A 129,829-nucleotide genomic window follows, 5' to 3' on the forward strand; every position below is an offset into this window, starting at 1 on the left:
AAATCACAAGTCAGCTGCTGTTAAGGGAGTGGTTGCTAGGGGCTTAGTAAGTGCATAGTGTATAAAAGGGAGGGGGAATGATGAGACTTGCTGAGCCATTTTGCCAAGCAGAATTCTAGCAGCCACCAAGGAAGCTGTGGGAAGGGAGCTGAGGGGAAGCCATTATGCTTGCAGAACAAGCAAACATCTTTTGGGCAGAATGCAATTTGGATGCATCACCATTGCCATGTGAGGACACAATAGACTGCAGTAGGTGGATGGGTGTGATCTGGCATATCTGCATATGAACCAACTCACAAGTCAGTTGGGCAAACCCAATGCAGAATGTTTTATGCAAACAAGTAACGTGGAACTTCATGGCTTCTAGACTAAAGTTGTTTTTTAATGGCAGCTCTAATAGGAATATTGATCTATTAAATATTGGGGTTTGGAACTATTACAAATATCTGGCCACCTATGAGGCAGGTTGCCAGCTTGGTGGAGGTGAGAGTGGGTCTGCTCTTGTGCCTTTGAGAGGGTTGATATGTAGAGTTCAGGCTTTGCTGCTTCCTACAGACCAAACTGCTCTTAAAAAGACAGGGACAGGTGCAGCTTCAACAGCTGACAAGCCAACAAAAAGGGTAGGTAAATCCCATCGACCCCCTGGCTGAGGCAATAGAGACTTGCCAGTGCCCAGTATGCGTCACTCATACTGTCAATCTTTGTGCAACCCTCTGCATACCAGCATCAACTCTCTCATCAAAACTCAAATCACCACTTAATTAGGACTGCTTTCTGTTTTATTGAGTGCGGCTTTATGCTTGTGAGGATTCTGGACACTCCAGATGTTGTTGGACTCTTAATTGGCCAATGGGCAGGAGTGAGGAGTGCTGCTGTGGTCAAGTGCACTGCTTATTTAAATTGTACTTTGCGTGTTCTCCTGACCATCGGGCAACAGATGTGCCAATCAAAAGGCAGCAGCCGACATTTCAATTCTGGATATCTTTTGTTCAGCTTTTTGGCACAGTAAGACATAGTTAACTCAGCTTCTGCTGCTTCAGCCTGTTCAGACCTACGTCTCTCCTCAACTCTTTAGCTTTGGGCATTCTGTCACTACTGTGGGTCTAACACCAGTGCTCCAGGCTACTGAAAAGTAAGCTTGGAAGCAAAGGGTGCCAGGGTGAACAGACAGTCCATTAAATGACCAATAACTTCATGTCCATTCCTCCCCCAACAGCTAGTCTAATGAACATTTCAAAAATGAAGTTTGACCTTTACAAACACCAGCTGCCAAAAAGTTAATGGGATAAAGATATTTGAGATTTTTTTTACCTGTCTGAAATACACGAGCCAATTCAATGATTATGCTGAGAGGTCATTTAGCCACCGACATTTTTTTTAAAAAAAATCTGATGCCTGCTGGCATTCTTAGTCATTCCAACAAATGTTGTTCTCCCCCCCCCCCTGACCCCACCTCCACAAGAAACACTGTTAAGGAAACCAAACATGATTTAGGAAAGCCTCCCCAATAGCTCAGTCTTCAAATTTTATAGATCTTGATGCAAATTTATCTATGTGCACCTGCTTCTGAATGGGAGGCTGAAATCCAAGGCCAATGCCTCTGTGGTGCTTCCAAGCTAACGCCTTCTCAAATTCAGTCTGTAGCTTCTGCTGCAGGTTCTGCTCTTTGCTCTTGTCCAGAGCCATGTTCAGCTTGGAGGCATGTGCTGGAGGACCTTGGACTGGCACGGAACCCTTCTTAAATCCACCCATCAGCCGGAGAAACTTGGTTTTTTGCTCTGAATTTTCAAAGGTCGCTGTGGTCCACTGGCCAAAATGGGCATCCTGAAGTGCAAGGGACAAGGGTGGATTAGTGCCCCAAAGGACCTAAATCAAGTTTATTAGCCAACCAAATGCAGATTATAGCCAAAGAAGGAAAACAGCAGAAGAACAGTGTGATGCTGGGGTACACGTTCACAGTGCTCCAACTCAATCACTTAAGATTGTCTGATGGTGGCTCCTCACACCGCTGAGGTTCAGTCGGCCTTTACTAGGGACCAAGCCCTGCCCTGTGGAACTCCCTGCCACCAGAGGATTGACAGGAATCCCCCCTGCCTCCTTTCAGATGTTGCCTGAAAGTTCTTAACACAGACAGGCCTCTGAAATGTTTATTTTTCTATCATTTTCCCACTCATTTTTATGGATCTTATTGCAATTTTGTATGGTATCTACCATTTTCCTGTATTCTTATGAAATGTAGAGTCTATAAATATTAAATAAAATATGTAGCGGGCACTGCACTGTCTTGTCATGCTAGAAGATGGCACATGACTTATGGCCTGAGCAAGACAGCAAAGGATGCATCTCAGTAAGCATACCTTCTGCAAAGTACAGGATTGTCTATATAAATATATCAATGCAAATAAGTGAGGAAGCTGCAGGAGGCAAAGAGGCACAGGCCAGAACTAGTAACAGCTTAGTGCAGGTGGGAGGAACATTTGGCCCTCCAGGTGCTGCCGAACAACAATTCCCAGCAGCCCCAGCCAATACAAGCAATGGCCAGGGATGGTGAGTGTTGTAGTTCCGCAGTATCTGGAGGGTCAGAGGTTCTCCACACCTGGCTCAGTGGTAGAGTATGTGCTTTGCAGACACAGGGTCCCAGACTCAATCTCTTTAAAAGGGCCAGGAAGCAGGAAAGGGGGTTAGACGCCCTTTTCTGAGACCTGAAGAGCCACGGCCAGTCAGAATAGCTAATACTGGGTTAGATGGACAATAAGGCAGCTTCCTATGCATCTATTTAGTTATGAATCACTTCCCCTAAACCATCCCAAAGCCACTTAACAGTAAAAACATCAAGATAATAAAAGCGTTGTGTTAAAACAATTTCAAGTCCAACACAAATAAAGATTGGGATTACAATCTCCCTTTAAGTGGCTCGTTTGGAAGAGGAAATGGGTGCCAAAAAAGTGAGACTGCCTATCTGATATGTAAAGAGAGGGAGTTACAAAGCGTAAGTGCCATGCTAAAGGCCTGGTTCCTACATTGTACGATGTCCGGATAAGGCGGTATCTGGAGGAGGGCCTCACCTGCAGAGCGCAGTGCTCTGTTGGGCATATAAGAGGGAGAGATGATTCAAGAGAAGAAATGTTCTCCTTGTTTTGCCCTTCCTTTCCACCCCCCTCCCCACATTCACGCACACATGCACTGTCTCTCCCTCCCACCCCCCAATCCCTCCCACTGCTTCCTCTCACCATCAGTAGGTGACAGCAACAGCAGTCAAAACAAAAGAGGCAGTGACAGCCCACCAGGCATATCCAAGGAACCAACAGAAAGACGCAAGTCCTACGGGAGATGTTCTCTGAACCACTGCCGTCTGGTTTTTCCTTTCCTACCATGCCCAACTCTTCTTTCCAATTGTCTAGACTTCCTCCATTCTCAGCTTCTGCACCCAGACATGTCAGCTTACAAACAATTAATTCTACTTAGCGGTGGTGGTGGTGAGATTCATGCAGGCGTAATGACAGCTTTTCCAAACCCTGCAATTTTGGAGGTTAACTCCGAGCAGCTCTCCAACATGTCTTTATTTTTCCCTACCCTTTTTAGCTGGCTTTTTGTGAAGCTTGCCATTGGGCTCTGTCACTCCTGTTCTTCCAGGTGCTAATGCATTCTGATAGGCCGTCACCAAGGGATTGGGATTCCCTGCATAAATGTCAGCTGGAGGACAATTCTACAGCCATCTAGACAATTCTACAGCACGTTTAAAGCACAACTGGGCATTTACCAAAAACTAAAAATAAAAATGTCCAGCCTCCTTGACTTGAAATACCCTACAACTCTTTTAGAGGTTGCCAGCATCCACCTGGCATTACAGTTTTAACGACAAACTGCAACATTTGCAGAGGAGGATGACCACGATGGAAACCAAGCCTTATGAGAAACAGTTGAAGGAGCTGGGTATATTTAGCCTGGAGAAGAGAAGACTTGAGAGGAAACCGACACCTTCAAGTATCTGAAGGGGTGTCAAATGAAGATGGAGCAAGCTTGTTTTCTGCTGCTCTAGACCAGGCTTCCTCAAACTCTGCCCTCCAAATGTTTTGAGACTACAATTCCCATCATCCCTATCCACTGGTCCTGCTAGCTAGGGATCATGGGAGTTGTAGGCCAAAAACATCTGGAGGGCCGAGTTTGAGGAAGCCTGCTCTAGACGGTAGTATCTATACCAATGGATTCAGATTACAAGAAGATTCCAACTAAACTTAGAATTGTAGAGTCTGAAGGCAGCACGAGGGTCATCTAGTCCAATCCCTTGAAATGCAACAATCTTTTGCCCAATGTGGCACTTGAACCCACAATCCTGAGATGAATAGTCTCATGCTCTACTGACTGAGCTATCCTAGCAGTCACTAGGAATAACTTTCTGATGGCAAGACCTATTTGACAGGGGAATGGGCTATCTTGGTGGATTGTGGGTTCAAGTGCCACATTGGGCAAAAGATTGTGGACTCTAGTGGAATCTCCACTAGAGGCTTATAAACAGATGTTGAATCGCCATCTGGCAGGGGTTCTTTAGCTGTGATTCCTGCACTGCTGAGGGTTGAACTAGACGGTCCTTGGGGGTCCCCCTTCCACCTCTACAATTCTATGATGCTATAACTGAATAGGACTAGCCAAGGCAGCAAAAGTAGCGCTCTCAAGTCTACCATCCAGGCAGTGACCAGAGGCAGACCAGCTGATTTTCAGCACTTACCTCTTGAGAGTCCCATGGACTGCAAGAAGATCAAACCTATCCATTCTTAAGGAAATCAGCCCTGAGTGCTCCCTGGAAGGACAGATCGTGAAGCTGAGGCTCCAATACTTTGGCCACCTCATGAGAAGAGAAGAATCCTTGGAAAAGACCCTGATGTTGGGAAAGATTGAGGGCACTAGGAGAAGGGGACGTCAGAGGACGAGATGGTTGGACAGTGTTCTCGAAGCTACGAACATGAGTTTGACCAAACTGCGGGAGGCAGTGCAAGACAGGAGTGCCTGGCGTGCTATGGTCCATGGGGTCACGAAGAGTCGGACACGACTAAACGACTAAACAACAACAACAACAACCTTTAGACTAGGCATACTTTCACTGTTGGAGGCACTACATCTCTAAATAGCAGTTAGTAGGAATCACAAATGGGGAGAGTGCAGTTTAGCTCCTGCTTGCATGGTTCCAATAGGCATCTGGATTCCCATTGTGAGAGCAGGATGCTGGATCAGATGGGCCACTGGCCTGATCCAACAGAGGCTCTTCTTATGCTCTTACAAAGAAGTGATAACTCAGGGAGTAAATCTGTCATGTGTGAAGTGGCCCTTTGAGACAGCTGGATTTCTAATGTGAGCAGATGCCAATCCATACCCGAGATGGCCTATTCACCTAAAGTACAGAAACCTTTTAACACCCCTCAGTGGGACCTCTTGGCAATTTAAGACTCAATTTCCCCATCTAAGTCAGCAAAGACAGAGAACCTCAATAGTGCCATTACTCCAGCTCCCAAGATAGCCTAGCTCATTTCCGCCAGGGATTTGGGGACCACATTCTTCAAAGGGGGAAATTGCCTCCAGCACTTAAGAGTATTAGATGATGTTGTTGTTGTTTAGTCGTTTAGTCGTGTCCGACTCTTCGTGACCCCATGGACCATAGCACGCCAGGCACTCCTGTCTTGCACTGCCTCCCGCAGTTTGGTCAAACTCATGTTCGTAGCTTCGAGAACACTGTCCAACCATCTCGTCCTCTGTCGTCCCCTTCTCCTAGTGCCCTCAATCTTTCCCAACATCAGGGTCTTTTCCAAGGATTCTTCTCTTCTCATGAGGTGGCCAAAGTATTGGAGCCTCAGCTTCACGATCTGTCCTTCCAGGGAGCACTCAGGGCTGATTTCCTTAAGAATGGATAGGTTTGATCTTCTTGCAGTCCATGGGACTCTCAAGAGTCTCCTCCAGCACCATAATTCAAAAGCATCAATTCTTCGGCGATCAGCCTTCTTTATGGTCCAGCTCTCACTTCCATACATCACTACTGGGAAAACCATAGCTTTAACTATACGGACCTTTGTCGGCAAGGTGATGTCTCTGCTTTTTAAGATGCTGTCTAGATGATGCAGTCCACTAAATGCAGGGAAAAGGTAAGCTCCCTCAGATTCTCTACCTCTGACTGGGTCATCTTTTGCAGTCACGGAGAGAAGAAACATGGCAGTGCTAATCAGAGCGTGACACCTATGTCCAAGGGCTACTGTTATTAATATTCCACAGCAAATAGAAACAAACAAACACACAAAATTTCTACAGCAAATATATCACAACTAATTCCCTTAAGGGACTATCGGAGCAAAAATGCTATTTTTCAGGATTAACAACTGGAATTACAGTTTTCTGGAGGTCAGAGTGCTCTGCTTTCAGCATCTCTAAAGACTGGACTCATTTGTTCTACAGCATGACCTCAAGTTTCCAATCAGATGAGAGCTTGGTGTGCCAAACCACAGACATGACTAGCATCACAAGCCAACCACAGTGGAGGGCTGCTTTGCCTTTGCTACCTGGGCTCTTGGAGAGCTCATGCTTACCGATTCTCCCTCTTCCTTGACAGTCTTCATTTTGCCAGATTCCCTGTCAATCTCTTCTTGGAGAGCCTGCCGTCTCAACTGGCATGGAAAAATGGGAAAGATATGTGCATGAGGGCAAAAAAAATATCGTTTGATTGTAAAACTGGTTAGAAACGTCAAGAAGTTGAGGGGAGAAGTGTCCAAAATGTTACTTGCAGGAAAGAAAAGGCACAATTTCAACCCTTTTATGCATACAAGAATTTGCAAAGGCAAAAAGCATCTGCAAGACAAGCAGTTCTCAAATACACAAATGCACAGAAAGGATGTTTTAAAGTCTGGGAGGCTGCATTTACTTCTTACATTCCTCCATTGTAAGAACTGTGTATTTATTTCTACTCTCTGCTTCCAAGTTTATTGAACCTGTCCTCTTATCCCAAAAGTCTTTGGTGAGGAGCTTTATGACAAAAGGTTTTCAAAAATTTAAAGACACAATGTTGACTGGGTCACCCCTACTTATATACTGTACTTACTGACATTCTCAAAGAATGCTAAAAGTTTCAAATCCTCATTCAGCCATGAATTTTGGGTGAGCTACACTTTTCCAGCCCAGCCCAACCCAACCTACTCCATCAGGCTCTCGTGGTGCTAAAATGGGGGCAGGGGAGGGCAAGGGAGAGGGAAGCAGAATCACACATGACACTCTGACCTTACTGGAGGACAGGTGGGATAAAAACAAACTACATAAGAAATGGCAAATAGTAAGTTCTATTTAGAAACTACCTTTGGTTCTTGTTTAATCTTTGCTTTCTTGAAACTGGGCTCTTCTCCACAGGCTTTGGAGCCTCTGTTCTCCCGGTCCTTTTTCTTCTTCTTCTTCTTCTTGATGTGCTGCCTGCTGTCATTTTCAGATCTGCCATCTTCCCAGCTCACTACATGGTCTTGTGCCTTTTTGGATTTGGGGGCGTTCTTAGTCCTCTTTGTTGCTGACCAGCTCTCATTTGTAGCCACATCTCCATCATCCTCCAAGAGAGCTGAATGATCGCTTTCAACTTTGGTCTGGGTTTTCCTCTTCTTCATTTTCTTCTTCTTCACTTTGCTGTCTTGTTCAGAGTTTGAGATCAGACCCGTTTTCTCCTTGCCATCGCTTGGCTTTCTTTTAGATTTTTGTTTTGGTTGGCTTTCAATAGAAACACCAGACTGATTGTCCTGGTTATCCTCTAATGTCAGAAGAGGTTGCTTTCTTTTCTTTTTCTTCCTCTTCTTCTTCATTACTTTGCTTTCTTCTTCTGATACATTGGTTGTGCCCTCTAGAATCTGTTGAAAAGCAAGAGATCTCCTCATATAACCAAATTCTTCTTCTAACTGGTGTTCAGTGTTGGCGATACCTTTTTCTTTTAAACAGCAAACTTTTTTTTCCTTGACAATATCCCTGTCACCTGTCTGAATCTTTTTTCCGTCATGAAACATAGTCTCCTGAGAAATGTTTTTTTGTTTTTTGGAGATGTGTCTTACAGGCTCATCCTCATCTTCTCCACTAAGTTGTATTACACAGTGAGCAGGTTTGTGTTTTTTCTTTTTCTTTGCAGGAAATCCATCACCAATTCCACCACTGTCTGTAATATCCCTTTTGCGTTTCTTACTAATGAAAATAGTGGCTTCCTGCTGTTCTATTGGCAGCTCTTTACTAGAAATCTCACAATCACCATCTTGATCACAAGAAAATCTTTGTGTTCCTTTTCTCTTGAGCTTCTTAGGCATTTCATCAGTTTCATTTAATAATTCTGAATATGAACTGCTTTCTATAACAATGGGAAGGTTTGTACAACCTTTGCTCTTCAATTTGGAAGCATTTTTCTTCATTGAATCTATCTGATCTGAACCCTCTCCATTTACCAAGCACTTCTTTTTCTTTGCCTTGACTTTGGTTTGTAAATCATAATAGCCATTTTCTTCTATTGCAACAACTGTCTGGTTTCTAACCATAGCGTTAACTTTATTATTTATCTGCACAGATTTATCAGTTTTGTTCTTTGCATCCTTTATGACTATTCTGAAAAACAAAAAGCAGACACCCATTTACCAAGTAGTAACTTACTATAGTGGTATCATTATAGTTTAGCAAGATGTGAACAAGCTTAGCCTCCCTCCAGGTTTGTGTGCTCCTCTCTCCCTTCCCCCATGAGAAGAATAATTTTTTTCCCTGCTGAAACACATTAGGCTACTAATAATTTATCAGCAACTTGAAACATGGTCTCTCTTTTTTGGCAGCTATTTCCATGCTTGACACATTTTCTGTTGCAGGGGAAGCAGATGATCTCTATACTCTTAAATAAGTTAAATAAGTAGCACTGTCCTTCATTGCAAGCAATTCCAGTGACATTCTTTGTTACAACAGACTGTGGGCATACAGCCAATTTAGATAGCTTTAAATGGGAATTATGCAATTTCATGAAGGATAAGGTGGTCAATGGCAACTAGTCATGATTTCTGTATGTACTATAGAATCAGAGGAACAGGCCTCTAAATCAGTGTTTCTCAACCTTTTTTGGGCCACGGCACACTTGTTCTGTGAAAAAAATCACGAGGCACACCACCATTAAAAAAGTTTTAAAAATTAACTCTGTGCCGCCCTATATTATAATTATGACTGTAAGAAACACTTGCCAAATATTGCTTTCCAGCGGGTCAGCGTTGTATATTGGCGGCCGCCAGGCTCGTTTGCACTGAGCTTTGGGAAAGAGGAGGAGAAATATTGCTTTCCGGCACGTGACAATGCAAATCGCCCTTCTCGTCGCCACACGTCGCGGCACACCAGCCAGCGTCTCGCGGCACACTAGTGTGCCGCGGAACAGCGGTTGAGAAACGCTGCTCTAAATGACCATTTCTGAGGTGACAACAACATGTCCTGCTTGCCATAGGCATCCAAATGGCTACCGTAAATATAAGATGCCTTCCAACCCTACAATTCTATGATAGATGGGCACTTGGACTGATCCAGCATGGCTCCTCTTGTGTTCTTATGTTTAACAGTCCAAAAGGAGTCAGGCAGGAAGGTATACAGAAAAAAAATAGTGTTAAAGGCACATATTCATGAACATTTCATACATATTGGGTCTATTTTCCCCATCTTATCACACATCTCCATGTGGACAAACAATATGTGTTCCCACCCTTATTTATTAGATAAGATTTATTCCTTTTCCTTCACCACAAGGTGACTTACAGCAATAAAATATGTGAATATAAAGCAAATAAAACAGTTAAAACCCTACGCAAGTGTAAAGATAATCGAAAACAGTTCTACATAGAAAACAATTAAAAGCAACTTCATATTTTTTATAAAAAGCACAGGTGAAAATAGTTCTGATGCAGGCTGGAATAAAGACCTCCATTTAAAAGGCTTGTTGGATGGTCAACAAGGCAGCAGAGGCAGCACCTGCCTAGTAGGATAGGGTTAGGGTTAGGGTTAGAGTTCAAAGGGGGGGGGATGCCACCACGCTAAAGGACCTCCTGTAAAGATGGTACCTGCATGAGGCTCTCTTCTGAAGAGCACAGTGACTGGCTGGGCATATAAGGGGTGTGACAATATTTTAGGTATCCTGGTCTCAAACCAGGAGCGGCAACTGAAGAACAAGTCTTTTCTTTTTAAGTAATTTTTTTATTAAAGATTTCTTTGTTTACAAAAGTATGTGCAATGTCTCCTTTTTAAAGTTACATTTTCTACAGGTCCGTTTCATTTGTTGAGACATTAGTGTTACATTAGGAAGAAAAACGGGAGAAGAGGTGGAGGGGGTAGAATGAGTCTTTTCTGTAGTGGTTCCATTTGTGGAACACTGCCCCCCAGAGAGGCTTATTTATTTTCATACAATTTATACACTGCTTGTTCGTTCTTTTTAAAGCTGTTTACAAAAAGACAAAACAATAAAATTGAAAAATAAATAAATCACGACCATACTTTTAAAACCATACTTTGTTACATCTCTTTAGGCGTGCAGAATTGAGTCAGTGGCTCATATGCTTCTGTCTTGCACTCTTTATAAAGATTCGATGTTATTACCCCTCTATTATTGTCTATGCCAGGCCACCCAATTATTGCTACTGTGCCCTTTCTTTTTAGCAGATCAAGATGATCAGGTGACAGCAAAAACTGCAAGGTTTTTTGGGGGGGCATTTAGAATAAGGTCTATTATTTGATTATTGATGTAACCCCCCCCCCAAAAAAATGTATTTTCTATAGTTAAGTTTTCACCTCTCTCTTCAGTACGTTTTATTTTATTTTATTGCTATGACTAGTGGCTGATGCAAAATAAAGATTCTTCTGATTCTGATTGGAGAAAATGTTCCTCTTCTCCCAGGCCTTTGGCTACTTACTTAAACCACCTGTGGCCTTTCCAAAAAAAAAAAAAGGTGTGGGTGTGATTATTTTGTTTATTATGTTACGCATTCCTGGGTTGTTGTTTTTTCTGCCGCAAGCCGCCTTGAGACCCTCGGATGAAGGGCGGTATAAAAATAAAAGAAAAAGAAATGACATGGACACCAGGACTCTCCTGATTTTGCAGGACTCCCAACTCCTCCCACGGCAGCCTCGGCCATGAGCCACGCGGCCTGGGAGTGAGGAGAGCCGGGAGGCCGGCAGGATCTGGAAGGCCGCAGTTCTTCCCCCACCCCACCCCACCCCACCGCACCGCAGCTTGGGGGTCACGGGCATCCCAGCCCTACGGAAGCCAAAGCTTCCCCTCACCCCTCAGAAACCGACCCCTCCCTCTATCCTCCCCACCCCACCGCCGCTCACCTGGCCTGAGGAAGGGAAGCGGGGGCCGTTGGCCTGCCTGCCTCCTCCTCCTACGATCCCAGTTCCCTACCTGGGCGCCGCTTCTTCGAAAGCAGCGAAAAGCACCTCGCCTCCTGACCCGGAAGGAAAAACAGGCGCCGCGGCCTAGCGGGGAAACCGCCGCCGGCTTTGAGGTTGCCTAGCAACCGCTCCCAATTCCTCCTCCTGCCGCGGCTGCTATGGAGGAACTCCCGGCCCCCAACCTCTGGGACCAAATCTGCGCAGGTGGGAGACCCTCCTCTCCCCCCACCCCCCACGCTTGCCCCCCCCCTTTTGCCCGCATCTTCTGCAAATGCCTCGGTGCAAATTGGGGGCGTGATCTATCCAGACCTACCCTAGGAGCAGGGCCGGATTTAGGTTTGATGAGGCCATAAGCTACTGAAGAGTAATGGGGGCCCTTTAAATGTCCAGCTGTCCTTTGTCAACAACAAATTGTCGATGTTTTTTTTTGTGTGTGTTGAATATACAGGTGAAACTCAGAAAATTAGAATATCGTCGAAAAGTGCATTTATTTCAGTAATGCCATTTATTTATTTTTAATTTTTAATTTTTACAAATGCTTTCTTTTGGAAATTCCACAGTTATAAAACAAATAGTTACAATAATACAAAAATAAAGATCGCTGTTACATTTCATTAATTACATTCCATTTATAATTGACCCGCCTAACGACAAATAATTACAATTACAACAAATAAAGGCTTGACATATCTTGCTTTGCATGTCATGCATCTATCTCATATATTGGTTTCACCTTTTAAGTTGCGTTACTGAAATAAATGCACTTTTTGACGATATTCTAATTTTCCGAGTTTCACCTGTATGCTATATGGTAATTTATGGACCTAGTAGGTCCATACACAACACAAAACACTGTTGCTGTATGTAGGTTTTATTTGATTTGTTTTTATCTTATATTTTGGAAATGTACATCCAGTTTTTTACCCTTTAAATTTTTTAGGGGGGGGCAAGATAGTGGGGCCCTAAGCTATAGCTTTTTTAGCTTGTACAGTACGTGAATCCGGCACTCCCTAGGAGCAACGAAAACCTGACACTTTCACCCCCTCCTTTTCTTTTCTTTCTCCCCCTCCCCAGAATTTGAAGCAATGCAGCCTCCCCATCCTGACACTTTGGACCAGAAGAGGGAGGTTCCTCTGGAACCTAAGCAGGAGCCTGTAGTTACTTCTCAGGTAAAGACAATTGCTGTGTGAAAGAAGATCCATCCTGTATCTTTCAACATTCAGCTGCATTTGGATGTCCATGAGTCCTGGTGTTAGGAGAAAGTAAGAAACTCCCCCCCCCTTCCCCATCTCTACCCACTTTCTCCTTGCCATGCCTAATTTTCTAAACTTTTATCATGTCACCTCTGGCTCGCCTTTTTCCCTCAACTGAAATGTCCCCAATTCTGTAAGGGTTCAGTTCCTCTCCCTTGGTGTCGATCCTCCAACTTCAAAGGCACTGTATCACCGAATAGTGGCTGCAGCGGAACAAAAGATGGGGGTTGGCGGCTGCCCTCATGTCCTGCGTTTGGGCTCCCTGTAGGAAATGAGAGGCTAGACTAGGCAGACTGACTGTTTGATTTTTCCCAGTTCTTCTTATCTTCCTGGATATTCCTTACTTTGCAGATTTCATTGCAGAGACAAATCCAAGGTATTCGTCTAATACTAAGTAGCAGGTACTGTTTTGCACAGCTCTGTTCTCCACTTCACGTGGCAACATCCTCTTTACAAATCAGCATTGCATGGAAATATGCATGGATTTTATCCTCTGTGTTCTTGCATATTTGAGCAAATCCTTCTTGATCAAAAGGATGAAGGAAGCGGGGTGGGGGACAAGGTTGAAGGATGGTAATCTAGACTTGACATTTGCATTCGTTCATATCATTTGAATCTCTGCCATGAATGCAGGTAGAGACTGGAGATCTCTGCAGAACCATGCCCCCCCCATTAATCCAGAGATGTATAATTTGTTATGGGTGCTGATAGTTGTTAAAGGTAAAGGTAAAGGGACCCCTGAACATTAGGTCCAGTCATGCCCAACTCTGGGGTTGTGGCACTCATCTTGCTTTACTGGCCGAGGGAGCCGGCGTACAGCTTCCAGGTCATGTGGCCAGCATGACTAAGCCACTTCTGGCGAACCAGAGCAGCACATGGAAACGTTTACCTTCCTGCTTGGAGTGGCACAGCACCTATTTATCTGCTTGCACTTTGACAACGGGAGCTCACTCCATCACAGGCAAGCCCTAGGCTCAGTGGTTTAACCCACAGTGCTACCTGCGTCCCACTGATAGTTGTTAGGAGACCCCTATTCCCCTTGCAGAGTTACAGTTCCTAAAGTGGTTTTAACAATCAGTCCCTCTTCTCAGATGTCCTAATTTCTGATTTCTGATTTCTGTATTTTAATGTTTTGTTGGAAGCCGCCCAGAGTGGCTGGGGGAACCCGGCCAGATGGGCGGGGTATAAATAATAAATTATTATTATTACTAAGAGAAATCAGGATCAGAGAGGGGAATCAAAACTGTATCTTGCCTCTATCCACATTCCCCACATTCTCCATGTGTGTGCTACCGAAGGCTGCTCCAAGAAAGACTTGTGCTTTTGAAATATGTATTTTTGGTATCCTTTTTTTGTATCTTTAAAATTGTATCTTTCTGCTCATGCCCCAAAATGTATCTGAATGTATCTCTCTGCTCCTTTCTCCAAGAATGTGTCCTTTTACTTGTATCAATGCATGTATGTATAAAAATGTAACGGATAACTTTGTATTATTTTTCTATTGCTTTTAGCTTAAAATCTTACAATCTTGTTTTATTTGCTGCACCACAATTGTGAATATTATTGCCTTTCCTCCTCATGAACTGTCAGTTGTCAAAATGCCACCACCACAGCACCACCTACTGAGTCTAGAAATAATTCTGTAAATACGCACAAAATTACAACATAAAGGCAATTTAGAATTAATAAAGGTATGTGGAAGGAACTTCACTCCAACACTGACTGACAATCATGCAAAAGAGGCTTAACACCATACACTGATAACAAGACCCTGGCCATGTAGTCTCCATATCTATGGCCATGCGATCTGCATATTGATAGCCCCAAGAGGAACTCCCCAAGTTTTTCCTGAAAGGTGCTACTGAATGAATTTTTTTTTTTTGCTGAAAATTAAAGAATAAACAGAACTGCTAGTCAACAACCGCAGGAAAGGAAAACCACCCAAACACCCTTTGTTCCCAGCCTCCAGGCTAACAACACTCCATTCACACCACCCAAGATCTGACAACATCCTACTTGCCGATGTTAATCCTCTCTACCAGCCATTGATCTGTACCATTGATCTGTATGTGAATGAAAAGGTACAGGTGAAACTTGAAAAATTAGAATATCTTCAAAAAGTTCATTTATTTCAGTAATTCAACTTAAAAGGTGAAACCAATATAGGAGATAGACTCATGACATGCAAAGGGAGATATGCCAAGCCTTTATTTATTGTATTTGTGATGATTATGGCGTACAGCCATGAAAATCAATTGTGAGAATATATTACTGTTTTAAAATGTGTTTGGATGGTTTTCAATTGTTTTTGAATGATTTAAAAGTGTTTTATTCTATATTAAATTGTACTGCTTTAACATTTATGTTCGCTACCCTAGGCTCTTTAGAAAGAGGGGTGTGATACAAATTTAAGAAATTAATAAGTGGGGATTTATTTGAATCTGGATCTCACCTGTCCATTTATAACATTCTGTTCACTGCACTTCTCTAGCTCCAGGCTATATTTTGAGTCTGGGTTCCTTTTGGGGAGCAGCTTGTTTAAAATGTATTTTTTTGTAATTATGCCAGGATATTTATATTATTAAATTTGATTTTAAGGAGGCTCCTGTAGGTGCTGAAACTTCACCAGATTTGAGTGGAGATCTGAGCAAATCACCTCTTACGGATGAATCGGTTGCTGCAAAGACCCCTTCTTTCCTTTCTCTACCAACATCACCTGAGCTGCCTGACCTAAAAACCTGTAAGTCGGAGTACAGCTTATTTGTTGTTATTTTTTAAATTTGTATATCACCCGTCATCCGAAAATCATAGGCCGGTTTGCAACATAAAGATACAAAGTGAAAACACAAAATGCATAATAAAAACAAGAACAAAAACAAACCAATAATCCCCCTTCCAAAAGACATTTAAAAGGACATAGAATGTTAATAAGTGAAAGGCCCCAGTTAAAGAGAAACGTTTTCACCTAGTGCCTAAAGATCTGTAAAGTAGGCACTAGTTAAACCTCCCGAGGGAGAGCATTCCACTAACGGGGAGCCACCACAGAAAAGGCCCGTTCTTGTTTTGCCACCCTCTCGGCTTCACATGAAGATGGGCCTCAAATGGTGATTGCAGGATATGAGTCAGTTCACAAGGGGATAGGCATTCCTTGAGGTGCTGCCGTCCTGACCCATTTAAGGTCAAAACCACCACTTTGAATTGGGCCTGGAAACTAATTGGCAGCCAGTGCAGTTGCACCAGGATTGGTATAATATGCTCAAACTGTCTTGCCCCGACGAGCAACCTGGACATATTTATTTAGAATTGTACTTTTGCAAGACAAAAAAGTAGTAGTAAAATCAACCAGGGAGAGAAAGAAGAGAGACCCTGAACCTGGCCATAATGGCTTGGCTATGATGTGTGAACACAAACAATATTACTGCATAAAAATGAATTCTCAAGAATAATTTTTGTCCAGGTACTCCAAGAGAATTATTGGAATGCTACATATTTCCTGTGCTTCTACCAGGAATGGCAGAACTGCTACATCAGGCTAAAAAGGAAAAATGTTTTGAGGTCAGTTTTCAGTGATTAATTTGTTTTCTGAAATGTAGTGATTTATTTTAACTATTACTCTGTACCTACTTAACCGTAGTTCTCAAGACAGCTTATAGTATTATTATATACCAGCTTATAGTATTATTATGTAGCAGCCTTCCTCAGTCTAACGACTGCAAGATGTTTTGATCAACAGCTTCTTTCATCCTTGACCATGTTGTCTGGGGCTGATGAGAGCTGTCAGCCAAAACATCTGGAGGGCACCAGGTTGGGGAAGACTGGTCTATAGGTTGGCCATGATAAGTCAAGTCTCTGTGTGCAAGAGCAGCTGTGCCTCCAAGTACCAGACAAATTACAGAGGATGAACATCACTATCCTGCATTGCTTGTGAATTTCTCCAGAGGGATCAGGCTATCCTCTGTTGGATATAGAATATTGGGGTCCTGACAGATCTTTCTTTAGAAGATTCAGCCGTTTATTATACAGTCACAAGACCCAATATTTACACCCTGCCTTTTGATCTAGTAACAAATTGCAATGATACACACACACAAAACAAGCAAGCTCTTAAACCAGGTGTGGGAGAACCTTTGGTTCTCTGTATGTTGCTGAACTACAACTCCTGTCATCCCTGCCCTTTGGCCATGCTTGCCGTGACAGATAGAAGTTGCAGTTTGGCAACATATGGAGGTCCAGAGGTTCCTCAAACCTGCCTTTAACTCAGTACATTCCCAGCAGCTCTTTGCACCATGTCCAATGGATGTGCTTCCCTTCTGCTCTGCAGTCCTAGGATAGTTGACTTACGGAGCTGAGTCTTGTTTCTGGCAGAGGCCAGAGTGTGCATCCCTTCAGCTCTGCCATTTTTGAGGCAAAGCAAAAGCAGTCCTTGAGACATGAGACGAGCTGGCTGGATCAGGCCAGTGGCCCATCCAGTCCCACATCCTGTTCTCACCATGGCCAACCAAATGGGAAGCTCACAAGCAGGACTAAAGCACTACAGCACTCTCCCCTCCTGCGGTTTCCATCAACTGGAATTCGGAAGCATGTGGAGGCGGAACGCAGCCAACAGCATCAATAGCCACTGATAGCTTGATCGTCTATGAATTTGTTGTGTGTCCTCTTCTAAAGCTATCCAAACCGATGGCCATCACTACGTCTTGTGAGAATGAATTCTGTTGTTTAACTTTGGAGATTTTGATGGCCTTAAAGATCTGGATTCCGGAGGTTAGAAGCTGATCCCCTGGTTCCCCCTGTTAAGCGTGCCCCAGCATGGAAGTGCCACGGCATGAGTAAGGTTTTAAGGTTGATAGTTTGTTGTTTCTTGAGCCTGCCTGGCTCCTGGCCAATTAAGTATTTTGCAACGAGCACATGCAGGCTGTAGCACATGCCTCATTAGTGTGTTGAAATGGAGGGTCCCCGCAGGTTTAATGATGGGCTTTGCAGAAGCTAACCTTATTAAGTCTTCAGTTCTACTGTATTTATTCTTTGTTTTCTGACTGGCTTATCATAGTTAAGATGCAGCTATTAATGGTACATTGATTCCCATCCCCCTTTTAAAACACATGCACATGCTAACAGCAGCACGTTCCTTTAAAGCAATAACAACTTGGGCAATCTGAAACTCATTTCAAAATGACACCTGCAATTAAATAGCTGATAATAGAAGCCTAAGATCACTATTGTGTATGTGTTTCTTTTGCAAAATTTGTCTCAATTGTATTAAACAGTGCTTTAAATTGCATTTTTATTGCACGCGACTGACTTCTACTTGTTCTTTATTTTACTTTTATTTTAAAATGTTCATCTCTTGCCTTTCTGTCTCTAATAACATTCAAGGCTGCAGTATGCAATATACCCTGATTCTCCGAAAATAAGACGTAGCCATAAAATAAGCCATAGCAGGATTTTCAAGCATTCAAGGAATATAAGCCATACCCCAAAAATAAGCCATACTGATAGGCAGTTTAACCTTGTAGGTTAAACTGTACCATACTTAATAAAAAATAAGACAACCCCTGAAAATAAGCCATAGTGTTATTGTTTTTTGAGGAAAAATAAATATAAGACGGTGTCTTATTTTCGGAGAAACACGGTACATGTAAAACGAATGAGTGACAATTAAAAGAAGTGCCGCAAAAAGCAGGGGGAAGAAAAACCCAAATAAGGACAGCAGAGAAGCATGGAGAACTTTATGATCTTACAGTCTTGTCCCATCTCTGAATGATAATGTCTATTACTTCACTTACTTTTTTAATTATTATTTTTCACTTTTCTTTTTCTATCATTACATACATCTCATATCAATAACATTTATATTGCGTCACCTCTTCCCTTCCCTCCCAGGCTTCCCCCAGCTTCCACTTCTGGTTTGTTTCCCCCTTATTACATACTGCTGTTTCTTAAAAATCCACTATATAATTTCTTTGTTATTTTAAATGTTCTTTGTTAATAAAGGTGTGAGTGTTTATTTAAATCCTGCCATCAAGTCAATAGTCTTCCTTTGTTTCTGCAAGTATATTATAAATAGTTCCCACTCTTTTTCAAAGTCACTGTTGTCGTTTTCTTGAAGTCTGTCCGTCAGTTTTGCCAGTTCTGCATAATTCATCAATTTCTCTTGCCATTGTTCTTTAGTTGGAATTTCTCCAGTCTTCAATTTTTGTGCTATCAGAATTCTTGCCGCCGTAGTAGCATACATGAATAATGTCCCAATCTCTTTCGGCAGATCTTGACCTAAAATACCTAACAGGAAGGCTTCTGGTTGTTTAACAAATGTTATTTCCAACATTTTCTTCAATTAATTATATGTCACTTCCCAATACATTTTTACGTTTTTACAGTCCCACCACATATGATAAAAAGTATGTTCAGCCTCACACCTCCAACACTCCTTCCTTTCATTTTTATACATTTTTGCTAGTTTGACCGGTGATATATACCATCTATACATCATCTTCATATAATTATCTCTCAACAGTATACAATCTGTAAATTTCAAATTTACTTTCCACAGTTTTATCCAGTCTTCAAATTGTATATTGTGGCCTATATCTTGTGCCCATTTTATCATTACAGTACCAACTTTACTTCTTCATCTTTAGTTTCCCACTCCAAAAGGATATTGTATGCCTTTTTATAATAATTTTGAATTTTCTTCTATCACTTCCTTTTGGAATTTGGAAAACGAATATGAAAAACCTTTCTTATTGTCCTCTTTCAAAATATCCTTTAGCTATCTATGGTGCAACCAACTTTGAAGATGCTCTTTTATTTATTCATATTCTTTCAGTTTTAATTTCCCCTCCTGTTCTACCAATAACGCTCTATATGTTGGCCATTCTCCCTTTCCCCCCAATGTTTTAAGTGACAGTGCCTTAGTAGGTGATAACCACCAAGGTGTATTAGGTTCTAGTAAGTCTTTATATTTTCCCCACACTTTAAACAATGATCTCCTTATTATATGATTGTGAAACCCTTTATGTATTTTCGCCTTTCCATACCATTGATAAGCATGCCATCCATACCTGTTATGTCCTTCCAGTTCTGTTATTTCCTCCCTATCTAACTTGATCCAATCCTGGATCCATATTAGGGATGCAGCTTCATAGTGCAGTTTTAAATCTGGAAGTGAGAATCCGCCTCTTTCTTTTGCATCTGTAAGTATCTTATTTTTTATCCTTGGCTTTTCCCCATTCCAGATAAATCTTGAGATCTCTCTTTGCCATTCTTTGAAGCATGTATTTCCCGTTATTACTGGAATGTTGTGGAAGAGGAATAACATCCTTGGAAGTACATTCATTTTTTATAGTTGCAATTCTTCCCAATAAAGAGAGATTCATCCTGTTCCATATTTCCATATTTCTTTTGATTTCATGCCAATTTTTTTCGTAATTATCTTTAAAAATATTTATATTTTTTGCAATTATCCATACACACTTTTTTATGTACCCATCATTTCTGTTATTTCTTTCCTTTCAGATTCTTTAAGGGTTTTTTTAGTAACAATTTGATCTTACTTTTCTTTAATTTAAATCCACTTGACCAAACTCTTGTATTATATTCATTACTTTTGGGAGAGAGTTTTTTTGGTATTACTTCACTTACTTAAACATGCAGTCAACCTGCTTGGCTGCATTTGGGAGTCCTCTTGCTCTTTCTACTGAGTCAGAGGGTGGGGAGCTGAATTCTGCCCCAAAGTCCTACCTTGATGGCGCTACCACTGCCAACAGCTTAGAGAGTGGTCTGTATACAACTTGTAAGTCATTTTATGGCTGAGTACACAACATAGCTACGAACATGAGTTTGACCAAACTGCAGGAGGCAGTGCAAGACAGGAGCGCCTGGCGTGCTCTGGTCCATGGGGTCACGAAGAGTCGGACACGACTAAACGACTAAACAACAACAACACACAACATACATTTAAAGCACTTTCTCCCCCAAATAATCCTGGGAACTTGTGATGTGTGCTTGGAATTGTTGCCCTGTAAGGGATAAACTGGAGGGACCCAGAGCCTAGGGCTTGCTGATCAGAAGGTCGGCGGTTCGAATCCCTGTGACGGGGTGAGCTCCCGTTGCTTGGTCCCAGCTCCTGCCAACCTAGCAGTTCGAAAGCATGTCAAAATGCAAGTAGATAAATAGGAACTGTTACAGCGGGAAGGTAAACAGTGTTTCCATGTGCTGCTCTGGTTTGCCAGAAGCGGCTTTGTCATGCTGGCTGCATGACCTGAATGCTATACGCCGGCTCCCTCGGCCAATAATGCGAGATGAGCGCGCAATCCCAGAGTCGGTCACGACTGGACCTAATGGTCAGGGGTCCCTTTACCTTTACCTTTAAGGGATAAACTACAGTTCCCAGGATTCTGGGGTGGGGTGGGGAATGTGCTTTAAATATATGGTATGTACACAGGCTATGCTAAATATTTTGAGAGCCGATGCTATTGTTTGCAAAGGAAAGAAAACATAATTGTTACTTGTAATTGCCTTTTGAGGGGGGGGATGAGGAGCAGTTCATCAAGATATTAGCATAACTTTTGCACTGTATTGTCTCCCAAGGCATAAAACAAAAGCAATAAAGAATGGAAAATTACTCTCATTGTGAAAATAGTTTCAAACACATCTGCTGGTTAACAATACACATTGTATAGAGGTTTCCTGTGCATATCCGGATTTGTTCAGTATCACACAGCTGTGCCAAATACAAACTTCATTTACTATTTTATTTTCTGCCTGAGAAACTCCTGGAACTTGAAAAATAGATGGGGGCTACCTAGTTTGTAGATGGGGTTCTTAGTATGTGATTTCATGAGCTTCCTTTTTGTTACATGCATGACATAGCGTAGAAGATGGATTGGGGAAAGCCGGGTTCAGCTCAGTTGGATACAAAGCTTTCTGACCACCCAGAACCGACTGTGCTGTCTGTTACTTTTTCAACAAGGGACATTCCTTCCCATTGACACTAGGCGATAACAACTCCCAATCATTCCATCTGTTTCCGATGTTCAGCCTGTGAGTGTGCTGCTTATGTAGCACAAGAGACAGGATTTGGCAGGCCGATGGAAGCTCCCCAGTGTTGTTGAATCCTTTTGGGGGTGGGGTGGGGTGTTGAGCTAAAAGCAAAGAAATGGAAGTCTGGAGAAAGTTCCAGTGCTTCTGGTTCTGTAGTATCAATGTGGCTTCTAAAAGCATCCAAGCAGCAGACATTCCATCAGGCTACAGCAAAGGGAGAGATGAGACAACAGGGTCCCCTTTGTCGCTGCTGCTGAAATACCAGTTCCATCAGGCTCTTTCCTTTCTCCTGCCATCTACCAGCAGCTATTCCATCAGGCTACAGCAGAAAGAGAGAGGGGAGATCAGAGCCTACACCCATCAGCTCTACCAAAAAAGCAACTCCATCAAGCTCATTCCTGTCACCTAGCAGTAGACATTCCATCAGGCTCCAGCAGCCGTTTCTCCTTCAATCCTGTCTTATACCATCATCAGAAGTTCATTATAAGAACTCCTGCAATGCTTTTGCAAAGTTTTTTGCAGATAAAGTCGCTCAGATTCGGAGGGAGGTAGACTCCACCGTGGGAGCAGGGCCGGGGTGGGAGAGTGCTGGAGCCCTGTTTAGTCATGTTTCATGGGATCAATTTCAATCTGTTACCTCCGAGCATGTGGACAGGCTGCTTGGACGAGTGAAACCAACCACCTGTCTCCTTGACCCTTGCCCATCCTGGCTAATAAAAGCGAGCCGGAATGGGCTGGGTGATGGGCTCCGCGGGGTGGTAAATGCTTCCCTCTATGAGGGAGTATTCCCAGACCCGTTGAAAGAGGTGGTCATTAAACTGCTTCTTAAAAAACCATCTTTAGATGCGGCTAATATGGCCAACTATCACCCAGTCTCAAATCTTCCATTCTTGGGCAAGGTGATTGAGCGAGTGGTTGCTGAACAACTCCAGGCATGCCGGGAAGAAGCGGACCATTTGGATCCCTTCCAGTCGGGATTCAGGCCTCATCATGGGACTGAAACTGCCCTGGTTGCACTGGTTGATGATCTCCGGCAGGCTAGGGACAAAGGTGAGAGCTGTTTTTAGTCCTGCTGGATCTCTCAGCGGCTTTTGACACCATCGACCATAACATCCTTCTGGACCGTCTAGAGGGGTTGGGAGCTGGGGGCACTGTTATACAGTGGTTCCGCTCCTTCCTCCTGGCCTGAGATCATCAGGGGGTTTGGGCTGGGTGTTCATCAGTATGCGGATGATACCCAGCTCTACCTCTCTTTCAAATCAGAACCAGTGAAGGCGGTGAAGGTCCTGTGTGAGTGCCTGGAGGCGGTTGGAGGATGGATGGCGGCTAACAGATTGAGGTTGAATCCTGACAAGACAGAAGTACTGTTCGTGGGGGACAGGAGGCGGGCAGGTGTGGAGGATTCCCTGGTTCTGAATGGGGTAGCTGTGCCCCTGAAGGACCAGATGCGCAGCCTGGGAGTCATTTTGGACTTACAGCTGTCCATGGAGGCGCAAGTCAATTCTGTGTCCAGGGCAGCTGTCTATCAGCTCCATCTGGTACGCAGGCTGAGACCCTACCTGCCTGCAGACTGTCTAGCCAGAGTGGTGCATGCTCTAGTTATCTCCTGCTTGGACTACTGCAATGCGCTCTACGTGGGGCTACCTTTGAAGGTGACTCGGAAACTACAACTAATCCAGAATGCGGCAGCTAGACTGGTGACTGGGAGCGGCCACCGAGACCACATAACACCGGTCTTGAAAGATCTACATTGGCTCCCAGTATGTTTCCGAGCACAATTCAAAGTGTTGGTGCTGACCTTTAAAGCCCTAAATGGCCTCGGTCCAGTATACCTGAAGGAATGTCTCCACCTCCATCATTCTGCCCGGACACTGAGATCCAGCTCCAAGGGCCTTCTGGCGGTTCCCTCGTTGCAAGAAGCCAAGTTGCAGGGAACTAGGCAGAGGGCCTTCTCGGTGGTGGCGCCTGCCCTGTGGAACGCCCTCCCAACAGATGTCAAAAAGGAAAACAACTACCAGACTTTTAGAAGACATCTGAAGGCAGCCCTGTTCAGGGAGGCTTTTAATGTTTAATAGATTACTGTGTTTTATTTTTCTGTTGGAAGCCACCCAGAGTGGCTGGGGAGACCCAGCCAGATGGGCAGGGTATAAATAATATGATGTTGTTGTTGTTGTTGTTGTTGTTGTTGTTGTTGTTGTTGTTGTTGTTGTTGTTGTTGTAACTTTGTAACTTTGTAACTTTTTAGAACTGGCTCCTGGATTTACTTATATTCCTCTTCCCTTCTCAACCCCTTCAGCTTTTTGTTGGCGTGTCTTTTAGATTGTAATTCTGAGGTCAGAGAACTGATTTGTTTGTTATTGATCTTATATAAGTTGCTCTGGGAGCCTTTTTGGCTAAGGAGCAGGGAGTGGTGAAAAATAAAAAGCTTTAAATAAGTGAATAACAAATAATACTTGGAGTTTTCCGTCAGCCATTAGTTATTATTATACTGTATTGTTTTTTTCTGGGGAAGGAGCAAACTTTACTGTGAAGCAGCACACTGGGCAATTTTTCACCGGAAATATAAGATTTGACTTGTGAAGTGGGAGGGGAGAGAGGAAAGCTTATGAGTGTCTAGATTATTATTTTGGCTTAAAATAGACACGGTATTAAAAGACATTGTGAGATTTTACTCCCAGCCCATTGCATTATCCAACAGGAAATTATCTCCCAAAAATCCTGATAGAAGTGAATGGCATAAGAATGCTAGAGCCCTGCTGGATCAGGCCAAAGGCCCATCTAGTCCAACATCCTGTTCTCACAGTGACCAACAAGGTGCCTATGGGACATCTACAAGCAGGATTTCTGCATTGCAGGGGGTTGGACTAAATGACCATTGGGGTGTCCCTTCCAAGTCTATGATTCTATGACAGCCCTCTCTCCACTTGTGATCATTATTATTTATTAATATTCATCTGAAGATCAGAGGGTGGTTTACAGCATAAAAACACAAAATGAGAACACAAAATACAGAATGAACCAACCAATAACCTTCCCCTCCCCCTTCGGCGCAAACACATTTAAAAGGCTACGGATAGTTCAATCAGCCAAAGGCCTGGGTATAAAGGAAAGGTATTGCCTGGTGCCTAAAGATACCGTATGTTACAAAGGTGCCAGATGAGCTTATTCCACAAATGGGGAGCCACCACAGAAAAGGCCTGTTTTCGTGTTGCCATCTTCTGGACCTCTTGTGGAGGGGGCACACGAAAAAGGACCTCAGATTATGATTGCAGGTTCCGGATTGGTTAATATGAGGAGAGGCACCACCAGGGGTTCAAATTTGGCCTGCAATATCATTTCTACCTCTTCCCTCCCATTCCTTTTTTCCCTTAATGCATCCTGTCTTTTTTATTTAGACTGCAAGGCTGAAGGCACAGACTACTGATTTTTGTAAGCCACCTGGGAAGTCTTTTTGTCTGAAGAGTTGGGGCACAAACGCCTTGAATAAATAAGCAACCCCCCCCCCCCCGATGTCAGGGGTGCTGCTTTTGAGTCGTGCTTGCTGATGAGCACAGCCGCAGCAGAGTAGAACCCTGGAGGTTTCCTTGCATTAACTCTATTAATCCCCTCAATCCAAATGGCCTGTTCTTGGAAACTGTAATCCCAGGAAAGGATTTGCTTCTGCTTCCGTGTCATAAATATCAACTTAAGGGAACACATTTCTTTTACTTTCAGAGCGGGGTGGAATAAGAAGCAGCTTCCAATGGGGATTCCCACCCTCTAAAGCTGCTTGTAAGTTCCAGCAGATAAATGAAAGCCTAGCTAGACCTTAATCCGGAGACATAGATAAAGAGCATGCAAGAGACTGCATGAGTTTCTGGCAGTGTCCTCTTTGGTTGCTCCAAACAATACAGAGCTCAGATGGGGAACCTGCACCCTGCAGCCCCCCCGTCTCATTTCATGTGGCCCTCGGTATAATCTGTTTTGCTGAACACTGAAGCCACTCTGTCTTTCTGGACTGCCACTCTGGGAATCATAGAATTGGAAGGGACCATGAGAGCCATCTAGTCCAACCCCCTGCAATGCACGACCCTGAGATTTAAAAGTCCCACGCTCTACCGAGTGAGCTATCCCGGACTTCCTCTTCTACCTCATGTGTGTGCTTGTGTCAGAGAGAGAGGAGGGATGCAGTGGAACAAAGAAGCAGGGAAATCTATGCCATCCTGCTAAGCAGGAGTGGAGAACCTTCCAGGGGTCACATGCCAGTTGTGGGCGCGGCCAGGGGCCAAAGTGGGTGGAGCAAGGAATGTAACTTCTGTATTTATATAGTAGGCTAATTTCTAAACACACACACACTTGCCTCTCTACCATTCTTCATCCAACCAGGCCAGAAGTTCAAGGATGCATTTCAGCCAGGCAAAAACTTTTGAGGATTTGCAGTAGGGCTGGCACTGGGTGTGGCCTGGGGAGAGAGAGACCCAGATAGTTTAGGCTGGGGGGCTGCATTCAGCACAGCAGCGTAGCAACCCCCTGCCACCCAGAATCCAACCCCGATGCACAGCCACACTAAAGGATCCCATGCTGCCCTACAACCCCCAAATACCCGGTGCAGATCACCACCACCCTGCCCCCGGCTACCTACGCTACTGATTCAGCACCTGGGTCTGCAGTTTTCTATACCTGTTGCAAACTATGCCCACCTTTGGCTCTGGTTCTTTCCGCCATTGGCCCCAGCTCCATTCCCCGTTGGCTGTGACCCCAATTGACTTTTCTCCTGGGTCAGTAGCCCTACGTAAGAAAAAGGTTCCCAGGCCTGGCAGAGGTACGGTAGATAAACCACGATGGGCGATCATTGTAGGAAAGGATCTATCTTACCTATCTATGGGATGCATCTATCCAAACCTCATTTGTAAATAATAATAATAATAATAATAATAATAATAATAATATCACCTTTGACATGTGTTTCAAGGCGACATACAAATGATAATGAAAGCATAAAAGCTAGCAGAACTTAAAACAATACAAAACAGGCACCTGTGGCAGGATCCTGCTAATTCCACTGGGAAAGCATGCTGGCTGTTGCTCTGACATTTGTCTCATTTTTGCGTCATCTTCTGTCTTGTAGAGGAAAAGGACAAGATTCATTGCTTTGGATTTCCTAACCGAATGGCTATACAAGTAAGTTACTTAAGCTTTGAAATATTAAACAAGGGGCAGCCAACCTGGCTCTATCCAGATTTTGCTGGAGTACAGCTTTAAAGAGCTACAGCCAACCTGGTCAAAAGTCAAGGACAAAATCCAACAAAATCTGGAGGGCACCATGTTGGCCATCTCCATATTAAACGTTCCTAATTCCGCCCCCCCCCCTGTTGTTTGTGAACCATTTTGAGACCCATGTGTTTGATTTCCTTTTCTAATGGTGCCTTTTTAACCTCATGGCGGCCCGATCAGCCACAACCCAAAGAGGAAAGATGAACCGTTTGTTGAGTTCTTCGAGATCCCTTTTGTGAAGGAGTGGCTAAAGGACCAGTAAGTATCATCCATGAATCAAATACAGTATGCCTGCCCCCCCTCCCCCCTTCCCGCCTGCTCATCTTGCCCCCTATCTGGCAAACCTCAGGATAGAGCTCAGTCAAATTGTCCCCTTTTCAATTGCCTTTATTATTCATGTGTAACAAAGACTCTCTGACATGCATGCTAATTTGGTAGCCACCTTGTTCCAAGGCATTTTTGTCCGTGGTTAATTTGCACAGAAATTGAAAGGGGGAATGCTGAAGGATTCATTATTCCTGAACCCAGAGAGGAGGGGTCTTTAAATTGCCTTCTATTGTTCTGATTATTGTTATATGTATGAACAAATAATATTGTTTACTGGTGCAACAGTTTGACGACACATCTTTTTGGGGTGGATTCTGTTGATTCAAAGGGTTCCTTCAGAGTGGGGCCAAATGCGTTTTCGCTGTAGCACTTTTGCAACTATGATGGGATAAGCAAAACCTGCTGGGAAGCCACTTTACACAGACAGTTTGCTACATTGAGCAGCCTCTCCATGTGGATACAAGCCACAAAGCTACCTACATAGGTGATGGCATGTGAACCGGTTGGCAGTGTCACCAATGTGTTTGCCACCCTGGGCTCCTTTGGGAGGAATAGCGTAGGGTTGCCAGACTCAATAGTGGACAGGACTTCTGTACCTTTAATTGCCCTGCTCTCTTTTGAGTCTGGAAACCTTAAAGAGAAACCAGCAGACCCTTTGCTTGGAAATTAAAATTGTATCTGGCAACCCTAGAATAGTGGGATACCATTTTAAGGAACAAACAATTAAATAAATAAATAAATAAATAAATAAATAAATAAATAAATAAATAAATAAATAAGGTGGTCCCTCTAGTAAATTAATAGAAGGATACTAGGGTGCTTCAGAAATACTGGGTGCGTGGGGAGTTGTAATAGGAGGAGCGTTGCATACTATTAAGCTATTCTAGAGCCTAGCTCAAAGTCACCTGCCGCTTTGCAAGTGTATGAAAGGAAATAGCCTTCATTTCTGCATTTGTGTGGTTTCCTGTGCCATCTGCCCACGGCCAGCTGGCACATGGGCATTTGACTGGGGTTACAAGAGTGCTTCAGTTTGTTTGCATTATGAAGTATCTCAAAACACCCTCTTGTTGAGCTTTTCATCCTCCACTATTGACCCTCGGAATTCTCAAGAGTTTCTCAGGGGTTTAACTCCTGCTTCTGTCTATCTGTCTGTCTGTCGATCCATCCGATGGCTTCTTTGTTCTACTAATAAATTTGCAGAATTGCACATAGAATTTTTTCTCTGGAGGCTAGCATGCATGCCAAGTGTATGTGGAACAACATTCCCTCACCCCCCCCCCACCTTTTCTCCTTTTCATATTCTAATTGACCTAAGTCTGCTAGTCTCAGCTGCCTTTACAGTTGACATCACTCAGTTCTCAGCTGGCCCTATAGGGCTAATTTAGCAGGGGTGACTGCTTTCTTTCTCTCTTCACAAAGCTGTGTGCTTCTACAGGCTTTGCAATGTTTCAAGCGGCCTGCCCTGGCCCCGGTTTTCACCATAAGCATTTATTTTGAGCGTCCCCCTGTCCCCCTGCTCTGTGCCTGGCTACACCTCTCTCAGCTAGATCTCCAGGAGAGGGATGGCTTTTGAGCACCGGAGAGAATTGCTCTTCTCCATAGTGTTTCAAAGAAATGGCAGGAGGAGGGTTTGTGTGAAAAAGCAGCTGGAGACTTCCGCATCCATGGAACAGCTTGTTTGGAAGGTGCTGGAGTGTTGGAAAATATGGGGCAGATAAAAGAGAAGACGTAATTGCACAGTGCATAAAAGGTAAAGGTAAAGGGACCCCTGACCATTAGGTCCAGTCGTGACCGACTCTGGGGTTGCGCGCTCATCTCGCATTATTGGCCGAGGGAGCCAGCGTATAGCTTCCAGGTCATGTGGCCAGTATGACAAAGCCGCTTCTGGCAAACCAGAGCAGCACATGGAAACGCCGTTTACCTTCCCGCTGTAGCGGTTCCTATTTATCTACTTGCATTTTGACGTGCTTTCGAACTGCTAGGTTGGCAGGAGCTGGGACCAAGCAACGGGAGCTCACCCCGTCACAGGGATTCGAACCGCCAACCTTCCGATCAGCAAGCCCTAGGCTCAGTGGTTTAACCACAGCGCCACCTGGGTCCCTGCATACCGGTAGTTAAAACTATGGGATTTGCTCCCACGGGAAGTAGTGGTGGCCCTCAGCGTGGTTGGCCACTGTAAATACAGGATGCTGAACTAGATGTACCTTTTGCCTTATCTATCAGGGTTCTTCTTATGCGCTTACATTCATGCATTTGTGTTTCTTCGCTAAACTGTGTGCTGTATTGTAAGGAAACATTGCAGCTGAGCTTGGGCTATCGAAAAGAAGGTTTATTTTTACACCAAGAACTCTGGCCAGAAATTTCAATGTTAGGAATAAATCCTACTCACGAGTTACAGTCAACCAAAGTATGTATTCTGGTAAGACTAACAGTCTTGAACAGAACAAGTGAATACAAACAAGAAATTACCAGCTGACGAACTTGTCCATATCGAAACAGGGCCCTGTCCTGGGTTCTTTTTACTGAATTGACTCGGCATTCCGGCTCTATATGAAACGACACTTTTGAAATCGGACTGATATTTACAGATATTATTAGTTGATATCTTTTGTGTCTTTACACTGTAATGTGCTATTATTTTCTAAGTTGTAACATTTATTTCAAACTACGTATACTCTAGTGCAGGCATCCCCAAACTTCGGCCCTCCAGATGTTTTGGACTACAATTCCCATGATCCCTGACCACTGGTCCTGTTAGCTAGGGATCATGGGAGCTGTAGGCCAAAACATCTGGAGGGCCACAGTTTGTGGATGCCTGCTCTAGTGAACTTGAAGCTCATTTCTTGTTTTTATTCATTTGTTCTGTTCAAGACGGTTAGTCTTACCAGAATACATACTTTATTTGACTGTAACTCGCAAGTAGGATTTATTCCTAACATTGAAATTTCTGGCCAGAGTTCTTGGTGTAAAAAAAACCTTCTTTTCGGAGCTTGGGCTATCAACAGCCACTCAGAAGGGAGTCTGAATCACTCAGCACAATGAAGGGGAGGCAAAAATACCCGAAGAGAGGCCAAAATGAGATATAAAGAAGTAATTTGGAAAACTTTGAAAATACCTGCCCTTTCTTCAGTGAGCTCAGCAGTTCTTTCCTCATGCTATCATTTTAAGTACCCTGTGAGGTTGTCTGGCCTGAGCACTGGTGCCTGACCTAAGGCCTGCCATTTTGCTGAGCATCTCATGTTTCAGAAAGCATGCATTAGGTCGGTCCACTGTTCATTGTGAACTGAATTGTGTTTCTCCCCCATCACCATAGCTGCCAAGTCTCCTGTATACCCGGGAAACCCCTGTTTTTCCAGCTGTTCCCAGCTGAAAAAACAGGTTTTTTTGTTTTTCCCTGGTTTATTCTGGCGCGGCGGCCATTTTGGAACTGGGCGGAGCATGCTCAGAAGCGACTTTTGATGCTGCTCTGCCCAGTTCCAAAATGGCTGCAGCGCAACTTCTGGTGCGGCGGCCATTTTGGAACTGGGCAAAGCAGCATCAAAAGTCACTTCTGAGCATGCTCCGCCCAGTTCCAAAATGGCGGCAGCGCTACTTCTGGTCTTCTACTTCTGCTCCGATTCCTTATTTTTCAAGAAGGAACTTGGCAGGTATGCCCATCACTAGCCTGAAGCAGCTGCCTCACGCTGCCTAATGGTAGGGCTGGCCCTGAGGCCATTTCACCACCAGAGGTCTGATCATGGGCTTGCAAATAACAGAGAACCGAAAAGGAAGGACAAGTAGCAGCAGCAGACAGGGATTCTGGGTAATTCCAACAAATGGAAAAGGAATGGAAAATGTCGATATTTGCTTATTTGTCCAGTATCCAGGACAGAAATCAGTCAGGCGAATGCAGTCGGTATTCACTGTTGTTGTTGCTTTCAGTCTGCAATTGATACGTAATTGATTAGGCTTTTTGGCCATTGCATTTACCGGTACATCTCACATTCTTTGCATTGAAACAAATGGCATGGAACAAAATAATGACAGCATAACTTACACACTTTATGTAATCAATTACACAACTTACATAATTCATCATAGCAGATAGTGAGACGGCCAAAGTACTTTCTGGCGGAAGATGAACTGCAGTGGAATGGAAGCATTGCTGCATGTGATGAGTACAGGGTGGGATGGAAAATGATGCCTTCTCACATCCTTCGAGACAGAGTCTCTTCCCCTTCGTCTCATTCTTCACATCTCTCATCTGTTCTTGTCACCTCCTCTCCCCCTTGGCAAGCACATTTTTTGTTTCCCAGCTGAATGAACAAGCTGTGAATTTATTGCTTTTGGTGACCACTTTGGTTACATGTTATTTTCCACTCCCCTGCCTTGTGTCTGTTTCCAGTTTCATGACTTAAAAAAATTACACACACAAAATGTAAAGCCCTTTTAGGCACCCCCCCCCACTTCTTGTATGTCAGTAAAACGCTTAGCAGATCCTCTCTCCCACCATGCTGGAAATAACAACAGGAAGACATTGTTTCCTGCATTTGAAGCCTGTGTAAAAATCCAGATGAGCTCCTGCAACCACCATTCCAAACATCCACACACCCCCTCCTCCTGCACCACCCTGTATCAGAAGAGATGCTGCATGCAGCAGGCTTCCTCTCTTTCTAAATACACTGGAACAAGAATCACTGCAGGGGCTAAACTATTAGATTGTCAGACACAGTGAATGTCAAAATCTGCCCAGCACGTTTGGCCTAGATAAACGCCTGCATTCTCCATGTGCGAATCCATACTCCAGCAAAAAAAGAGAGAAAGAAGCAACTATTCCATTCTGAAATGAGTTGACTGAAGCCTTCATTTTTATTTAGTTTTTTGGAAAAGGCACAACAGATTTGAATAGAGTAAGAATTGTCGTCTGCCTTAGCCAGTGATGGGGAAACCGGTGGCCCTCCCAGATGTTGTTTGGCTCCAACCCCATCAGCCCTTGCTGGCACAGCCAGTAGTCAGGGATGATGGGAGTTGTAGTTTGACAGCTTCTGGGAAGCCCACGGGTATCTCATTATGGTGTTCTGCCTTTGGAAGAAGTTGCCCATATGCTGTGGAGAAGCTCAGAAGCTGGGCAAGATGGTGATCTCCATCCCGGTTGTTTGCTCCCAATGTCTAGTGGTCAGACACCAAGTTAACATTGATTTTTGCACTGCAAATTTGGACAGATAATCAAGGATCCTCCCTGGCGCCCTTTCAGATATAGTGTTTGGCCCACCCTTTCTCAAAGTGAATTTGCTGGACAACAGAGAATGATCCATGAAAATCTGCTTGGGGGCATATTTCAAGAACTGTCGGATCTTGATGACTTCAGATTTCAACCACATACATTAATGGGGAGAATTTCATCAGCCCCTGCCTTAAAAGAAAACAGGCATTTCATGGGTTAATCCATTACTTATTGCTGACAGTGTTCATATGCAGCATTGGAGACCAAGTGACATAAATTAGCATCTCATCTTGTATCTGAGTAGTTATTTCCTTCTGGGTGATGGTGATGGTAAATAAATAGCCCTTAATTACTTTTTCCGCCTGTGCTTCCATTTTGGTCTTTAGATGGGAGCACATACAAAAGCTTTAAATGTAAGGTAACCTCCTTCCTCAATGTGCTACAGCTGCCCCTTGCTTCAGCCTGCCCTATAATAGCAGTATCCAATTCCAGCAAGCAGCCATTTATCTCCGCATTCAGAGGTGGGAAGTACCATACAGAACAGTACCTTTCTCTCTCTCTCTCTCTCTCTCTCTCTCTCTCTCTCTCTCTCTCTCTCTCTCTCTCTCTCTCTCTCTCTCTCTTTCTTTCTTTTGGAAGTCCTATTTCTATGACTAATACCGGTAGCTATCTTAAAGTCAGAAAATTTTGGTGTTTGTAGCACCAACTTCCTTCGCTTGAAAGCAGGGACATTGGGGAGTTCCATCAGAAATGGGAGCAGATATTGCCGCAATTCTCGTGTTCATCTGAGGACAGCAAGATAAATTGTTGTGCAAGTGAAGGCAAGTGGTATTGGTCCCCCCCCCCGTCCACAACAACATTACACACATAATTGCATTATTTTCTGCATTGTTTTTATTATTTATTTTTTCAATTTATATCTTGCCCTTCTTCCTGCAGAAACAGAGAGCAGCAAACACATCAATAATAATAATGACAACAATCTTTTTAAAGCATTCTAAAAACAGTTAAAAACATTTTCTTAACCTGTGACCTCAGAGTTGCCTGGAGTGTTTTGATGTTTTTCTTCCACTGAAATGCATTGGCATTTGTGACATAATTCATTACATTAGTTTGGGTCAGAGAGAGAGAGAAACAGATGAAAAACATGGATTTTAGCATAAACTGAACTGTAGCAGAATGGAAACAGCGCTGGTTATGTGTGGAAGACAGGACAGAATGAAAGTCGCTGCTCCCTACATCCCTGCTTGTTTGCCAGCAGTTCTCTTCCTTTCTTGCCTTTTAATAACACATGAGCCACATGTCTGGGATTGCAACAGGGATGTGGACAAAAAATAGCCATCCCTCTGGGCTCTGACGGAGGGCACTGCTAATGCAAATAAGGATAATCTGTAATATAGGATCATAGAAGTATTGAATTAGAAGCTGTTGTTTTTTTAAGGGGGAAGTTCCAATTATGAATTTACTAAGTCACACCTTGTATTAAAGTACAGGGAAGCTATGCTATTTCTGAGCCGAAATCTTCCTTGTACAAGCAAAGTGTTTATGTTTCAGATATTGTGTATAGATTAGCGTTCACAGGATAGCTGTTAATTTCAAAATCAATGGAGTTGTCAACTATGATTTGTCTTGGAGTGTCACAGCTGTCTCCTGCCACAAATAACTTTTTTCCTCCCCCCCCCCAGTTCACTCTTGATGGGCTATTGCCTCTGCTCATATTCTATTTTTATTTGACCTGAAGCCAATTACTAATACTCCTGGAGACAAAAATGGACCTGGCGTGCCTTCTGCTCCCGGCCTGCTGAAATGATTGATATCTCTAGGAGACTTCCCCCCTCCACCCCCTGAATATTGAGCCCTCCCTCCACCTTTGCCTTGATTTATGCATTGCCTTTTCTACTTCAGTCCTGGATCAGTTCTCTGACAGCTCTTCATGATTTAAAAATGAAGCCTGTGGAGCTGGGGCCAGAGCTAATTTTCCAAGCTTAGGAAGGGTGATCTTGTGTTTCTCTGAAAGAGGATATAAACGTTTGTAATAAATGAAGGAGAGAGCCACTGTCGGAGGGCTTCATTGGGGTGCTCGCGGACTTTTTGAGGGCATAGAAGGGGGCACTTTGGGAAACCGTATGAAGTTGAGAGCACTGGGAAGCATGATTGTTGTTTATATCCTGGTATTCCAGGTGTAGGGAACCTTCAGCGCTCCAGATGTTCCTGAACTACAACTCCCACCAGCCCCTTCAAGCATGGGGAATGGCCAGGGATGATGGGAGTTGTAGTTCAGCAACATCTCAAGAGCCATTGGTTGTCCAAAACTACACTATTCCGTGTCATATAAGGTTGGTTAAAAATATGACTTACCGTATTTTTCTGTGTATAATACTATATTTTTTCCTAAATTTTTGAAGTTTAAAATAAGGGGTCGTCTTATCCACGGATAGTGCATTTTCTTCATTTTGGGTTAAAAAAATAGGAGTCATCTTATACATGGGGACATCTTATATGGGGGCAATTTATCCATGATTTTCTGCCCTTCTGTCCATCTTTTGGTTCCTCCAAGTCTAGTGATACACCAGAGCCCTCGTGCCTCCTTCCCAGAGCTGGGCACCTCCTTACCTGCCTCGGGGAAGGCCCACCTGAGGGCAGGGAAGGGGATGCCAAATTTTGGCCTCGCACAGGGTGCCATAGTACCCAAGTCTGCCACTGTTCTTGTGCCCTTCCAAATGCATCTCCTGAGGGACAGTGACTTGGGCAGATGAAATGGCAGTTGATAGAAATCAGGGATCTCCAATGGGAAAAGTCTTCACACAAATCAGGGATCTTCAATGGGAAAAGTCTTCACACAATGTTCCAGGTCTGCTATGGAGCAGCAAGGCTCAAACCTACTAGTTCCTATTCTTGTAAGTGCTCTTGATGGAGCAGAGGGAAAGTCAGCTAGAACCTGCTGCCAAATGCCTTGCTTCAAGCCAACATCACACTATTCACTGGACCATGTTAGAGCTTCATTGCCTCCATGACCATGACAACTGTGGGGCTGTCTTCAGTTTGCAAGACAGTTGGAGGGTAGACATTGCTTGCCTCTGTACTTTGTTGCGACAGCTCCAGATGAGGTTGGGCACACTGTCCAGTCTTGGGATCAGTTCAGCTTTTGAGGCCTGAGAACGTCGTCATGCTGCTTGCAGCTATTCGATCTACCACATGCCCTCTCAACACTGGCTTTTCATGACTAGTTTGAAAAGGTCCAGGAGGCCGTTGGTTGCCTTGGTGGGTCCTAGGTCTCCTAAACACATTTTTGGATGAGAGGCTGGGGCTTGTGACACTTAAAGAGGCAATAGGGTGTCCACTCCTTGAAAAAGCCCTCCATGGATTTGGAGGATTAGGATAACTACTAAAAGTAAAGGTAAGGGACCCCTGGACGGTTAAGTCTAGTCAAAGGTGACTATGGGTGTGTGGTGCTCATCTTGCTTTCAGGCCAAGGGAGCCAGCATTTGTCCATAGACAGTTTTCTAGGTCATGTGGCCAGCATGACTAAACTACTTCTGCCGCAATGGAACTCTGTGATGGAAACCAGAGTGCATGGAAATGCTGTTTACCTTTCTGCCACAGCAGTACCTATTTATCTACTTGTACAGGTGTGCTTTCAAATTGCTAGGTTGGCAGAAGCTAGGACAGAGCAACGGGAGCTCACCATTGTTGTGCAGATTCGAACCGCCGACCTTTAAATCGGCAAGCCCAAGAGGCTCAGTGGTTTAGACCACAGTGCCACCCGCGTCCCTACAGGATAACTACTGCCTGGTCACAAATACCCCTTTTTGAGTATGGTGCTTGAGAGGATGGCAAATCCATCCCAGTTCGGTCCTGGGTATGGGACTGAATTGGCCTTTGTTTTCTTAATGGATGACTTTGATCGTCTGGACTGAGTTAGCTTGTATTGGAAGGCAGTGGTTCCACTCCTACCTACAGGATCATTCTGAGAGATATGGCATTGGTGACTATACCTCAGCCACATGTCTGCTATTTTTTGAGGTGTCACAAGGAGCCATCTTGTTCCCAGTTCCATTTTCCATCTATTTGAAACCACTGTGAGCAGTCATTGGGAGACTTGGGAGTCAGGTGTCGTTAGTTTGACAGTGACCTTGCTTTTACCCAAGGTGTGATTTTGAAATTTAAAACAACAACATTTGCTTCAGTCCTAGGCCACCAATTCCGCTGTCCCTGCTGTTAACGGAGGAAGAAGCAGGCAACATAATTCAATCATTCTGGAGAGGTTATCGGGTAAGAGTCATCTATAATTATTTTGTTTGATGCTGAATCTGTGCGACTGCGGAGGCCCTGGGGAAAACCCCTTACATAAATTCTAAGTAGCAGGTGCTATAAATAGCCACGAAGACCCTGTGTTTGCATAGAAGCTGTCTCGTGCTGGGGAGAAGGAGGGGGCAAACTGCTGTGCTTTTATAAATAAATAAAAAAAGATTAACCCGCAACAAAGAAGTTCAGAGATGAAATGGGCTTCATCAGGGTGCGAAAAGCTTCCTTGCTCTAACTTCCATATTTTATGGTCCCTTTTTTTTCGGGTGGCAAGAAGACGTCTGGAAAAATCCCCAAGTCTCATGTCTGAGCATGTGAATCAATGCAGAAGAGGGCAGCGGAGGGAGGGATCCACTGAGGCAAGAGAAAAGAAATAAATGAAGGAATGGGATGCTGAGCTGTTTGGGAGGAAAAAATAAAGAGGGACGAGGAAGGATTATAGGCCTGTGTACAGGGTGTGCTCAGGCTCGCCTTAATGCCAGAATAGTGGCTTTATCTCAACTTCAGTAGAACACTGGCTCCATCGTGGTGACCAGGTCGCTTCTCCGCATCTGCATACAGGTTGAGGAGGGATGAGAGAGCTGTTAAGACATAAAATATATGTCTGTCTTTGTGGAAAAGGAGGCAGGAGCGCTTGGGGGAATGACCTGGGGCACGCCCTTGAGCAGCAAGCACCACCTTATTGCTGAGGTCTTGCTGCTTAGACGGTCCATTGCTGTTCTTTGAGGTGAGGTAACAATGTGGGAGCCCCATGTGTCCCTCTGCCACAAAAGCAGCCCCTCACCTCCACATTTCTCTCCCCTCAAAAGGTGGTGAGTGGTAGGCTCCTTGCGAAGCAACAAAAACATGCTCCCACCTTTGCAGAGGCAGCTCTCCCGCCCCTCCTCAGCCTGCGTGCAGAAGCAGTTTGTATTTTTAAAGTTATGTTTCATTGTTAATTAAAAATATATGTTTACTTTCTTTGTTTGATGCATGAAAATAATGCCCTTTAGGATTATGTGCATGATAAATGTTCACCTTAAAAATATTCCCTGTGTTCACAGCCTAATGATATGTGCTGTGCGTGCCTATGAAAAGGCTAGATGGGGAACAAACTAAGGAAAACTAGGAACTAACTAGGAGCATAGGCTTCCTCATGCCACAGGTTCATGATATGTGTTTGGTTTGTGAGGCATTTCTAAAATTAATGTGCATGTAACATGTCTTCAGTGACATTGCTGTGCATCTTGAGGTACTCATCTGGAGGAAAAAGCCAGAGAAGTCATAAGAATATTTCATTGTCTGTCATTTTTTGTATTCGGTGGTTCTTGCTCTGCTGTGTAGCTCTGTGATCCTCTCCACAGGATCAGCTCATTATGGAGTCATTTTGGTAAGCTACCTTTAGTCAGATATGACTGAATCTGTGCTCTTTTATCTGAAAGCAGCTCTACATTGACCAGGCTCTGATACAGGTTATCTTTAATATTTCTTCTTATGAGCAATAATAATGCTGCTGTCAAATGTGCATTGCATTAATTATATCAGGAAAGTTTCAGCTGCCTGCTGAGGGCCTTTTTTTGCACAATTCTTTGCTGATAAATTTGCTCAGATTCAATCCAACCTGGCTATGAGAGATGCGAACCAGTGTCATAGGCTTCAAGAATAGTCGCATGTAGCAGCTGCATGGATTGGTTTCAGCCTAGTTTCCCTCAAAGTTGTGAACAATGCTGGCTCCATAGGTTTTCCTCTAGAGCAGGCATGTCAAACCTGCGGCCCTCCAGATGTTTTGGCCTACAACTCCCATGATCCCTAGCTAGCAGGACCAGTGGTTGGGGAAGATGGGAATTGTAGTCCAAAACATCTGGAGGGCCGCAGGTTTGACATGCCTGCTCTAGAGGAAGGGGACGTTTGGATCCAAGCAGGAGTCCTTGACTCCTATAGTTGGAAGGGGCCTTGGAAGAACCATCTGCAACCATCTTTCCAAAGTTGTCTTCAGAGTTGACTCCAGATGTTTTGTACTACAACTCCCACTGACTATCGGCCATGCTGGCTGAGGCAGATGGGAGATGGGAGCACACCAGGTTGAGGAAGGCAGTACCAGTTGCTCTCTGGCTTATTTCCCATCTTGGCAAGTTGGTGTGAGCTCATTGGGCCACTGGCAGAAATGGTGAATGCCAAATTTGCGGAGAGCTTTCTCTGCTTACTTTTTAAAAAGCCAACTTAGTGTATAGTCGAATTTAGGCATCTTCTCATCCCTTTGTAGAAAAGGTTACCAAAGCTGTAATAGCAGAGCAACTTCAGGCACATTTAGATTGTGTTTTCAGATCGGGATTCCAACCTGGCTATGAGACTGAGAGGGCTTTGGAAGTCCTGGTGGGTGATCTAAAGGTTCAGAACAGCCCATGAAATAAGCAAGGAGATTTGTGCAGGTGTAAAGCCCAAGACAAAGTGTCCATGCACCGAAGCAGATCTGTACAACTTTGACCTACTGACCGAAAGACAACTTAATAGGCATGCATGATAGACCACCTGAGGTTCTCTGGAACAGTTTTACTGCCTGCTAAGGGCAGGGTGGACATGTTTTCATGACTGACTTGTGGACTTCCTGGAAACATGACACTGGACTACAGTAGTAGGTCTCTGATTGGGCTCTTCATTTTGCTGCTCTTTTGGTTAAAGGAAAGTATGTGGAGTTACTATGTGGACTTAAAGGTGATGGGGAAATAATTCTGCATGTACTCTCTTTAGACCAGGAGAAATTGCATGTGCACCACTGTTTCCCTTGCAGGAAAGAGCTACTCAGCTGGGCTATCCTGGTAGTTTGTCCCTGGGCTGTCTGTTACATGCGTATCCACAGGAATATTTTTTGGCAAGGGGGAAGCAACACTCCAAACGAATGACTTTGCTGCTACCTCTTGTGTTTGTGTTGACACACTTACTCCCAAACAGCAGCTACACTGAAATGCTGGATACCATCACGTTTTCCATTGAGGAACAATAATTTCTCCATCAGGGAAGACCAGCAGAAAAGCAATCCAAAAGTCTAGATAATGGGTGTTTCACTTTAGCCTTATTGGATAGATCTTCTTTCCTAAGTATTAGTCATTGCTGTTACTTCATGCACTGGCTAAAAAACAGTGCTTGCTTGCTGCTGTTGCTTTCAGTCCAGAAATGATACGTAATTGATTGCATTCCTCCCACCCTTGTTTACATTCGGGTTCTTTTGCATTGAAATGAATGGGGTGGAATAACTGAATGACAATGTCGTTTTGCCACAGTGGGTAGTGAGATGACAAATGTAGTTTTTGGCGGAAGACAAAGTGCAGCAACGCTGAAACAGCATTGCATCAAATACAGGGCAGAACAGAAAATGATGCCTTTTTACATTGGTAATTAATAATAATAATAATAATAATCACTCTTCAAGGTCCGCTGTGAACCTGAGGTTCAAGAATTACGCCAGTGGCAGAAACACTTGAGGGAGACAAAGAACATTATTAAACGTGTACGAGAATTCTGGGCCAAGCAAGAGAAAAAAGGTAACTTTCTCCTCCCCTCTCACCCCAAACAGGATGTAAATGGTACAGCTGGAACATTTTGTTAAATGACCAGTTATACTGTGGTTAGCCGAAGTATCCTTTTGTTCAAATGCTAGAGATGGGCAACACTGCCAGTTAGGTTTTTCTTATTTCTCCAGTCTTAAGTTCAGTTCTCCACCTTTCTAAATAATAATAGCATCAATATCCTTTTTTAAAAAAAGAAAGAAAAAAGGAAAGGAAGTCCTCATGTAAATCAATTGCCACATATTTTCAGTTGAAACTTCATGAAGGTTTTTGAAGCAGAACTATTGAACAAATTAGAGATGTGAGTGATCTGGTTAGTAGATGGATCCTGAGATGCACAGGAGTCTGTCTCAGGCAAATCAGGTTGGCCGAAAGCACGAATTTGAGTGATCTGGTTAGTAGATGGATCCTGAGATGCACAGGAGTCTGTCTCAGGCAAATCAGGTTGGCCGAAAGCACGAATTTGCTTGAAAGTGCAGGCAGTGAATTTCTACACCATCCCTGGAGGAGACTCTACTTGGGCTCATCATAGCTCCCATCAAAACAGGGTGCTAAATAATATGTAGCATGTGCTAAAAATAAGAGTTCGCTCGGCAGTGCTTGTCAGTTCGGTGCTCTTAACATACACGATGCCTTTTGCTTTTATGACAACATCATTGTATATTGGTACCTGTTATTGTAAATCTCTCCCAAGAGGAATCTTCCCCACAAGTGGTAAGCCTTTTGAATTGGTGGCATTTATAGGAGGACCAATGTAATAAATAGTGTTTTTCGGTCTTGTTTGAAAGGTCTGGAAAACGTAAGGTATGGAATAATTCCCAAATTGGGATCCATCCACTCCTCCCGGCCACCCCAATTTAAAAATAAAATGCAGAACCCTTAGGGGATCTCTGCAATGCAATAAAAAGATGCAACACTGATGGGACAGAATAGAAACGAGCCAACACATGTTGTACAGTGAAGACATTTTGCTGTTTTTATTTTTGAGAAACATCCCAAAGCTTTATGCATCCATTGTGTGCACGGCACATTGTGATGACATTCTGTCCAATACAATGGATATCTCTGTGTTTGCACTTTGCTGCAAAGACAACTGGTTCTCTATCCAAAAGACAGTGGTTCTGGCTCACAATCTATTGGGGCTTTTTTTGTTCTTCCAGAAGTTATTATAGTGATAGATGAGGATGATGCCTTGGGGGCAAATGACCGTTGCCACCCCCCACCCCCACCCCTGGCTCCAATTTGCTTCTTCATCCTTCTTCATTTTCAAGGGAGGAATGAACAATAAAACCACAATGAAGTTATTGGCTCTTTGGGAGAAGGTTAAGAACCTTATTTCTTTTTAAAGCTGTTAATATTACAGTGGTACCTCATGTTACGTCCGCTGCAGGTTACATCTTTTCAGGTTACGGACACGCAGAACCCAGAAGTCCCAGAACAGGTTACTTCCAGGTTCAGCGCGCGCGCATGCGCAGAAGCACTAAATTGCACTTTGCGCATGCGCGCCAAATTACATCATGCACGTGCGCAGATGCGGCGTTTCAGGATGCAGCCTTTCATTATTATTGATAGCATGTATTGCTTATTTTTTCATTGGGCTTGGAAGGAGCATTCTCTTGTAGCCGGTAGAAAAGCTTTTGGCATGTGCTTGGTTGGTTTGCCTTTGGTGCCCACAACAGTTTTTCTGGTTTGCAAATGTGTTCACAGACCTAAAAAGACTAGCAATCCCAGTTTCAGCATTTTGTTTGATTGTGGGATTTTGGGTTTGTTTTGTCCTAACAAACAGCAGTTGCTTAGCCAACAGCAAGGCATGGTTTAAGCCTGGCTAGTGGCCAGAATTTATTAGGTTCAGAGAGGGGAACTTTTGGCCCTCAAGATATTAGTGTTCTAGAGTGATAATTTCAAGCATTCATACAAAATAAACGTAGAAACACATATACAGACTGATTAATTTCAGGATTAATATATGAAGTTATAGGAAAGGGGGTGGAAGTCTTTGTGCCTGGCTCTGAATAGAGGCTGCTGTTTTCAAAATACAAATGTGGCTTTGTTTGGGGCAAAATGTTTGAACAAACAATTTTGTTGCCATGTGATAAACCCCAAAGAGGAAAGGCTATCAAATTCTCTAGCCTTTGGTCTGCCAAGTGATTGCGAGAAGAATCTCAAAGGATGACAGTTATTATTCCAAATACATTTGGTCAAAGTGTGTATGAAATAAGTAAGATGATTCTCAAAGAAATGGGGAGATCCCTTTCTATACCTCCTCCTCCTCCTTTCAGTGTTCCACTAATAAAATTAAAGCCACATTTGTATTTTGAAAACATCAGCCACTGGAGGAGGAGGAGGAGGGGGGGGTGTCAGAAGCTGAAGAGATAACGGGGTTTGGTGAGCAGGAAGAGGTTGAGGCAGAGAGCCGTCCAAGCTCAGAGGCAGAAGAGGCGGCTGGAGGGGAGGGGGGCTGGGAGACAGAGAGGCAGGTTTTTGAAGAATCCAAAGAGTCTCCCTCTCCAGCCTGGTCTCCTGGAGCACACAGAGAATTGAAATGAGAAAATCAGAGATGGTTTGTGCACGGAAAAAAAACCCTGGAGAGGAGGGGACTTAGGCAGCTGTGGGAAGGGGGGGTCTTCAGTCCTCACAACTGTCTCATTGCGTCAAGACCTATTGGGAATAGTTGCTGGGATTTCTAGGCCTGCATTGTTTTGGTTGCTTTGCATAAAGAGTTAACTTCACTGACACCATGTTTTTATTGCTGATCCTGACAGGCCCTCCTGTTAGTATGACCGGCACTAGCATTGTTATCATTTTAGTGCAAAGTCCTTGTTTACTTGCCCAGACATTTTTTAAGGGTTTGGTTTTTCCATCTGCACTGCTGTTGCTGTTCGCACTTTAGCTACCTCCTATTTATTCCCATATGGGGCTCTGTTGCTTTATGATTTTATTCTACAGTTTGCTTATGTTACCTGTGGCCCGCCATATATTCTTGCACTACAACTCCCATCATCTCTGGCCCCTGGCTATGCTGGCTGGGGCTGATGGGAGCTGGAGTCCAGCAACATCAGAGGTTCCCCACCCCTGACACAGCGAAAGGGTAGGTTATAAATACTTGAGGTATACAAGCACTGTTTTGTGGATTTCATAGAAATCTTGAACTGCTTTCCAAACAAAAGCACAGCACAGCACTGCAAGTTCAAGGAGCATGCTGTGTTTGCATCGAGTGCTTTCCAAATGCCAGGGATGGTTCGAACACTTGATCGTGGCAGTGGCAGCTGAGAATGTGGCGGCAGGAGTCATGCGACCCCTAGGGAGGCAGATCCTGATGGTGTAGTCCACACCCACCACCGGGGAGTCTTTGAAATGCCAAACCCACTGCAGGATTATTTTGCTTTCGGAAAATCAGAAAGGAAACAGCAGTCACGATGGTGGGTAGAATGAAAGGGGATGCTTCAGGTCAGCTGGACCAAACTTCCTGCTAAAGCTATATACACTAATGGAGTCGCATTAATGATCTCGGTGACTGCAATACTGGCTCCTTCTGACTAGTTCACAGATGTATTTACCAGTCAGTGCAGAGGTCTGCCTGGAGCTATAGTCCTTCTCTTTGCATGTTGCCTTATTCTCATTCAGGTGATGAACATTGGTCTGTAGGCTAAAGATGGGAATCTTGTGGCCACTCTAGACTACAACCCTTACTATTACTCATGCTGTCTGAGGATGATGGGAGAGAGTTGGAGTACAGCTGCATCTCGAGGGCCTTAGGCTTCCCATCCATGCTCTGCTTTGCATGATTTGAGGCTGCAGATAGGGCAACTCACACTATTAGAACCCCCCACCCACCCAAAATTGCTATGGAAAGGGCTGGCATCAGGTTTATGGAGGTCCATGCCCCGAGACTGAACTGATGCCAACTGTTTTGTAGTTTAATGAATCATTTGTAAAGTTGCAACGAACATGCTTTGTGTGCAGAAGGTCCTTGGCTGAATCCCTGGCATCTCCAAGCAGGACTGGAGGAAAATCCTGCTCAAAACTCTGCTGCCAGTTGGTGTAGTAGACAATATTGAAATAGATGGACCAACTCTCACTTGGTATTGGGCAGCTTCCTAATTTTCTCCAGGCTGCAGTTGTTTTTTTTCTGTAATTGCTGTAGTCATCAACCAGGCTGGTACTCTGAGGTGTTCACAATTCCATCTTTGCATGAGGATCGCTTGTCTAACAGTCTGAGAGTAACCAGTAGCTAAAGGGGGAGCTGGGAAGCTTTCCATAGGATGGAAATTTTAGAAGTGTCAGGTTGTGTGCATGTGTTTTAAATGAAGCCACTGCTAATCTGCCCAAAGAGCACTCCCATTCTAAGATGCTACATTAGCATCCCCAACTCCCTCTTGTAACAGCCATTTTCATCCCTGACTTCGCCTAGATTTTGCACTAGACTTGTACATTGTGCCAACTGCTGTTTTAGAACTCAAATCATGAGCATTCAGACCATCATGGAAACAATTGTTTAGAGCCAGTTGTCTGGTTTTCATTTCTGTCTGGCCAAGGCTCCTCACTCTAGCCTACCAAAGGTTGTAAACAATGGTTTATCAGTTCTGACATGGCATCCTACTGCAGTTAGAACGAACCCTTGAAACCCTTCATTGCACTGGTGTCTGATGTGGGTTTGCTTTACCAAAGTATGTTGTTCTCTTGATTATGCCAAAAGAGTTAAGCTTCTTTAACCATGATTTGGCATGATGTCTAGAGTGAGCCACTGCGCACTGCCTGTTCTCATTCCAGAGATTATTGTTCAGTCAGCCAAGGGTATACCATTGCCAATCAATGTTTGAGTTTCCAGAAAGCATTGCTAGTCATTCCCTTGCTATTGGATGCTTCCTGTGCACAGAGACACATGCCTCTGAGATTTCTGAATACTTTTGGGGAACATCTTGGCTTTATAATTAAGGTTTAGTTACTCCCTTATCATTACATAGGGCTCTTAGGGCCTGTTCTCATTTCAGCTGCTCATCTGGGGATGGTTTAAAAATGAGATTCTTTATGATTGGATCTTATCCATTTGATTGAATTCTGGATTAATTTGTTCTCTGCATAGAGCAGTGACAAGCCTACTCCTATCGCTTGCATTTGTTGAACTTTTGTGCCCCAGAGCTTTCTTCAGAGGATATACAGCAAAAAAAAATGTATTTCTTAGTCAAAATTGCCCAAGTCTGTTAGGAGAAATATGCAGTAAGACATTGATGAATTTTCATGGGGACTTTAAAAAAGCAAACAACGTGGAAAGTTGGAGAACTGAATATAAGACTGGAAAAATGAGAAACAGAAAGAAACAGAAATGGAAAGATTCATCCATCCTGGGGCGGGGTGGGGGGCATCAATAGTTTCCCCAGTATCACATGAACTGAATGAACGTTATCAATACAGACTGTGGAGACTTTCCCAGCAGCAGCATTGCATAGCTAAAGGAATCTGGGTGACTCTTTAAGACCAGACTCTCTTGTTCCATCTAGACAGGCAGCAGCTCCTGTTTCATGCTGATGCTGTTTTGGGCGTTTCATTAATCAGCTAGAGTGACTGTTGGATTCTATATCTCTTTTACCCTGAGCCCCTGTGCTCAGTTGCCTTTCTAAAAAGGAAGTTTCGTTCCTTTGCAAGGTTGTTCTACTGCTGGCTGTGCAAATTCCCATTCACCAATTGTTTCAAATGTTTGCATTGGGTAAGTTCTCCCGTCCCTCACCCTCTTCCTTTCCTTTTTCTAAAAGATGAGGTAGTGTTGAAGTAAACCTTGATTTGTGTATGATATTGTTGCCTTGCACTGATTGTTTTGATTCAAGCTGCAATCGTGTACCCTCACCTGGGAGTTCCTTCTATTTCCAATGTTCAGGCTGTGAGTGCCATTCCTTTTATACAGCCAAAACAACAGCACCCATGCACAAGAGGGAGGTGTCTACAGGGAACCCTAAGGTTTGCAAAAGTACACCAAATATATTGGGGAAAGAACCCCTAAGTTTGAGTGGGTATGTGGGAAACCCCAAAGTAGCCCTATGATGTCTGAGCGAGCATGCTCAGTGGTCGCAGAATGCCGACTGGGTGTTGTGAAACAGGGAATGGATAAAGGGGGAATGTAATCCCCCCAGTTAATACTAATTTCTGAGCAAACCTGCATAGATTGCTTGCATCTATATCCTACCCTTTCCATCCTGGCTGAGCCTGATGGGAGTTAGAGTCCAATAGCATCTGGAGGGGCCCCCTGATATAAAACCTGACAATTGCAAGCAGCACTTGCATTCATGATAAGGACCTGCTTTAAAAGGGATGTTGAGGTTGACGGCCTGTATTTTAGCCTTGATGTTCCTTGAAATGGGCATGTTTCATCACTGCTGGAGGGTTGCACTGCACACGTACACACACACTTACAGATGTGGATGTGTAGCGGGGAGTCTTGCTGGTGCAGGCCCAACCGTGACCATGTGGAGATCTCTGGATGCCAGGTTGGCGACTGACATCTCCACCTGGCTGGCCCCTCAAGCTTTCTTAAGCAGGTAAGCAGAAGAGCTTATTAATTGCATTTATATCCCACCTTTTTCTCCAAGGAGTGCATGGTTCACCCCACTCCATAGTTAATCCCTATGACGACACTGTGAGGTAGGTTACGAGACTGCGACTGGTCCAAGGTCACCCAGTGAGATTCATGACTGAGTGGGGATTTGAACCCTGATCTCCCAGGTCCTAGTTTGACACTCTAACCGCTACACCACCCTGGCTCCTTAGAGCACTTCTGCTATGGGGCAGCTATATAAATTAAGTAGGTAAATAAATATGGGGAAAGCAAATGTCACTTAGCGAAGGATCTGAAGTTTTTTCATTGAAGCTTGGATTTGTTTTATTCTGGATTGTTTTATTTGGTGTTTTAATGTGTTGTTAACAAGTTTGAGATTTTCCCCCCCTAAAATAGAAACTGGTATAGAAATGAAATGAAATGAATAACAACAACAACAACAACAACAACAACAACAACAACAACAACAATAAAGCCCACCGGGGCGGGGATGGTGCCTAGACACACTGTTGTGGCCACCATAGCCCAGGTTTAAGGTGCCATTTGGCAATTAGATTATACCGAGTTTCTCACAGTACCCTCCAGGCTCTGGATCAGGCCCTCAGAACTCCCCTGCCAAGGCCATACCCTTCACTGGCCCTGTTTTGCACTCTTGAGTGTTTTTGGCTGGCTGGACCCTGCCCTTGAACTCCCACAACGCCTCGTTTGTCTCAATGGATGATGCAGAGAGGCACACAGGTGGGTGTGGAAAGACACCCGTTGCTCCGCCCACTTTCCCACTGGCCCCACCTACTGCTTGCATGTGGCCCTCAGATAGTTACTCCGATGGAAATGTGGACCTTGGGTGGAAGCTGGTTTATCCCTGGCTTAGATGCTAAAGCCTGGGTGGGAAGGGAGACAGGATTGCTAGACCGGGGACAGGATGAAGTAGGTGGCATTATTGAAAAGGGAGGTATTTCACACATCGGCTTGAATGAACCACCCCATTCTTCGGCCAAGGCTTCTAGTGTTTTCCACTGCAACCCTCCCAGGCCATACAAATGCGAGTAGGAGGCTGGGCTTCTGATTTGCAATTATGATACAGGGCTTTTGTTCATTTACCATTGTTGACTTTTGCAGGCAAGACCAACTGTGGCCCTTTTGTCTGATGGAGCTGCCCAGCTGGTGCACTGCTCTTGAATCACATGAATTAACATTTATTTATTTTTTTGTTTAGAGTTGCAATGCACAAGAAGTGTTTTTTATTGATGCTTCTCTTGTCCCCTAAAATAATAGACCACACAAGTCTTTGGTATAAATGTTGCTGTGACGTTTATTTCTTTCCTCCGTAAAGAATGAGAGGTAACCTACAGTTCCCGGGATTCTTTAGGGCAGGGGTGTCCCTAAAGCAATGTGCTTTAAATATGTGTACGTAGCAACTTTTGTGGAGAATCTGAAGGCAGATTTGCTGGGCCCTAGTCTTGACACTCTGTCGACACATCTATTAACTGCTCTTAAGTTTGATACAAAGTTCTGCATTTAAAAAAAAAATTTTTTTTTTGCTTGCAGTGGGAACCAAGCTGGAAGACTCAGCCCAGCCCAGCCCAGTTCGCTCAAAACAGGCAGTGGTGGAAATCTTGCCGGTGCCAGAAGTCACCACAGTCACAGAGAAAGTGGAAGACAATCAAACCCTTCCAGTCTTGACAGATGAGAATCCACAAATGGGGCAGACCAGCTGGGCATCCACGCGTGATTTAGCTCCGCAGTGATACTACTTTTCATACTAATTTAAAAGCCCCAAATTGTCACCACCAGCTTCTGATTAAGGGAGCAGGGCTCAGTGAAGTGTTTCCCACTGTAACCGAATGGTGTTTGGGGTCAGCCTGGGGACTAAAATACCTCCGGCACTTTTCAAAGAAGAACACTGTGTAAGACAGCCTGATTTACAGCCGACCTCAGTGCCACAGTCCTTTAATCTTGGTCCCATCAACTTCAGTGTGATTGAAGATTGGTACGTTCTAAGTATTCTTGTTCGAATGAAGGCTGTAAATCAGGTGGACCAGGCAGATGCAGGCGCTGGCTGATGTTCCGATTGAGGTAGTGGCATAAACAGTCACGAGGTGGCTCCTGCACCATCCAAACACACCAGTGTTTATGTAAGGTGAGAAACCCAGCTAGATCAGAGTGGTTGCTTCTATCCCCACTTGTGATTGGAGACAGGAGACTATACTAGAGGATGGGGGTGTTGGATCTACCACAGAACAGTTAGCACAGTCAATGGTCCAGAAGGATGGGATTGCAGTACAGCAGCTGGAGGGGCTCACAGGCTTTCCACCCCAAGTCAGAATAATCCCCATCCTGGCAACTTAATGCTGGATGCAGGGGAGGAATATCACTCCAGCTTTTAATAATTACAGTATTTCTCCTTAGCTAATCAATAAAATTATGCAAGCAATCCAAGGAAGCGTACCTTCCCCAAACTGCCACATTAAGAGGCTGCCGTTGTCCCAGGTGCTGGACTACAACTCCCATCACCCTGACCACACTGCCTGGGGCTGATGGGAGTTGTAATCCACAACATCCAGAAGGCACCGTGTTGGCTGTTGCTGCTGTGGCGCTACCACCCTGTTCCAATGGCATGAGCAGCTGAGAAGTCATTGGAAGCCCCTCGAGAGATCGAGCCAGAACCCCATTAACACCTGGGCCAAGGGAATGGGACGCTGCCTCTTTGAACGTTACAAAAATGTCAACCCTTCGCGTTTTCGAAGGACAAAACCAAAATGACCACCACATTGTAAGTAAATAGTAAAGCCTTTATTTTTGTTTTGTTTTGTTAAGAACAGCGTTTTGAAAATAAAATGTCTTTGCCCATGCTTTACAACTTTTTTTGTTTTGTTTTCGTTTTAAATTTTGCATCTTTATGTACAGTCATTATGGTACACATTTGATTGTCTTGAAAACCTTTCCAAAGATGTACAAGATTAAACAGTATGCAACGGTCAGCAGAGTGGGAAAAGGGGACATTATAAAAAAATGCACATTAATACATTTAATAAATATATATATTATCAAAAAAAATGAGACTTGGCTCTCATCAGTTAATAAAAGCACCTGCTGTGTAATCTGGTAAAGTGGCAAGAGTAGTCCAATCTGTTCTCTTTTAAATAAAAGCTACATGTGCTTCCAGTTGTACTGCCTTTGGTTAGAACAGAAGCCTCAAGCAGAGTTAAGCCAAGAACGATGCCATCGTCTAGCAGTTAAAGCTAGAATTTTAACACACCTTGTTTATCTAGGACTGCATCCTGCAGGACTGAAGACACAGGATCCTTTGACAAGGGCATTTGTGCCCCTTGAAAATTTCTCCACCATCTTGAAAAGAGATGCTGGAGTGGAAACTACCTCCCAACCTCTGGACCTTCCTTGCACGGGGTGTAAAAAGGGCTGATGTATAGCAGAAGAGCCCTTAATCCGGGTTGGCCACCAGCAGTCATGTACAGCTCAGGACTAACATGTCCCCTCACCAGAGCCACTCCAAGTCAATGGCTTCAATCGCAAAATTTCATTGGGCTCTGGATGGGGCACTTCCCCCAAATCCCATGTATGCACCCACCAGAGCTGCTCAACCGAAGCCATCGGGTACAGTTTTGCTGGTCTTCAAATAGGTGCAGTGCAAGGTTCACCAACTCTCAATCATTTCTGTGAAATGAGCCAGCCTGGCTCCTCTCACCTGCCAGTTTTCTTAGCCAATGGGCAAAGTCGGAGCCGCTTGGATACCAGGCAATAGGAATCCCTGCGGTCCTAAAGAGCTGCTGCTTCCCTCTCCTCTTTAACACACTTTCCCTGATTCTTCCTTATTTTCCAGGAAGAAATTCAACAGATCAAGCCTCTTCTCCCATAGAAATAAAGCCACGGGAAAAGCTTCGCCCTGATTGTACTCTCTAATTCTGTGTGATGCCATGCCTTCCACGACAACCATGTTGTGTTATGTCACACACACACCCCGTTGGCAGTCCATTTGTGAAAGGCCCCCCCCCCAGCAATCTCTCAAAATGCAAAATGTGACCCCTGGTCCAAAGAAGGATAGAGATCTCTGGTGTATTTGCTTAATGGATTGCATTTTCTTCCAGCTTATGGGGGTGCCACCTAGCTCATCTCAAAAACCTGCATGTCGGCAACAGTCTAAGGTGCCTTATAGAACACAATTCTGCCATAACTACTCAGACGTAAGTTTCATAGTATTCAATGGGGTTTACTCTCAGGAAAGTGTGCATAGGGTTGCATCCTAAAATATATACAGTGGTACCTCGGTTTATGAACACAATTGGTTCCGGAAGTCTGTTCATAAACTGAAGCAAACTTTCGCACTGAAAGTAATGGAAAGTGAATTAATCCGTTCCAGATGGGTCCGCGGCGTTCATAAACTGAAAATTCATAAACCGAGGTGTTCATAAACCGAGGTTCCACTGCATATACATATATATTCCTCCCTCCCTATTTGAGTGGCATTATTGATTGGCAACAATGGAGAACATAGTAGCTTTTACCCTTCCTAGAGTGAGTTACAGTGAAACCAAATACCCCCCCCAGTAGTTGTGCTTACTGTTGTGGAGTTACAGATGCTTTACATTCGTAATCACTTTCCTCAAAAAGGCAAAAGTATAAACAACTTCGTTACATTAACAAAAATATAACTTAACACAAAAGTGCCCCCTTTAAAATAAAAATAAAAATTAACAAATAGGGTTTTTTGGGGGGTGGTGGTGGTGGTGGTGGTGGCAGAATCTGACATCACAAGTTACAGACTGACAAAAATATAAATTCATTCCAAAACTAACTTGCTGGGAAAATGAATCAATCCCTTATTTTATTTTATTAAGGTTTAATCTGCATACCTCCCACCACTATGAAGCAAGGCTCGGGTTGACAAGAGTGGTTAAGGGAAGTCCTGTGTTTGCAGGATCCAGCCCTGTCTTTAAGATCCCAAACTGCCATTGACTTAAGGGGAAGCAGGATTGCTAAATCCCTTCTTGTCTAAAAAACAAACAAACAAACATTGAACATCTTAAATTACACTCCTTGAAAGTATTTTTTTCTTTAAAGTCAGCCCCCCCCCATATAATTAAAAAAAGAAACACCACCAACTCAATCACTTCCAAAAATATATCAACACTCAGCTGGGAAAAAGAACATTGTTTTTGCCATTTATGCCATGTGCATCTTATGTGTTTGTGTTTTTAATAATAGAAGTTTAAGAAAAGTCCATTTTTCAAACTTCACCTTTTCCGTTTTCCTTAAAATAAAACCCACACATGAAAGCACCAGCTAAGATTTTATATAGTGATAAAATGAGACCCAAACTGTTCAAATCTCAATAAAATGCAACACTAATATTTATACATTTTCTGAATGCATTCACCATTTGTGGTTCTTTTCTGTTGAGAGCACATAAAGCAGCTGTTTGTGCACAACAAAAAAGTTATTGCTATTACCGTACCTAGTCCAGGGTGGGGTGGGCGGTGGGGAGGCTTGCTAAGATAATCATGGCAAGAATGGCAATGTATACTTTCTTTTAGAATATATAAGTGTGTATCACATAAATCCTGATCTTGTACCCCTTTTGCTACTAAATAGACCAGCCAGGGTCAATGAGGCTACTCATGGGCATTTAAAGCCTAGTTCTCATTGAGGTGAAGGTACTATTTCAGACTGCAGGTAGAACATCTTAATTCAAGTCTTTATTTTGGGGCTTTATGCCTTTCCCTTCGCTTCCAACGGGAGCAGCTCGAGGTGGCTGACATGATCTTAAACAACAATGACGATAAAGAAAAGAGGCTTTAAAATAATACAATCAGATCATGAATACAACAGCAAGAACAGCATCAATTTCCCACTCCCCACAAAACAACATAGCAGGAAGACTGAGAGAAATCAAAACATAAAAGTCCAATGTTTTCCTAAATAAAAAAAGGTCTCTCCACCTGATAGCAGGAGAGCTTGAGTGAATGGATGAGGCAAAACTTAACAAAAGGTTGTCTGGGTGCTACCACGGAGAAGGCCCTTTCCTTTGGTCCCACCATCCAAACCTTGGACAAATGAGCTCAGGTAAGGTTTAAGGGCCTTCTCTTCCTGGACCATAACAATACCATCATCCTTGGTGTTTAGCTACCCTTGCCTTAAGACGTCTTGGTCATAAGCCAGAGATTGGGAGCCTCTGGCCCACAGGTCAGATTTGGCCTGACAGTGTTGCTAATTTTGCCTGTGAGACTGTTCCTCATGAATCATGGCTGCTTGGCGGACAGCTGATGAGTTACATGACTACACAGGAACAACCGGAAGCTTGAAATGAGCTCCCGATTGCTCCCTTTGTGGAGCAAGCTACGTTCCCACAGCCCTTGAGTTGACAGGCGAGGGGAATGAACCTTGCTCCAATAGTACCAAGTAGCTTCTATTGAAATTTCTGCTAAAATGGAGGAGAGGGAAAGCTTCATTTTAGCAGTGGTGACAATGGAAATTTTTTGGTGAGTGGGATAAACCCACCTGCCAATCATCTGAGGTCTGATGACTGACAGGTGGGTTGACTCACAGGCAGGGCTGGCCCTACGGCCAGGCTGGGTGGGCGCCGGCCCGCCAGGGGGGGCGCTGCACAGCTGAGCCCGCCCGCCTGTCGGCCGCTCCACCGCTCAGCAGCGCCCTCAGCAGCCGTGCTGCGACTAAGCCCGCCTGCCCGTTGCGCAGCAGCACCCTCAGCCACGCTGGAAAATGGGGCGCCGGAGGGATCCGTCGCACCATGGCGCCAGGGGTGCTTAAGACGGCCCTGCTCACAGGAGTGGGGACATAAAGATCTGGCCCCCTGCAGCCATAGAAGTCACCCATCCTGCCCTCACCCTAATTGGACTTTAGATGTAATAAGCAGCAGAATGGATTGTGCCCAGATTCTAACACAGGAAAATGCTTAATACATTCCGCCACCCAACCTGGGATTATCTTTTTTCCCTGCCAATGGCTGTCCAGAAGCTTCAAGCTGGTACTAGAGCAAAAGATGATGACCCCTCAAATTGGCTTCCACAGCTGCTGTGTTTTGAACCACTGACACCTTTAGATCGCTCTCCAAGGACAGCCCCACAGACAGCGTGGAACAGTACTCCAGCCTTGCTATGTAACCATGGCCAGATTCCACCTTTTCCAAGAACGGGTGGTGCTGGCACACCAGGCAGAGTGTAGGGAAATTACTTCTGCTTGACACCACCAACTGAGAATCAAAGAGCAGTGCCAGATCTAGGGTGGAATTCTCCCAATCACAAATGAATAGAAACCCCTGCATATAGAAATGTAGCATGGCAGGGTTTCGCTTGAACAGTTCTCCCCAACTTGCTGGCTTTCTGCAGGCAAGGAATGTCCATTGCATAGAAGAGTTTTCAATCAAATGAGCCTCCAGCTACTTACAAGCATTGGAAGGGTGCTCCAGACATCATTGAATCCAAACCAGCTAATCTAATCCAAACACCTCCAACATTCCTGATTTGTGGCCACCCACCATTTACCCTTTGCCAGAAAACTGTTGTTAAAAACCTGTTGTTAAGTCTGAAGCGGTACTACAGTACTTCCCAAACAACGAGTTGGTGACCTCAATGAGAACTAGGCCGAAATTAACAAGATCAGGCTTATATTAGAGTAAAAGAAACCAGAGACATTTCCCAAAGTAAATTTTTTTATAAAAAAAACCTGTCTTCTTTCCTTTGCAGGATACGGCCTTGCAAAGCTACTCTGTTATGTGGTCTTTATTTTGTTACATTATCATTTATATTCGCCATTTGAAAATAGAAATATATTTATGAGAACAGATGCAAAAGAATTCCATCCTTCCGCATACTTTGCAACTTCATGTAATGTGTGTGTGTGTTTGTTTGTGTTTAAAAAATAAACAACACAAGCAAACCTCAATTGCTTTTTTTCTGTAGGAAAGCAGGGCACAATGCTTGACTGGAGGATGTGATGGCGGTTTGCATGCCCAATATGCGTTCGATGCTAAACAAATGAAGGGATGCTCTAGCGAACATCCTTAAAACCATAAAAATGTGAAAAGGCAGGCAGGCACATGGGACCCTCTGGTGAAAGGGGGTGGGGAAGCAACAACACACTTCGTTCCCAACCCCCACATGAAAATAATCCCATTAGAAAACACACAAAGGAATAAAATTCTCCATTAAAAAAAGCACACAAGGAAATGAACAACCCATTGAGACTTCAATGAGACTCCAGTGCTAAACTGGAGATGGGAGGAGAGTGACGGGGGAATCCAATGTTTTCCAGTGAACCCTGCCCAAGGGGCACCTCAGCTTTCCTAGATTGCCTGTGTGTGTCTGGTTCCACTTCTTGGACACACTTATGAGCTACAATCGCCTTGGCCTGTCCTCTCTCTCCCCACCCCTTCCGCACAACACGATTTAATAGCAAGTTAGCAAGTGCCGCCTTCGACATGGCCATGTGCAAAAGAGGTGGAGCAAACAGAGCCCCGCCCCCTTTACGTAGGAAGGTTGCTGTGCAACTTCCTAGGGTGCTTCCGGGGGGGGGGGAGAGTGGCAGGCCAGCCGTCATGTATCAGCCAACACTTGGTTCCTCACCCTTGTACAGCTCGCCTTAGAAACCCAGTATATACACAGTGGTACTTTCCTTCATTTTCGAGAGAGAAATGACCTTAAAAAAGGGCCCGGGATGATCAGGAAACACTATTCTAAATGGATTTTATTTTATTTCATTTTATTGACCCTACGACCACTCTCATCTTTCCAAGATGGCCAGTTAAGTTGTAAGAAAGCCTGCCGGGCTGAGCGCAGCGGCAATCTGAATTAAGGACTTTTTTTGTTCTATCTTCTTCATCTCAAAACTTGGATGACCGAACAATTGCAGCAGAGAGTTGCCTTGCCATTTCTGAACACCGTGTCCCCTTTCTCCCGTTTTTATTTTTGGAAGAGTGCGCCTACATCTATTTTTAAACTTAGTTTTTAGCTTATATTTCACTGCAGAGGTTTTGCTTTTGTGGTTAGCTTATCAATTCAAACGGCGCTCACATTTTTATTTTTATTTTTAAAACAACAACAAGCTATCAGGTCTAGGATCTTCCATGCTCCTCGGATGGGTCCCCCCCCCCGCACTGCTGATGTCCTGTGCTAGGACTATTCACTCTTCCTTCAGAAAAAAAATAAAACAACACACACTGCCAGGAAATAAAATCTCTCTCTGTCTCTCTCATATCCTCTACAGCTTATAAGCTTTTTCACCAAAGGTGTCTTCCAGTGTAACTTGGTGGAGCAGTTGGAATCTGGAAATAAGGATAATAAAGCCATAACTAAGCATTCTAGACCATTAAGAAATCACTTAAGACAGGCTACATTATATACACAAAAGCACACAGAGCCATCCTAAATTAACACCATGGTCAGTCAGTATGCTAAGGGCTGTAGCCAATGTTAAGTCCTACTCGAGAGTTGGAATTAATGGGCATGGTCACTGCTGGTCCATGACTTTCAGCAGGCCTGCTCTGAATAGGGATCACTTGGAGACAACCCGTGGGGTTTTTGTAACATCCTCTGCAAAGACCTAGCTGTCAGCGAGGTGGACAACTTCTGGGCTGCATACCCATCCTTTTCTTTATGAACACTATGAAGCAGCATTCTACTGCTGAAGGACAACATCACCAAATTCTAGCAGAGAGGATCACGGCTTCTGGGATCTCCAGCCCTTTCCCGTCCCTTCTGGAGAATATTTCAGGGAATGAATCCGGGACCACCAAATTATGATGTCTCCCAAGAAGAAGGCTTCTAGACTAGCCTTCCCCTCGGACATGATAGCTTTCAGTCATGCAGCCTGGAAATGGCACAATCCAGACTCAGGCTGACTACCTCAGTGAGCTGGGTCAAGGCTTGTATTGACTGGTACCCACTGGGACTGGTAGGCCAGAAGGCAGGGAAGCCAACAGTAGGTGGCCCTAGAGCTAATGGCAGACTTGTCCTAGCTTGGTCCCCTTCCTCCTACAAGGGCAAATCTGAGACAAGAGGAGGAAGGTGATAGCCAGGGGTACCAGCTGGACCGGTTGTATGTAAGAAGGCAGACAGGTGGGAGCTGCCTGAGGTCAGTATGGCAGACCCCCATTCATTGCATTGGACCAGCTTCCATTGCCCAAAGCACGGGCACCTACAAGCGAGCAGGGGAAGAAACTCAACTTTCAAAAATATTTCTTGTGGGTGATGAATATTGAGTGGATAAACTGAACCGCAGCTAGATTTTAGTCTTGTGGTGTGCAAATCTCAGCCTCAATCATGGCACTTAGCGGATGTTTCTAAATCTAGCGTTGACTCCTAGGGAAAGGCCGCAAAAGCAAACTGCCCCTTTCAGACCTAGCCAAGTTGCAGCCAGTACAATCAACTAAATTGTGGCTTGGGGAGGGAGGGAGAGGGCAGTTTATTGCAGCTCGGAATGGTATTAGCTCAAAGCAGTATTAGCTGCAGAGAGCCACTCTTGAGCCCCCCCCCCAACTGGTTATATCCTCACAGTGGCCAATCTGGCTCTCAGCGGCTCTGTCCAAAAGTGTCTCCCCACCCCCCTCCTGCTGAGTGAACAGGGCTGGCAGCAGGCTGGGGAACAGACCTTACAAACTGATGATAATATTTGTGCATTTTTTGAAAAAAGATTGCGTGTAAATCTGCATTATGGTATTAGCAAAAAAACAACAACAACCCAATGATAATAAAACAAAACAGCCCAACTTGCATGGAGCGGAAGCTGGCTCATGAGCAGCCTTTTAAGCAGCATGTATGTAGGCATGGAATTTTTAAAAAAAGTGGGTGGGGGGGGGATGAGCGTTTTTCTTTCATCAGCAAGCCGGTGAGAGTGAGCACACACAAAAGCGGCCTATGGAGTTTCTTGGGCACACTTAAACACACGCAATGCAAATGAGATGTAAGGAGGCTGTTTGGCTCCAGATCTCTCCGTAAGCCACTCTCGCAGTGACCTGGCTGAAGATTAAGAGAGCAGCTCCCATTCCAAGGCCACACTGACACCCCCCCCCTTTGAGTGAACTCTCTTGTGTGGGCTTCTGTTTGAAGCAGTGTGTTTCTATCAGGAGCTCAAGACAGGCGGGTGGGGGGGGGGGAGAGACTATCATAAGGAAAGGGGGTAATGTCCTCAGCGAAAGAGGGCCTTTGTAGGAAAAGTGCTGGCTTTTCAAAAAGGAAACAAAACCCAGATGTGTGTTGCAATTTTTAAAAAATAAAAAACCAGACACCTGAATTGCTGTTAACGGTGGACATTGAGATACGGCTCATTTAAGAGAGAGGGGGTGGGGGAATGACATTATTTGGACCAATCCTGAAAAGAACAATCTTAGCAGCAAAAGCTAAACGGCCCAACAATGTCAGGAAAATTTGGGATTTAAGTCATCTTCTGCATACAATACTTATTATTTGAGCCTTTCATGTCCCCAGTCTACCCTGCCCCCCCCCCCCCGCAAAATGTGTAAGCATCCAATTGAATAAAGTTCTGAGTTGAAACCAGAGGTTGGGCATTCACCCTAAAAGGCAGCATCTTCTAGTGTCACATTTTGATACTTACAGTCCCACCATTCAGGACAACTGCCATCTCAGTGGGCTGGTAGACGTTGCTTCTAAAGGGGGCGCCGGGACGGCTACCCAGGCTGCCGTTGCGAAATCCTGCAGTCCGCAAAGCTGTGTGTGGTATATTTTGGGGTGCGCGGTGGGGAGAAAGAAAAGACAGGTAAAAGAAAGATTTTTGCATTCTGGAAATATTAAAAAAGAACTGTATCCTGTTTCCCTTACTGGCCCACCAGATGCCTCTGGGACATCTGCGAGCAGGTTGATATCCTAATGGCCGCTGCGGGTGGTAGGTGCAACCGAGTGTTGCAGCACAAAGTGCTCCTCATTGAGGATTCCAGCCAACTCCATTCCATTTCAATCCTTGCCAGGTTTTCCACACATGCCACCTTCCATCAACCAGTCAACGTTCTGTGATCACTGACCATGCCCAGTCTTCATTGGGCCATTTCCACACCTTTGCCTTATTTTTCCCAACTCTAAAGATTTTATGTACCTCTGCCAACCTTAGGGATCTCTGCTCCCTCCCTGAGACCTGCTGATACCTTCCCCTTTACTACTGTTTTGATTACCTAAGGATCACCTGCACTCACATCCTAAACCTCGGAAATGATGGGAATAATACTACCTTTGAGTATTGAAACAGAGAGCATATCCTATCCATGCCATATATTTAAAGCGCTTCCAAAGCACATTTAAAGCACAAGATGTCCCCAAAAGAATCATGGGATCTGTAGTTTGCTAGGGGTGCTGGGGTCTGTGTGGGGTAAACTACAGTTCCCAGGATTCTTTGGGGAAAGATGTGTGCTTTAAAGATGCACTGAATGCACTTCAAATGTATAATGTGGATCTGCCCAAATATTTCATCACATGGAAGTACAAAGACTAGCAGGAAAACCTTATTCCTAAACTTCATAGATAGCAACTAGAGATGGAAAAATCTAGTGATTTCAGTTTCTCTCGGTTTCTCATTTTTCCAATCTTAAATTCAGTTCTTCACATTTCTACATCAGTTTGCTGTCCGTCTGTCACCCAAAAAACAATTGCTTACTTTTCATTTCATGAGGTTTTTTTTATATCAATTTATCTCTCTTATAAAGTACCAGTTCAGAAAGATACAAAGCTGAGAAAGTTACACCACAATGAAATGAAAAGCCAATGAATTTAACCCTACAAAAAAATCAAGAGTCAAAGCAATTCAAAACATTGTGAAAGTATCTGCAGTTTTTTTAAAAAAAGAAAAAAATCCTAATAAAAATTCACCAGCATTTTATTGTGCATTTCTCCCAATCTACACCTTTTTTATATCTGGTCAAGAGAAGGTCTTCCTAAAGTTTCACTGAAATCTACCCACTTAAATCTACTTAAGCCCATTAGATAGACTCTTGTCTTCTGACTAATAGTAATGGCTGGCGCCCATTGGGACTGGTAGGGTGGACTGCTGGAGGACCGACAGTAGGGGGAGCCAGAACCAATGGCAGGCAGGGCTAGAGCCTACTTTTGCCCCATCCTCCTCCCTGCTGAACTCTACAAGGGCAGCACAGAGGAGGCAGGCAGTTGGAGGATGGCTGGAGAGAGACTGAGGCTGGTGGGGCAGAGCTCCATTCACTCTAATGGACCAGCCTCCACTGCTTCTGGGACAGCAAAGAGCAAATATTTTCCCACTTTGCTGACAGAAGTGCATGGCAATCCTGCTTCTTGACTCAGAAGGAATCCCCACTTTGCTGTCATGCCTAGACCAGGCATCCCCAAACTGCGACCCTCCAGATGTTTTGGCCTACAACTCCCATGATCCCTAGCTAACAGGACCAGTGGTCGGGGAAGATGGGAATTGTAGTCCAAAACATCTGGAGGGCCGAAGTTTGGGGATGCCTGGCCTAGACGAATGTACTGTATATAGTATTACAGATGTTTTAGAAAAGAAGGAGCTCTCAATTTTGGTCATAGCAAAAAAAAGATGGGAGGTCAGGCAATATTTGGTTTCTCATATCCCATTCCACTGGGAAGCTTCCAATATATTCTATATACGTAACTATTATTTGTGAAATAACATCTAGCAAGCTTGCTGCAATCTGCAACTTTTAATGCAGATGGTGAAAATATAGACTGAAAGAATCACAAATATCCAGACTTGGGCAGATGTTGGGGAGAGGCTTTCCTTTCCGTGTTAATCTGAGCCAAAAACAACAAAGGGGGGAGAGGACAGACACAGTTTCCAGACAGCAGGAGTGTTCATTTAAATCTACCCACTGATGGGTTCAGTGCAGGTGAACAGCGATTAATCTTCCCTGGAATTCTGCCAGTGGGTGCCCATTTGTAATCTGATTGGCTACTCGATGGTAGTGACCTGTAATGTGGTTGGTTCCAGCAGCGTGACCAATTTTCAGTTGTTCCTGATGAGCTAGAATTTTGTGTTGCTTCTGTATCAAAGGACAAAGTTAACCGGACAGCCAAAAGACATTAAAATACTGGACAGCCCAGGACTGTGTGCTACACTGCTAGGCACACCAGAAGGCGTTGCACAGCAAGCCCCTGGTTCGCATCTTCTGCATCTGGGCAAAAATTACACCCCAGAAGAAATCCCAGCAGCCTCTTACACTAGAAATAAAAATCCTCTCTTGCTGGACACCATTGAGGTGCTATTGAATAAAGAGGATGGTTCTTATTTGAGACACTACATACACCCTGAACTTCTGGTTTTTATTTGGTCGCCACCCTAGTTCATTTCTGCACATGGCAACAACCTCTCCTCCTTCACTGCCCTCTTAAACCTGTTATGGATAGTTTGGTGCCTACTGAACACATTTCTGCCTAGGAAAGCTTTCCCTGAGGTGTAACACGGTCATTTAAAGGTAAAGGTAAAGGGGCCCCTGACCATCGGGTCCAGTTGTGTCCGACTCTGGGGTTGCGGCGCTCATCTCGCTCTATAGGCCGAGGGAGCCGGCGTTTGTCCACAGACAGCTTCCGGGTCATGTGGCCAGCATGAAAAAAGCTGCTTCTGGCGAACCAGAGCAGCGCACGGAAACGCCATTTACCTTCCCGCCGGAGCGATCCCTATTTATTTACTTGGGCAGGAGCTGATGTGCTTTCGAACTGCTAGGTGGGCAGGAGCTGGGACTGAGCAACAGGAGTTCACCCTGTTGCAGGGTTTGAACCGCCGACTTCTGATCAGCAAGCCCTAGGCTCTGTGGTTTAACCCAGAGTGCCACCTGCGTCCCAGGTTACCACATTAAAACACATAAAACACAGCTTAAAACAACTTATAAGGCCGCTTTTTATGTCACCAATCATTCCAAGGAAAAGAAAAGGCACACTTTGTTTTTAGATAGTTGATGTGGCCTTCCAGGGGTTGTTGTACTACAACTCCCATCATCCCTAAGTACTGACCATGCTGTGTGGGACTAAGAGGAGTTGAAGTCCATTCTCATAGGGAGAAACACAGGTTAGGCATCACAGGCACCACCACCAAAACAATCACAAAAATAACAAGGCTCCAGTAACCTAATTCTACGGGAAACTGAACCCCGGACTGTAACCCTGAAATTTCTCACTGCTCAGAAGTGGGATGAGCAAGATTGGAGAGAATGCCCTAGGAAGCTGCCATGCTGTCTCTGTTTGGACAAAACTGTTGCCCCTGCTACATCCTTCATGTCCGAGCAGATGGGACGGAGGGTATGCCTGGATTACTGCATGTGTGTCTCTCTCCTGCGCCTGATAGGATAATCTTTTCACAGCGGGAACAGGCTCCTGGTTGATTAGCCTCGTCCCTTTAAGCTGAATTACATGGCTGTCATCCTTGGCAATCTGGGGCGGTCGCTGCAGGCCTGAGTGGTGCCCAGCTCTCAAAAAGATTGCTCTATTGCAGACTCCGTCCCCAACCCAAGTGTCGGAAAGGTGATGCGAGAAGCGAGAGACAGCTCAGTGGGTCAGCACAATGCTCTAAAAGCAAATGGCCCCATGTTTTATGACTATTACATCAGCATCCAAGCTGAGTGTATCCAAACAAGATGTATAGATCATTTCTATCCCTTAGACACATGCCTGCCAACATTTCACAACTGTAAAGAAGGAGTCTCTTACAGTACTCCTCATACATGGGGCTACCTTTGATGAAGGTGACCCGGAAACTGCAACTAATCCAGAATGCGGCAGCTAGACTGGTAACTGGGAGCGGCCACCGGGACCACATAACACCGGTCCTGAGAGATCTACACTGGCTCCCAGTATGTTTCCGAGCACAATTCAAAGTGTTGGTGTTGACCTTTAAAGCCCTAAACGGCCTCGGTCCTGTATACTTGAAGGAGCGTCTCCACCCCCATCGTTCAGCCCGGACACTGAGATCCAGCGCCAAGGGCCTTCTGGGGGTTCCCTCATTGCGAGAAGTGAGGTTACAGGGAACCAGACAGAGGGCCTTCTTGGTAGCAGCACCCGCCCTGTGGAACGCCCTTCCATCAGATGTCAAGGAAATAAGCAGCTATCCTAATTTTAAAAGACATCTGAAGGCAGCCCTGTTTAGGGAAGCTTTTAATATTTAATGCTGTATTGTTTTAATACTCGATTGGGAGCCGCCCAGAGTGGCTGGGGAGACTCAGCCAGATGGGCAGGGTATAAATAAATTATTATTATTATTATTATTATTATTATTATTATTATTAAGGATCACATCCACTTGTGAGCTTCCCAGAATTATCTGGGTGGCTCCTGCAGATGCTTTGTTTAGAACAATATGGCTGCTGGCCACTCCAATGTTTATGGGAGAAAATTTGTAGCATGTTGTCCACACCAACAGATACACACCACTGGTTGGTTTTGTTTGTTTTTTGTTTTTTTGAAGGATGGTGGTGCTTTTTTCCTTATACACACCAATGAAAAGGATGTGTTCAGGTTGGAAACAGTGTTCAAAATTAGCCAGGCCCAGGCAAATTTTGCACCTGCCTATTGGACGCTTGTGACCAAGTGAAGATGCCCGGGTGCCAGGATGGCGCCTGACATCTCCATCATCTGGTGGTACGTGCGTGGGGGTCACTGGATCTTTTCCTCACACACTAATACCACATCCTGTAGAAACAGGCCAATAGACACGTGGACTGTGTCCCTGGATAAAGTGACTTTTCTTCTTTAAGTTTCCCATGTTCTTAACCTAGGTCAAGGGTGTCATCTGAACTAGCCAGATGTTTAACCGAGAATCAACCACAATCAGTCCATCATTTGAAAAAAGAAGAAGACCCTAGAGCCGTCTTGCCCAGAAACGGCAACTGGACATTTCATTTTGGCGACTGCAACCTTGTTTTACAGAGCCATTTGCCCCCTAGCTTATTTACCAAGAGTTTCCAACACTGAGAAACGTTTTGTAGCTGCAGCCATGTCGCTTCCATTCTCTTGTTCATTCAATCGGCAAATGGGATTGGTTATGAGCACATCCTTGCATTAGAGAAGATGCAGGTCAGGTTATTACAGAATAAATGGATTGATCGCGCGTTCACAGGATTCCCGAGGTTAGGCTGCAGGAACTTCTTGAGTTCACTGTTTGGATCTTAGCTATGGATAAGCTCTTGTCAAAAAAGCGTGAGGGGGAACGTAAGAGCATAAGAAGAGCCTGCTGGATCCGGCCAATTACTCATCTGGTCCAGCAGCATCCTGTTACCCTGTTGCCCAGATGTGCCTGGGAAACCCGCAAGCAGGACCTGAGGATGAGAGGAGTCGCCCTTCCTGCGGTTCACAGCGACTGCTATTCAATAGCATTACTGCCTTCAACCATGGAGCATAGTCATCATGGATAGTAGCCATTGATAGGCTTATCCTCCATGAATTTGTCCAATCCTCTTAGAAAAGGCACGAAACAGAAGCTGCTTAAAGCACACCCCAAATGCCGGACAAAATGTGGGAAAATTGCACAAGGCACCTTCCTCACAATGGACATATTGCAGAACATATTCCAGGTCTTTCACAAACGTTGCATTTTTCTGTGATAGAAGAAAAACTGGTTTGATGACTGCAGTATTCCGGAATAGTGATATAATGATGCAATGTGGGGGGTGGGATAGATCCCAAGCAGTTATAGTGCTACTAACGGTACATCTGGAAGGGCTCCAGGATGCTGGACTAGGTGGAATCTTGGCCTGATCCAGCAAGGCCCTGCTTATGTTATTATTACGGCCTGAACAATACCCATTACACATCCTTCAAAACTTCTCTGCCTGCTGTATGTACAACAGGAATCCATTTATTCTGTAACTAGTGGTCATTCAGCCCGTTAAGTAAATGGGCGCTAGAACATACTGGGAAGGCTTCCCCAGTTGGTTTCCTGCCTGCCAGGGGACCGAGCAACTCTGCCAGGGTCCTCTCCTCTCCAGCCCAGCTTTGCAGAGGCGCTTGCTCAGTCTCCGCCCACCTGCGACACCCGCCGACCATCGGGGATCCCTGTACCTGAAGACAGGGCCCGCGCTGTACGGCAGAGCCCGGGCTTGTGCAGGAAGCGTGAGCTCGCTGGGCACAGCGCCGCCATGTTGCTGTACCCAGCAAGGACCCCGTCCTCGGATCAGGGGCTGCCCGCGCGAGTGCCTGGCTGCCTGTTTGTGCCGCCTCGGACGCCCCGTCGCTGAGGGAGGCGGCGGCGGGCGGCGCGGAGGGACTCTGCCGCTTCCCCAGTGTCTCCAGCCCGAGTCCTGGTGCCGCTGCCTGGCCGGAAGGAGCCTCCGCCGGGGCGAAGTCAAGCAAGGCGCTGAGTGGCGACGGCACGTCATGTGTGCGCCGGTCTACACGCTCTCTTTACCCAGCGCCGCTTCCTGCCTTTGCCCCCGGCCCGAGAAGCGGCGGTTCCTGCCGGCTGCTTGCCATCATGTCCCACCAGACCGGCATCCAAGGTACCAAGCCCCTTCTCGGATAGCAGAACCTGCGGCTTCCCCCGGCGCCCCTCCCTGCCCCCTTGGTCTGCTGGTCACCGGGGGGGGGAGCGTAGGGGGGGAAGGGGAAAAAAGCAGCCTCCTCCTCCTCCTCCTCGCTCTTTACCGCAAGCACAGTGAGGCGCTTGTCTGGTGGGGAGCGGCGGTTGGCAGAGGGGTTGGGGGGGGAGAGCGTGCACGTCCAATCCCTGTGTCCCTGGTTGTCTCTCCGTCCAATCCCTGTGTCCCTGGGGTACATGCGCAGTAACCCAGGGACACACGGGAAAACTGGACGCAGAGACACTTGCACTTTATTATATAGGATAACCTGACCTGCACTATCTTCTCTAATGCAAGGATGTGCTCATAACCAATCACAAATGTTTCCCTTTCTTTCCCAACCACGTTAGAATATTGAACCCCACACCAGAGCTGGTTGCTCTTGTCACCTTACACCTCAGAAAGAGCATGCGGAAACATTTAGCCTCTCAAAAGTCAGTAGCACAGAGCATAAGGCAAGCTATCCTAGCTGTAGCATATAACTTGATCACAGAATTTGAGGGGGGGGAGTGTTATACTAGAAGGAAACATAAAAACCCACAAGATATGCTATGAGGTGACTGCATTTGGAATGTGTTGCACATTTCTGGTCACCTCACCTCAAAAGCCGTGTTCGAAATTAGCCAGGCGCCAGGCGCATTTTTGCGCCTGGCTTTCAACCACTTGTGACCAAGTGAAGATGCCTGGGTGCCAGGATGGTGCCTGACATCTCCACCATCTGGGGATCATTGGATCTGGACTGTTTTTACACATTCCTTCCTCATCCTGTAGAATTCTATCAGTTATATTTCATCTACACAATCAGAATGAGTTTCCGGAACCAAATTGCTTTTTCTGTGCAGCCTGAGCAGAAGCAGTCACCCTTGAAAAAGAGAGAGGTAGGAATCGGCCGAAATAGATGTGGGCTGTCCCTGATCAAGTGACTTTTCTTCTCTGATTTCTCAAAGCTCTTAGCCTAGCTCAAGGCTGTCATCTGAACTAGTCAGATGTTTAATCAATCACAGTCAGTCCATCATTTGAAAAATAAAGACTTTAGAGCCACCCTGCCCCAAAATGGCAACTAGATAATCCATTTTGCTGATGGCAACCTTGGTTTACAGAGCCATTTGCCACCTAGCATATATATCGGAGTTTCCAACATTGCTTGTCATTCTAACATACCAAGACCAGCCACGTCAGCGGCAACCGGCAGAATGGTTTCACTCAACTAGATGCCGTCTCAGTAATCGCTACATGTGAACTATAAATATTATGCACCCACCACCCATTTAACTACAAAAATATAAGTTCTAGTGGATCTACAACATCCCTTAGATCTCCTCCAAAGGCAACTATGGAGACATTTGGGGCATGTGGTCAAGCAGGCCCTCTCACCACCTCAAAACTCGCCACCACAATTGCCTTTCTACAGAACACATTCCTGCCTGCCAAATACATCTTTATTATAATGCGCTAAATAAATATGGGATGGGTAACCTGTAACCATCCAAATGTTGCTGGACTCCAAGTCCCCCTCAGTCCTAAACAGCGCAGCCGATGGGCAGGGATGATGGGAATCGTAGTCCCTACAACAATTTTGAGGGCTGTGGGAGACCCATCCCTGCCCTGCAAAGAACACATTGTGGTTTAAGCGTCTTACCTGCATTATGCTCATCCATCGAAAAGGCTTTGTTTTCCATGTAGCTCCGCGGAAGCTGCAGGTCGTCCTCAAAAGCAGTCTCCCGCATTCGCGGTTGCGAAGTATCAAAATAATTAGGTGTGTTTTCCTGCTGGGATGGGAGGATGGAGCAATGAACCTCCGGGATAGCATGGAAGATCACGAAGACCCAACCGCTAGACACCAGTGCTATTGCCAGAGTGGGGTCACTCCATTGGTCTCTTCTCCTCAGTTCATTATTACCATACAGGTACATAGTCAGCCAAGCAACCCAAAGGAGGATTGAGAAAAAGCTGGTTAGAATGAGGCACACTCCATTCTTCTTCCATTTCTTAAACTTCCCGCACACTGTGAAGAAAGAAAAGCCCAGGGCCAGCACCATCAGAAACATGACGTAGATGGAAGCCATCGCGAAATCCATCGGCTCATAACGGCAGGCCTGTTTCCCGTCCCGCACGACCGTCAGTATCAGCCACTCCGCTGCGATAATGACTTGGACCAGCGCAAAGCAGACGGCGACGCCGGCCAGCTGCCACCCGGACGGGCTCTTGCCGTGCCGGACGAGTTTCCGTAGCCTCCAGGCTTGGACAAGCAAACACGAGAAGCAGAGCGCAAAGAGGACCCCCCAGGCGAAACGGCGGACCGAGCAGATGGTCTCATCCTCCTGGATAATGAAGGCGAAGGCCAACCCAAAGAGTCCCAGGGTCCCAAAGAGGAAGAGGAAGTGGACCCCCAGGGGGCTCTTCTTCTCTTTTTCCTTGATGAACGGCAACCTTGCCAGCAAGATCAGCATGAGGAGCAGGGTTGTCAAGACTCCAGCTCCGGCCACCGCCTCCACGACGATCCCCCAGATGGCATCCAGGTCACACAGGTAGACATACTGAGGGAAAAGGTCCAGGCCGCACCCTCTGGAGGTACTGGAATTCTCCGACGATCCGTAGCCCACCACAAAGAGGAGGAGGAGGAGGGCCACAGTTGGGAAGGGGGTCATTTTCCCTGTCTGAAACCAGAAAAGGCGAGGAGATACGAAGGAGAATGTTACGTCATGTTACATTTCCAGGTGGGGCTTAACATGATAGAGTGCTTCCCTCATACCAAATAATAATTCCTGAGCAGGCTAGAACTTTGACCTGCTTTGCTTGTTATGTATAGATCACAGTAGTGGCATTGGGTTTGAAACCGCTTTTTATAGATATCCAGTTGTTTTAGGCATGATTTTTCTGAATGTTTAAATCGCTTTGAGAGGCTTTGCAGGAAGCAGTTCACAAATGAAACTATAATCAATAACTAACTAATAATGTAGAAAAAAATTCCTTCAGTAGCACCTTAAAGACCAACTAAGATTTTATTTTGGTATGAGCTTTCGTGTGCATGCACACTTCTTCAGATACTAATAATGTATTGTTATTAATACTTCTTCAGATAACTAATAATTGTTATTAATACTTGTATAATAATAATAATAATAATTTAAATTTTAATATTGTATTTTAATCTGTATTTTAATTAATTGTTTTCTTTTCTTTTATGTCTTATTTTAATTTATTGGTGTTAGCCGCCCTGAGCCTGGTTTTGACTGGGGAGGGAAGGGTATAAATAAAATTATTATTATTATTATTATTATTATTGGTTGTTATTAACTGTTTTGTGGGCCTTCTGGCAGTTCCCTCAGAGTGAGAAGTGAAGTTACAGGCAGAGGGCCTTCTCGGTATTGGTGCCCGTCCTGTGGAACACCCTCCTGTCAGATGTCAAGGAAATAAACAACTATCTGACTTTTAGAAGACATCTGAAGAAAGTCCTGTATAGGGAAGTTTTTAATCTTTGATATTTTGCTCCGTGTTTATATTATGTTGGAAGTCGCCCAGAGTGGCTGGGGCAACCCAGTCGGATGGGCACCATATAAGTAATAAAATTACTACTACTACTAAGCAATGATAATGGTTATTTTGGCTATTATTGAACCAAGCAGCATTCAGAAAAGTGAGCACCCAATATGTGGCCAAAAGAACTAAAGCGTCCAGACCGAGGCACACAGCTGGGCCACCTGCTCTTTTGAGATAAACTACAATTCCCAGAATTCTTTGAGGGAAGGAATGTGCTTTGAAGGTATAGTGTGGGTGTAGCGCAGGGATGGGGAACCATTTTTTGCCAGAGAGCTTTGCTGTCTTCTGGGCAACCACCTTGGGTGGATGGGCTACTTTCCAGTGGTGGGTGGGACCAGAGACAGAACTGGGCACTGTGACACATGTAAATGTTAGTTTGTACAGTTGGCTAGAACTGGATATGGAACAACTGATTGGTTCAAAATTGGGAAAGGAGTACGACAAGGTTGTATATTGTCTCCCTGCTTATTTAACTTATATGCAGAATTCATCATGCGAAAGGCTGGACTAGATGAATCCCAAGCCGGAATTAAGATTGCCGGAAGAAATATCAACAACCTCAGATATGCAGATGACACAACCTTGATGGCAGAAAGCGAGGAGGATTTAAAGAACCTTTTAATGAGGGTGAAAGAGGAGAGTGCAAAATATGGTCTGAAGCTCAACATCAAAAAAACCAAGATCATGGCCACTGGTCCCATCACCTCCTGGCAAATAGAAGGGGAAGAAATGGAGGCAGTGAGAGATTTTACTTTCTTGGGCTCCTTGATCACTGCAGATGGTGACAGCAGTCACGAAATTAAAAGACGCCTGCTTCTTGGGAGAAAAGCAATGACAAACCTAGACAGCATCTTAAAAAGCAGAGACATCACCTTGCCGACAAAGGTCCGTATAGTTAAAGCTATGGTTTTCCCAGTAGTGATGTATGGAAGTGAGAGTTGGACCATAAAGAAGGCTGATCGCCGAAGAATTGATGCTTTTGAATTATGGTGCTGGAGGAGACTCTTGAGAGTCCCATGGACTGCAAGAAGATCAAACCTATCCATTCTTAAGGAAATCAGCCCTGAGTGCTCCCTGGAAGGACAGATCGTGAAGCTGAGGCTCCAATACTTTGGCCACCTCATGAGAAGAGAAGAATCCTTGGAAAAGACCCTGATGTTGGGAAAGATTGAGGGCACTAGGAGAAGGGGACGACAGAGGACAAGATGGTTGGACAGTGTTCTCGAAGCTACGAACATGAGTTTGACCAAACTGCGGGAGGCAGTGCAAGACAGGAGTGCCTGGCGTGCTCTGGTCCATGGGGTCACGAAGAGTCGGACACGACTAAACGACTAAACAACAACAACAACAACAGTTGGCTAGTTTCTGCACACATCTCTCTCTAGCTGCCATCCAGGCAAGCAGATGGGAATTATAAGAGTTCAATTCCAGCCATGCAAAAACACCCAAGGAGGGTGTGAAGCAAGGCTGGTCAGAGGTGTGGCATGGGGGGGGGGAAAATCCCAAGGGCCCGGGGTGTGTGTGTTTCAGGTACTGCATTTGGTCCTTGGGACCTAAGGTCAGTCTCCCCCCCCCCCAAGATAGGCCTTTGGTCTGACCCAACAGGGTCTCTCTTTAATGTTCTCAACCTAAGCTCTACCTAGCAAGCCGTACCAATGACCCAAACAGGTATATTTAACTTTTAGATAAAGAAAAAAAATTGTACAGTACTCAGCACATCAAACAATGCATTGATTCACGGAAAGCCGTGCGGAGAAGCAATTCCAATCGGCACGGATGTTTGAAAGAGATGTGATAAACAGCCTTTTAGAGCAACCGTCAGATGATCAGAACTTGCATTTTTTCCCCACTGCCTTTAGCTCTGGGTGTGCAATTATTCGGCGCTAGTTGTTTTGCTTCAGTGTTGCCCAAACAAGTAATGAGAGAGGGTTTCAAGGCTGCTCACTCCTTCAAAGAGGTTTCGTCTTCATTTTTTCTGGATATTTTATTCATGTCATGTACCCCCCATGTGATTGAGCTATTCTAGGACAAGTCTGTTTCCCGAGAGATCACACCGCATGGATAACCACTCAGAGTCAGCCTCAAGTTGTATTTCATTTCCTCTTTCCACTGAGATAGGGCTGGGCAGGGTAGAAAATCTCCTTTATGCCATAAAGGAGACAACTGGCAGGGCAAGCTAGTGTGAAACTGCCTCCCCCACTGAAAAGGTCGGTTAGAAGCAGCTGACAGGAAACACCTCCTCTGCCCAAGACACTGTACAGCTTTGCCCCGTGAGAATAGACTAGATTGGGCTGGTTCAGAGGCTATTTCAGCTCGAGGGTCGCATCCTACTGTGTGTAACTTTCTGAGGGCTGCACACCCAAAGGCAGGAAGAGCCAGAGTAACAGGAGTGATTTTGTGCAATTGGCTACATTTGAGCCAAGCAGAAGCCAGAGATTTGTGCATTTGCTTTTCTCCATTTCCCATGCCAGGCAATCAAATGGCATCATGGGGCTACCTTCGAAAGTGATTCGGAAACTACAGCTAATCCAGAATGCAACAGCTAGACTGGGAGCGGTCGCCGGGACCATATAACACCGGTCCTAAAAGATCTACATTGGCTTCCAGTACTTTTCTACGCACAATTCCAAGTGTTGGTACTGACCTTTAAAGCCCTAAGCGGCCTCGGCCCAGTATACCTGAAGGAGCATCTTCACCCCCATCATTCAGCCCAGACACTGAGGTCCAGCTCCGAGGGCCTTCTGGAGGTTCCCTTGCTACGAGAAATGAGGTTATAGGGAACCAAGCACATGGCCTTAGCAGTAGTGGCGACCATGTAACACCTTCCCATCATAGAATCATAGAGTTGGAAGAGACCACAAGGGCCATCCAGTCCAACCCCCTGCCAAGCAGGAAACACCATCAAAGCATTCTTGACATATGGCTGTCAAGCCTCTGCTTAAAGACCTCCAAAGAAGGAGACTCCACCACACTCCTTGGTAGCAAATTCCACTGCCGAACAGCTCTTACTGTCAGGAAGTTCTTCCTAATGTTTAGGTGGTATCTTCTTTCTTGTAGTTTGAATCCATTGCTCCATGTCCGCTTCTCTGGAGCAGCAGAAAACAACCTTTCTCCCTCCTCTATATGACATCCTTTTATATATTTGAGGAGATGAGTAACTACACAACTTTCAGAAGACATATGAAAGCAGCCCTGTATCAGAAAGTTTTTAATGTCTGATGTTTTATGATGGCATGGAGGACTGCATTAGGCACCCAGCCTGGATGCTGGACTAGATGGGCCAATAGAATGTGGCCCCTGGAAAGTTTAAGTTGGCCCTCCAGCTGAAATACGTTCCCAAGCCCTGGGTGACACTCTTCTGTGTTTCAGGTGCCAGATCAGCTTGCACAAATCTTCCAGATTGACGGGGGGAAATTCAGTTCTTTTCTATAGTTCCTGGCACCATCAATATTCTAGCCACCCAGGGACTCAAAGGCCTGGAATCACTACTGCAGAGCTACTGCAAAAACCTAACTCTGCCCCTTGAAGCAGATTTCTCTTCCCTGCTGCAGCTCCAGAAGCAAAAGCAGACCCAGCCACGTGCCACAGTGGCACTTGCTGGCGAGTCGGATTTCTGCCCAATCTTTCCCCGCCAGAACCAAGGAATAAGCTGCATTGACTGATAACGGAACAAATGACAGCTGAGCGGCGATCAGGCGGCCGAAGATACGTGGCTGCAGAGCAATAATTAATAATGGCAATGTGCTTTGCATGCAGAACTGTCACGATGGTTTCCTCTTAGTCTGCACAATGCTGCACGTGAGAGAGAACGCTCTACATTTTGGCTGTTAAGAGGAATTATGACCCTGTTCGGAGACATGGAGGAGTAAAAAAAAAAAAAGTATTTTTAGAAGACAGAAGGGCTCGATTTGAATCCTAGTTGGATACATGGTTCTGTGGCCAAGGATAGGTAACCACTGAAGGCTACTGCAGGCTTTCTCCTTATTTTCAGCTACTGCATATTCAAATCTATCTCTGCAATCATAAGGACTAGCAAGTGACCTCCGATCTACAAAGCAAACTGAGAGGGGTGGGGAAGAGAGCATAACAAAGACCAAGGGTCTGTCTGCGTCAAAATCCACCCCTGCCCTGCAGCTTTGGTACCTTCTAGCAGCCCATCTGTCAGCTGAACAATCTTCCCCGATTGTCCTGGACTAAAAAAAGAAAAGAAAAAAGGGTGGAGCACACTGGCAAGATAGGAGGGTGGGCTGCAGTCCAATTGGTGGTTCATAGCTGTTGGACATTTGGTAAATATATTGCAGGGGTGTGCAGAGAGAAATAATCTGGTAAGACTGCTTGTCAGAAGAGCCGATACAACTTAAAAGTTTACTACACGTGGAGAACAAAGCCATTCTAAGTTTGACAATATGACCAAGATGCAGCAGCCATACTGCTACAGACTGAACTTGGAGAAGAAGCAAGAAAAAGGCAAAACGTGAAAGGAAGTGATCTACTTTATCAACAAGCAGTTACTAAGAGAGAGGAGGAAGAACAGGTTGCCCTTCTGTCTTATCACCCTCCCATCCCACTGGTTCAGCTAACTTATTGCAAGGGTTGTTGCTTTATTCCCGACAATAACAAGACACAATGCTTGGTCCCCATCAGGGATGGAGAAAGTTGCAGGCCTCCAGATGTTGCTGGACTACAACTTGTCCTGCCTCTGGCCATGCTGGCTGAGGCTGATGGGAATTGGGAGTCCAACAGCACCCAGAAGGCACTGGGTTCCCTTATTTCTGCTCCAGGTCGTAGTGTCTTGCTTTATCAGATTAGACTATCAGGTCAGGCGATTGGTCCACCTAGCCCAGTAGCATCAACTCTCCAGGGTCTTGAGCACAGGTCTTTCCTGCATCTGGCTACCTGGCTCTTTTTTAACTGGAGATGCTGAGGATTGAAACCGGGACCTTCTGCATCAACAGTGCTGTGTCCTGCCAACATCTCCATCATTGCATCGGAGCACAGATGTAGTAGGGCAACACTTTTATTTCAGCCAAACCTCATCATGGATACCTGCTTTGAAAGCAAGGGCTCATCTCACTGGAAATACACAAATGATAAAGAGTGCCTCTGAGCATGTAGCTCTCACCACCAAGCAAGCCAGCTTTTGCCCACGCCTCTCATATTAGGGAACAGATTCCTGAGTGAGAGGCCATGAGGGCCATTCTGCTTAGCTTTGCAAATGTGCTAGTGATCTGATTGCTGTTTTGATTGCAGGCGTTGCTCCATTTACAACAAGAGTGGGAAGACCTCAGGCCTGGGGCTCAAGAGTGGACCCCTGGCCCTTAAAGAGCAGGTGTCTGTATTTGGAATTTTTTAAAAGACGTTTTAGTCCAGTGGTACCTCTACTTACGAATTTAATGCGTTCCGAACGCACATTTGTAAGTCAAAAAAATTGTAAGTCGAATCCCATAGGAATGCATTGGGAGAAAAAATTCGTAAGTCGAAGCAACCCTATCTAAAAATTCATAAATAGAAAAAAATCCTATCTAAACCACATCCAAGATGGCGGATGGAGCTCTGTTCGTAAGTAGAAACATTCGTAAGTAGAGTTATTCGTAAGTAGAGGTACCACTGTACTTGCTGTTGCCCACCCCTGTCTCCTTCAGGCAAAAAAATAGATTTAATAAAGAATGGTTTACCAAAAATAAATAAATAAATCACTGAGGAGATTACTAGATTTCGTAGGAAGGTAAACTCTGCATTGGATCTCTTCCATTAACCCAAGAATGTAAGGATGTATTTGAAGCTGCATGCTTCCCTTGCTTTGTGGATTTTATTTGTTTTCAAAAGAGGCATCCCTTTGGGCTTCATCAGGAAAATAAATCACTGCGGACACAGATGGGCATGGCAAGGGCACCCTACGCCACCACCCGGATTTTCATGGGTCCGGCCCTTCATCGCAGCTTGACAAGGCTGCCAGTGTAATAAGTGCATCGGTTCAACACAGAGGAAATCCTGTTATCCTCCGGATAAACAAGTGTAAATAAGAGAGCTTGTGCGGAGAAGTAACAAGTGTAAATAAGAGAGCTTGTGCGGAGAAGTCACGGCTTGTTTTTTAAGGGTGGGGAGGAGGCAAGCGCCACCCATTTACTAAGCAATAATAAACAGATCCAGCTGTGATGGGGTCATAGAATCGTAGAGTTGGGAGAGACCACAAGGGCCAACCAGTCCAACCCCCTGCCGAGCAGGAAACACCATCAAAGCATTCTTGACATATGCCTGTCAATCCACTGCTTAAAGACCTCCAAAGAAGACCTCCACCACACTCCTTGGTAGCAAATTCCACTGTCGAACAGCTCTTACTGTCAGGAAGTTCTTTAGGTGGAATCTTCTTTCTTGTAGTTTGAATCCATTGCTCCGTGTCCGCTTCTCTGGAGCAGCAGAAAACAACCTTTCACCCTCCTCTATATGACATCCTTTTATATATTTGAACATGGCTATCATATCACCCCTTAACCTTCTCTTCTCCAGGCTAAACATACCCAGCTCCCTAAGCCGTTCCTCATAGGGTCCTCGCCTGCCAAAAAGCTCTGCTCTCTCCCCGCCCAACAATGCAAACTCTGCAAACGGAATATGCCAGACCCATCATTCACTTCAGCATTAGACCTTGGGGGCTCCTATGTACCCCTTCCACACATGTACGTACACACACACACACACACACACACACACACACACACACACAGAGCTCCAAGGCTAAACAGAGCCCAGAGGGAGAGAAGAGGCTGGCAGAAGGATATCTCCTCCCCCACCAATAACCCTGTACACATAACATAGATTTACAACACATGCCTCCCAAATAATTCTGGGAACTGTAGTTCACCCCTCACAGAGAGCTACAACTCTCAGCACCCTTAGCAAACTGCAGTTCCTGGGATTCTGGGGCAGGGGGCGGGCCTTTAAATGTATGAGGCTGTAGTCAACTTCTGCTCGAAATTAACCCATTCATTTCAACGGGTCTACTCTTGAGCAGAAGCTGGTTGAGACAACCCATAGTATGTAAGCCACGTGAGATTTATCTTAAGCAGCCCTCTCTGTAAGTGGCTGCCGAGATCAGTGCCGAAACTGGGATAGGCAAATGAGCAATGACCTCACTCTCCCAATCACCGCACAGAAACAGTGTGTGTTGCATCAACATCCACCCCACCCCCGCCCGTCCCACTCTTAATCCCCTCTGGGTGACACCTACCCCCCTCCAACTCTCTGTCCCTTTATCCCATCATCTCAGTCTCATCTGCCATCTATCTCCAGCGGCTGGCATGCAGACACCCCCAGCAGATCTCCCCCATCATTCAACCCCCTATCAATCACCCCTAATGCTGGATGCAGCCCCCTGTCCCTGCCCCTCCCCCCTGACTGCCCTATATCCAGCCTAATCCCCCCCCCCCCGAGTCTCAGCTCCAGACTGCCCGTCTGCTATGGAGCTAATTCTCTATCTCTCTCTAGAGAAGCACCAGCACTGTGGTCCTAATAATGAAGCTTTGCATTTAAGCCCCCACTCCCCCTGCCCTGCCCCCGCTGCAAAGATCAATAGCATGTCAGTTCCATCTGGGCTAAGGGGGTGGGGGGGGGGTGGGATCAGAGCTGTCAATCTGCCGCAGCTGTGGACCAAGTGAGCTTTGCCCGAGTTCTTTGCATATAAACACACTGCATCAAGAGCCAGCGTGTGTAGCGTGTCAGACCCAGGACCAGGGGGAGACCAGGGTTCCAGAGCCTGGATAGCTCTGTTGGTTAGAGCATGGTGCTGATAACGCCAAGGTTGCAGGTTCCATCCCCATATGGGACAGTTGCATATTCCTGCATTGCAGGGAGTTGGACTACATCAGAGTTTCCCAAACCTGGGTCTCCAGCTGTTTTTGGACTACAGTTCCTATCATCCCTGACCAAGCTAGGGATGATGGGAATTGTAGTCCAACAACAGCTGAAGACCCAAATACGGGAAACCCAGGACTAGATGATCCTCAGAGTACCTTCCAACTCTACAATTCTATGTAATCCTCACCTGGCCCTGAAGCCAGTTGCTGTTTCTCAGTCTAGCCTACTTCACAGGGCTGTTGTGAGCATAAAATGGGGGGTGAAGGGAACCACGTACATCAACATGTGATCCTTAGAAGGCGGCAGGGTATAAATGCAAGCTAATAACTGTGCAGCAACAATGGAGCAAGCATGACTTGCCCCAGTTCTTCAGGCCCCTCACTCTTCATACATATTCTTGAGCTCAGCACAAGATTTTGATTATCTTGGACTATGAGTAATCCTCCTGGGGCAAAGAAAGAGTTCTGTACAACCATAAAGCCTGCACATTGCCACAGGGAATATAAATGAGCCCAAAAGGTGCATCTCAAATGCTCTTTGAGGCCTGGATGTCAGAGCATATTAGGGTTGCGAGACTCAGTAGAGGACAGGACTTCTGTGCCTTTAATTGCCCTGCTCTCTTTTGAGTCTGGAAACCTTAAAGAGAAACCAGCAGACCCTTTGTTTAATTTCCAAGCAAAGGGTCTGCTGGTTTCTCTTTAAGGTTTCCAGACTCAAAAGAGAGCAGGGCAATTAAAGGCACAGAAATCCTGTCCTCTATTGAGTCTGGCAACCCTAGAGCATATTGAAGATCCAGCCTCAGCAACCTTTTTCAGACCCAACCTTTTTGCATTCCCTTATGGGGGCCACACATCTGTGGTGGGCAGGGCCAGAGGCTAAACACAATTTACCTTTGCACAGCAGCTCATTTCAAACTCTCCCTCCTCTGTCCTCCATCCAAGCAGTCAGGAAGCATGATCAAACTGCAACGGACTCATTGCAGAGGGTTGGACTAGATGACCCCTGGGGTCATTTCCAACGCTACAATTCTATGATTCTATATTCCAGGGAGGGAAAGTGTGGCCTGGGTGGGGTGCGGCCTGAGCAGAGCTTCAAGGGCCAGGTAGAGATGTCTGGAGGGCCACACCTGGCTTCTGGGCTGGAGGTTCCTCACCTCTGTTTAGGACCCTGGTCCATGCAGAGCAGAGGGGGGAGTATTGCCAGCTCACAGGCATAGGCAAACTCCGGCCCTCCAGATGTTTGAGACTACAATTCCAATCATCCCTAGCTAACAAAGGCCAGTGGTCAGGGATGATGGGAATTGTAGTCCCAAACATCTGGAGGGCCGGAGTTTGCTTATACCTTATACCTGCTTTTATGCTTGCATTCAGATCAGCTGCACCAGCCAGGGGTTCCCTTATTTCCCAGCTAGCAAAGAGCAAGAACAGCCACTAATGCACCCCCCAAAAAAACTGCATGAAGTGGGGGGAGTTGATTGACACTCTTTCATCTTGACCCCTTCCTTGTGTCTAAGGGAACAGAAAGAAAGGAAATGAATGTCCATCTGCAAGTTCCTGGCTACTAGCCCTGATTCTATGTCCTACCTCCACCGGCCAACACGGTCTGCCTCCGAATGCTATTTGCTTGGAATCGCAAGCAGGGAGAGTTGTGCTCATCTCCTGCTTGGGGGCTTTTCTATGGAAATCTGGGTGGCCACTGTGAGAACAGGATGCTGGACGATAAAGATCTGCCCAATCAAAACCCATATTTTGGCTCCCTCTCCATCCCATGACTTCAGTTCTGCAGAAAGATACAGGCTGCAGTCCTAAACTCACTCTCCTTGGAGCACTTCGGAGCAGGCAAGCATAGGACTACGCTGATGTCGTATACTAGTGAGTACAAAGCAAGAGAGGTAGTGCAGCATAGTGGTTAGAGGAACTTAGAGCTGGGCTCAAAGCCAGCTCCCCTTAGGAGTAAGGTTCAACAATTCTCCCAACACAAACAAACAAACAAACAAACAAGAGCACAATCTCCCCCTTCCAAACAAGCTAGCCAAAGTTCTCTCTTGAGTTCAGCAAATGTGAGCATATATATATACAGTACTGCTCTCTTGTGCTCAAGAATGACTCTCAACTCTCCAGTAAGTTCTGCTGAACTCCCCTAAACAACCGCTCCAAAGAATCACCCTTACTTACTTCCCCCGTTTTGTTTAGCCAAAACAATTCAATGCGGTAACGCAGAACAACCTCGTCAAATATTTTGAGGGGTTTGGGATGTGTATGTGCAACTTTAGATAGACACACACACGCATTGCACCAGGCTGTAACAGAAACGCCTGCAATCCTACCACCCGCAGTTTACTTGGAAGTTACGTTTCTCTGCACTCTCTGGAACTGAAGTCCCAATAAATTGCCTGCAGACGGCCGGGTCTTTTATGGCACCGCCCCTCCCCCGGCCTATCTCTAGCGTCTCGGTTGTGGGGGGACGGACCCACATCACTTCCATGATCCCCAAAACTCCACACTGGTTATGCAAGTCTTCTTCATCCAGTTTTAAAAAATAAATAAGTTAGAGGGCGGGGGGAAGAAAACCCACCATCCCTCATACGCACGTGTACGCCACCTTTTTAATTCTCCGGTGATGTTCCCACGTTACATCCAACGAGCGCACAGATCCGCGCCCGCAAACGTTGGAGCTGGACCTTCCTATTTCATGCGGAAGGTTGCGGGAGTGTGTACAGTCCGCGTCCACCGCCGAGGAGCCGGGCAAGCGCACGCCAGTACCGGTGCAGAGACAGCTGTGTGCCCGGTGTAACGTGTGAAGTGCCCGTGCACCGGCCCCACCTTTCCCCATCCGCCCTCACACACTTTTTCTCCGAGGGCTGGCATCAAGAGCAACTTGCAAAGCGCCCCTGCACGTGTCCGGAGGAGAGGTTTTCCCTTCTCTCCCACCTCCTCACCCCCCGCCTCTTCTCACGACACGCAGGGTCCCGTGTCATCCAGTTCACCCACCTCCCCACCGCGGTGCCTCTCTCACCCTTGGCCGGCCGTCCGTCCGGCTGCCTCCTTCCTTCCTTCGGAGTAGCCGAATGGCGAGGCGCAGGAGCCGAGGCGCACAAGCCGAGCGCAGGGTCACATTCGCGGCTCGGGCGCGGGGAGCGGAGCGCTCAGCAGACCCGTCCGCGGCGCCGGCGCCGCCTCCCCACCGCCAGCAGCTGCAGCAACATGCACGGCCAGCCCCCCGGCCCGGCTCATGGGGAAGAGAGAAGGGGGAGCAGCGAAGGCGCCAGGGGGGCGCCCTCTGGGCAGCCGCCGCCGCCGCCGCGCGCAGGATATCCTCGGCAGCCCCGACCACGCGCCCTTGCCACCGCGCCTCGCTCGCCGCCTGCTTCGCGTCTGAGCTGCCTGCGCCCCGCCGGGCGCGCCGTCCAAGCTGCCCCGCCCCGGCCAAGCGCCGCCTCCGACGCCGCCTCCTCTCGCCTCGCTCCTGGGATGCCTCTCGCGGCCCACAGCGCCCCCCGAGCCGCGCGCGGGTGGGAAACGGAACGGGCGCAGCGCCGGATTCATGGAACGGCCACTCCGGAGCAGGAAGGTTGGACGGGGAGGGGCCCCTTGGCTGGTTGGCTGGTTTGTATTTCCCGCCGGGAAAGATGCGCCTTCAGAGCCGCGTGCCAACCGAAGGAAGGCCTGTGGCTGGACTTAATGGGCCTCACTCCCAGGTAAGTATAGTTAGGAACTGCATTCCCCCGCCGCCCATCTGAAGTGACTTCAGATAGAGCAACCCATCACAATCTATTGCAGCCTAACAGGATGGCTCCTCCGGAATTTGTCACATGTGCACGTGTGCGCACACATACACGTGAATTTGTAAATCTTTCTGTGCTTGGCTACCCTGACCCATGACTTTTCAAGCATCCTTTCAAACACATGTATTTGGAGATGATCCCTAACTTGGCAGAGAGAGAGAGAGAGAGAGAGAGAGAGAGAGAGAGAGAGAGAGAGAGAGAGAGAGAGAGAGAGAGAGAGAGAGAGAGAAAGAAAGAGAAAGAGAGAAGACCTGGAATACAGGACAAAACTGTATCAATACAGGGCATAGCATTTTTTTAGCAGCAATAGGGCAGGTGGCCTTTGAGGGCCCTCTCAACTCTGTTGTTGCAATGAAAAGAGTAGCAACAAAAAGGGTAAAAGAGAATTCATGACATGTAGCTCTGGAGTCGTTATATACTAAACAGATGAATCAATAAAGAATTATAAAAGTTTTGATGGAGATGAAAATGAGAAACCAATGTAATCAAGCCTAGTAAATAGCAAAGTGATGGTGGTGATCAACAAATGCAAAACAAATGATCGTCGGGATGGCTTTGCAGCATGTGAATCTGGGTTCTTTACACCAGTTTGTTGTACTGTATTTGGAAACCTTGATCTGTTACTATTCTGCCTTAGCAAACATTGAAAGTCGCTACTATGTTTTAAAATCCTTACTAAAGACAAAGGCTGTAGGAAAACATTATTTGAAAACAGCAGAACCCAAAGTAGAACTGTTGAAAAGAGAAGAAACTGTAGCAACACCAAAGCTCAAATTGGTTACATCCTGGAGGATGGAAGTGTGTTTGTGTGTGCTTGACTTTATTTTCATGTAAAGTACTGTATATGCCAAACATGATCCTTTGGAGGTGGCAGGTTGAGAAAAGACTCAGGTGGCTGTCTCAGGTTCTGGACAGGTCTGTATGGCAGCCCTTTAGGTAGAATAGTTTTCAGAGTCTCTCTCTATTCACCTATTTAATTGTTTTATTTGATTTTCGAAAGTCTAAACATATGACAAACAACAGTTCCAAATCCAAATATGGAGATTGCTCTGAATCTTCTGACTTCCCCCCATCCCTTTCATGAGTCCTGATATTAATATTTACAACTGCATATCCATATTTATCCAAACTGTTATCCTTCTAAATTATCCATACTTTCTGTTACTTTACAAGCGTGGTTAAAATCCTGCTAATGTTTTAACATGCTTGCAGTGGTCTCGTAAGTAAATTATAAACTTTTCCCAATCTTTTTAAAAGTTCTTGTCTTCTTGATTCCTGAGCTTCCCAGCTAATTTTACCATTTCAGCATAGTCCATCATCTTGTTTTGCATTCTTCTCTGGTCAGGGCTGTCTCTTTCTCCCATCTCTGAGCTAGTAGTATCTGTGCGGCTGTTGTCGCATACATGAACAGTCTTTTCTGGTCCTTTGGGATCTTGGTACCTATAATTCCTAATAAGAAAGCTTCTGGTTTTTTAAACTAAAGTTATTTTAAACATTTTTTCGTTTCATTATATATCATTTCCCAATTTTTTAAAATCACTTTACACACCCACCACATATGATAAAAGGCACCCAGTTTTCAGAGTCTTGATCAGGGGTCAGCAAACTTTTTCAGTAGGGGGCTACTGACCCTCAGATCTTGTGGGGGGCCGGGCTATCTATATCTATCTATCTATATCTATCTATCTATCTACCTACACTGGTATATATATATATTTTTTGGGGGGGGGGGAAATGAACGAATTCCTATGCCCCACAAATAACCCAGAGATGCATTTTAAATAAATGGACACATTTTACTCATGTAAAAACACGCCGATTCCCGGACCATTCGTGGGCTGGATTTAGAAGGCGATTGGGCTGGATCCGGCCACCGGGCCTTAGTTTGCCTACCCATGGTCTTGATCAGGCATCCCCAAACTTCGGCCCTCCAGATGTTTTGGACTACAATTCCCATCACTCCTGACCACTGGTCCTGTTAGCTAGGGATCATGGGAGTTGTAGGCCAAAACATCTGGAGGGCCGCAGTTTGGGGATGCCTGGTCTTGATGATGCTTCTTACCTGAGTGTGGATAGTAAAGTTTGGACTATCTTAGCAGAAACAAGGCAAACCTTGGATCACACCTCCACACCAGACATTTAAAGTCCATGGCTTCCCCCAAAGAATCATGGGAAGTGTAGTTTATTAAAAAGTGCCAAGAACTGTGCGGGGTAAACTACAGTTCCCAGGATTCTTGCAGGGGTATGTCAAGTGCTCTCGATGTACAGTGTATTACAAAGATGTCTGGAAATCCCTGCTGTGTGGGAATCCCTTGCAGATGACCATAGTGCCTGGAGACAGTAGTGACCAGAGGAGGAATGACCACTGGGAGGAGCACAGACTGAAGAAATGCCATGGTGTATCTGCAGCAGCACAACCGGATGCCTTCATCTGCCCCAGCTGCAGCAAAACATGTCTCTCCCATTTCAGTCTCTACAGCCACAGCAGGCGCTGCAACCTTCCAACAGTTTGACTTCACCCCCAAAGGCACACTCCTCCACTGTCTCCTGAGACAGGCAGATGCCCACAATGACAGCTCAGAGCAGGCAACTGAAGGCAACGAAACATACCTTGGGCTTCCCAATCTCTTTCGCCACCAACAAAAACTTACAAATGAATAGAAACATATATTTTAAATTTTATTTATACTTTTCAAATATATACATTTCACTGATTTTACAATCATTTTGACATTTTAAAACTTGACTTCCTTCCCCCTCTTTCTGCAGTTTCTTAAATTTATTTTAAATTTCTTTTGCATATCCAACTTAACTTATTTATTTATATAAAAAGTGGATGCTCTTCTGCCATTTCTGCTTATTCCATAAGTTTTTGTATCCATTATTCCTTTGCTGGGACTTCTTCTTTCCATTTATGGGCAGGTAACATTCTTGCCGCTGTAGTCGCATACATGAATAAATTTCTATACATTTTAGGTAGTTCTATCTCTATAATTCCCAAGAGAAAGGCTTCTGGTTGTTTTTGTTTTTTTGCTTTTTTTAAAAATAAACGTTATTTTAAACATCTTTTTCATTTCATTCTATATCATTTCCCAGTAAGCCTTAACTTTACTACAAGACCACCACATATGATAAAATATAAACGAATAGAAATAGAACCTACTCTCAAGACAGTGACACAAAAACCTCGCACATACACTATGTAAAAGAACAAAAGTTTAGCATCCTCCCTTCTCCACCCCCCTTCTCCCCACCTCTCCTCTTCCCCAATCTTATACTGGCAATAACATGAGTGCCTCACATTGAATATAACTGATCTGTAGAAAGGACTCTATGAACTGAAAGCAGAGAGGCTGCATGTGCTTTTGTAACCCAAGAAAATCTTCAATGAAAACAATTTAAAAGAAAAATACAAGGTTGTGACCTAGGCTATTCCAGGTTACTGAAATTTGGGAGCGTTGAGCTGTTCCACAGCTGCGTAGATGAATTGCCAGCCAGACAACTTGGTCTCCTCTACCCGCTTTAATTTTGGGAAATGGATTTTTCTTCTTTTAAAAAGGTTTTTATAGGAAACAGAGATTTTTTGTCACACCTCTGCTTGATCTTCCACACTGTCAGAGGAAAGGAGGGGAAATAGTTGCAGCAAAGGATGGTTTCAGGAAAAATGTATTTGCTTCACTCTGTGTTGCACAAGGGTATTTGATGCACAAAACCACTTTTTTTTTAAACCAAATATTTCCTTCAAGCTTCCTGCTTTATTGTGAGCAGAGATCTTTGAAGAGTAACCATCTCTAGTCCCTTGAGAGGGTTCTTTCCATGGAGGACCGTTAGATCTTACTTCTTTCAAAATTCGCTGGGCATTCTTTTCTCTCTTTTTTGTGTGTAAGGCTTTAAAAGAGGATTTTGTGGCAGCTCTTGACATTGACGAGGTTATAGTTGCTCAGAATTTCCTATCTTTTTATTTTCCTGCATTGCCTTTTTTTAAAAAAATGGCTAAGAATATAATCCAGGCTGGCCGCAGTTTAGAGGAAGACCAAAGTTATCTATAGAATTGTAGAGTTGGAAGGGACCCCAAGGGTCATCTAGTCCAACCCCCTGCAATGCAGGAATCTCAACTCAAGCATCCATGACAGATCCAACCTTTGTTTAAAAACCTACAAGGAAGGAGAGCCCACCACCCCACTAGGGAGCTCATTCCACTGTTGATAAAAAGCTTGTTGATAATTCTGGGAATGGAGTCCAGCTGGAGTCTGCCTCCTGTGTTGCGGACTACAACTCCCAAAGTCCTTGACTATTGGCCACACTGGCTGGGCTGATGGGAGTTGGCCTCCACAGCTTCTGGAAGGAGCCATGTTGGCTACCTCTGGAAATAGGGCATCTAATCCAATCAGAGCTGGCCCATCCATGAGGCTGACTGAGGCATCATCCTTGGGTGGTGGAATCCTGCAGGGTGGCATCCCCAAGGAGGCCCAATTCTTTGGCGATCAGCCTTCTTTATGGTCCAGCTCTCACTTCCATACATCACTACTGGGAAAACCACAGCTTTAACTATACGGACCTTTGTCGGCAAGGTGATGTCCCTGCTTTTTAAGATGCTGTCTAGGTTTGTCATTGCTTTTCTCCCAAGAAGCAGGCGTCTTTTAATTTCGTGACTGCTGTCACCATCTGCAGTGATCATGGAACCCAAGAAAGTAAAATCTCTCACTGCCTCCATTTCTTCCCCTTCTATTTGCCAGGAGGTGATGGGACCAGTGGCCATGATCTTGGTTTTTTTGATGTTGAGCTTCAGACCATATTTTGCACTCTCCTCTTTCATCCTCATTAAAAGGTTCTTTAATTCCTCCTCAGTTTGTGCCATCAAGGTTGTGTCATCAGCATATCTGAAGTTGTTGATATTTCTTCCGGCAACCTTAATTCCAGCTTGGGATTCATTCAGTCCAGCCTTTTGCATGATGAATTCTGCATATAAATTAAATAAGCAGGGAGACAGCAACCCTAGCACCTGGAAAACCTCCGTCCAAAAAATAAAATCTCTTAACTTATGCTAGTTTTGAGGTTGTGTTCAGAGAAACTTCCTTGAGCAGAGAGAGAGAAACTGCTACATTTGTTTTCTTCTTCCACATGGCATCCCGTTTCCATAGCAACGGAGCGTCTGATGGTTCTGAAGAATGAATAGTGACAAGGCTAAAGGAGTTTTCCTTGGCTGATGTAGGGAGAGAATGAGTGGATTCAAAGCCAGCGGCCATTGCAAAGCGGTTCCAAGGTGCAATAATAATAATAATAATAATCATCATCATCATCATCATCTGGTATTTTCTGCAACATCAGTTTATTTCTTTATTTAGGTATTTATAGTCCATGCTTTCAGTTAAAATATATTTCAATGCGGTATACAACATGTAAGACTAAAGTCGGGGGGGGGGAATTCATTGAACACCCTTATAAACATCAATAAAACATTAAATACTGTTTGGTTAATAAGAGAAACTTCATAGTGCAAGGATCTGTTTAATCAATGTAGTTTTCAGAAAACGTCTGAAGGGAGGGAGGGATGGTTCCTGCCAAACATCTATGAGCAGGGAGTTCCACAGGGCAAGGCTTACCATACTTGTGAAGGTCAAATGAATCTCAGGGGCATGAACAGCCAGAAGTACCCCATCTGAGGATTCTGCTGATTGAAGTTGAGCATCAGGAATCAGACAGTCCTTAGGGTTGAGATGGAGGGGGATGTTGGGCATTTAATCTGTAGATTTTGGTGGTGGGGTGGGTGTAAAATCATAAGGCAACACCACCCAGAGCCCAGCGAAGGACCCTCTACCTACTCCTAGGTCTCTGAACCATGCTGCTCCACCTCTTTGCTATCACTGCCCTTTAGTTTTACAATTATAAAATAAGTCCAGCTGTTGCTGTGTTTGCCCAAGTCTTTCCTCTTTTCTTTGACCAAAACATAGTTTGTTGACAGAGAGTGGGTGTCACCTCCGGCCCTAGGATTCTTGCTGAAGAACATAAGAAGAGCCTGCTGGATCAGGCCCAATGGCCCACCGAGTCCAGCATCCTGTTCTCACAGTGGCCAACCGGATGCCTGCAGGAAACCCACAAGCAGGACCTGAGAAATCCATCAGGAGAGTCGCAGGGCTGCATCCCTGGAGTAAAGGATTGCAGCCGGCCTCTTGGGGCTCACTTCTGCATGGGATTCTGCTGTAAAGTGTTGAGCACTCCCCATTTTCGAAATCTCTTCTTTCATAGCTGAAAGTTTGCTTTCTGACTCCAGTCTTTTGCCTCTAAAATTCTGGCTGCAGCGACCATCAGCGAACTAAACTCCATTTACATATACAGTAGATGTTACTGGGTTTACACTGCAGATCTGATGTAAGGGGTCTTTAAAAGGGACCCCTGACTGTTAAGTCCAGTCGCGGATGACTCTGGGGTTGTGGTGCTCATCTCGCTGAGGGAGCTGGTGTACAGCTTCCAGGTCATGTGGTCAGCATGACTAAGCCACTTCTGGCAAACCAGAGCAGTGCACAGAAACTCCGTTTACCTTCCTGCCGGAGTGGTACCTATTTATCTACTTGCACTTTGTGCTTTCGAACTGCTAGGTTGGCAGGAGCTGGGACTGAACAACGGGAGCTCATCCCATCGCGGGGATTCGAACCGCTAACTTTCTGATCAGCAAGCCCTAGGCTCTGTGGTTTAACCCACAGTGCCACCTGGGTCTTTAGCATCCTTTAATTTAGGAGTAGTCACCCGGGGACCCTCCTGCTATTGATGGATTAGAATCCCCATCATCTGTGACCTTTCACCATGCTGGCTGGGCCTGATGGGAGAGGGTTTAGAGGGTACCACATTGTCTCCTGATTGTAATGCCCTGCTTATGTCTTGATCAGCCTTTCCCCTGGAAGTCTCTGTTGGCGCCACCCTAATGCATTCCGGGAGAATGGGCAGAGAGGCAGGAATAAAGCTATTGCTTGTGCGTCCATCGGTGTGAGCAAATGCTTTCAGCTGGAAAGATTTTACAGTCTGCTTGTAAATTTAAGAGGCTTTCGAAGCCAGGGAGACACTTTAAATTGTCTGTGCAGGTATTAAAAGCGGCTGGCACGCTAGCCTGATTTTTTTTTTTTAAGGCTGGTTGTTAAAATGAGAAACGGGCTTGCCAGCTTTGGCATTGGATGACATTTGTGTCTCTGAGGGTCTTTTGATGGATCTTGTTGCTTCTCTTCCAGGGGTGGATGTATCCAGATGGCAGTCCAAGGGTAAGCAGGAGGGGCAAAGCCAGACTCCAGGCCAGAGCTAGAATTCTGGTTCTAGGCAGGACCAGGGACAGCTCCCACAGGAATTCAGGGCATGGAGACTCAAACATTGCTTCAGCAGGAAGGAAATGTCTAGCCTGCAGCTCACTTGCGGGTTGGGGTGGGGGTGTTCTGGTGAGCTCTGCCGCTGTTAGAAACTGCTGGCCACTGTCTCACATGGTGACCTGTGTATGTGTATGAAATATACTCGGAGTTGAGAGGGAATTGGCGGCCGCCAGGCACGTGACAATGCAAATCGCCTTTCTCGTCGCCGCACGTCGCGGCAAAATTTAGAGTCGGCATCCAGCCGGAGGCCAGAGAGGGCGCCGGCGCCGGCGCCTGGGGAGGAGGCAGGCGGGGAAGGCTGCGCAGGGCTTCCCTTCACCGGGCCAGAGTGGCAGCGGCTGCCTGGGGCGGCTGGGAGGGAGGCGGCGGCAGCTGCGTGCCCATGTCTGCCCGCCTGGGGTCTGTGTGTGCCGTCTAACGTGTCCCCGCTCGCTCCGCAGGCTCTGCGCCTGGTGGGTCCGCCTGGCTACCGCGCAGCAGTTCTTCAGTGGCATGCTTTACATCTCCCCTCCAAACTAAACTAAATATAGGGCGGCACAGAGTTGGTGTGCCGCGGGATTTTTTTTCATAGAACAAGTGTGCCGTGGCCCAAAAAAGGTTGAGAAACACTGATTTACACAATGGGCCTTGCGTAATTGGCTACTTCAGGGCTGCTCCTGTAGGCCAATCAGGTTGCGGATTCACTTTCACCAGAAGCCTGATTGGCTGCTCCTGCAGGCCAATCAGGTTGCTGACTCGCTTCATCCAGGAGGCTGATTGGCTGCTCCTGCAGGCCAATCAGGTTGCTGATTCACTTCCACCTGGAGCTGGATTGGGTGGCTCCTGCAGACCAATCAGACTGCTGCATTCTGGATCCTATTGTTCGAGGATTCAGCTCAGTACATACCGCTAACACTGTAGCTGTTGGGAGAAGAACCTTCCAGCTGGCTCCACCCACCCAGCCTGGCCATTGGCTCCTCCTGGGCAGGAAGGACTTCCTCTTCCAGACAAGCCTCATTTGAGCACTAGGGTCTACCTGAGGTTCTTTTTATTTGGACAGGTTGTTTTTTTTAAGAGAGCCTTCTTGCCGCCAGAAGCTTCTTTGATTCTGCTTGTTAACCACGAGTAAAGCGACTAAACAGCAACAATACATAGGAATGAAACCTAGACTGTTTGCTGGCATGGGGGACACACTCAGCTTTAAAGACTGGCAATTATTATTTCAAAAATGGCGTGCGTTTCAATATAAGCAGATAAGGATGGTTAGTAATCCTCCTTCAGCCACCAGCCTTTAAAAAGTCGTCGTTAATTTCTTTGAGTGGTGTCAATTTGGTCGCTGGGATCCCCCCTCCCCCTCCCTGAACAGCCAACGCAGGAAGGATTTGACCTTGGGCAAAGTGGGGGCGAAGCAGCAGTTGTCTAATCTTCCAGCTTTGCTGTCTCTAACCCATTTTGGGTCAGCAAGCCTCAAAAAGGATTTATTTCCCATCAGCTTATTGGGTAGAGCAGGGCTGGGGAGCTTCCGGCCCCGGAATCGAAATGGATCCCTGCATCCTCTCTGCCCAGCCCCCAGGCCTCTCCCTACACCCCTTCTCCCTTGCCACAGCCCTTCTCCCCATACCATGACTCACACCAGCCCTTTGAATGTTTCTATCTGGCTGGGAATGCGTTCTTGAACTCTGATGACGCCTCTTGCTTGTCTGAATGAAAGACACAGAGGAGTATGTGAATACAAACTTTGTTGTTGTTATAGAATCATAGAATCGTAGAGTTGGAAGAGACCACAAGGGCCATCCAGTCCAACCCCCTGCCAAGCAGGAAACACCATCAAAGCATTCTTGACATATGGCTATCAAGCCTCTGCTTAAAGACCTCCAAAGAAGGAGACTCCATCACACTCCTTGGCAGCAAATTCCACTGATGAAACCTCTTACTGTCAGGAAGTTCTTCTTAATGTTTAGGGGGAATCTTCTTTCTTGTAGTTTGAATCCATTGCTCCGTGTCCGCTTCTCTGGAGGAGCAGAAAACAACCTTTCTCCCTCCTCTATATGACATCCTTTTATATATTTGAACATGGCTATCATATCCCCCCTTAACCTTCTCTTCTCCAGGCTAAACATACCCAGCTCCCTAAGCCATTCCTCATAAGGCATCGTTTCCAGGCCTTCCTTTGACCATTTTGGTTGCTCTCCTCTGGACATGTTCCAGCTTGTCAGTATCCTTCTTGAACTGTGGTGCCCAGAACTGGACACAGTACTCCTGGTGGGGTCTGACCAGAGCAGAATACAGTGGTACCATTACTTCCCTTGATCTAGATGCTACACTCTAGATACTATGTTATATTTATTAAATTTATATACCACTTTTCATCCGTAGATCTCAGTGCTGTTCACAATATTGAAATGCAAGCTAAAAACACAAAATACATAATATATTTTTAATACTTTGAAAGGGTGTTTTGTTTTAATATTCAATGCTTTATCATTCATTATTTAACATTCTACTGTTTTCACTGGGAAGCTACCTTGTTTTAGCAACTCTAAGTGCACGGCATAATGCAATAAACAAATTACAACCGCTTTTCTAAACTAAAGGTATATTGCTTTTCAGGCAGTTCAGTTAGTCTTTGGCTCCCACCCAGAAGTTCTAGCTTTGTCATGCAGCGTTGTTGAACTTCAGCAATGTTCCTATACTGAGTTGTGAATTAATACATCACCAACAAGAGAAATCAACAGGAAGTCTTGCAGCCCCACATAGATTAACAAAATATGTGCATCTGATCAAGTGGCTCACAACAGTTTATCCCATGATCAATGTGTTTTTTTCCTGAATTAACATTACTACCTTTCATGTGGGGAGGGGAGGGGACATTAATTTAATCAATTAAGTTACCGTACAAAGGGTTTTTATTTTTTTCAAAAAATAAATAAATCACATTTGTTGCCCCGCCCACTTTTGCCTCAGGCCCCGCCCACCGCTGGCATGTGGCCTCAGGGGCAGGGTTTCCCAGAAGGGGGTATAGCCCTCAAGCTGAAAATGGCCCCATCTAATAGCATCAATGAGACAGGGTAATGAAGCTCCACTGAGACTCAATGCACAAAGAAATGAAACTAGCTGATTTGTAATCTGACAGTACCACTGAGGTCTAGGGAGGTGGGGAGGGCAGGGAAGATGGTGTGTGTGTTTCTTCCTTTTTTTTCTTATCAAGTCTCATTGTTTTCAGTTTCAGCTCTGCAAAATTAGATGCACAAATATAGAATGAGGGGTAGTTGAATATATGTGAAAGGGATCCACGGGTTCTTAGCAGACCACAAGCTTAACACGAGTCAAAAGTTTGCTGCAGCAATGTGAAAGCTAATGTCACTCCAGTCTGCATCAACAGTACTGTATAGTGTCCTAATCGAGGGAAGTAATAGTACCACACTATTCCGTCTTGGCCAGACCATACCTGGAATACTGTGTCCAATTCGAGGCACCAGAGTTTAAGAAGGATATTGACAAGTTGGAACATGTGACCAAGATGATCAAGGGTTTGGAAACCAAGCCTTATGAGGAACGGTTGAGGGAGTTCGGTACAGTATATTCAGGCTAGAGAAGAGAAGTCTGAGAGGAGATCTGATAGCCACCTTCAAATATCTGAAGAGCTGCCCCATGAAAGATGGAGCAAGTTTGTTTTCTGTTGCTCCAAAGGACAGGACCCGAACCAATGGATTGAAATTACAAAGCAGGCGATTCCGACTAAACATTAGGAAGAACTTTCGGACACTTAAGAGCTGTTCGACAGAGAGACGGACTCCCTCGGAAGATGGTGGACTCCCTTTCACCAGGGGTTTTTGAACGGAGGTTGGATGGCCAGGGATTCCTTCGCTGTGACTCCTGCATTGCAAGGGGGTTGGGCTAGATGACCTTTGGGGTCCCTTCCAACTCTACAATTCTGTGACCCATCTGAGCTCCATATTTGTTTGTTCTAATATTTCTAGAGAGGGACGGGAGACCAGCGTTGCGTGAAATATTGCAACTGACAGAGAGCTGAGGCAGCCATGTGTTCTGAGACTTGTGCCCGAGGTGACTGCAGTTATGTAAGGGCTTCCTTGGCACGGCCCATTGCATCAAATAATAATAATGCTTAAGTCAAATGTGATACAGGCGAAGAAGTTTGGGAGAGGGGAGGAAGCTCAGCTTAAAGGGAGGGGGAAGGGAGCTCTACAAACAGAGTGCTACAGAAATATAGTGGTACCTCGGTTGAAGTACACAATTGGTTCTGGAAGTCTGTACTTAAACTGAAGCGTACTCAACCTGAAGCGAACTTTCCCATTGAAAGTAATGGAAAGTGGATTAATCCGTTCCAGACAGGTCCGTGGAGTACTTAAACTGAAGTGTGGAATTGACAGCATGGTAGTGAGTTGTTTGAGAAAGAATGGAGAAAAGGTTAAGATATATATGGATAAGTCAATTGGGTAATGAAAATATTGACAAACGAATACACCTCATAGTTGGAAATAAAAACTCTTTATTGGGCTAATTCCAGGAAAAGACAAAATACAATGTATATATAATAAAGAAAATAAGTGATAAAAGGACATATATTTACAAATTAGAACATAGTAAACAAAATATGAAAGAGACTATTGTATCAATGAAGAGTAACAAACTGCATAAAACTTTAAAATTTCTTTAAAAAACAGCAAAAGGTAGTGTGGAAGTCCACTATTTGTTGTTGTCCTTTTTTCCTTTCTTTTTTTTTGTGTGTGTGTGTTTTCCCCCCTTCCCCCCCTTTTTCCTTCCCTAAGTAGCTATGGACATGTTGGAAATTTATATATGTATATTATGTGAAAAAGTGATGTAACATTGTGGAAATTGTAAAAATGGCTATTTCTTTTAAATGTGGGAAATGAATAAAAATCATTGATTAAAAAAAAAATGAAGTGTACTTAACCTGAAACGAACTTTCCCATTGAAAGTAATGGAAAGTGGATTAATCCGCTCCAGACAGGTCGGCGGAGTACTCAATCTGAAGCATACTTAACCTGAAGCAAACTTTCCCATTGAAAGTAATGGAAAGTGGATTAATCCGTTCTAGATGGGTCCGCGGAGCACTTAAACTGAAAGTACTCAAACCGAAGCGTACTTAAACCGAGATATGACTGTAACTCTACCATACACTACTGAACATGTTCCTTGCAGAGATGGGGAATCTGCAGCTCTTCAGATGTTGCTGGACTGCAACTCCCATCAGCCCCAGCAAACATCACCGATGATTAGGGATGATGGGCATTGTAGTTCAACAACATCTGGAGGGCTATTGGTTTCTCACCCTTGTCCTAGAACATGGGTGAGTGGGGCTTTCTCAGCCTGAAGGCCGCATTCTCTTTCAAGCAACCTTCTGAGGGCCACATGACTGAGTTGAGAGGGGCCAGAGTTTAAAGTGTACAGAGCAGCAATGCAAATCTTACCTTTGTGTGACAGGCTACTTTCTACACACCATGAACACATCCTTCTTTGCCGTCCACCTGGACCAGCAAGATGCATTGTCAAGAGTTAGTTGAGAGACAGCGTGGTGTAGCGGTTAGACTTGGACCTGGGAGACCGGGGTTCAAATCCCCCCACTTAGCCATGACGCTCACTGGGTGACTTCGGGTCAGTCACTGCCTCTCATCCCAATCTACCTCACAGGGTTGTTGTGGGGATTAAATGAGAAGCGGAGCCCCCTTGAGCTCTTTGTAGAAAAAGGTGGGATAAAAATGCAAGAGATAAATAAATAAAAAGAGTTGATGGGCATATTCCAGGCGGGGGGGAAACATCAAAGGAGGGTGCAAAACAAGGTGAGTGAGGGGTGCGGCCTGGGGTGAGCCCTGAGGGCCAGAGAGAGAGGACTGGAGGGCCACGCTAGCCCCCACCCCAGGGACAGAGGTTCCATGATAGGACTTGTTTTCCACCCCCCTGACTGTCCTCACTGCCCTCTTCTGAACCCATTTTAATTTATCAACGTTCTTCTTAAAGTGTGGTACTTGGGCATGGCGGCAGAGGTGCAAATGTGCTCTCTCTCCACTGCTCAGATCTGACCTGCCCCAGATTCCAAGCAGAGCTGGTGTGTTTGTGTTTGTGTGTGTGTGTGTGTGTGTGTGTGTGTGTGTGTGTGTGTGTTTTGCAGCAAACTGGATTCACCTTCTGTTTTGTGTTTGCATAGCGCCATCTGGTGTTACCAAGACAGTCAAGCATCAGAATGTGTTTTAGGTCGAATCCACACCAAACATTAAAAGCACATGGCTTCCACTTGAAGATCCTGAGAAGTGTCACTTGCGGAGGGTGCTGGGAATTGGAAAGGTAAACTCACACTCCCCAGGGCAACATTTTAAAACATCAGTGGTAAAATACAGAACAATAAAAGCAAACTAGTTAAGAGCCATAATGAAAACATAGCGACGTATCTAAAATGAACAATAGAGAATTTCCTATACCTGCGGGTATAGAGTGGTATACAAATTGAATAAGTAAATAATAAATTTTAAAAAAACAACCTGCCAGCACATTTGCAAAACTAAGCAGCTTCTGGTATGGTTTCAGAATGGATGGGGGACCGCGCGTTGAGATTCCTACATTGCAGGGGGTTGGACTAGATGACCCCTGGGATCCCTCCCAACTCTATAGTTCTATGAGTCTATGATTTAAAATGCAGTTTGCCCTGACAGCAGCCCAGTGATCAGCATTGTCTGTGCCTCCATTTCCAAAGGCCTGTCTGAACAGGAAGATCTTGTTAGTTTGCCAGTGGAAGGATAACAAAGACCTCCCTTGGGATATGGGAGAAGTTGCAGAAGAGGCTGAATTTGCAACAATGGCAGAACTAACCTTTTCTTTATGGCGTAAAAGTGGTGAAAAGGGGTAAGATACATTTATAACAAAATGGATACGATTTATTCAGCGCTATAGAGCTAGAAAGAACATGTTGGGAACAATTTTTTTCCTTCACTGCATTTTGAAGTACTTTGAATGTAACATTGTGTACAGTATAAAATGCAAAATAAAAAAATTCCTTCAGTAGCACCTTAAAGACCAACTAAGTTTTTATTTTGGTATGAGCTTTCGTGTGCTCTGAAGGAATTTTTTTATTTTGCTTCAACTCAGACCAACACGGCTACCTACCTGTAAGTATAAAATGCATTAGTGAAATCTCTCTGTTCTCAACATCTGTTTAAAATTCCAGTAAGAAAGCCGTGCTATTCATATGTTATATTAATAAAATAATAACAATTATTTTAAACATTAAAAAAATGTTTGTTCCATGCTTGCAAGGAATTGACCTTTTAATAATAATAATAATAATAATAATAATAATAATAATAATAATAAATTTTATTTATACCCTGGCCAAGACCGGGCTCAGGGAGGCTAACACCAAATATATAATACATTAAAAACACAAAATCAAACAAGTAGTTTAAAATACAATTCGAATCACATTTAAAATCAAAATAAAATTAAGTGGAAACCCACGAATCATAACCGTAGAGGTAAGGAATTAAAAGTTCACCAGGCCCAACCACCCGTGCTGGTCCCATATGGCCCGATAGAAATAGCCAAAGAGGCCACTTACATACAGGGTCCCATAGAAAGAAGGGGGCCAGACTGGGTCCAGACCAAAGGCCTGGCAGAACAGCTCTGTATTGCAGGCCCTGTGGAAAGATGTACAAATCCCGCAGGGCCCTGGTCTCTCGTGACAGAGCGTTCCACCAGACTGGGGCCAGGGCTGAAAAGGCCCTGGTCCTGGTCAAGGCCAGTCTAACCTCCTTGAGTCCCAGGACCTCCAAAGTATTATTGTTTGTGGACTGTAAGTGTGGCAGCACTTATTCTTTGGAGCTCCTCCATGTGGGTCTGATGAAAGCTTATTTCACGATAAAGACGTTGGCCGTTAAAGGCTGCCACAAGACTCCTCGCTAGCTTTTTGCAGCAGCAGACCAATGTGGGCACCACACCTGGAAAGCATGGCTGGCTTCTGCTGGGGTCTTGCTGGAGTATAGAAGACGCTAGGTGGCACTACTGACCTAAAATGGGCTGTGAAGCTTCTCTCCCTCTAGGAGAGAAGTTCTAGCTCATCCTTCTGAGAAGCGAAACTTGCTAGAGACCCTCTTTGTCGGTTCTGTGCTGGTGCCCATTGTTCTCCACCATGCCTACATGTCATTTTAGCAGTTTCCACCTGTTCAATTATTTGCTGTGGGGAAGCGATGGGGGAGAAGTTTGATCCAGCTCACATTTAAAGTGGAACCTACCTAAGGCACACACACTCCGAAGCACTATGCGAACTGGATCACAGCCATCCCTCGACATTCAAGCTTCTCCAAATTTCACAACACAATTCTTCAGCCAAGCGATGTGTACAACAATTTAGGATATGCATATCCTAAAGGGAAGTGTGGCGTAATGGTTAGAGTGCCAGACCAGGAGAGCAGGGTTCGAATACACACTTGGCAATGAAGCGGCATGACCTTGGGCGTGCCATCATCTTCTTAGCCTAACCTACCTCACAGGGTTGTTGTGAGGGTGAAATGGGGAGGAGGAGAGCCGTCTACACCACCTTGAGCTCCTTGGAAGATAAAAATGATATATAATTGTAATAAGTAAACAAACAGACAAACAAACAAACAAACAAACATGCATACAGTAGTGAAAAACATAAAAAATGCACTCTGTTAGGAGAAATTGCTTTGTAAAAGATGTCTGTTAGTCAGAAAAGAATACAGTTAGGAGCAACTCATCCTAAAACACTGACAAATTGTCATGAGGACTTTAAAAAACAACAGCCAATGTGGAAATGTGGAGAACTGAACTTCCCGTCTGAAATTCACCCCGGTGGACACACAGTGACAGTGAGGACAGGGTTATGGCTTCCCCCCAAGGTAGCTGGTTGCTCTCAGATGCAGTGAGAGATGAGTGTTGAAATAAGATTCAACTTGGGGGGCGGTGAAGGGGTTATTGGTTGGTTTTACTTTTATTATGTACTTTTGTATTTTTTAAATCTTGTATTTTATTGTTGTGAACCTCCCTGAGATCTACAGATGAAGGGTGGTATAATAGTAGTACCGTAGTAGTAGTAGTAGTAGTAGTAGTGGTGGTGTTGTAAGCCAAAAATGGCTTATCTTCTGAGTTACGCCAATAAAACTCAGAGACTAAAGGAGTTAGGAGTCCATTTTGTTTATTGCAAAGCAATAAGGTTACAGTCGAATCTTTTCGCAAAACTGCAACCCTGCCCAACGTGGGGCAGGGGAATTTATAACATTTCAAACAAAGGATTTAAATTTAACCAATCATATTTATCATTACCTCATTCTAGTTAAGTCCCTGCTTATTTAACTTATATGCAGAATTCATCATGCGAAAGGCTGGACTAGATGAATCCCAAGCCGGAATTAAGATTGCCGGAAGAAATATCAACAACCTCAGATATGCAGATGACACAACCTTGATGGCAGAAAGCGAGGAGGAATTAAAGAACCTTTTAATGAGGGTGAAAGAGGAGAGCGCTAAATATGGTCTGAAGCTCAACATAAAAAAAACCAAGATCATGGCCACTGGTCCCATCACCTCCTGGCAAATAGAAGAGGAAGAAATGGAGGCAGTGAGAGATTTTACTTTCTTGGGCTCCTTGATCACTGCAGATGGTGACAGCAGTCACGAAATTGAAAGACGCCTGCTTCTTGGGAGAAAAGCAATGACAAACCTAGACAGCATCTTAAAAAGCAGAGACATCCATTTGCTGACCAAGGTCTGTATAGTTAAAGCCATGGTTTTCCCAGTAGTGAGAGCTGGACCATGAAGAAGGCTGATCGCTGAAGAATTGATGCTTTTGAATTATGGTGCTGGAGGAGACTCTTGAGAGTCCCATGGACTGCAAGAAGATCAAACCTATCCATTCTGAAGGAAATCAGCCCTGAGTGCTCCCTGGAAGGACAGATCCTGAAGCTGAGGCTCCAATACTTTGGCCACCTCATGAGAAGAGAAGACTCCCTGGAAAAGACCCTGATGTTGGGAAAGATGGAGGGCACAAGGAGAAGGGGACGACAGAGGACGAGATGGTTGGACAGTGTTCTTGAAACCATGAACATGAGTTTGACCAAACTGCGGGAGGCAGTGCAAGACAGGAGTGCCTGGTGTGCTCTGGTCCATGGGGTCACGAAGAGTCAGACACGACTAAACAACAACAACATTCTAGTTTAGTACGCATGTCCATCATTACCTCATTCTAGTTTAATACACATGTGCAATAAGCATTGCTACCTAAACTTTGATTCTCACCATGATCTATACACATGTACCATGTACCGTGTTTCTCACAAAATAAGACACCGCGCTGCTGCCCTTGCCGGCTCCCCCTCAGTCAGGGCTCGGCGCGCTGCGCGCTGCTGTGTTTGCCGGGTCCCGCTCAGTCGGGGCGTGGCGCGCACTGCAGAAGCGCCATGCAGACCTGCTCCCGCCACTACCAGTACCCCGGTACGTCTTATTTTTGGGGTATGTCTTATATTTTATTGCCTTGAGAAAATCGTGCCATGGCTTATTTTATAGGCATGTCTTATTTTGTGAGAAACACGGTATCAACTTATGTTCTAGCTTATGAGCTGCATCTTTGTGATTTGTGTGTTAGCTGACCTTCTGTCCCAGTAAAGGACGGCATCTTGCTAAATCATCAGTTTCTTAAAGCAACAGGTTATCATAACTCTTCTATTAGAAGCATATTCTAGGATTCATAGGGGTTCACATTATCACATTCATTATGGCCCTTTCGGCCATAATGATGTAGTAGTAGTAGTAGTAGTAGTAGTAGTAGTAGTAGTTCCATCTCCCTCAGGAGTTCAGGGTGTGTTCATTTTATAGCTTTCATTGTATGCTGAAGATACATAACTTACACTTGAGTTTTTTTTTTTTTAGGCCCCACTGTAGCTATGACTGTAATTTGTTTCAAACTGTTTTTAATGCTGAGTTTCATATCGCTGTAATTTGCCCTAGGATCTTCTGGAAAGAGCAGGTATCAAATATAATTGTCGTTAGGGCTTTTCTTCAGGGGGAACTCAGTTCCGGCACCTCTCAGGTGGGCGACATTTCCATTCTTGAAGAACGAGGGAGTAGGTGTTCATGGTGAGTTCTGGCACCTCTTTTTTCTAGAAAATAGCACCGATTGTTGTGATCACCATCCTCAACTGCAACACCGTCGGATCTCCTGATGTTGTTGGACTACAACTCCCATCGCCCATTACCATTGGCTAAGGAGGCTGGGGATGATGTAAGTTGTTGTCACGGTCTGGTTGGCGGGAGGTAGCAGTCCCGACTCAGGACGTCAGGACCAGAGGCAAGATGGCAGAGTGGAAGCAGGAACGGGAGTCTAGGTGGTGCAGGGCTGAGGGTCCAGCAGCAGGCAGTCACAGGGTCAAGGAACTGAAGGTCGGGAAGCAGGGTGTAATGAAGGCGAAGGTCTGAAGGTTGAAGAGCAAGGAGTCACGAAGGTGAAGGTCCAAGGGTCGAGGAGCAAGGTGTCGGCAAGGCGAAGGTCCAAGGGTTGAGGAGCAAGGCCAAGGAGCAAGGCCAAGGAGCAAGGAACAGGAGGCCAGATGCAACAAGGCAGGGATCGCGTTGCTGTAGCAAAGAGCTGAAGGGAAATGCTGAGCTTTTATCCCTCCCAGCTCTTGCCACCAGGTGCAGTGAGTTATCAAGTGGCCTCACCTGAGTGGCCACTCCTTGCTTCTCCAGCACAAGCTGAGGCAGGCCCCAGTCCTGCAAAGCACTAAAGGCCCCAGAGCCTGACTCCTGCCCATACTCCTGACAGTTGTAGTCCGGCAACATCTGGTTAACTTTAACTTTTGCTCCTTTCCTAATAGTAGGGCCTTTAGTTTGGCCTTATCTGGGAGGTCGGCCAGGCTCTCCAGAATGGGGACGATGGTATCTCTGCGTGCCAGGCAACATCTGGTTGAAGAACGGAGGATTTCTACTTTTGTGGACAATGAAATGACATGCGTGCTTCTGCTGGTTTAGCCCCCCAACAAGGCGAACAAATGAAGCGAAATAGACAGTAGGCTGCCTTTAAATCACTGCTTCTCACAATGCCAGTAATTTTGCAAGCAGGCTGAGTGACAGAGTCCTGAACAGCAACCTGCCAAGGAATCATCATGCTGGTTTGTTGTGCTAATGAGGGGTGGAGGAGACATGAATGACAGCAGGTGCTTCGGAGTCACTCCCCTCGCTGGGCTCCTGGGTCTCTCTGCACTTGGCTGATTCATAAAAAAGGATGTACCAGGAGGCAAAAGAGACATGATTGGAACTCTCAAAGGAGGTGGCTTAGCTGGTTGTGAACAGAGAGAGGCAAACGCGCAGGTAGGATGACGAAAAACTGCTACCCCTCTTCCCTGCCTTGCGTATAGCAGTGGGCACTTGGTGACCGCATAGAATTGTAGCGTTGGAAGGGACCCCAAGGGTCAACTAGCTCAACCCCCTGCAATGCTAAGGGCACCTCCATGACCACCATTGTTTCATTGGGGTGGGGTGGGGAGTCAAGTGCATGCCGGAAATTTACATTCCTGCAAACAGAGTGGATTCAAGGGCTCTGCCACCCCAGTTCAAGGGTGGGGAAGCCTTTTCAGTCCAAAGGCCTCATTCCCTTCTGGGGCCAGATACCTGCAGTGGGCAGGGCCTGGGGCAAAAGTGGGTGGAGCAACAAATCTTACCTTTGAACAGCAGGCTGGTTCCTATCCAGATGCATAGCCTACTCTATCCCCCACACGCAGGTAAGCAAGAGGCCATGTTGCATTTCAAGGGCCCATCTCAAGCCAGGTGGAAACATGCAAGGAAGGGACGAAGCAAGGCCAACAGGGGTTGGAACTGGGGAGGGTGTGTGACCTGAGGGCCAGACAAAGAGGCCTTGAGGGCCACATTTGATCCCTGGTCTTGAGGTCTCCCTCTCCTGCTCTAGGGCAACTATCCACTTAAACACACACACACACACACACACACACCACTGACTTTTTGTGCTTAGGAAAGTGTTGGGGAAATGAAAAGAGCGCGACAGACAAATGATATTAATGATGAGACCTAAGAACACCCTGCCAGTAAATCAGGATGAGTGCTTATTGTCATATAACCACTGTATAACCACCCTGTTCCTCTGTTTCGATGAGGCAACAGCTGCTGCCCGCAGGGGCATGGTGTGCGTCCTGGGGGCGTGGCGCACTGCCTGTAGGGGCGTGGCACCCAGCGCGGGCAGATGGACAGCCACGATGGCACCCCACTGGGATCGTGCTCCCCCCAAATCCTCTTCTTCTGCCAGTGGCAACAGCAAGCATTTCCCCCCTTTGAAGGCTGCATTACCTGCAGAATAGAATCAAAGAATTGTAGTGTTCAAAAGGGACCCCCAGAGTCATCTAGTCCAACCCCCTGCAATGCAAGAATCTGAGTTAAAGCATCCATGACAGATGACCTTCCAGCCTCTGCTTAAAAACCTCCAGTGAGGGAGTTTGGTCCACTGTCAAACAGCTTTCACTGTCAGAAAGATCTTGAGTAATCTTATGGAGACCAGGACAAGAAATCATAAAATTGTAGAGTTGGAAGGGATCCCTAGGGTCATCTAGTCCAACCCCTTGCAGCTAAGGAAACATGAATGGTTATGCTGGGGAAGTGAGTCCTTCTTTTAATTCATGTTTCCTGCCTCTGTCCACATGGAATATTTATTTTAAAAATAAAATAAATACATGCTAAAAAGGAGGGGAAAGAACTCCCAGGGTATGGATGGGGAACCTGTGGCAGGTGATGGGAGTTGTAGTCCGGCCATATCCCTCCAAGTTAAAAAAAAGAAAAAAGCAAGATGGTTTGTGTGCATCATTACAAGCTTCATTAACTGCCATGTCCTTTTTGTTAGCCAACATATCAAGAGTGTCTGACAGGCTGGCGTTGAATGGATCCAAGAGCACAACACATTGATCAGGCTAAAAGAAGGGCATCTGACTCACTAATTGCTGGGCAAAATAACCTTATCAGGACGCTGGAGTGAGCAGACTCCAATATTTCCAGCAATAGGAAGGCAGAGGTAATGGTCCTTCAAGGCTAGGGGAGCAGAAATATCCATTCATCTGTCATTTAAGCTGTGTGTTTGATGCAGCCAGTAAAAGAGTTCAAAGGCACCTTTTTGAAGTCGCTGGCAGGCCTGAGGAATCTTTTATGAAGCACCAGCCCTCAGTTCTTCCAGCTCTGAGCTGCAATGCTGGAGCTCCCTATTGAATAGCTCTTGTTCCCCAATGCCCGAGGATGAAAGACAAGTCAGATCAGGGGAAGCTGTGACAATCATCTGATGAAGATGGAGGCATGGAGGAAGCTCGTCAGAAGGAAGAGGTGGCACAAACTCTAAATATTGGACTTGAGTTGAATTGCCAGCTCAGACCTAGCAACGCGAATCTGCAGAAGAATCAACACATGGGCTTTGCACGCCCATCGTAAATTCGTATTTCAGTACCATTTCCCCCAACCCTTCTCTTAACAATGATATATTTTTAATATGACTAATTTTCCAACGTCATTTCTAATATTTCTTAATATATGTGTAGTTTTTTCTTTTAAATATGTGTTATGAGTTTTTAACTATAATGTTGGTATCCGTCTGACTCGAGAGACAATGGAGTGTGCCCCCAATGGTGAAGTCAAACCACTGTGTTAGAAGCACCCAAGTGACCTCTCTGGGACACAAGCCAGGGCAGTGTGCATGGAGGTCGTGGGCTGCCCAGAAGGCAAGGCCCCCTCTCTCTTGGCCTCTCTGATGTGGTCCAAAGGATAGCAGAACAATATGTTTGGCAACAGCAGTTGGCAGAAGAAGTCATACAAGGCACTACCCAACCGTCTTAGGGACTCCACTCCAGATTTGCGTAGGGTTTAACTTAGGCATCCCCAAACTGCGGCCCTCCAGATGTTTTGGCCTACAACTCCCATGATCCCTAGCTAACAGGACCAGTTGTCGGGGAAGATGGGAATTGTAGTCCAAAACATCTGGAGGGCCGAAGTCTGGGGATGCCTGGTTTAACTCCTTGGCCTTTTCTTCTCCTGAAGATATCCCACAAGGCAGTGGAGAGTTTCCCTTCTCCTAGATGGGCAACCTTCTCAGATGGACGAGCCCCATCTGCTCCTCGCTTCCCTCTGCAGCACGTGAAGAAACTGCCATCTTGTCCATTGGGCCTACTCTTCGTCTCGTCCACTGAGTCAGCTGGAGCCTGTCTTCACATGTAGGAGAAGTCAGGGGAAATACTAACCATATTTCTCAGCGTTTAAAAATAAATGCTAATCTAACGATTTCGGTACACACTTAGCGGATGAAATCAATTTCAAACAAACTAATTTGAGAACCCTACGTGAAAACCTTACCAGCAGGACCAGAAGGCAACAATGCTCTTCCCACTTGTGATGCCCAGAAGTTGGTATTCAGAGGCATAGTCCCTCTGAAAATGAAGACCAAGCATAGCCATCCTGGCTAAAAAAAGGGTAAAGGATGCCTGACAGTGAAGTCCAGTTGTGAACGACTCTGGGGTTGTGGTGCTCATCTCGCTTTACTGGCCAAGGGAGCCGACGTTTTGTCCACAGGCAGTTTTTCCGGGCCATGTGGCCAGCATGACTTAGCCGCTTCTGCCGAAACCAGAGCAGCACACAGAAATGCTGTTTACCTTCCCGCCAGAGTGGTACCTACCCATGTTTCCCCTTTTTTAAGACACCGTCTTATAACTTTTTTTCCTCAAAAACACACAGGGTGGCTTACTTTCGGTGGGATGTCTTATTTTTTTTAATTGCCGGTACGGTTTTTATGGCTCAGGGCGCTGGCTCAGAGCACTGCGGGGCTCTCTTGAGTGCTTGGCGCTGCAGCAGCCACCGGTTTCGGGTGGCGGGGCGGCAGGCGTCCTTGGCCCGGGCCAGGTGGAGGCCGCTGGCTCAGGCGCTCCATCCGCTGCTGCAGGACGCTCCAAGCTCCTTGGCCGGGCCAGGCAAGGGAAAAGCAGTGAGCCCAGCGGTGGCGGCAAGCATGGAAGCGGCAGGGATGGCAGTGGACGAGAAGGCGGATCACAGGGATGCAGCCAGCAAGGCGGGAGCGCGATCAGCTGTTAAGCAGATATCTTGGAGCGCCACTTCACAGCTGATCGTGCTCCTGCAGTGCCGGCTGCATGGAGTGACTCTGTGAGTGGAGGTGCCAATGGGGGTTGGTTTCCGCGGCGTGGAAGTATGGCTTATTTTCGGGGTATGTCTTATATTTCTCAAATGCTTAAAAACCCTGCCATGGCTTACTTTATGACTACGTATTAAAAAAGGGGAAACAGGGTATTTATCTACTTGCACTTTGATGTGCTTTCGAACTACTAGGTTGGCAGGAGCTGGGACCGAGCAACGGGAGCTCACCCTGTCACAGGGATTCGAACCGCTGACCTTCCGATCGGCAAGCCCTAGGCTTCGTGGTTTAGACCACAGCGCCACCCATGTCCTTCCCATCCTGGCTAGTAGCCACTAATAACCTGATCTTCCATGAATTTGTCCCAGTGCTTTTTTCCTTGAGGGACTCAGGAGTACGCATACCCCTAAACAATTTGTGAATGGTAATCGAAGCTGATGGAGTATGCGGAATTGGCCAAAATGACAGGAAGAATCCGAGAACAGCGGGACCAGACGTTCATCAAAAATTGGACTAAATTTGTAAGTTATTTGAAAGACAATTGTACTCAGTTAAATATATTGGTAGGATTGCAAGAAGCTTTGTGAGAAAAGATATAAAAATGATTGTAGAGACGGAACCTAAACAATAGATTTTAGATGTGATGATATAAAAGCAATGATTAAGCAGTGAAAATGCAGAAATGTGAATTGAAAAATAGAAAATCATAAGGAAGGTTTGACGGAAGTCATGGCCCTAAAAAGCCAAAATGTATTATATAAGAAAGAGTGATTCTATTGAAAAATACCATTGTAAAATAAATAAAAATGATTTGCAAAATAAAACATGTTGTGAATCTAATGGGAGAAGAAACTGATTTTTTTTTAATATAAAAAAATTGTTTCTTTTCTAGCACAGTGAATCTTCAGCTCCGTTGCTACGGTACCCCCAATGGTGGCCTCATTTAATTTCCCGGTGTTTCCTGAGTCTCAGACTGAAGTGAGCGTTTAATGTGTGAAGCAGTGTGCAATGTGGATGTGTGGTGTTTTACTGATGAAAGTTTGGCCTCATTGGGGGGCAGTATTTCAATATGAGTAGGAAGATTACAGTACTAGTGACATCTGGCGACAGACACCAGTGTGGAAGTTACTGTCAGCTGTCAGCTGTTTAATATGAGGTAATGCATGTTCTTTGTACTTTTGCCCATTTACCGTATTTATTTTTCCTGATTTGAACTATGAAATGGTGATTTTCTTGGGTCAAAATGAGAGTACCCCTAAACATTTTTAAAGAAAAAAAGCACTGATTGGTCCAATCCTCCTTTAAGGGCAGGAGAGTTGGTGGCCATCACTACATCCTCTGGGAGCGAATTCCAAAGTTTAAGGATCCACTGCATGTAGAAGTACTTTCTTTTGTCTTCCCCCAAATCCTTCAACAGAAGACATGAGTTCAAATACCCACCCAGTCACAAAGCTTGCTGGGCCAATCACTGCTTCTCAGCCTTGCCTACCTCACAGGGTTGTTGTGAGGATTAAATAAGGAGGGAGAGAACCATGGGCACCCCCTTGAGCTCCTTGGAGAAGAAGGTAAATGCAATAAGTTAATAAATGGACCTAGATTCTAGTATTCTGAGAAGGCAGGCAGGCAGGCAGATAGATAGATAGATGGCAGAGTGGTGATTAGTATGTGGCATTCTGGCTGACCTCTGGAAACAGCTTGTGCCTTTCAAGTGAGCTGCAGAAATTCTGATCGCAAATTGGCGAGAAAGCACAGAAGTCAGCTCTCCCGACAGCCTCGCTCCCCCTTTCCCCGCATTCAACTTCACAGAGATGGCACTAAGAAGAGCTCTCAAAGCCAACCCACCTGAAGCTTCCGAGTGCAGGTTACGAAGGGGCCTAACCTTTAGACGGGGAGTTGAAGCTTTATTAAAACAGCTGGAGCTGTTTTGACAGCCAGCTTCCCCCCCGCCCTCCCCTGGGCATTGGAGACAGATGAAACCAATAAATGCAGCTAATTGCAGATTCTCGGTGGCACAGCGAGAGCCCATCTTCTGAAAGGGATCAAGTTATCCAGCGCGGCAGCCAAAAGGAGGCTGGATAATTAACCCTGCGCCCAGTTGCTTTGTCATCCTTATGGCCTGGAAGATGATTCAGAGAGAGGAACGGCTAGCACAGGGGTTCCCAAACTAAGGCCCGGGGGCCGGATGTGGCCCAAATCGCCTTCTAAATCCGGCCCGCGGACGGTCCGGGAATCAGCATGTTTTTACATGGGTAGAATGTGTCCTTGTATTTAAAATGCATCTCTGGGTTATTTGTGGGGCATAGGAATTTGTTCATATTTTTTTCCAAAATATAGTCCGGCCCCCCATAAGGTCTGAGGGACAGTGGACCGGCCCCCTGCTGAAAAAGTCTGCTTTTGTAGCATGTATTGGCCTTTGGGGTTCAATTCTTTTTTTAAAAAAATCATTTTTATTAATTTTCCAATAATAACAGCCAATCAACATATAATCATAATCATATTCCAATTCTTTTTTTTTTAACCCAGCTGGAGGGATATAGATGAAGTTTTATAAAATAACGCACAACGTAGGAATAGAGATTTTTCTTCCCTAATAGCAGAACATGGAGGGGAGGGGTCACCCCCTGAAATCGATTCAGGACAGATCACAAAATACATAGTTTCATAGAATCATAGTGTTGGAAGGGACCACGAGGGTAATCTTGTCCAACCCTCTGCAATGCAGGAATCTTTTGCCCAGCGTGGGACATGAACCCACGACCCTGAGATTAAGAGTCTGTACCCACTGAGCTCTCCCCTCAGCGCCACTCAACCCTGCTCCCCACCCTGGGTATGATCTGGGTTTTGTGCTCTAAGTGATGGGTGGTGTAGCTGTAGCGATGAGAAAACAGCAGTTTTTGTTCTGGAGGCATTACCCTGCAAATCCTATTCCATCGACACCAGCCACTCATTTATTTCCAGGCTCGACCTTGAAAGACTGAAGCAACTGAGTGCTGGGTTTCCTTAGAAACCAGCTGCCCCATATGAACCTGCCAGGCCTTCAAAGTTGACCTCGGATGCCCAGTTCTCTGTTCTACCCATAACATGAGAACAGGTGGGCAGGTGTGGGAATGAGGGTCTTCTTTAGTATTGGTGCCAAGATGGTGGAATCCCCACTTGCTGGGCTCTTCTCCTTGAGCACCTATCTCCAGATGTTGTTGAAAGCCAGCTCTCCTCAGCATTGGCCAGCCAGCCAGGGATGATGGGAATTGTAGCCCAACAGCATTTTTGCGGGGTAATTTAATTTTTTTTAATTAAAAAATCAAACATGTTCACAATAATTTCCATATCAAACAGGTACATTGCTTCATAAATTGACTTCCCACCCCCATTTCTGCAGTGTTTTTACTCAAAACTTTTCTACTGCATTAAATTACAAAAAGTTTCTTTACTACAATTATTGTATCATTTTTCTTCTGCTGCTTTTATCTCGAATCTTGCCCGCGATTTCATTCGACTTTAGTATTTTTTTAAATGGTCCGTGAAAGGCCTCCATTCTTCCATGAAAAGTTCATCATTTTGATCTCTTAATTTTGCCATTTCTGCGTAGTCCATTACTTGGAACCTGCTTTTCTTTTCATTTCTGTGCATATAGAATTCTAGCTGCTGTGTACATTAATAGCTTAGTCATCTTCTTTGGGACAGCACCGAGAGAGCCACAGATTCTTCACTCCTGCTTTCATTGATTGCTAAGGACCATTTACAGTCATACCGGTACCTCATGTTGCGTCCGCTTCAGGTTCATACCTGCCAAGTTCCTCTCTGAAAAATAAGGGACCGGACCGAAATTAGCATACCGGAAGTAGTGCGGCGGCCATTTTGGAACTGGGCGGAGCATGCTCAGAAGTGACTTTTGATGCTGCTGTGCCCAGTTCCAAAATGGCTGCCGCACCAGAAGTCGCGCTGCAGCCATTTTGGAACTGGGCAGAGCAGCATCAAAAGTCGCTTCTGAGCATGCTCCGCCCAGTTCCAAAACGGCCGCCGCGCCAGAATAAACCGGGAAAAAACAAAAAAATCCGTTTTTTCGGCTGGGGACAGCTGGAAAAATGGGGGTTTCCCGGGGAAAACGGGAGACTTGGCAGCTATGTTCAGGTTACATCTTTTCAAGTTGCATGCCACGGCAACCCGGAAGTACCGAAATTGTTACTTTTGGGTTTTGCCGCGTGCGCATGCGCAGAAGCGCTAAATCATGCTGTGCGCATGCGCAGACGCGGTGCTTCTGGATGCGAACTCTTCGAGTTGCGGATATGCCTCCGGGACGGATTACGTCCACAACTCGAGGTTCCACTGTGTATAAATTCAAGCCAACTTTTAATAGGAATATAGGAAGTTGCCCTGCATTGAATCAGACCACTAGCCCAGTAGTTCAGGACCATCTACACTGACTGGCAGCAGCTCTCCCTACCTGGAGATGGGGATTGAACATGGGACCTTCTGCATGCAAAGCAGATGCCTGACCCCTCAGCCACAACCCTTCCTCAATATATGATCAGCTCTCTAGTTTAGGGCTGCCATACATTACCAGGATCTCAAAGGCAGAATTGACATCGGGGGTTGGGGTGGGGTGGGAGGCAGCACTTTGTCCTGGATCTTAGGCGGGTCAAAAAAAATAAATCACATTTTTTAAAAAATGCTCCAAAACTTTGAGGTTTCCTAAAAAAGAAGAAGAAGCTGAACAATTTTTGGGGGGTGGGTGGGTCTGCCTAAAGAAAGCTCAACCATTTTCAGGGTGTCCTGGTTTTTACTTTTTGAAATATGGCAACCCTTGTCTAGTGGAATGTTTAATTTGCTGCTGCTGTCTTTTGCGAGTTTAAATTGCTGCTATTTTTCTTGCGTCGAATGGATTTGTTGTGTTCACATTAGAGATATATGAACATTGCTTGGAGTGTATCAATGTAAAAGCATACAAATAATGACCTAAATAAACTAAACCCTTTGAACGAGCTGGGGAAGGGAGGGAGGAAGCATTGCACATTGTTGGTTACTGGATTCGGTGTGATTCAAGTCTATTCATTTAAATGGGCCTACTCTGAGTAAATGTTACTTGGATGCCACCCTATATTATATAACTCTTTTTACTTTGTTGTCAAGATAAGCGGGGCAGGGTGCGCTGAGGAGCTGCAGTTAATAGGGAGTGACAACTGATTAATATTGGACGGACCGCACATTGGGCAAAATATCCCTGCATTGCAGGGGATTGAACTAGATGATCCTCGTGGTGCCTTCAAGTCTTCAGTTCCATGATTATCCTTGCCTGCTACCATTTTACAAGGCTAAGAGTGAAGCCTTGCCCTCCCCTTAGTTCTACCTCATTGCCTAACCTAGACAAATCCGATCGATGCGCCTTCCCTCGAGCTACTGCCCATTGATCTAATATATAATTTCTTTCTTCTCCTTGACTTTGAGTGTAATGAGATGAGCCTGGAGGGCCATGAGACTCTCTCTTTTAACACCATTCAGCCAATTTTCCAGATTATGAACAGCTCGACTTGGAAGCTGCTTTTAAGAAAAGGAGTCCCTTGTAGGGTGATAGACTTTCCTCTACAATTCCCCGCTCTTCCTCATCTGTTCTGATCATTAACCACATGTGCTAGTGTCGTCTTCTTCCTGAGGCAGTAATCTACAAGATTTGCAGGGCCTAGAAAGGCTCATTGATTTGTGACTTTTATCTACGTATCAAATGTACGCCGTGCTTTTCCCCTCCAGGAGAGAAGTTGCTCAAAGCACCTTACTAACATTTTTTTTAAAATAAAAAAAATAGCAATACCCTATCATTAAAGGCACATTTACAAGACAAAAAGCACTAAGAATACAGAATGGTTTAGAAATTAAATTAGGCAGCAACAGCGTCAAAAGCTTGCCTAAAGAGAAAATACTTCAGTTGCCGGTAGATCACAAATGAAGGGGAAGATAATCTAGCTGAGGGACCACCAAACTTTTCAGGCCAGTTCGCACAACTTTGGGAACATGTGGTGGGCGCCAATCACAAAATGGCCGCCACGTGATTTGCGGCATAACACAAAATGGGGCTATTTACTGATATCTTTCTTGGGCGCCATAGGAGGTACTTGATGGTACTGTAGTGTCTTCTGGCACCGTGATGCCTGCGGGCACCGCCTTGGCAACCCATGACTGGGGATAGGGTAGAAATTCAGCTCAGTTCACATTTAAAGGTGAAATTACCCACTGAAACAACATGTGAACCAAAACACAGGCACCCTTTGAAATTTGCGTTTCTCCATTTTCTCCAGCTAAGTGATATGTAGAAAATGCCTATATGGTGTGCCTATAAATGAATATATTACCATGAGAATAATGCCCACAACCGCATTACATCAGGGGAAATTGCTTTGCAAAAAAAATTGTGTCTACTGGATTGGCTCAGTTCCAGTTCCCTGATGGGTGCTTTGAATGGGAGGCCAAGCAAACCCTGCTCTGCTACTGGTCCAAGGACATACTAATAATCTTATAGAGTTGGAAAGGACAATGAAGCTCATCTAGTCCAGCCCCCCTGCAATGCAGGAATCTTTTGCCCAACGTAGGGCTTGATCTCAAAGTCTCATCCTCTACCAACTGAGCTTCAAATCAAGCAAAAACACTCAAAGAGGGTGCAAGGCAGTGCTGCTGAGGCGTGTGTTGTGGGGAGAGGATGTATAGCTGCAGAAAGGGCTGTGATCTGGAGGGAGCCTTGAGGGCCACACAGAGAAGCATTTGCTACCCTCACCCACCCAGGTATGAGGCTTCCCACCCCTGCTCCAAGTTGTCTTTTAGAAATGGTACCTTGCAGATGCCTGTTGTCTTTGTCCATGATTTCCATTCTTCAGGAAATCAGCCCTGAGTGCTCACTGGAAGGACAGGTCGTGAAGCTGAGGCTCCAATACTTTGGCCACCTCATGAGAAGAGAAGAATCCTTGGAAAAGACCCTGAAGTTGGGAAAGATTGAGGGCACTAGGAGAAGGGGACGACAGAGGACGAGATGGTTGGACAGTGTTCTCGAAGCTACGAACATGAGTCTGACCAAACTGCGGGAGGCAGTGCAAGACAGGAGTGCCTGGCGTGCTATGGTCCATGGAGTCGGACAGGACTAAACGACTAAACAACAACACCTTGCAGATTATGACTCAGGCACCCAAATAGAAGGGCATCTTATGTAAGGCACCTGCCTCCTTGATAATTGTAATGATTAAGAAGAGGGGACTACAATAAATTATTCAACCCCCAGATCCTTTTGAAAATGCTAACAGGTCTTCTTTGAGGGATGCTTTGATTAAATTATGGCAGATCAGCCGGCAGGTCTAATTGGTTCTCTCCAATGGTGGATGATCAGATTTGCCAGGTCAAGGCAAGTAATATGAATGGCTGCCATGTCATGGGGACAAGAAACCCTCTCTAAAGATGTCTAGCTCTGAAAGGTTTTCTCCATGTCTTCTTTTGTTGTGATCTTGCTGTCATATATTGTTAGGAGTGATGCAGTTTACTGTGGCTGACCTGTATGTTTTACTGTGTTCACTGTTTGGGGCTGACAAGTGGCAATTAAGTAAGTAAAAAATCAGTCAATAAAAATGCACATTGGATTGATGGACTCAGGGAGTATCTAAGAACTTGGGGTCATCAGACATTTGGGGAAACTCAACACTATTTGTGGAGGTTTTAACTAACAAGGCCATGGGCCCATCTCACCCAGCATCCAGTTTAAACAGTGGTCAAGCAGATGTTACAATGGGAAGATAGGTTTACCTGAGGGCAACAGCACTCTCCCCATTTGAGATTCCCCACAGCTGGTATTCAGAAACATTACTACCTCCAATTGTGGAAGTAGAACATAACTATCATAACCAGTAAAGGTAAAGGGACCCCTGACCATTAGGTCCAGTAGTGACCGACTCTGGGGTTGCAGCGCTCATCTCACGTTATTGGCCGAGGGAGCCAGCGTACAGCTTCCAGGTCATGTGGCCAGCATGACAAAGCCGATTCTGGCGAACCAGAGCAGCACGCGGAAACGGCGTTTACCTTCCTGCTTGGAGCGGTAACTGTTTATCTACTTGCACTTTGATGTGCGTTCGAACTGCTAGGTTGGCAGGCGCTGGGACCGAGCAATGGGAGCTCACTCCATTGCAGGGATTTGAACCGCCGACCTTCTGATCGGCAAGCCCTAGGCTCTGTGGTTTAACCCACAGTGCCACCCGCGTCCCATCATAACCAGTAGCCATTGGCAACCTTACCCGCCCCAACAAAATTGGTCTAATTCTCTTTTACAGCCATCCACTTTGTGTTGGTGCTGACATTTAAAGCCTGAAATGGCACCGGCTCAGTATACCTGAAGGAGCATCTCCACCCCATCATTCAGCCCAGACACTGAGGTTCAGCTCTGAGGGCCTTCTGGCAGTTCCCTCACTGCGAGAAGTGAAGTTACAGAGGGAAAGGGGCAGAGGGTCTTATCAGCAGTGGCACCCTCCCTGTGGAATGCCCTCCCATCAGATGTCAAGGAGATAAATAGCTACACAACTTTCTGAAGAGATCTGAAGACATAGATCTGTATAGAGAAGTTTTTAATGTTTGATGTTTTATTATGCTTTTATATTTGTTGAAAACCACCCAGAGTGGCTGGGGAAACCCAGTCAGATGGGGGCAGGGTAGAAATAAAATATATATAATTGCTATCACCATTATCATTATCCAAGTTGGTGGTCATCATTGCCTCTCAAGAGAGTGAATTCCAAAGTTTAACAATGCCCAGAGTGGAGAAATATTTCAGCATTCAGCTTCACTGGAAGGCCCTACAGTTGAGGGAGGGAAAATACCATTCACACCATGTACCGTTTTATTCTCCTCTACCATGCCACCTCTTATTTTCCTTTTCCCTAAAGGCCCCGAAGGTTGTAAGTTTTCCTGACAGGAGAACCCTCACACTTAAGAACCCCTCCCTCCCATCTCTCCTAAGGAGAACATCTCGCCTCTTGCTTTCCTCGTGAGGCTCGATCCTGTTGGAGAGGGAAGCTTTAATCATGCCTCCTGCTATAAACGCAAAGAGCAAAGAATGGAGTGACTTGTCAGCTTTCAAAAGCCCTCGATAAGCTTCTTCACTTGCCTCTGTATATAAAAGCAATAACAAACGCTCCCATATTAAAAGGCAGGCCTTTTGTTGAAAATGTGCCTAGCGCTTTTCGGCCGACAATGCAATGCCGAGTGCACAAATCCTTTACCCTCCTCAACAATAGCTCCATGCTGACCCCAGTGCTGATTCAGAAGCACTTGACACTGGTCATGCCCTTATCTTCAGGCCAAACTACATGGGACGTGCATTGTGCGAACCATCAGTAGCTCTTCAGAATCTCTGGCAGAGATTTCCCCCATCCCTAAATCCTTACAACTCACATGTTGGCAGTCTATGAACCATTTGAAGCCCCCCAGAGTCCTTGAGCATGGCTCACTTGCAGAATGGCACCTGCTGTTGAATTCTGCTACCTATCTGCAGAGTTCATGCTACCCCAAGTTCCCACACTTCCCTCCCCATTTCCCCCAGTGGCGTAGCGAGCATTGCCAGTGCCCAGGGCAAGAAAAGGATTGCACCCCCTAACATCCTTGCAGGTGTTGGTTGGGAGGCAACAGGCAGACTTTGCTGTGCCCCTGGGGTAGTCTGTCAATGTTAACTAAATCGAATTCCTTCCCCATCCCTATGTATGAATGAACCTCAATCTACATCCGCTTCAGCAACTGGCAAGAGCTCTGGTATAGAACCCAAGCAGCAGAACCACGTGCCAGAAGCAAACGAAATCCAGCAGCCGCCTGGAAGCACAGCTCTTGCAAGCGTTGCCATACTGTGCTGACTAATGTAGACCGAGACAGTCTGAAAGGTGAGGAGCAAAAAGGCAAAGCTGATTTGAGACTAGGAAAACGTGGGAGGTAAATATTGTGACACGGCAGGCTGTTAAAGGAGTACGGTGTGTGCTTTAGGATAATCTGTGCCGAACAATCGATGCACAGGCACTCACAGGGCCTCAGTGGATGAGTTGACTAAAGAAAAAGAAAACGACAGTTCACTGGGGATAGAGAATTAGATTTAGTAAGTACCCACTCCTGTCAAGCAAGAGCACTACAGGAGTGGGCCTGACAATGTGCTGAATTTCTATGGTGTCCTTTTGAATTTTAATTGCACATCTGACATCCATAGTGTCAGGGACAAGGCAGAGGAGGAATGGTGGAGACCGCCTCCCCAGCCTGATCCTTCCAGAGAAGACGACGGCAGCTCAGAATTACAACAGGGGTTTGAGGGAGGTCACAGCTCAGAGGCAGATGAGGGGAAAAGCTGGAAAATAATGGGAGAGGAGGAGGAAGGGGAAGCAACAGCTGATGGATGCAGTGTCTTTAGAAAGCATTCCAGACCCCCCTCTCCCAGAACTGGGCGAGCCTTGAAAGTAGGAGAGCAAAGGGCTCAGAAGCAAAGGGCCCTCAGTGCCACCCGTAGGGGAGAATATGACAAATGATGCGCCATGGCATTCCTTCAGTTGTCCTCCTCCCAGTGGTCATTCCTCCTCTGGTCACTGCTATGGATGCACAACCTGTCTGTCTCTAGGCACTATGGTCATCCGCAAGGGATTCCCGCACAGCAGGGTTAATGTTGCCAGCCTTCATGTTAAGTTTGCAGGTATCTTTGTAACACAAGAGTTTGTCTGCCAAGAGGCCTGGTGCCTGAAGCCAGCTCCGGGTAGAGCACGTCCTTGGGGTTCCACGGGTTAAGAGTCGAAGGGAGACACACATCTCCAGGTCAGTGGTCATGTGCGCACGCAGACAAATAAAGACCCTGTTGGGATTCTGGTGAACACAGAGTTAAAACACTCTGGAGGCGTTCTGATTCTCTGGGTGTCTGCCCACAAGTGATACGTGCAATTTCCTTTGTTTCAGAGTTCTGTTTTGGTTTTGAGTCTGAGAGTCCGAGTATGAGTTTCTGCCAGAGAGGAGTGTGTAGGAGAGAGTGCTAGAGATAAGAGCTGCAAACATGCAGCTAGCTTCTGTTGGTTTTGCTGTTTCTTTTATGCTTCTGTAATAAAGTTGAGTTAGATTAGAAGCAACGGAGTTGAGTCTGTTTTCTCGAAGACACAGACTGCCATCGGTCCAGCTGTGCTGTAACTCTGCTGGGTCCGAACAAGAAGAAGCTTTGCAGAGCGAGCTGGGGAGCGTGCTGGGCAGCCATTGAAGATTGGCTGCGTGGGTCTAAGGATTTACGACCCACTAATGAACTTTACAATACTATTACTACATTTATCACAACAGACCCCTTTTCAGGCTAATGTGTGGCTTTCTGGGCACAGGTGACAGGCAATAATCAATTGGGAAGCCAGCAGAAATGACAGCATGGTGTATGTCCTTTCCGCCAACAGATCTGTGACTAAAAGCTAACCTGTCAAAGAGAAATGGCCCTCAGCAATGGCCTGGTTTCGAGATGGTGAGATGCTGAGGGTATAACAGCTCACAATAAATCGATGAGTTCGGATGAGAGAGGAAAGGCTCGTGCAAATAGATCACGTCGTCCTGGCGTGTGGGTGTGCCTTGCAAGCTTCTCTTGACACCAGCCAGGTGGTGGGTGATGGAAGTGGAGAGTGCATCCTTATTTGTTTAAGGGCATTAGACGTTATGCCTTAAATTAGTCACGGCAGCGGTGGCTGCGGTGGCTATTTTCGTGACGGGAGGGGGAAACATCTCTAATCAGCGTTGCAGGGTCAATAGCAAAAGGGCAGGGATTAAAAGGAGAGAGAGGCAGAGCTGTGGTCTTCGTTAGATATATTTAATAGCAATGATCTTGGGGTGGCACAGCCAAATTTGATTTCAATTTCCACCACAGGAGAGTGCTCTCTCTCTCTCTCTCTCTCTCTCTCTCTCTCTCTCTCTCTCTCTCTCTCTCTCTCTCTCTCTGGTAGCCTGTGGGACCTGCAAGTAGGGATATGTGGAGGCCTTTATTGTGTGCAGGGAGATCTATACTATTGATCTTATATCATTTGGCCTGCTTTGATTTAACAAACTGTTTTTTAACTCGAGCAGCTTCTGCCTCACATTTTTCTCCCTCCGGATGCCTGCTCTGGAACACAGAGCGGCAAAATCGTGAAAACTCCTCGCTGGGGAGGGGGGGAGGGGGGCTCAGAGTGGGCAATGCAGAAAAGAAGCTTATTTCATATGCCACAGTGGCATATGAGAAAAACTGTTGTTACTGCGCTGCCTACTGCTCCAAACGGCGAGGAGTTCTGTTGATTTCTTTTGGGTTTATCTTTATGGTTGTTGTTGTTGGTTTTTTTTTAAAAGAAAGGAGCTTGGAGATGGTGTAATAAATACATGATTCATTCTATCCACATGTACCCTTCCCAGCTGACATAGAGCCCGTATGTTTTATGGGTTTGTTTCTTTAGTTATTAAAACATTTATATGCCACCTCTCAACCAAAGATTTTTTTCCCTCTCTCTCTCTCCACATATAGTGTAACACAGTGTGTGTGTATGTGTGATCAATCCCTGTGGTAAAAGTTCAGACAAATAAAACAAAAGTGAACAAATGTCCTGTCAGTAACATCGTTTCACACTGAATCACATTAAGTACTAGTGAGAATAAAACCATCATTATTTGTCTCCTAAAAGCCACTGGCGAGGGCTCCTCATGAATGAATAAGGGGAAGATGCTGCAAGCTCCTCAAAGGATGGTCACATATCCTGCTTCACAGAGAGCAGTTCTCTATTTGAAGGCAACCTCTTGTTGAACCAAGGGGGTATGAAGACAGGAATGGAGGAAGATAGGAAGATTAGCCCTTCTAATGAGTCGGATTGCTGTTCTATCTAGCACCCTATCAACTATAGATTTTGGAAAGCAGTTTGCTTGTCTGTCTGTCTGTCCGTCTGTTTGTTCTCTGTAGGTTCACCCATTTATTGAGATATCATCACCAAACTCAGATCCAGGTTTCTCGACATGGCGGCAGTCTTCGTCGCTGTTTGGACACCAGGCACCATTTTGAATCAAGATGGTGGACTGAAAAGTGACAAGTGGCATAATTTTTGTCTGGTTTTTTTTTGTCGTAGGTCTGACCGCCGCTCTAGATAGCATCGCCAAACTCAGCATGAGGGTTCCCAAAATGGGGTTGGGGTTCTTCAGTGATGTTTGGATGCCAAGCGCCATTTTGAATGACGATATCATGGGGTGGAACACTCCTCTGTCAACCTGCTTGGTCTGTCCCCTGGAGCCAGCTCTCCACTCCCTAGACTACTGACTCCGTCCCTGGCTTGAGACCCTTCTTGGAGGCCTAATCTCACCTCCCCCATCCTGCAAGGTCTCTCAGTAGGGTTGTCCAGCTCTCTGAGCATCTCCTATTCCCTCTCGGGTTCTCACCATTCCTTCCATGACATCTCCACAGGACTCATGATACTGGTAGACCTGCTAGGTGGACCTGTGGTCTGGCTCAGTAGATAACAGCTTCTAACACTCCTAAGATCTTATTCACGTGAAAGTTTTTTTTTTTACTTGGGTGCTTGGGTATGTGTACACATACTCAGGTATGTGCAGACCCATGGGAGTACTTTGTACTCGGGTAACCATAAATATATGGAAATATTTGGTACTCAGGTTTCCATACTCACATTTATACACTAATGCTCATTTACAAGTTCAAAAAACAAAGTGAGGCTCAGCCCTTAATGCGGCTTAAAATGTCACGTTGTTTCTTAAACACAGACACGACGTCACTGCTCTGTCCATCTCTTTCTTCTTCTCTTTTCAAGGGGGAAACCTGGAAGATTAAAGTCTCAGAACACCATTTGATCTCTCTTTCTCTCTCTCTGCCTCTCTCCACCCGCCCGTTGTAAACAAGTACCAAAGGGAAAACACACGTGGTCTTTAATTACAACCAAATGAATGACTCAGTTACGTCTTATTTATTTAGGAGCTCCAGTCCCATCTTTTGTAAAGCGTTTGGTTTGGAGACATGATTAAAGCATTAATGACACTAATTATTCTCAGCCAGGACAGGAGCTGTAGCTAATGAGTGGAATTCCCCCCCCTTCTGAACCCATTGAATAATAAGATGGGGTGACGACACAGAAAAATAATAATTCCCCATTACATATAGATTACACCTCCTGCTAGATGGCACCTTTGTTGCCCATAGTAATCTATATGTATATAAATGTAAACTGAGCATGTGGGTGTGTTTCCACTTTTCACTAAAACCACTAGACCGATTGAGGTGAAATTTTGACACAACATCACATGCGAATGTCCGAAGGCTATAGGAAAGTTTGCTAAGACAGATGTGTCACCTACGCCAGGTAAAAAACCCCAAACCCCATGTTTCAGAACTCACAAATCATACGAAAGTGCATGCTGGGAGCACAGGAGAGGTTGCAAACCAGCGCCCTCTAGCGACAGCTACACTGGTAGTGCACCTAGGAAAGCTTCCCTCTCCGCAGCATCTCGGCTTGGCTTTGCAGACTAGGCTGCTTTCCAGACTAGGCTGAGTGGAGGTGAGGGCTTGCCTGGGTGGGGGGTGGGGGGAGGAGGGGGCGGGATAGGTCATGGGTCAGGACAGGGTGGGGGGAGTCACAGGGATGCACCTGTGTAAACATAACACGCGTAAAACAGGGGGACTCTGAAGGTCAAGGGAATCTGAAGGGGGACTCTGAGGCTCCATTTAACAGACTGAGTCACAGCAATGTGTTGCAGGGCCAGTAGAATCATAAAATTGTAGAGTTGGAAGGGATCCCTAGGGTCATCTAGTCCAACCCCCTGCTGCAAGGCAGGAATATCAACTGAAGTATCCACGGCAGATGCATGCAAAACACATGCTCTACTACTGAATTTATTCACTGTCCCTATTTATGTGTGCCAGGTCACACACCCTGGTAAGGCAAAGCTGGGGCTGACTTCCCTGACCTCATCTTTTTGTGCCACAGTTGGGTTTTCCAGTTAGCAGCTGATTTGGCACTCATGAATCTGCTCTCCCCTTTATCACGGTGGCGTGCGGGAAGATAAACAGTGCAGCCCCTGTTTGATTTGTTTCAAGGGAGGAAGAAATTAAAAGGGCTCCTGTGTATAGCAGTAATTAAATTCCTAATCAGTGACAGCACATTTAGGAGAGATTTATGGGGTTTTAATGCCTGAGACGAATGTGGAACAGACACTGCCACAGTGAGAGCCATGCAGTCAGAGTCACGTAGGTCGTGAAACGGGAAGGGGATTCTGTGCTAGGTCTCTCCTCGAGGAAATGCCATTTCTCTTTTCCTCCTCCTTTTTTTAAAACTAGGGCTTAACTTCATTGGCTTCCTTGATTACCGACAGCGGAAGGTTTGCTAAGCACAAATCAATGTGATCTGATCAGTCATCATTAACTTTTTGGGAAACAATTTACTCGGAGCACATGCACCCTGTTAAAAAAATGAAACCGCCCCTGCAACAAATAGAAAAATGCAGATTTAAGTAAGTGGATGTCGGGGACTGGTTGGGCACACAAGAATGGTGGGTAGAACCAGCTGGGGAACCCCCAAAAGAAGAAGGCTCAGCGCCAAGGGATTTGGGGTGGGGTGACAACAAGTGGTCAGAGGCAGAAGAGGGACAGAGCTGGAAGGAGATGTTGGAAGCTGAAGAGATAACAGGGTTTAGTGAGCGGGGAGGAGAGTCTGTGGCAGAAGCAGAAGAGGAGGGATGCCAAGAGGCAGAGAAGAGTCAGGCTTGTGAAGAGGAACAGGTGTCTCCACCTCCTGCTGCAACAAGCCCCCTCCCTCTCCCCCAGTCTCCCAGAACCAGGAGAGGCATGAAGCAGGAGGAACAATGGCAGACATGCAGGCACAGTCTCAAATTGCTTTGAAAGAGCTCCACTGAAGAGGTGGAGACATAGGTGACTGTGAGGAGGCGGGGACCTTTAATTTTGGCCACTGCTTCATGGGCCAAGACCTGTCAGAGATGAATTGCTGTGTTCACTATGCTTGACACGCCTGTGTTTTGCTAATAAAGAGTCACTTTGTGAGATCTGCTGCTGCCTGCTCTTGCCAACAGGCAATTGTGCTGCTCTAGTTTTTAATTCTCAGATCTTTTGTATTTGATTGTGATATTCATTGGTGCAGTGGAAGGTGGCATGCAGGGGATTGGAGCGATGACATCATGTGTGGGAGCTCCAGGATAACGGACGGGACTCTCCTTGCTCTGGCAAGTGAGTGAGGCGATAAGGAGACTTTCATATTTGCTTGGTCAGGGAATGCCATCAAAGCAAAGGAAAGCTGTGTTTGCAGATTGTTTCAGAAAGTTTTCAAAGGTGAATTTATTGTCTTATCGCTCATTGTTTGCTACCTGGGAGGAAAGGCAGGATATAAATTAAACTAAATTAGACAGGCAGGCAGGCAGACAGATTTGTATACTGTCCTATACCTGCAAGTCTTGGGGCAGTTTACAACAAATCTACAGTAAATAAAAGCGAACATTTGGTAGGCTTGCTTATAAATGTGAGCTGAATCAAATTTCTCTCTCCACCCTACCTGGAAGCGCAGAGATAGATAGACAAAGAGACAGACAGACAGACAGACAGACAGACAGACAGACAGACAGACAGACAGACAGAAAGGTGTGGCAGAAAGAGAGACCCAAATTTGATCAAAGGCACCTTCCTGTTTTAGGAGATCTGACCTTTTTATTTTTTAAATGGAATTTCCCTCCTGCTTCCTTTGGGTGTTCTCTGAGTCTCTCTCTCCCCCCCCCCCCCGGTTCCTTTCCCCATTTCAATCCAGAGTATAATGCAACACGGTGTGTATGTGCTTTGTTTGCGCGACTGCACACCAGGCAGCCAAAAGACCAGCCGGAGCAAATGACAAACTTAATCTCAGGCCTGCCTGGTTAAACTCCAGTGCTTCTATATTCATTACAATTGTGCTGATTGATTATTCGATTCAGCCCTTCATTGCTATAGCTACCGCATGGAGGTAGCTTAGGCGATTGCTTCGCAGAGCCTGTTGCCTTTTTATTTTATTTTCTTCCTGGGAGAGGGGGAGCTGCTGAGGGGCGTTGGGGGGTGTTGATTCCCTGCAGCGACAAGCCAGATTGAGCCATGTGCAGAGATTTCAAGCCATACAGGCCCAAGAGCCGCATTGATTTCCCTTGTGGAACCATGGCAAGTCTTGTTCCCCATCTATTGAGCCTTTAAAGGTAACGGGGAAACTGCACGTGGAGTCAAGCTGGCTTACGGCAGGGAAGCAGATCACAGGAAGATCGTCTGTTTCTTCCATCTATTTTATTTCACATTTTAATATACATTTTAAAAGGTTGTGTGCCCAGTATACCACAATGCAAAAGTGCCAGAAGAGAGATAGGTAGGTATCATCGGGGGTTACATAATATTTGGTTCATGTGCTTCTTGTCTGTAATTTCTGTAAAGATGGCCAAATCAAATTTCCCTCCCAGAAATTCCAGGTAAAACTTCTGAATGGTATCTGGCCTAAATTTCTGCAGATTATTAACAGGGACTGGCTAGATTTTTCCTTCTGGCTGCACAAATCATGTCCAGTTGCTGTTACAATTTTTAATTTGGTTATATTGTTGTTGTTGTTGTTGTTGTTGTTGTTTAAAAACCCTCCATATTTTAAGGTATCATGTTGTATAGTTTATTTTAGACGTGTTGCAGATATTCCTAACATCTTATATCATACATAAAACCACACCTTATGACAAACAGTTGAGGGAGTTGGGCATGTTTAGCCTGGAGTATGTTTAGACTGAGAGGTACTAAGATAGCCATCTTCAGATATCTGAAGGGCTGTCACATGGAAGATGGCGCAAGCTTGTTTTCTGCTGCTCCAGAAGGTAGGACCTGAAGCAATGTATTCACGTTACAGGGAAGAAGATTCTGACTAAATGTTAGGAACTAATTTTTGATGGTAAGAGTTGTTGGACCATGGAACAGGCTACCTGGCAAGGTGGTGGACTTCCTTTCATTGGTTTCAAAACACGGGTTCTGCCTTAGACTGGTCTGATGTAAAGGAATTGTTGGAGGAACCAGCTGGGGAACCCCCAAGGGAAGAAGGCTCAGAGCGCAGGGACGGTGGTGGGACAATGATGAGTGGTCAGAGGGAGAAGACTGGGAAAAGGAGGTGTTGGATGCTGAAGGGGAGCTTAGTGAGCTGGGAGAGTCGGTGGCAGAGAGAAGCCCAGATTTGGAGGCAGAAGCTGAAGCAGGAGGTGGGAGGAGGGAGGCCAAGGGGCAGAGATGAGTCCGGCTGGTGAATAGTCATGGGTGTCTCCTCCTCCTGCTGTGACCACCTCCCCTCCCCGTTATCTCCCAGAACCAGAAGTGGCATGAAAAGGGCGGAGCAGAGGTTGGCTTCATGCGCACACAGTCTCCAGTTGCTGTGGGAAGGTGGGGACTTCCAGTCTTGGCAACTGATCCATGGGGCAAGACCTAATAAAGAGTTAACTCCAACTTGCACGGTGTGATTTACTGCCGGCTCGCTCCTGACAGGTTGGACAGCACCTGTCAGGGATTGTTCAGCCGTGGTTCCTGCCATAGCTGCCAAGTATCCCGTATCCGCCGGGAAAACCCCCTTTTTCTTACCGTTTCCCGGCGGTCTCCCGTTTAGCGGAAAATCCCGGTATTTTCCCTTAAATCGGGATACTTGGCAGCTATGACTGTGGAGGAGAATGCAATTGTTACCCGGCCATTTTTCTGGTGCCGCTTGCCCTTCTATGGGCATCAGAAAATGGCGGCGCCGGCGCCGGAAGTCGCTTTACGTGTTTCCGGTCATGCGCGGAAGTGACTTCCGGCGCTGGCGCTGCCATTTTCTGGTGCCCATAGAAGGGCGAAGCGCCACCGGAAGTTGCGTCACGCAACTTCCGGTCATGCGCGCGCTGCCGATCCCGGATATTTACGACCCGGACTTGGCAGGTATGGTTCCTGCATTGCCCAAGGGGTTTGGCAAGATGGCCTTTGAATGAAAACTGGATTGAATTTCTCTCCCACCCCTAAAAAAATACTATTGTGCTGGGATAGCGGGGAACCAATCTGGAGGGAAGCAGGCCTCTCAAGCACAACTGTCCTTTATTGCTATAGAACAGGGGTTGGCAAGACTTACCTTGCCTGGGCCAGTTCACTGCTGTGGAGCCCCCTCCATAGGCTGGATTGGGGGTGCACGTGAGCCCATGATTTCCGGCATCTGTGTGCATGCGCAGACGTGATTTCCGGCGCCGCGGAAGCGAGTCGCCGCCCTGCGCCGCTTTAGCGCAGCACCGGGACTTGCCGAGTGGGTGGGTTGGTTCGGGGGTGGCTCGTGGGCCGGTAAAACGACCCCTGTGGCCGCTTGTGGCCCGTGGGCCTTAGGTTGCCGACCCCTGCTATAGAATGAGAACAGAAAAATGAAACTGCGCACATCCACCAGAGCTCTGCAGTATGCAAACTACAGGAAGTCAAGAGGTCCAAAAGGCATTACACTGCAACACCGTGTCACCGGCATACAGAACAAAGACAACCAGAACGTGCCACCTTCCCAAATGTACTTTCAAAGCATTTTAAGGTCATAAATATGTACTTCCCTCCTTGATCGACTCAGCTGATCTCATTGTAAATTCACTTCCACTGTCTTTGCATTGCATGCGTGTGGGTGGGTGGGAGCGGCGGCTGAAAACTCTCGGGTTCTTTGTTGTGTCTGGAGAGCCTTGCATACGCTCAGATTAATTGCAGGCTGCTGCCGAGGCTGAGCCATCAAATCCAGCCTGGGAGAAGTAATAGCTTGATTATTATTTAACAATATAGGCCTGCCAAGCCACCTCTTATTTGCTGTGCTTGCTGTGCTTTGGAGTGTTTTTAAAAAGAAAAGAAAAGAAAATGGGGGGGGGAGCTAAAGAGAAAAGTCAGCAGGAGTTCACCACTAAATGCTTCGGGCCTGGCTACCTCTTCATCTTCGCCATACTAAACAGCTGCTTCCAAATGCGCTGTAGCTGTGAAGGACGTAAAACGCTTTGATGAGGGAAAAGCCAGAGGATTTGCAAACTCTTACGTGATCTACACCAGGCACTGAAAGCGGTATTCTTCCCTCAAAGGGAGCACAGAGAGGTGCTATTCTCCTGACAGAGCTAAGATCCACAGCATCCCCTGGAGAGAGGAAAGCTATGTTAAACCACTCTTAGAATTGTAGCTCCGTGAGGGAAATAGAGGCCTCCTAACAATTCTCAGCACCCTGAACAAACTACAACTCCCAGGATTCTTTGGGGGGAGCCGTGACTGTTAAAATGGCATAGTAATTGTCATGGTCTGGTTGGAGGCAGAGGAATAGTGGGAGGAACCAGCTGGGAAACCCCCAAGAGAAGAAGGCTGAGAAGTTGGGGATTGGCTAACATTCTACCCAGCTCTGATTGGTTGCTGGCTTACCAGGAGGCTGACTCAGAGTCTGCCTGTCACAGATGGTTTTTTCTAATGCAGGGATCCCCAAACCCCTGCATTAGAAGCGCCAATCACATGGTGGGCCGGAGAGTGGGGGAGCGCATGGGAGCGTGCGGCCCATACACGTGCCCACACGCTATTTCCGGCGCACTTCTGGGTCTCTGGAGCACCGGAAATAGCATGTGTGCATGCGCACGGGCCTCCTCCGACCCGGAAGTGTGCCAGAAATGACGCTTGCGCATGCACAAAAGCTATTTCCGGTGCTCCGGCAACCCGGAAGTGGGCAGCCACACAGCGCTGCGCCGGTAAGAGCAGGTGGCAGCAGCAGGCGGTGGGGGTCACCGCGGGCCAGATAAATCAGTCCTTTGGGCCATATCCGGCCCCCGGGCCATAGTCTGGGGATGCCTGTTCTAATGCATCTTGCTGTTTTGAATTTGTTTTGCATTTTTATATTACAGTATATGAAAGCTACCTTGGGCGGGCATACATGATTAGCTACAAATAAACAAAGGCACCATGGGATTTGTAGTTTAGCATTGGCAGAATTGCTCTGTTAGAGATTCTGCGCCTCCAGGAATTGCAATTTTTCATTCATCCTAAGGCCATAAAGTTCATGAGGCCATAAAGTTCTTATAGCCACACGGGACCTTGAGATATTTGATAAAGTTTTATCATATCAGTGGGCCACAGTCTTTGCCTGGATATTTTTGACACCTGGAAGCCAATTTTCTTGCAGTGCCACCATGAAATAATTATTGATCTGAAGATCAAGCTTCATTTCTGCCAACCCACTCCACAAGCAGAATCCATGGGCAGTTGCACATTATTTCAACATTAGTGATAGGATAGGGCCAGTGGTTATTTGTCATTTGCAAGATTACAAATGAGCCGCAGAGAATGGATTGGAAGGAACAAACTTTACTTAGCAGTGTGCGCTGTACAGTATATACAAAACAGAAACTTAGCTTCTTTTCCCTGCTAGTGTCACTCAGAACTGCTTCTTCCCCATACAACCATTTCTAAAACGCTTTCCTTCTCACATCATAGTGTCTTCTGCTAAATCCTAGGGGAGCAGCCTTGCTTAGGGGAGGAGAGCGGTCAGTATTATACCAGTGATGGACAGGGCCAGATACAAAAGTGGGTGGACCAACAGTCCCATCAGCTTGGCCAATGGGAAAGGCAGAAGGGATTTGCATGTTGTTTAGTGCCATGCTCAAATGGCATCCAGCTGACTCACATGAGAACGCAGCACCACTGCGACGGCAGCTCTGGAGGAGGAAAACGGGACATTTTGGGATCATGTCAGAAGTCAGGATGGCTTCTGTAATTCTGGGATGTCATGGGGAAATCGGGACACTCGAAGGGCATATATCTGCCCACCGGAGTCTTGCAAATGGGGCACTGCCCCACCAATCTCAGTCAGCTCTCAGCTGTCCCCCCGCCTGCCTCCTTACTTACATCCAGTCCAGGGATCGGCTCTGCTTGTGACAGCTTCCTACTCCTCCACACTCCCAGTGCCCCCTTTGTAGAACTCAACAGGGAGGAGGATGGAACAAAAGCAGAATTAATTGGCACTGCCTGTCATTGGCTCTGGCGCCACCTAGTGTTGGCCTCCTTGCCTTCTGCCCTATCAGTTCCAATGGGCACCATCCACCACTGCATCTGCTCTGGATGTTTTCTGGGATGTAAACACTGGCACACCACTCAAAGGAAATAAACAGCACACAATAGGCAGGCAGCCCCCTGGAGCTGAGGATTTTATTAGAATACAAACAGGTATTGCCAAACACAATATAACCTCTACGTATGAAAATATCAACAATTACAGTTGAAATAGGCAGTAGTAGTAAGTCACATTAGAAGAACAGTTTGCACCTATTATTTCGCTGTGTCCCCCCCCCCCCCCTTTTTAAATAAAAACTTTGTTCATAATGTTTTGGCTTTTTTATTTTAAAAAATTAAGCACATAGACGGGTAACTTGTTGCTTGGTCTGATATAAGTAGCAGTTTTTCTTTTCCCTTCCTATTACAACTGGAGGGGCTAAAATCAATTAAGAATACAGGAAGCTTCCCTCTCTTTGTCTTCCACCAGGGCCTCGATTACATTTTCTTTTGGCCTTGGTTAAATACTCACTGTGTGGATGTTGGAGGCTACAAATAACCCAGCAAGACACTTCTGAGTTATCAACAGTCATTGCACCCAGCATCAATAAACCAAGGAAATAGAATAAGGTCCTCAAAGGTGAGCCAAGGTGACATCCGAACAGAGGCTCAAAGCAATTGCTTGAGGAGGCTGGAGGTGCTCTCTGGTCCTCCCCAACAAGATTTTGTGCGTAGCTTGGTTGGAGTCCAGGATGCAAAATATCTCCCATCCACAAGTAAGCAATAAGCCTGCCAGTTGTGCCAATGTGTCCTTCAATGAAAACACCACCAGAAGTAATGAGGCAGAACTTCTTCTTCACTCAGGCATAGACCAGTGGCAGAGGGTCACCTTTGCAAACTGAAGATGCAAGATTCGGTCCCCAGCAGCTCTTGTTATGACAGGTGTGAGGAACCTTTGACCTCCTGGCTGTTGCTGAACTACAACTCCTGTTAGCGTCAGCAAGCATGGCCAATGGTCAGGGGGTGATGGGAGTTGTAGTTCAGCAACATTTGGAGGGCTGGAAATTCCTCGCATCTGTGCTAGAAGATTGTGAGAAGGAACATAAGAAGTTGCCTTAAGTCAGGCTCAGACTATTTATCGATTGAGAGTAGCGGATTGGGGCGATGGCATTCACTTGACTTTCTGGTCCCCTGCTGCATCTGTTCTGGCATGCAGCAGCAGTGTGGCTAGTCAGAGGTTGGGTGAGAACCACTGCTTCACCCTGTCACCCTCTGCTGTACATCAAGCCCGTTATGGATTTCCTCTGACTGCCAGTGGCTCTTGATGGTCTGGGGGAGAACTTTCCTCAGCGCCTGCTTCCTGGCCTGATAAAACTCCTCTTAAAAAGTAGAGAAAAGGGAGACAGATTTGCACAAAGTGTTCATGTTCTAATTTGTATGCAAATTGAGAAACTATGGCTAAAATTGAAACTGAAATGCACATCACTATAGCGGCGAAGGCTGTGAGCAGGTGGTCTGTGCTCTTGCCCAGTCTGGGGTCCAGGTGTTCGCTGTTGATGATGGGCGACTTCAAGGCCCCTCTTGCTATCCTTCTGTTTTTTAAGAGATTTATACATTGTGCCTGGAAGGATAAACACCCCCACCTATTATACGACAGTGGCTTTTTGGTGAGTTCTCCTCCCCTTTATTCATGGTTTTCTTTTTCTTTTTCTCTTCTGCCATCTTTGTTAAGGGAAAGGGAAAGGTACCCCTGACCGTTAAGTCCAGTCGCAGACGACTCTGGGGTTGCGGTGCTCATCTCGCTCTATAGGCCAAGGAGCTAGCGTTTGTCCACAGAAAGCTTCTGGGTCATGTGGCCAGCATGACTAAGCCGCTTCTGGCGAACCAGAGCAGCGCACGGATATGCCGTTTACATTCCCGCCAGAGCAGTGCCTATTTATCTACTTGCACTTTGATGTGCTTTCGAACTGCTAGGTTGGCAGGAGCAGGGACTAAGCAACGGGAGCTCACCCCGTCGCGGGGATTCGAACTGCCAACCTTCTGATCGGCAAGACCTAGGCTCTGTGGTTTAGACCACAGCGCCACCCACGTCTGTTAAACTTTGTTATACTTGCCATTAACTTCATAGCTGCCAAGTTCTCCCTTTTTTTAAGGGAAATTCCCTTATGCTGAATAGGCTTCCTCGCGAGAAAAGGGAAAACTTGGCAGCTATGCATTAACTTCCTTTTAAAAAGGCCCCTCTTGCTCCCCCTTCTGAGGGTTGTTTGTCCTTAAACAATCAAATAAGGATCTTTTTTTAAAAAACAAAACAAAACAAAACAAAACTTAAGACTATGACTTGGGGCTGTCCAACAAAGCTGAATGCTGGAATGCTGGAAGTTACCTGTGGAATTTGCTCCCAGGAGATGTAGTGATGGTCCGCAACTTGGATGGAGGACAAAGCTATTAGTTGCTATGTTCTAACTACACTGCCAGCTGCTGTGAGCTACAGGTGGGCTGTTGTGCTTCTTCCCTACTTGCAGGCTTCCCGCATTCATCCGGCTGGCCACTGTGAGAACAGGATGCTGGACTAGATGGCCTGATACGTCAAGGACCTTCTTATGTTCTTCCTGGAGACACCAGAGATTGAACCTAGGACCTTCTGTGTGCAAAGGGGGGTCTCTTCCACTGAACTGTCATAGCAGGCCCCAGAAAGGCCCTGAGAGAGAGATACAGGCCATTAAAGCTGACAAACACTGTGGTAGCTCAGTGCTCAGTTATGGGTGGTGGTGATGCTAAAGGAGACTTAATGGCTTCCACAAACCCCTCCTCTTCCGCCCCTTGTTTGGACAAATCCAAGCCACATGAAAGCCTCCTAAAAAGGGGAGACATTGTGAAAGCTGAGAGGGCCGGTAGGGCATGCAATGGAAGCACCAAGGGCAGACCTTTATTCTCATCTTTTAAAAATAGTAAAAGTATATGGCAATTGATTTCCACCTAGAAGGTTTAAAAAGTTTTTTTTTAATAATAGGAAAAAACAAACTAAACATTCAGTTGCTTTTTTTGCTAACGTAGCAGTTAAATGCAGACTATAAATAGTTTAAATAGTTTAAACCTCCCACTCCCCAGTTATCAGATGCATTTTTTTAAAAAGGATATATTGCACTTGGATGTATACAATCATGTTTACTCCTTCATCCACCTTCTATTAAGCAAGTCCAAATGAATGCTAAAACAGAGGTGTTTTACACACACACACACACACAACCTTAAGAACTGTTCGAAGGTAAACTTTGGTTCATTTCCATTTGCAAAGTGAAAAATGTAGAGGACTGGGAAATTAAGGATAGGAAGTGGTAGGGGGAGAAAACCAATACTTTGTATAACATTCAAGCAGATATGATTGTGCTCTCTTTTCACTGGTCATTATTTTGACAATTAACATTACTTTCTGAGTGTTTGTGCAACCCATGTTTTAATATATGCATTGCGCAGTATCCAAATCAGGGTAAGAGGAACCCCCAGTGACGGCAATCTCCTCCTTCTCCTCCCCCACAACTTAAATACCTGCAATTTGTGACGCAAACTCACATCTACATAAAAGATCTCTGATAGTTAAGGAGGGTAAGTTTGTTTGTCAGCACTGAATCGAGGCTAAAACCTGGCTTACAGGTGCCCTAGAATGGGGATAGTCAACATGGTGCCCACCAAATATCACTGTACTACAACTTTCATCGTTCCTTATCATTGCCAT

General features: G+C 45.6%; 3 protein-coding genes across 7 annotated transcripts; 1 reads left to right on the forward strand and 2 right to left on the reverse strand.

Annotated features, from left to right (window-relative positions):
- Window positions 1-761: 761 nt before the first annotated feature.
- KNOP1 (lysine rich nucleolar protein 1) lies at window positions 762-11,460 on the reverse strand. The gene is made up of 4 exons (XM_088657079.1): window positions 11,411-11,460; window positions 7,329-8,598; window positions 6,570-6,647; window positions 762-1,824 (listed from the first exon to the last, which is right to left on the reverse strand). The coding sequence occupies exons 2-4, from the start codon at window positions 8,529-8,531 to the stop codon at window positions 1,513-1,515; spliced, it is 1,593 nt and encodes a 530-aa protein (XP_088513205.1). The 5' UTR covers window positions 8,532-8,598; window positions 11,411-11,460; the 3' UTR covers window positions 762-1,512.
- A 37-nt stretch (window positions 11,461-11,497) lies between these two features.
- On the forward strand, window positions 11,498-49,979 carry IQCK (IQ motif containing K). Of its 2 annotated transcripts, XM_035131208.3 has the most exons (9): window positions 11,498-11,604; window positions 12,475-12,569; window positions 15,252-15,393; window positions 16,111-16,208; window positions 26,800-26,852; window positions 27,126-27,203; window positions 36,663-36,747; window positions 40,187-40,298; window positions 48,418-49,979. In XM_035131208.3, exons 1-9 carry the CDS (start codon window positions 11,559-11,561, stop codon window positions 48,615-48,617), a joined length of 909 nt encoding a protein of 302 aa, XP_034987099.1. In that variant the 5' UTR covers window positions 11,498-11,558; the 3' UTR covers window positions 48,618-49,979. The 2 variants fall into 2 exon arrangements, with proteins under 2 accessions (XP_034987099.1, XP_060138373.1); XM_060282390.2 differs by lacking the exon at window positions 27,126-27,203.
- A 4,583-nt stretch (window positions 49,980-54,562) lies between these two features.
- Window positions 54,563-80,196, reverse strand: GPRC5B (G protein-coupled receptor class C group 5 member B). Of its 4 annotated transcripts, none has more exons than XM_035131205.3 (4): window positions 79,802-80,196; window positions 67,035-68,052; window positions 58,456-58,568; window positions 54,563-56,167 (listed from the first exon to the last, which is right to left on the reverse strand). In XM_035131205.3, exons 2-4 carry the CDS (start codon window positions 68,041-68,043, stop codon window positions 56,123-56,125), a joined length of 1,167 nt encoding a protein of 388 aa, XP_034987096.1. In that variant the 5' UTR covers window positions 68,044-68,052; window positions 79,802-80,196; the 3' UTR covers window positions 54,563-56,122. The 4 variants fall into 4 exon arrangements, with proteins under 4 accessions (XP_034987096.1, XP_034987097.1, XP_034987095.1 ...); XM_035131206.3 differs by having other exon boundaries at window positions 79,777-80,162; XM_035131204.3 differs by lacking the exon at window positions 79,802-80,196 and adding an exon at window positions 79,388-79,682.
- Window positions 80,197-129,829: the final 49,633 nt, after the last annotated feature.

This window comes from Zootoca vivipara, chromosome 13, assembly GCF_965207765.1.
Source record: "Zootoca vivipara chromosome 13, rZooViv2.hap1.1, whole genome shotgun sequence".
NCBI classification, from domain to species: domain Eukaryota; kingdom Metazoa; phylum Chordata; class Lepidosauria; order Squamata; family Lacertidae; genus Zootoca; species Zootoca vivipara.

Bases quoted from the DNA above. Each gene is read 5' to 3' on its own strand.
- KNOP1 (XM_088657079.1), bottom strand. From the start codon at position 8,531: ATGGTTAGAAACCAGACAGTTGTTGCAATAGAAGAAAATGGCTATTAT. The intron at 6,648-7,328 runs GTAGTTTCTAAA...TTTCCATGCCAG, and splicing joins AGATTAAACAAGAACCAAAG to TTGAGACGGCAGGCTCTCCA. The intron at 1,825-6,569 runs GTAAGCATGAGC...CTTGCACTTCAG, and splicing joins TCAAGGAAGAGGGAGAATCG to GATGCCCATTTTGGCCAGTG.
- IQCK (XM_035131208.3), top strand. From the start codon at position 11,559: ATGGAGGAACTCCCGGCCCCCAACCTCTGGGACCAAATCTGCGCAG. The intron at 12,570-15,251 runs GTAAAGACAATT...TTTGATTTTAAG, and splicing joins AGCCTGTAGTTACTTCTCAG to GAGGCTCCTGTAGGTGCTGA. The intron at 15,394-16,110 runs GTAAGTCGGAGT...ATTTTTGTCCAG, and splicing joins GCTGCCTGACCTAAAAACCT to GTACTCCAAGAGAATTATTG.
- GPRC5B (XM_035131204.3), bottom strand. From the start codon at position 79,618: ATGGGGAAAGGTGGGGCCGGTGCACGGGCACTTCACACGTTACACCGG. The intron at 58,569-67,034 runs GTAAGACGCTTA...TACCACACACAG, and splicing joins GATGGATGAGCATAATGCAG to CTTTGCGGACTGCAGGATTT. The intron at 56,168-58,455 runs GTAAGTATCAAA...CCTTATTTCCAG, and splicing joins TTGTCCTGAATGGTGGGACT to ATTCCAACTGCTCCACCAAG.